Here is a 137,885-nt window from a genome sequence, read left to right as displayed (position 1 = left end):
AACATTTTCATATTAAAAAGTACGAACATGGTCCTAAGTAAAAGGTTAGTAATCGAATAAAAGAAAATTTCTGCCGATGCTGGAAATCTGAAACAAACACTGAATGCTGGAGTCTGCAGGTATGGCAGCATCTGTGGAGAGAGAAGCAGAGTTCACGTTTTGAGTCCGATATGACTTCTTCAAAACTGAATTTCAGATTAACAATTGTTTTAAAATGGTTAAAATGCTATGGATATACTTTGTGCAATTTCTACATTCGTGAGGCCAATCCCATCACGTTTTACTGTTAGTTCATGTTTCAGGCCAATCAAGGGGAAACAAGACTACTTATGCATTCTTTGCAAGCTAAAGATATCCTAAAGCACTTTACAACCAGTGAAACTTAGACACGAAAGTGATGCAGCCCATTTTCAAATGTAGAAAGGCCAGGATAACATCGAGGCTTGACCTGACAAATGCTAAGTCAGTGCCACACCAGTACCAGGCAAAGATCTCCAATAAGAGAGAACCTAACAATCATCCTGTGATATTCAGTAGCATTATTAACATTGAATCCTCCCACTATTAATATCTAAGGAATTATCATTGAACAGCAACTGACATGGTCTAGGCATATAAATACTGTGGTGATAAGAGCAAGCAAGAGGCTGGGAATCATGAAAAGCATAATTCAACTTAAGACTTCCCAAAGTCTGTCCACAATCGTCAAGGCACAACTCAAAAGTATGATGGGATGCTCTTCACATTCCTGGATGAGTGCAGATCCAACAACATTCAAGAAGCTTAACACTATCCAGGACAAAACAGCTCACTTGATGTGCACCCCACCTGCAAAACACTCAGTCCCTCCACCACTAATGCTGAGTAACAGTATTGTGTCCCATCTGCAAGGTGCACTGCAGAAATACATGAAAGGACTTTAGAAGCAGCTTCCAAGCAGCATTCCTTTTAATTTTCTTTACAGCTGTGCAAGTGTTTGAGGTCCACACATGGCACAGTTCCACAAACGTTGTGTAAATCCTCATGCTCGGCACCTTGGAGTGGCTGTGTCCGCGCCATGGTGCAATATAGAGGGGACTTTGCTTTTGAACTCACAATCACTGCCATCTAGAAGGACAAAGGCAGATACATGGCAACACGACAACTAGCAATTTTCCTTCCAAACTACTTGCCATTTTTGACTTGGAAATGTATTGCCGTTCCTTCAGTGTTGCCAAGTCAAAATTGTGGAACACACTTCCTGACGGCATGTGGCTGTTCCTACACCAAGTGGTACAAGAAGGCGGCTGACCACCATCTTCTCAAGGACAATTAATGATGGGCAATCAATGCTGAACTAACCAGCAACACCCTCATCATGAATGAGCAAAAGGAAAGTAAACAAGATTTAATTTTTGCATTACAGATTTGCTCAAGCAGCAGTCAAGTAAATGACCAGATATTCTGCTTTGATGATGTTGGTGGATAAATAAATATTGCACAGGCAAGAAACCCTTGTAAGTTGAGCAGTTGCTTGGAATCTTTAAAATACATTGACATTCACCATCTAAGTGTATTTTCACTAAAATGAAATGGCCATCACTGGAAATAAGTGTAACTTTATAGGTTCAAATGAGTTAAAATTAATAGGCATCTTCTGCATGAATTTTAATCTCATATTCTTCTTCATATTGTTTTAGTTCTTTTTCATTTGTTTAAACCATGTGTGACCTGGGAGATTTGTAGATGGCTCTCATCAAATCTCTGGTAATGTTTGTCAAAAGTCAAGCATTCAGAGATGCCTATGAGTACATTGGAATTATTTGTTTTTTTAAACAAAGTGAATGCAAAATGAGCAATTAAACAGTCACCAATTCTCCTGGAATTAAAGTTTTCCACAATAGCTAGTTGCCGAGCTGATTTTTCAACAATAATAGGTGCCATCTAGTGTTCAGAAGTTGATATATTTATGATCATCTGGAAATTGGCCTATCTCAAACATAAAATAATTGCAAATCTTAACTCCTTTTATGATCACTGGTCTCTATAAACTTTTAATAATGTCTAAGATTTGGATTCCCAGATTTGTACAGATTTTGCTATAGATTTTGTTATTTTAATAAACAGTCTGAAATTTCTAGAAAGGAGGTTGTTTCAGTAGTGACCATTTCTTACATGTAAGTAGTTAATTGGTTATTAGATTTACTGCGACAATTGCTTTTAAACAAGTTTTCTTATTGCATAAATGTACTTTATTCAGGAAATATCTTTATCTACATTCACAGGTTCTGTAAAGTCTTTGTGTATCAAGAAAAACAGACACTGGAATTGACATTCCATGTAGCTGCAAAAACCAAAGGCATTTCTTACCCAAATAGAATAGTATTTATATACAGTGAACAAAAGTACAACCAAGCTGATCTGAATGTAATATAAGTTAACAGAATCAGGAGATTTCTTCCCACCGTGTCCAAGAAAAACCGTTTGATAGTAACAATTAAAATACTCTCAGTATTTGAAAGGGTATCTTGGACTGAATATTATCTTTTCCTTTGGTTGTACTGAGATATTTGGAGAGATTACGATACCAAGGCCGAGACATTGTACAGCCATATCTTACCAAACTCATCTCATTAATTACCTAACACACCCCAATGGCATCTCTCATGTCCAATTTCCACCCTATTTAATCATGTACTGTTCCTGTGCCATTTTCCCAGTATCAACAGGCATACCTTCTGCCTGCATCATCTTTAAAAGCTCAACAAGCTCTGTCAATCTGGAGCTGTTAAGCCCTGCAAGCTTGCTGACATTTGCTGCACGTGTGCAGACAGGGAGAAATTGGCACCTTGCTTTTTGTGCAGGGTCCTTAAGGTCCTACTGGGTGATAAGGTATACAGGACCTCATTGTCCATTAGGGCCAGGAGTGGAATCCACAACACCAGACCATGCCTGCCTTGTCTGACATTGCCACTTGAGTTAAACCACTGTCTGGAGGAATGCCCAGCACTGTTAGAAGAAGGTTAATGTGTTACGACAGGGTAAATTCCTCCTTTTTCTCTCCAATACTTCATTCTCCATCTCTGCAACTAGACCCACTTCCCAACAAGTCTGATGCTCTAACAATTTCACTATTTCCAGCAACAGCTTCCACACTCACTTGTCCACCCCAACACCACTAAACTTGCATGCATACTACACTATCAACTTGTTCACCCAGAACACTTGGGGTTGCACAGTGGCTCAGTGGTTAGCACTGCTGCCTCACAGCGCCAGGGTCCAAGGTTAAATTCCAGCCTCAGGCAACTGTCTCTGTGGAGTTTGCACATTCTCCGTGTGTCTGCGTGGGTTTCCTCCGGTGCTCCAGTTTCCTCCCACAGTCCAAAGACATGTAGGTTAGCTGAATTGGCCATGCTAAATTGACCGTAGTGTTAGGTGTAGGGGAATGGGTCTGGGTGGGTTGCTGTTCAGAGGGTCGGTGTGGACTTGTTGGGCCAATTCAGCATGATAGAGCATCTAAACTTGTCAATCTATAATCTAAACCTCTCTATCTGCGCCAACAGTAATAGCTGTATCACCCACTTTCAACTCCAATAATACCTGCCTCTTTCTTGTTCCATCAGGAAAACAGCCCACAATATGACAGAAGGCTTCAAGGTGGGTGGTGTGCTACCTGTCATTTCTCCTCTTCCCCTTCCCATTCTCCCCATTCTGAGGAGCTGATCCTGACCTTTATTGCCCTGAACTGGTATTGGAGGCTGCCTCTAACCTACTGTGCCAGGAACCCCTAAATGAAGGCTATCCCTCCGAACTTGACTGAGGACTGCTGTGAGAAGCTTTCTGCCTCTGTGTCTGTGCTAAATGGCACTACAGGAGAGCAGTACTGTGAGCTTATTGTGTCTGGTTAAGGGAGGCAAAGCACAAAAAGGCAGGGCAGTGCAATGCAGGAATGTTGTGAGCATTTAGGCTTATGGTGAGTGAGCACTATGAGAGCAAACAAAGTGCTTGAACATACGGCCTGAATCAGTCCATGAACTGGGTACATATCCTTGAGCATAAAGGGTTCTTGCTGCAGCATCTTAATGATCCAGGCTAAAGTGCATCTGAAATGCAGTATCTTCCTGTAAGTGGATTGGAGATATGCCATGAGGATTCTTTGAGGTTGGCACATGTCAGATGCTAATGTCTGCATGTGACTGAACATGTGACTGATGGAGCATGCTTGGAGATATTGATGCCACACTTCCAACATGGAGGTCCTTTGGAGCAAACCATGAACCGTTTGCTCACTCTGGCTTCCTTACTAGGTTTCCCTGATGTCAAGCTTGTTTGGTGAGTTTGGTAAGATGGAAATATTGATGAGGTGAGTTGAGCTGTTAATAAGGCATTTCACAAGCAATAATCACAGCTAATTGGCAACTCGCTACTTATTGAAAATCTTGTCATGCTTCTTATGACAAAGCGTGAAAGATGACATGAGTTACTCTTGATGTCAAGTTGGGCCTTGCTGCATTTGTTGCCCAATTCTACTAGCCATCTCACCATAACTTACATCACTCAGACTCCTATATTATTCTAGCCTTTGTTTTCATTTTTGATGTGTTGTTCCTCATTGGAGTATTGTGCTAGGAATTGACTCTCGCTATTCCCAGGGCCATCACAAAGTTAAAGGTTTTATAAAAGTGTACATAATTTTGAAATTTGAAAAAGTGAAAGAACTGCAGATGCTGGAATTCAGAAACAAAACCAGATATTACTGGAAAAACCCAGCATGCCTGGCAGCATTTGTGGAGAGAAATAATAGTTTAGGTCCAGTGACCCTTCTTCAGAACTGATGATAGCTAGAAAAAGTCAGGTTTTATGCAGAAGGTGGGGCGAGAGGAGGGGATAAGGAGTAAATGATAGGTGGAGATAGAGCCCAAAGAGAGAGAAGAACAGTTGGACAGATAAAAGAGTGGATAAAGGTCAACCTATAAGAATAAGTAGCTGCTAATGGGGATTATAAGTGGTTAACAATGGGTAGTGTGTAATAGCAGACCGTATGATCAGGTCATGTGATCCCACACACCAAGCCTGGTTATCAAATCCTTGTCATTTATATATTAGATATGGCAAGGTCTCCATTTCTTCTCCATCATTATTTACCCTTGAAATATTTGTGGTGAGCCACGTACCTACATTCTGCTGTCACTGTGGTGTACATACCTTCATAATGTTGATGAAAGTGAGGACTGCAGATGCTAGAGATCAGTGTCAAGATTAGAATGGTGGAAAAGCACAGCAGGTCAGCATCCAAGGAGCAGAAAAATTGACGTTTTGAGCAGGAGCCCTTCATCAGAAATCTTGTCCTGGTGTGACAGTCTTGCCCCAGTGTGGAATTTCTTCCCCGTGTGGAGGTCTTCTTTGGCTTCGGGTTCCAGGTAATCCAGCAACCTGGCAGGCGATCTCTCCAGAAGTGGCAGTCTCGACCTGGCATGGCAGTCTTCTTTGGAGAAGGCTTCTGGCCCAGTATTCCAGCAGTCCAGCCCATGACAGTCATGCCCCAGAATGGCAATCTCAACCGGGAATGGCAGTTTTGTCCCAGTTGTGTCTTCAGGGTGCTCCATCATTCCTTAATCCACTTTCTATGAGCTCAGGAGCTGTTAACTGAACTGTGATAAACTTTGTCTTAAGTTTACTTTTTTCATTGTTATGTATGACTTCTGTCATTGATGTAGATGCTGTGGTCAGATGACTTATCAAACTTTTCACTGTATTTTTCACGTAAAAGTATGTGTGACAATAAATTTCTATTCTATTCTCGTCTTCAGTTCTCCAATAAGATGAAAAATCCTTTGTACATATTCTCTGTCACGAATGCTCAAGATCTTAGCTTTCAATCAATTTGCCATTTACTCTTCTAAATTCCAGATGACACAAGCTTAGCCTGTCCAATGTTTCCTCATAAGACAACTTCACCATTGCATGTATTCTATCTCTTGACTTCCCCTTTCCCTTTCTTGACATGTGTTTCCATTTCTGGGGATATGCTGACCAGCACTATCCACTCCAAACCCACTGACTCCCACAGTTACCTGGACAATATATTCTCACACCCTGCTTCTTGCAAAGATTAGAATCCCTGCAGTATGGAAACAAGCCCTTCGGCCCAACAAGTCCACATCGACCCACCGAACAGTGACCCACCCAGATCCATTCCCCAGCCCTATATTTATCCCTGATTAATGCACCTAACACTATGGGCAATTTAGCATGGCCAATTCACCTGACCTGCACATCTTTGGATTGTAGGAGGAAACCGGAGCACCCGGAGGAAACCCACGCAGACACGGGGAGAATGTGCAAACTCCACACAGACAGTTGCCCGAGACTGGAATCGAACCCGGGTCCCTGACACTGTGAGGCAGCAGTGCTAACCACTGAGCCACCGTGCTGCCCCAAAGACTTCATTCCATTCTCCCAATTTCTCCATTTCTATTACATCTTCCATGGGGGCAAGGATATGGGGGCCTCAGAAACTTCCACCTTTTTTCAGAACTGAGGATTCCCTGCCACTGTGGTTGGCAAGGCCCTCAGCTGTGTCTGACCTGTTTCCCACAATTCTGACCTCCCCCATTCTCCTCACTTCCACAATAATGATAGGGTCCCCCTTGTCCTCGATTTCCACTGCACAAGTATATGCTTGCAAAGGATCATAAGCAGTTGTTTCCGTTACCTCCAATGGGTTGATATTATCATTTTATATTCCCCTCCCCTCCCTTGTCAACATTCTCTGGAATAGTTCCCTCTGGGGCATCCTGGTCCACATCTCCAATCACAAGTCCACCCCGCACCCCAATGACACCTTCCCATGCAATTGCTGAAGATGCAACTGATGTTTGCTCCCTCTGTCCTCCCTATCCAAAACTAAACATCATCTAGGTGAAGCAGCAATTTACCAGTACTTCACACAATTTAGTCTATTATATCCATTGCCCACAATGTGGTCTCATCTACTCTGGGGAGATGAAGTGCAGATTGAGTAACTGTTTTGTGGAATACCTACATTCTGTCAGCAAAAATGACATCGAGCTTCCGGTTGCCTGCCACTTCAACACACCACCATGTTTCCTAGCCAAAATGTCTATCTCGGGCCTGCTGTGGTGCTGAAGCAAGACTCAGTGCAAATAAGAAGAATTTCATCTCATTTTTCATTTAGACATTGTGAAGCCACTCCGGAGTCATTGAATTCAATATTTTTCGGGACTGAACACCTTCTTCCATGTCCTTTACCACTCCACACCCAGCCCTGTCATAATAGGAATAATTTCATCACAGCCAACTCATTTTAATCTACTTAATGGTCCTTATTATCAGTTTTTCTTTCCCCCTGCTCACCATTATCCATTCCTTCCCCCAACTGCTGTTCTCTCTTGGGGCTCCATCTCCACCTATTGCATACACCTCTCATCCCCAACCCAACCCCGCCCTTCAGAATATATGCCATCCTTTCCTAGCTATCATCAATTCTGAAGAAGGGTCATTGGACCCGAAACATTGACTATGCTTTCTCTCCACAGATGCTGTCAAACCAGCTAAGTTTCTGACAAATTGTCTCTGAACTGCATCCACTGCATTAAAATCCTTCCTTGAATAAGGTGACCAATACTACACATAGTACTCCAGATGTGGTCTTACAGTGCCCTGTGTAACTGAAGCATAACCTCATTTTGTGTTAAAATTTCCCACAATTCTATTTGCTATCCTGTTTACCTGCTGTCCCTGCATACTGCCTTTGCAATTCATGCTATAGGAAACCCAAATTTGTCTGCATCTCAGGACTATGCAATCTCTCACATTTAGATAATTTGCGTCTTCTTTATTCTTCCTGCCAAAATATTTTCCCACGTCAGATATTATCTAATAAGTCTTTGCCCATTCACAATTTTTCTTTTGTAGTCTCCTACTTGTGTTCTTGACTATCTTTGTATCATCAGCAAATTTGATAGCTATGCCTTTGGTCCCCTCATCTGAGGAATTTATTTAACTTGTAAACAGCTGATATCCCAGCACTGACCCCTGTGGCACACCACTCATTACATTTTGTCAACCTGAAAAAGATCCATTTATTCTTGCACTTTGCTTCCTGTTTAGCCATTTTTATACATGCCTGAACACCAGGAGATTTTATTTTTCACAATAACTTTTCATGTGGAACATCACTATACCAACAGAAACTCCTACTCTCTTTTTATATTTTCAGCTAGCCTTTTGTATACTATAATCTCTTTTTTATTGTCATTCTTTGCTGTGTTTTCCATTTTTTGACTTGCTACTAATCTTCATGGAATTGGACTTTTTAAAAATTTGATTCTATCTTTAACTTCCACCATTAGCTACCAATGATGCATCTTTCCCCAACAGATTTATCTTTCTCACTTAATGACAGAATGACAAAGTAACAATGTAAACATGGGGATCTAAGATGGCGGCGATCTGAGAAGATCACACCGCAGAGCTTCGCATCACAGCAGGAGCAGGACGGTCCTTTAACCCACCCAATCCAGGTCATCAGGATTTCTTGGGATGTTGGAAAGATTGTGGAGTCCCAAGAAACATTTAAAAATTGACTTACCTGTATTTTCAGCTGTCCAGAAATGCCTAAAAAGGGAGGAAGAGCATCTGAGGCCGGGCCTGCAGCTCAGCCTGCAGGAACCTCAGAGCAGATTACTCTCTAGGACCTGGTGAACCAGCTCTCGAAATCTCGCGAGATGTTGGTGAAACAAATTGAAGATAAGCTGGCTCCAGTCTCTCTCATGCTGCAGCTGAAAGACCTGGAGAAGAGGACAGATGAGGTGGAGCACAGGGTCACAGTGGTGGAAGCTGATGCCAGTTCATTTAAGGAAGAGATCCAAGCCCTGAAGACGCAGGTTCGTAATTTGCGTGACCAAGTGGGGCAGGAGAAAAAACATTCGGATCATCAGTCTGCCTGAGGGTAAGGAATGTGAGCGGCCTGCGGAATTTGTTGAAGATTGGCTTCTGAAATTCCTTGACTTGGAGACTGGCATGAGAGGATTGAAGATAGAGAGGACTCACCGGGTCGCAGCACGGAGGTCGGGTCTGGGTCAACGCCCTCGTCCTTTCCTGGTGCAGTTCCATCATTACCAGGATAAGGAGAGAGTCATGGAAGCTTCCAGACTCCAGGGGAAGGATCCAAAGGCCCTAATTTATGCGGGTTCTAAGATCATGTTTTTTCAGGACTTTTCAGCGGCAGTGATCCAGAAACGAAAATCGTATGATGGTGTCAAGAGAAGATTGAAGGAACTTGGGATTCAGTACTCCCTGAGATATCCGGCAGTGCTTCGGATCACCTTAGATGGATCCATGCGTCTCTTTGACACATTGGAGAAGGCAAGAGACTTTGTGGACAAACTAACTTAAGTAAAACAATTGTAGTATGTATAAATATCATTGCTTGAGTATGCGTTTATCATTCTGTAAAAGAAATGGAGGAAATCTGTTTGGAGCTTTGTTTTTCCCCTTTTTTTTATCTCTATTGATAATAATTGGGTTCAAACTATTTCTGGCGGTGGTTAAGATGTACATTTTAAATTTCTAAGTTAGGACATACCAAAGGTTGGGTGGGGTATTTATTCCCTTTTTTTATAAAATAATTTTTTTTTATTCATATTGATATTCTATGGGGTGTTTATTCTTTTTAGCTTGTGCTTGCGATGCAGCTCTAGCTGGGAGAAGTGAAGGTGGTTGAGATGGTTAGATGCCTCTTTATGGGCAATTCGGGACGGGCAGGGATGAGTTCCCCTACTCAGCGCTATTGGCTCTTTATATGTTGGTTTGTTTTCTGGTTTTGGTTTTTCATTTTTAAAAATTTGGATGTTTGTTAAATGTAGTGGTTTTAGTTTATGTAGTTTTTATATTTGGTGGATCATGCGACACTAAGGCTCAGCAATTTATGGTTCGGGTTCTTCTTCTCTGGAATTTAAATGCAATTGCTGAAGATTATGGCTAATGATTTGATTAAATGGTGTACCTGGAATATCAAGGGAATTCACTCGCCAATTAAGAGGAAGAAGGTACTCTTGAGTCTTAGAAAGGAGAAGGTGGATATTGCTTTGTTACAGGAGACACATTTGGATGACAAGGCGCATCTGAAATTACAGCAGAATGGCTTTGACCGAGTTTACTTTTCATTATTTAATACCAGAAGTAGGGGAGTGGCTATATTGGTTAGGAAAAATCTCTCATTTAAATTGTTGGAATGTGTTAAAGACACATACGGGAGGTTTGTAATTCTTAAAGCCTTGATAAATGGGGAAGAATATGCCATTTAAATGTTTATTGTGCCCCAGCTCATCCTCTTAAATTCTTGGTAGATGCTTTTTCTAAACTGATAAGTCTCAAGTCTCGGCACATCATTATAGGGGGAGATTTTAATGGCCTCATGGACGCCACAGTAGACAGGTTGCCTAAAGGTCCCTCGATACCCTCTGCACAAACTAAACAGTTATTGGGTTTGTGTGGGGAATTAGGATTGGTGGACGTCTGGAGGTGTCTCCACCCTACAGGTAGGGATTTCACGTTTTTCTCCAATCTGCACAGATGTCACACGAGGATTGATTTTTTTCTAACCCCTGCGGTAACCCTGGATCTGGTGGCATCCTGTACGATTGGTAATATTGCCATCTCTGATCATGCTCCAGTGTACCTCATGGTTAAAATTAAGGATGTTACATTGGATTCAAGGTACTGGCGAATGGACCCCTTTATTCTCATGGACAGCAAGTTTGTGGAGTATTTCTCTAGGGAACTTTGGGCATTCCTAGACATCAACATAGGCTCGGTTGATAGCTCATCTGTTCTCTGGGAAGCTGCCAAAGCTTATGCCAAAGGGTTAGTTATTTCATATTCCACAAGTAGGAAGCGGCAGAAGGGTGAGCAGCAACGTCTCCTTGAATCACGGTTGAAGGCAGCCGAGAAGGCCTATTTTGACAGACCCTCGTTGGTCAAACTACAGAGGATTATGGCACTGTGGTCTGCACTAAATTCCGTGCTCACGCAGACGGCAAAGAAGGAGCTGGCTTTTGCAAAACAAAGGTTATACGAGCATGGTGACAAGCCAGGCAAATACTTAGCATACCTTGCCAGAAAGAGAAGTGCCCCACAAACCATTACAGCGATTAGGGAAGGGTCTGGGAACCTAACATGTGATTCTAAAAAGATTAATGTGGCGTTCCAGAGATTCTACTCTAAATTATATCAGTCTGAGAATTGTGAGGAGGGGCAGGCCAAAATGGAATCCTTTTTTAGAGATCTGAAACTCCCGGGTGTAACTCCCAAACAACAGTCCTTTCTCAGTGCCCCATTATCAGAGCAAGAAGTGCAGGAAGCTGTGAGGCAGCTTCAAAGTGGAAAGGCCCCCGGTCATGATGGACTTCCCAGTGAATTCTATAAGGAATTTATAAGTATACTGTCAGGCCTGATGCTGAATATGTTTAATGATTCATACAGTCATGTTGGTCTCCCACCATCTCTGAGAGAGGCCAATATTTCACTTATCCTTAAAAAAGGGAAGGATCTGGAAGAATGTGCTTCATACAGACCCATCTCGCTCTTAAATGTGGATTTTAAGATCCTTTCTAAGGCTCTTGCGTTAATGCTGGAGACTGTGTTACCTTCTATTATTAAAGAGGATCAGACGGGCTTCATAAAGGGTCGCAGATCCTCCAATAACGTTAGGAGGCTGCTTAATGTAATTCAAGCATGCCAACAGCAGTCAATACAGGGATTGGTGATTTCTTTAGATGCAGAGAAGGCATTTGACCTAGTTGAGTGGTCGTACCTTTTCTATACTCTAGACCAGTTTGGTCTGGGCGAAGTTTTCATAAGATGGGTAAAGGTCTCTACAGTGTACCTCTCGCTGCGGTCATTACCAACAAGGTACGATCAAGCAATTTAAATATTTCTAGGGGCAGCCGGCAGGGCTGTCCCTTTTCACCATTACTTTTTACGTTGGTGATTGAACCGTTGGCAGAGGCCATTCGTGGGGATCTCAATATATCAGCTCCAGAAGTGGGGTCAAAATTACATAAGATCTCGCTGTATGCAGATGATGTTCTAATTTTCTTGACAAATCCAGCAGTTTCAGTGCCTTGCCTGATACAATGCATTCACGCGTTTGGCACTTTTTCAGGATGTAAGATTAATTTTGCGAAATCAGAGGCTATGCCTATGAGTGGTCTTATGAAAGAGTTGGCTCTTGAGAGTGACTATAGATTCCCATTTAGGCGGTCACAGGGGGGTTTTGTGTATTTGGGCATATTCATTACTCCAGTTCTGATTGGCTGTTCAAAGCCAATTTTACTCAATTATTTGAAAAAATTAAACAAGATCTCCAAAGATGGAGGCACTTCCAGTCTCATGGTTGGGTCGGATGGCACTTATTAAGATGAATATTCTCCCTCATTTGCTATACCCTATACGGATGCTCCCCCTGATTTTCAATAAACAAACACTCAGGAGACTGAACAGTTGGTTCAGCTCCTTTATCTGGCATTGTAAACGGCCCCTCATTAAATTAGCCAAACTGCAGTTGCCTCACAGATTGGGGGGAAGTAGACCTTCCAGACATTAAAAATGACCAATTAAGCTTGCTTTTGACCTACGTAAGTGATTGGGTTTGTGGGGACCCTCTTTCAATATGGCTGGATATCGAAGTCTCCCAGGCAAGGTGACCCCTTACCAGTTTGCTGTTTTTGGACAAGGTGAGGACAGTTAGGGAATTTTGCCATAACCCAATACTCATCAATACTGTTAAAGCATGGAGGGCAATTCGGCAGAGGGAAGGTAATATTGGCAAACACCTTTAGTGGGTATGCCGAGTTTTCAACCAGGTATGATAGATTCAGGATTTAAACGTTGGGCAGCTAGGGGTATATCTTGCATGGGTGATTTATTTGAGGGAGATGTAATGATGTCCTTCGATCAGTTAGTACGGAAGTACGAGTTACCTAATAGAGACCTCTTTCGTTTTTTTCAAGTTAGGGATTTTATTCAAAAGAAGACCACACTTTTGACTGATCCCTACAAATCTGACATAGAAAGAGGGGTACTAAGGGCTAAGAGTACACTCTCTGTCAGTACTCTATGTACCAATTGGGGGTGCCACTTCAGATGAGTCTGATCGACTCTGCAAGATGTGAGAAAGAGAGCTGGGTGTTGAAGTTTCTTCAGAGGCATGGGAGGATATTTGGGAGAATACAAGGAAGATATCAATTTGCAATAGGACCCATGCTTTACAGTTGAAGATTCTCCACAGGGTTCACTTAGCCCCAGACTATTTGTCAAAATTTAAACCAGGGGTATCTTCAGCATGCCCCAAGTGCAAGGTCTGTACGGGTACTCTTACCCATTATTTTTGGTCTTGTGACAGGCTTCAAACATATTGGAGCGCTGTGGTAGGTGCAATGGAGAGGATTTTAGGTGTAGGGGTGGAGAAGGACCCTATTTCGCTCCTTTTGGACCTACCCATTGTATTTCCTGCAGACTCGCATAAGGCAAAACTTTTCAATATCCTTACATTCTGTGCAAGGAAGAATATCTTGCAAGGTTGGATATCAGAAAACCCCTCTGGCCTGTCGGGTTGGCGGAAGATTGTTATGGAGCATATTCCCCTTGTAAAAACTGAGAATTTTTACAAGACATGGCAACCCTTTTTGAAATACCTGGACACAGATTTATCTGCCACACTAACAAGGGCTTTTATATAGCCGTAACGATTGTGTTTCACGAGTCCAATATCCAGGGAGGAGGAACTGTGAATGTATGAGTGTTTTGTTTGGCTGGGCTGAGTTATTACTATTTATTTGTTTGTTGGTAGGTATTTATTTAGTTCGTTAAATAGCTAGTTTAGGTTTTTTTTTATTTTATACTTCTCTTTATATGTTTATACATTCATATAGGAGATGGGTTGGGGTTTTTTTTATTATTTGGGTTTAGTTTTGTACTATTTTTGTACTGTTTTGAATTGCATTGTTTTGTATTTGTTGTAATATTTTAAAATCTATTTTTTCTTAATAAAAATATATTATTAAAAAAATGTAAACATGATCATGTACCATTTAAGAACTGCATGCAGATGAGTACTGGTTCCTTATTTGAACAGGATTGCAGACATTCAGTGAATATTTGTGCCATTATTAGTCCAAATTGCCTTCTGCCTCTTTTGAGTTCATCTAGCTCTACTTCAGCTGGATATCAGCATTTACTAACATGCATGTGAATGTTTGATAAGGCGCAGAATTAGGCCATTTGGCTCCTTGAGTTTGCTGTTTGACATTGAATAAATTTATGGCTGATCTGTTTGTGTTTCAAATTCCATATTCCTACCTACTTTTCTCTCTATAAGCAGAGTTCAGTGAATACAAATCACATTGAGTTAATTGAAAGGCAAGCAAACTTGGAAAAAAAGGTAGGCAAAATAATGTGTCTATGTAATTTAAACAGATATTTCAACCAAAGTCTGAGGATGAGATAGCTGATTTGTGCCAATGTTATGAGGCATTTCCTTAGCTGCAGAATTTGTACTGCTCCATATTAAACACAACTTGGAAGAAGCACTTCACTGCCTATCATTGTACTGACCAGGTTAGCTGAACAGTGACAAGTATACAGCAGGTGATGAGAGAATGAAAGAAGGTAAAAATGTACATGACCTCATCTGGCCAACCTTTTACAAGTGCACCTGTCCAAGACAATATTGGGAGAAGTCACCACTGCCTTTGTGAAGAAGTCCCTTGGTTACATTATGAATGTGTTCTGGTGTATGTCAATACCACTGTGCTAAATGAGATAGATTCAAAACGGATATCAGCTAAAAATGGGTCTTTCAGGAAATGTTGTGGATCTTTTGCAGCAACGTAATTGTAATCCATCACGATCTATAATCATATTCCTGCCATGTCCCATACTCTTCCATTCCCATCGTTCTACCACTATCATCAATCCAAGGACCGACCATATTCAATAAGAAGTGTAGAAAAGCATTGCAGGTGCAGTACAAAGCGTGTCTAAAAATGAGATTACAGTCTAAAGTTACAAAATAGAACTACAGGTATCACAGTAACATTTTACAATTTTCTAACATTGTGTTTCTGACAGTGCTTTTCAATGTCATTAGAATTATTTTCCTTTTGCTATATTATATACAGTAAAAATAATGTGTGGCTCCTAATGAGCAATTTGGCTCTAATTTAATCCTGATTTAACATGATACCTTCAATACATTTTGCTATTGTGGTTCATAATATTATAGGAACCTCCTGATTAAAACAAGCCAAGCTATTTGAATCCAACCATTTATAGTTCTGCGTATCTGTCCTCAGTAAGGGGTGAAGACAAAAGGTAACTTCATCATACCAGACTACAAGGCTGCTCTGTCATTAGATGGAAATGATTGATGGTAACTTAACTTGAAGTGAGGGGAAGATGTTGGCAAAAGATTACCTTTATGGTAATCTCCGCCCATGTGGGGATTAAACCCATGCTGTCAGTGTCACTTTATATTGCAAACCAGCCATCTAAGCTAAACCAACCCTCTAGGCATAAAGACCAAACCAAGAGGTTAAAAAGTCTGACAAGTCCCTCAAATTCAAGCTAGAATTATTAAACTTCCTTAACTTCTTTGTGGGTTAAGATTCGCATGGAAAGTTAACCGTATATGTTAATCACACCATTCAATACCATTGTATGCAAGCAAATTCTAATCAAGTAAATTCACTGGTTATACAATGGAAATCACATTGGTGTGACTTATTTTGCAAATTTTATACTAACATTATTCTTTTCATTGATCAGAATAGTGTAACTTATATTCGCAACAAATAAATTATAAATTTACATGGTCTTTTGACATTGTTCATCTCTTCTAAAGACATTTATTACTGGAAACACGTCCACAGATATCTTGAGCCATTCAATACTGTAAAAAAAGAGCCAATGGACTGGTTGCCAGATTGGAGCAGTATTTATGATGTAGAAACTGGATGGCTGTATTGCTTGTGACCACATCAATACTTGTTAATTGCAATGGTACAGCTGAATTGAATAGAACAAGTTGAATTGTGTAAAACTACTAATTGTAGAAGTTTGGTCAAAATCCTTACATAACTGGGCAAATGGAAGACGATTTAGGGATACACTATCCAACCGACAAAGCCAATCGTGTTATCAGACTAACTAATTTGAATCCAGAAATCCAACATGAATGAACTCTTTCAAAAACGGAATTCTATTTGTAAACCCTTGATAAAAACTCAAAAAGCAGGGCTCTAGAAGGAAGACAGAAGATATGTATTATTGATGGGGGCAACTCAAAGAAAGAAGACAGAAAGTTATGTATCATTGGTAAATGCTCTGGTGAACTAATCTTGATAAAGGATCACTCTAAGCAACCTTAATTCATTTCAGGTTGGCCACCTAAGTGGTAACTATTAGTTCATTTTAACAACTGTATAAGTGTTAATGTGAATGGAAAAATTTCCATTATAATGATAGTATTCTTACAATGGTATTAAATAGAAAATACAATATCTTTGAATTAGCAATTATGAAGGAACAGCAAGGAGAAAGTGAGGTCTGCAGATGCTGGAGATCAAAGTTGAAACTTTATTGCTGGAACAGCACAGCAGGTCAGGCAGCATCCAGGGAACAGGAGATTCGACGTTTCGGGCACAGGCCCTTCTTCAGGAATCAGCAATGCAAGTTAATTTAGAATTGTGTATCAGTTGGAGCTTATTATATTCTTGTAATGTTGCTAATTTTACATTCAGGGTTGAGAGGATCACATTGTGAGCAGCAAATACAAAATCACTGATTCACCTGAATGGAATGTTTGGTGTCTCATTTCATGTCTTTTCATGGAAGAGTGAAATAGGAAATGGATGGAATGTTGGAAGTAATTGCAGGCTGGTCCCAAGGTGTCAAGTATGGAACAGTCTCAGAAAGGTAGGTATCATACTGAATCCTCTATATTGGGAGACTAAATGGACATTTGCTGACTGCTTTGTGGAACATCTCCATTCAATCTTTACGAGTAATCCTAAACGTCATATGATGCAACTGTATTTTCTTTATCGGTATCTACTGTGGCTACTAGCAGCCTTTAAATATTTAAGGCTCAAGATATTCTAATGCTGATTACATTTGCTCCTTCCTGATAACATAAATGGGGCTTGTTTTTCATGAGTCATTCAAATCAGTTCAAGAGTCAGTTTCTGTCAGTCTGAAAAGGTGGCTGCAGGCAGCAGTTAGCTCTGAGGCACAGGAGACTCATTGAAGTCTCAAGGGCCTTTTGAAAAAAAATCATCAATGGATGTCAGCATTTCTGGCTGGGCCATGATTTATCACCCATCCCTAGAAGGGGCTATAAGTCTGGAGTTACGTGTAGGCCAGATAAGGGTCAGGATGGCAGATTGACTTCTCTCAAAGTTTGAGTGAACTAGATGGGTTTTTAATAACAGTGATTACATAGAACATAGAACATAGAAGAATACAGCGCCCTTCGGCCCTCGATGTTGCGCCGATCCAAGCCCACCTAACCTACACTAGCCCACTATCCTCCATATGCCAATCCAATGCCCGCTTAAATGCCCATAATGAGGGAGAGTCCACCACTGCTACTGGCAGGGCATTCCATGAACTCACGACTCGCTGAGTAAAGAACCTACCCCTAACATCTGTCCTATACCTACCTCCCCTTAATGGTAGGATAGCTTTTAGTTACAGAATTTGTCATGGGGAGATTCGATTCCATATTCCCAGAGCATTAAAGTGGATTTCTGACTTACAAATTAGTAACATTAGTACTACATCACTGTCTTCCCAGAGGGTTAAGGCTCAAAGAAGTCCAGGAGCAGCATCTGTAGCTCAATGTAGCTGAGAAACTGGCAATCAAACAAGTACAGGGATTATGACAGTTCAGTGAAGCTAGATATTTACAGAAGAGCTGGAATATGCCATGAGCAGGTGATAGAGTACAGCCTTGGAAATCCAAGAGGGTAGTTCCAAAAAAAGTTTTCAAACCATTGGGAGTTGAGCACCCTTTGGAGTGATGCTAAGTTGAACAGCTTTTGAGGAAAATCAGATGATAGATATTCAAAAGTGATGATTTGATAAACTTTGTGAAAGAGACAAAGTTTTAAAGAGATTTGGGATTGACAGTATCATTAATACTTGGCTGGATTGCTAAAAATCTTGAGATTGGTCTTGACTGCATCTGCTTTTTCAATGCCAGTTGTGGGATGTTCATTCACAGTTTGTCTATCAAATCCTATTTAACTCATGTTACATAGAACATAGAAGAATACAGCGCAGTACAGTCCCTTCGGCCCTCGATGTTGCGCCGATCCAAGCCCACCTAACCTACACTAGCCCACTATCCTCCATATGCCTATCCAATGCCCGCTTAAATGCCCATATTGAGGGAGAGTCCACCACTGCTACTGGCAGGGCATTCCACGAACTCACGACTCGCTGAGTAAAGAACCTACCCCTAACATCTGTCCTATACCTACCCCCCCTTAATTTAAAGCTATGCCCCCTTGTAATAGCTGACTCCATACGTGGAAAAAGATTCTCACTGTCGACCCTATCTAGACCCCTAATCATCTTGTACACCTCTATCAAGTCATCCCTAAACCTTCTTTTCTCCAATGAAAACAACCCCAAGTGCCTCAGCCTTTCCTCATGCGATCTTTCTACCATACCAGGCAACATCCTGGTAAACCGCCTCTGCACCTATTTCAGTGCCTCCACATCCTTCCTATAGTATGGCGACCAAAACTGCACACAATACTCCAGATGCGGCCGCACCAGAGTCTTATACAACTGCAACATGACCTCAGTACTCCGGAACTCAATTCCTCTACCAATAAAAGCTAGTACGCCATATGCCTTCTTCACCGCACTATTTACCTGGGTGGCAACTTTCAAAGATCTGTGTACATGGACACCAAGATCCCTCTGCTCATCCACACTACCAAGTATCCGACCATTAGCCCAGTACCCCATCTTTTTGTTACTCTTACCAAAGTGAATCACCTCACACTTAGCTACATTGAACTCCATTTGCCACCTTTCTGCCCAGTTCTGCAGCTTATCTATATTCCGCTGTAACCTGCCACGTCCTTCCTCACTGTCTACAACTCCTCCGACTTTTGTATCATCTGCAAACTTGCTCACCCAACCTTCTAACCCCTCCTCCAGGTCATTTATAAAAATGACAAACAGCAATGGTCCCAAAACAGATCCCTGCGGAACACCGCTAGTGATGGCACTCCAAGATGAACCTTTGCCATCAACTACTACCCTCTGTCTTCTTCCGGACAGCCAACTCCTAATCCAAACCTCCAACTCATCCTCAATGCCCTACCTCCGTATTTTTTGAAGTAGCCTACCATGGGGAACCTTATCAAACGCCTTACTAAAATCCATATACACCACATCTACCGCTTTACCCTCGTCCACCTCCTTAGTCACCTTCTCAAAGAATTCAATAAGGTTTGTGAGGCACGACCTGCCCTTCACAAAACCATGCTGACTATCCTTGATCACATTATTCCTATCCAGATGTTCATAAATCCTATCCCTCACAATTCTCTCTAAGACTTTGCCCACAACAGAAGTGAGACTCACCGGCCTATAGTTACTAGGGTTATCCCTACTCCCCTTCTTGAACAAGGGAACCACATTTGCTAGCCTCCAATCTTCTGGCACTACTCCTGTAGACAACGAGGACATAAAAATCAAGGCCAATGGCTCTGCAATCTCCTCCCTTGCTTCCCAGAGAATCCTAGGATAAATGCCATCAGGCCCAGGGGACTTATCTATTTTCACCCTTTCCAGAATTTCCAACACCTCTTCTCTACATACCTCAAAGCCATCCATTCTACTTAATTGTGACTCAGTATTCACATTGACAATAATGTCCTGTTCCTGAGTGAATACTGACGAAAAGTATTCATTCAGTGTCTCCCCAATCTCTTCAGCCTCCACATGCAACTTCCCACTACTATCCTTGACTGGACCTATTCCTACCCTAGTCATTCTTTTATTCCTGACATACCTATAGAAAGCCTTAGGGTTTTCCCTAATCCTACCAACTAAGGACCTTTCATGTCCCCTCCTTGCTGCTCTTAGCTCTCTCTTCAGGTCCTTCCTGGCTTCCTTATAACTCTCAATAGCCCCAATTGAACCTTCACGCCTCATCTTTACATAGGCCGCCCTCTTCCATTTAACAAGGGATTCCAATTCCTTATTAAACCACGGCTCCCTAACACGACCCTTTCCTCCCTGCCTGACGGGTACATACTTATCAAGGACACTCAATAGTTGCTCCTTGAACAAGCTCCACATACCAATTACGCCCTTGCCTTGAAGCTTACTTTTCCAAGCCACACATCCTAAGTCATGCCTCACCGCATCATAATTTCCCTGCCCCCAGCTATAACTCTTGCCCTGTAGTGCACACTTATCCCTCTCCATCACTAGAGTAAAAGTCACCGAATTGTGATCACTGTCCCCAAAGTGCTCACCTACCTCTAATTCTAGCACCTGTCCTGGTTCATTACCCAGAACCAAATCCAGTATGGCCTCACCTCTTGTTGGCCTATCTACATATTGTGTCAGGAAACCCTCCTGCACACATTGGACAAACACTGACCCATCTAACGAACTTGAGCTATAGCTTTCCCAATCAATATTAGGAAAGTTAAAGTCCCCCATAACAACCACCCTATTACTTTCACTCTTCTCTTGAATCATCCTCGCAATCCTTTCTTCTACGTTTCTAGGACTATTAGGAGGCCTTGTAAAAAACTCCTAACAGGGTGAGCTCACCTTTCCTATTCCTAACCTCAGCCCAAACTACCTCAGATGGCGAGTCTTCATCCATCTTCCTTTCCACAGCTGTAATACTATCTTTGACAAGCAATGCCACACCTCCCCCTCTTTTACCCCCACCTCTGACTCTACTAAAACATTTAAACCCTGGGACCTGCAACAGCCAATCCTGTCCCTGTTCTACCCATGTCTCCGTAATAGCCACAACATCGAAGTCCCAGGTACCAACCCACGCTGCAAGTTCACCTACCTTATTTCGTATACTTCTTGCCATTGAAGTATACACACTTCAAGCCACTTTCCTGTTTACAGGCATCCTCCTTTGAAATTGATGCCATGTTCCTAACCTCCCTACATTCCAGGTCCTGCACCCTAAAGCTACAGTCTGGGTTCCCATGCCCCTGCAGAGTTAGTTTAAACCCCCCCCCAAAAGCACTAGCAAACCTCCCACCAAGGATACTGGTGCCCCTCAGGTTCAGGTGCAGACCATCCTGTTTATAGAGGTCCCACCTTCCCCAGAAAGAACCCCAGTTATCCAAATACCGGAATCCCTCCCTCCTGCACCATCCCTGTAGCCACGCATTTAACTGTTCTCTCTCCCTATTCCTCGACTCTCTATCACGTGGCACGGGTAACAAACCAGAGACAACAACTCTGTTTGTTCTAACTCTGAGCTTCCAACCTAGCTCCCTGAAAGCCTGCCTAACATGTTAATTCTAGATATTAGAAAACAACTTGTGTGTATATATATTATAGATTGTGTTAGATTAGATTAGATTAGATTAGATTAGATTACAGTGTGGAAACAGGCCCTATGGCCCAACAAGTCCACACCGACCCGCCGAAGCGCAACCCACCCATACCCCTACATTTACCCCTTACCTAACACTACGGGCAATTTAGCATGACCAATTCACCTGACCTGCACGTCTTTGGACTGTAGGAGGAAACCGGAGCACCCGGAGGAAACCCACGCAGACACGGGGAGAACGTGCAAACTCCACACAGTCAGTCGCCGGAGGCGGGAATTGAACCCAGGTCTCTGGCGCTGTGAGGCAGCAGTGCTAACCACTGTGTCACCGTGCCGCCCAGTTAGTTTTCTAATCTTGCATAGTGAAGCTTATATGTTTGTTTAAAAACACTGGAATCTTGAGGCTTTACTCTCTTGGTCAATATCTGTAAGGTCAAATTTTGTATATTGTTAAACAAATGTTACTGGTCCCTAACCAGATAATGATATAAATTTAACAGTTCTGTTTTTGACCATAACATTTGCTATTTTAGTTCTCTGACCAGCTTCTATTATGGCCTGTCTGCCTTTAGCCCCCTAAACTCTTCCAATAAAATTGAAAATTAGCTAGAACAACAGAATCATATTTTTTGATGAAGTATTTTGCAGCTTTCCAGACACTGAGTTCAACAATTTCAGTTCATAATTTTTACTATTATTTTTTAAGACTACAGCTATAGATGATGACTTTGTTATTCCCATTCAGAATTTATCCATATCTGTCTTTTGTTTCTTTTCTTGTTGGTTTGGTATCTCCTTTTGTCTTACATAAAGATGCCTTTTGTAATTTAATTTCTCCTGCGTTTTGCCTTAGTGCAGACCTTACCGTACATCCTTCCAACTTTATTTCTTTGTATATGTGCTGGAAGTTGCAACATTTCTAACATATTCCAGTTCTTATGAAAGGCTATCAACCTGAATTGCTAATTCTTTGTCCCTCTCTAGACATCATAGAATCATAGAATTTAGAATCCCCACAGTGTGGAAGCAGGCCATTTGGCCCATCACACCGACCCTAAAAAGAGCATCTGACCCAGACCTAGCCCCCTGCATTTCCCATGGCTAATCCACCTAGTTTGCACACCCCTGGACACTATGGGCAATTTAATACGGCCAATCTATCTAACCTGATAATGCCTGACCAATTGACTATTTCTAATGTTGTATTTGTGTTTTTGATTCAGATTTGTAAAAATGTATTTGTTCATGGAATATGGGTACAGTATTGTTAGATCGGCCAGCATTTATTGCCCATCTCTATTTGCCTTGATGATGAACCACTTTCTTGAACCACCTTTAGAAAGGGAATTCCAGTTTCCAGCATTAAGCATAAGTTGCCTTGTTTGAATGTGTTCATCACACTTCTGAATAAGAACTTTCTGATAGCAGTCCAATTTTGTTTCTATTAGTTTGAACCTATAATCTTTTATGCTATTTTTATGGTTAATTTAAAATAATTACCCAGATTTACATTTTCAATACTGGTTTACTGTTTTTCATACCTCCATAGTAGAAGTATAATTTAGAAATCTTCTTTGTAGGCTGTAAAGTCCAAGTCTCTCTTTCGTTCCTCATAACTCAGATGTCTAACATTAGAGGGTCAGCCCTGTGGCCATTATGTACACTGTCTCCAACATTTGAACCCTGTGTCACAATGACCAGAATTAGATACTGTATTCAAGGAGAGATATGACTACAGTACAATGTAGTTAGATTGTGACTGATAGGTCATGCATATAGCAGAATTTTCTTTTTCCTTATCACTGTTTGTCTATTTATTTCTTGTTGCAGTTACATATGGAGTTGGTGCAATTTTTAGAGCAGTATGAGTGAACAGTATGGAGTTACCCTGCTTCAGTTAAAACTTAGTTCTGTGCATTTTGGGATTTAAGGAGATACTCAGTACTTTACCAACTTTTATAAAGTTCTCAGTTTTTTTAAAGTTAGGGTTGTTAGCTTTTGTCTCCTGTGAAGCATCTTGTAATGTTTTACTACATGAAATAGACCATAAAAACGTTAATTGTTGCTGATAAGACTTTGATTTTTTTCTAATTTTGAGACATTTTGCTCTGATGGCAGCTTTGCTGTTTGTTAATCACTCTGAAGGTGTGAGTGATTATGGGCATTGAGGGCAACACAGTATTTGGGAGCTGAATTGACAGGGTAGGCAATTGTGTATCTTCTTAACTAATGAGACTAGAAGATTTTGAAATAAACGATGAATGGAGAAGGAACTGTAAATTAGAGAGGTGAATTAAATATCAAATCTGATTTTTAAAAAAAGTAAGAAAAATTGGATTGCGGCAAGAAAATGGAAAGGTTTTTTTAAAAGTATGTATTATTGACATTTTCATATCGTCAACAATGAATACTTGAGGTAATTATTCCGTACAATTTTAATAGTTAATTTTCAATGTCGAATAAGTAAATGGAAATATACAGTACTTTCCACGTCATTACAAATGACACTCAGTTTTGTAATCATTGGCTTATATTTTTTGGTGAGCTTCATGTTCTAGTATCTATTAAGTACAATAACTTCAAGCCAATAGTTCATTTCAGTAGTAAGACAAACAGTGCGTTAGAGTTAGTCGTACGAGGGAGGCAACCTTTGGACATATAGGCTTTTCATCGCACGCCTGACCGTCACATAAGTTTACTGTACCATTTAGGCTTACATTATAATGAATGTTACTAGCTTCATAATTATTTCCATAGCAAATCCTAGGCCAATTTTGAATTTAAAGCAGTTCGGTAAATTGCATATACCATTTCACAGTTCTGTAACTGGTGTAAAGAAAGAGTTGCAAAAGCCAGAGTCCAAGCGCACGACTGAATTGCGTGAATGGTTTCATCCTCGACGAAGCAGAATATGTTGTACGACGACTTTTCTGTGGGTTACATTGAGGTTAGTGTCAAAGGAGCTATGCTTGGGTACATAAATAAGCCCTATCCCTAGATGGTTAAATTTTAACGTTGGAAGCCTCCAGGCGGCTTTCAGCCTTTACTGAGGGTAGGAGAAATTTATAAAGTTCCCAGCAGATTTAACATATTGTCCAGGGACTTTTAGAATGTGTATTCGTACCAAGCTGGAGTCAAGCTGCCTTCTTCAGGTGATCTTGTGCTGATTTAGAAGTTCGTGTACGTTTCCGTTTTCAAGTGGTACATGTGTCTGGTTCTCTATGTCTTTCCTACTGAGTACTTACCCACTAATTTAAATAGGTTACCACCGGTTAGACCCAGATTTTTGTTTTGGTCCTGGAATCCCAGTTTCTGAAACATTTAGCACTGTGTAGAAAAGTTTAGATCAGCTTTTTAACGTAAATCACCAAATATTGCTCTGAGAACAAGACAAACGAATGGCTAGATTGTAGACACCCGCGCAACAGGACTACAGGATATCAGTATCATTCCCTCAGCAAATAACTCTGAATACTCACAGAAACATTGCAATTTCGATTCAAGTAAAATCCAACTTCAATAACTTTGTGGGGAGGTGGCGATTACTGTTGTCCTCAGTTTGTATATGGAATAAACATCAGCGCATTGAATTCTGATATTTCCCGGTGATAAAGTCATTTGGTAGTTGGCAATGTCCTCGTGTATATAACTATTTCAACTGTTGTTATGCTATGGTTGCAACAGACATGAACAACATAAAAGGTTTGAATCTATAATCTTGTCGTGTGTTCCACAGGGTGTCGCTGTGACACTGATACACGGGTCTGCTGGGGTGACGCAAGAAAATGGAAAGCTGCTTTGTATCCAGTACACTCGCCAACAGACCGCAAAGGAGAACTGTGAACTTTATGATTAAAAAGCCATGAAAATAAACACACATAGTGTGTGTGTTTTAGTGTTAACAATCAACAGCAAACCTATGTTATCTTCCAATCAAAAGGTTTCAATTTGAGTTTAATTTTAGAACTTTTTTGCAACAGTTTGGAACTTAGTTTGATATAAATCATCAAGTGGTTGATTTTAATAACTTTAGAGATATCTTGTCACATTTGCATCCTACGTGTGCATTAATGTGCCCGTGCATGTTGGGGATGGAACGGTACATTTAATTTATGGAGAAATGTTGTCGCGGAAAATAATTCGCTTTAAGGAACATTCTGATAGAAAAAACTAAAATAAGTTGTCCTTCGGATTTCTTGTTTTGAAAAAAAAGGAAGTAAATCGATTAGTAGTTTTTTCTGCAAAGGAAATGGATTTTGTAAAGCATTTTATAGTGGGTTTAATTAAAAGTAACTGTTTAAAGATGGAATTCAGGTTTCTTAAATGATAAGATTCACCCCCTCCTATTCCTCTGCTATCCAACGACAACAACAAAAAGCTGGGATTGCTGCAGGCGACAGAGGGAGAATTCAATTGATTTTAATGTGAGATCTTGAATCTGTATATGTCCTTCAAAGCTGACACCGAGAAACAGGACTAAATCTCCTAAAAACATTCGAATTACACAAAGACAGCAGAAAGAATCGAATCGCATACACTTTTCTATCAGAAAGCATAAGATGGAAGTTACACAAAGAAAACATATTCTAAGCAGTTAAGGACGAGTAATAAAATATATTGAATGACATATGAGATCACAGCTCGTATGGAGAGCGCGACTAACACCCCTAACGATACTTCAACACGGACACGCAAAACTGGAACGTATATGTAAAATGGCATGGTATTCAAATAGGGACCGTTTACAGACACTGGGTTGTTTGCACAGATGGAAATATTTGAGATCTATAAGGAATCGTTTTTCGATATAGTGTAATCAAAATAAGCGATGGAGTCAATTATGAAGATATAATCATTAAGATGCAAAGCATTTCTGAATTTAAATATGTGGAATACTATTACTAAAGGACTTAGAAAATACTGAGTCAAACGCCACTTCTATCAAATTATTTTTGTTTTATCATTTCCTGGCGTTCACCACTAGGAAATCGTGCGGATGTTGTGCATCGAGTGACTTGTGTAGCTTTAAACACTGGAGGAGACATCTTCTCCGGATTTGGGAAGAGGCAAACGTTTCCAGTCTTGAACAATTGATCAATTGTGTTAATGCTAATAAGACACAGTCAGTCTCCTTCTCTTTAAAATATCTTATGAATAACTAGTATCATCCCGTTAAAAAAACTTTGAATGGGGCCATTAATTTCCCGGGAAAGCATGAATAAGTCAGGCTCCTTTCTCCCCAACCTCAGTCCAAAAAGCAGTAAAATCGACGAGGAAATTGAGTTTATTTTTCTATAATCAGAGTTTCTCAAGGTCCGACTACTGTCCCAATTACGCTGTGCCTCGTGAATTTCTACACTTTCGGAGACTAGGAAGCCTTATCGTGAAGAAGACGTTACTATTCCATTCGCAGTAATTACAAAACCGCCTATCTTTTTTCTTTCCTTAGGTGGAATATAGACTTTAACCCTGTTGGCAAAAAAAGTATGAATTTATTTCGGATGAACGTAATAAACTGATCGAATCCTTAATAAGATCAAGTATAAATGTGTGTCAGTTATGCTGTAAATAGCCTTCCCAAATGAATGTCCATATTTACATACACGCGCACGTATATAAATAGACATGGGAACAAACTTTTTATTGGTTTATTATATTGACATCTGGATTCAAGTTGATTTTGTACATCTGGTTTTCCCCATAGATTCTCAGGAATAATATCTGTCCTTTTTAAAAAACAAAATGGGTTGGGCGACATTAATGTTTAATGGGAGAAATTCAGAGTTTCGGTCATGACAAAAAACATTCTTTAAAAATGCAAAGGAAATGCATTTATGGGTTGTAGCATTAGTCTGCAATAACTCTGAGGAAATATGTCCTTCGCTGGACATTATTCAAATGAGCTGTTTGATTAGTTGTGTGTGAAGTTAATTAGTATACACTGAGCAGAGTCTGGGAAATGTGCTTAAAACCCGTTCTTCTTGTTATGCAGCTTACCCGCTTTGCTTTAATCTGACAAATTGTGATTGTTTTGGAATATTTTGAGCATTCATAATGAAATGCATTATCAGTAAACAGTTCGTCTAAGCTGCCTCGAGGAATCGTTCTAGTCAGAATTCAAAAAGCTTTGGTTTTTTTTCACGGTGTAGTTCTTGCCACAAAGTGATGGTTACCGAGGTCGAGGCAATGCAACCGAATGAACAGAAGAATCGAGTGCATCGAGTGCGCCAGTATTGCCACCAGTGAGAGGCACTAGTACCAACAATGTACATCTGTACATTAGAAATCACCTACACTTCCCCACGCCCCCACTCCGCTACCCCATTCCTCTATGTTTCTTACAGACATCGTTTCTCTGAACTGAAAAGAGACAATCCTTTCTCGTGCAACCAAACACGCATCATAAGCATGAACTCCCTCTTTTATCAATTCCTATTCTCACAGCCTTTTCTTCACACAGCATCTCTCCCCAGATGGCCAAAATATATGTTATTTCTCTTAGAAATCGCAGAGAAAGCTCTCGTTTCTCGCAAAGGTTCAAATGCCTTTCGATCTAAATGGACTACTTCCACAAACTACAAATTGAATTTACACATCAATATCGTGTAGAGTCCGAATCCAATCCTTGTTGCAATAAAGATCATTCTAAATTAAGTTGTGTCTTTTTTGAGAGGGGGCGTTCTAATAATATTTAGTTGATGGGTTTAACTTTAAAGAAATTTGAGAAAGTATTTTTTGTACGGTTTTGTTTCTTAAGCATTTTTGTATGGAAATTGAATTATTAATGTTCGAGTTATATGTATAATGGTGCGACCACAGTAAATATAACTGACTCGTTGGGGATTTAAAATGTAAATCAGCCATCCCCCATGGCAATCCCGCTACGAAATAGTCATTACAACTGACCCAAACATTATTGTATTATTAGCATTGCGGATATTCATACGTTGGAGTGAGGACGGAATATTTCTGAACGCAGTCTGGTTTACAGGTAGCAGCGAAGTTTAATTATTGTTCTGGTGTTTGTTATTGTATTGAGCCACGCTCCTGTCGAACAAATTGGAGTCTAATCTCCCTCGACCCATGTTTCGGTTGCACGAAGGGTCTGTGTGCGTGTTAGCGGCCATTTCTAAATTCTCCCATTCATTTGACGGGTAAATTCTAACTAAAATATAACTAGTACAGTAGTAAGGGTGGCCGATTAAGAGCAATTGGAAGGAAGAACATGAACACAATCCCGGACCTACGTACTTAATCCAATAATTCATGTATTGCACCTGTTAATGATCATCGTCCTCTCAATATCATTAATTTGGAAATGTAAATGGGATTTTGTCAGCGCGCTTTCACATTGCAATAGGAATGCTGCACATTGCTGCTATTGCAATCTGAAACTTCTTTCAAAATATCTGCAAGAGTAAGTACGGTACAGACGGACAGGAACGATTAAAAAAAGACTTGAGTACCTGAAGTGATGTTAACAAAAGCTACACAAAGGAAGCACCACGCAAGACTTTTAAATGAGTTCCTAGCTAGATTGTGTGCGCCTTGATGTTTACTCCGGAGATAATTTGTTAAACGTCTCTTTTGTATGAAAATAGCAATATTTAATCATTAAATCGAAAATGTTGATATGTCGACTATAGCACAGAAACCTACAGTGCAGTTACCTGCACTCTGCACAGAAAGGAGTTTATGAATATTTAATTACCGCGCTCTGAATAATTTTTAATCTAATTTCATTTCCACACGTTCATCGAACTATTACAAAATGATACTAAACAAACATGTACTGTATTTGGTTTTGGTTTGCTATCGGCGGAGGCGACGTTTCTCCGACGCTGAAGCGGACGTGGAAATTCGGGAAAGATTCAGCAGCAGGCCGGCCAGTCCTTTCATACTGGTTTCAAAAGCAGCGAAGCCTCAAGCGACGCCAACTGCTCAGTGCATTCAGATTTAAAACAAGCCCTGGGGCAACATCCCTGGACTGTGGAAAGGGTAGAAAAAACCTAACAGCGCAGCGATTGCCGGCTTCCACCGTCCAGACGTCCCTCAAACTTTCACCAAGTTATCTTGCTGCAAGATTGGAACAAAGTCCAGACTGAAATTGATGTTATTTTATGTGCTTCTTTTCTACGTATAAAAGGAGATCTTTTAAAAATTGTGTTTATTTTCTGTAAAATATCAACGGTTAATCTGCATTACGAATAGCCTGTGTCTTTTTAGCCCCTATCCTTGGGCTTTGGACGATTTACACCCCCCCCCCCCCCCCCTCCCCAGCTGCAGTCACTTTGCATCCGGTATGTGAGAAGCTGCGAGCAGTGAGAGCTGAGGAGCGCGCTGACAAGTCTTAATAAACAATGTGCAAAACGTATTTATATCGTCTCTGGCTTTTCTTTGTAAATGTCTCGATTCGGCTCCTTCGCTACTTTCCTCTCCCTCCCAGATCAGGAGTTGTTCCATTTGACACAGGAAGTGCGCGTCCCCGGAGCCGTGTCGGGGACGCGCGGCGCTCGTTCACGCTCGGCTGATTAGAGATTTGCTGATATTTAATAGAAGAGAAAGCCCGGACTCAGTGAGAGAGACAGAAAGAGAGAGAAGGAGAGAGAGAGAGAAAATCGGACCCAATCCTTTCCTCCAACTCCTATAGCTTGGTTTCCTCTTTCAAACATATCCCCGACAGACGGATCTTTATGGATTTTGGGCTCGTTTTCTCCTAATTCTTTGGAGTGTGTTCCGATTGAAACAAAAATAGAAACAAGAAACTGGGATTGTTCGGGATTTGGTGTCCCTAGATCGCACAGATGTTGGTGCACACATACGCTGCAATGGTAAGCACGGCGGAGAGGGGAAAACGGGGCCGTTTAATGGGATGGAATCTAAATTGATGAAATCGTCTGGGAGAAATTTTTACAAAGCCGGTCTTACCAAGTAATGTACTACAGATGGTTTACCTGACTCGCATTGTTTTTTTTTGTCCTCATCGCTTTCGTTATTTTGGATAACTTTTCACATTTCACAATACAGCTCCCACATGGTGCAACTTTAATACGTTGGTACACAACGTAAACCGGGGGCTGCGTGCATGTGAAGGGGATGGGGAGCTATGTTTTCCTTTGGGCTGGGACTCAGTTTTATTTCTAGATATGTGGCCGATCTATTTGATCCCACCAACTTACGGGGGTGGGGGTGGGGAGAGCGCAGATGTAGTTTTAAATCGAGGCAGAAGTCAAGCAGAGAAAAACAATTAAAATAATGGCACCAAGCTGTAAGCGAAAGTAAGAATGACATGGAAAAAATAAGTTTTTTTTTACAAGATCAACTATACATAAAGTCATATTAAAACTGGAAGGGAATTATTATATAGTTTTGGCCCAGTCTATCTTTTATGCACACAGTGAGTTCCGCTCCTATGATCGTATCTCTTGATTTCTCTCACCCAGGATCGGCACGATGGGATGAACGGTAGCCACAGTGCCCGCCTCGCCCAGCTCGGCTCCATGAGCCAGGCGCCCTACTCCACGGCCCCGCCGCTCTCGCACACCCCATCCTCGGACTTCCAGCCGCCTTATTTCCCGCCGCCCTACCAGCCTCTGCCCTACCCCCAGAGCCAGGAGCCGTACGCTCACGTCAACGACCCTTACTCTCTGGCCAGCCCCCTGCACCAACCCCAGCAACACCCGTGGCAACAGAGGCAGCGTCAGGAGGTGGCGGCTGAACAGGGCATCCTGCATCAAGCCCGAGGTCTCTCCCAGTTGTCAAGCCTCGACCACCGCCGGGATTACCATGGGATCCGGCGGCCTGACGTGCTGCTCCACTCCGGCCACGGCCTCGACGCCAACCATGGACTGGTGGACACACTCGCTCTTCATGCCCTCAATCATCACGGATTGGACGATGTACAGGTACAGTCTCCAATACACTGAACACTTGATATGAGTTATATGCATACCAGAAAAAATTATGTTTCTAATCACTTCAGGCGAATGTAATAGTTTTAGAGGGAGAAAAAGATCCAGAGGAATTTAACTAAAATTAAACCTTCAGTTATTTATGACACGGTGCTTTTGTTATATTGGGCAATTTGTACTAATAAACTAAAATATCTGAAATAAACAGAGCGTAAATACTTGCTAAGTTTACAGTGAAGTGACTGGCTTTTTTGTGCTGCACCCAGTATCCTTGCACTAGTTGGACACTCAGTCCGGCAGAAGGCGATTGCATTGTTTGCAAACGCTGACAATTATTTACTATGACTCGTCAATATGAAAAAAAATCTATTTTAACCTAGTCGAATCCTCTCAATTATATAAGTATATTGAGAAAAAAGAAGTATACTTCGCTTTATTTACGAATGAGTGTTTCTGACTCAAAGGCGAACATATTGCAAGTTTTAGTTTAATGTTGCAAGTATCTTTTCCTGTTGATTTTTAAATAGCTAACTGATTTGGCCAATGGTATATTAACAGGTTTATTTCGTTAGTCAAAGAATTTTTTTCCAATTTTTGCATTACTGAGGCACTGTCTGAAAAATAGGCGATGAATGTGTGTGTGTGGAACATATGATTACGGGTTCTGGTACTTATGAATCATTGTGACCTATATGCAGCGCTCTTGACAACAACGAGTTGGTTAGGGAAGAAAAGCTAAGTAAAAATTCATTTAAACCAAGGGGAAAGTGACAGTTTATAATACAAATGTTTCATTATTTTCACACTTCCGATTATGGGTTTTGCCCGGCTCTCTTCCTCCCACTATTTCTCTCGGTTTGTGTGAAGGATTTGTATGGTCTATTGGCTTATGTTTAAGCTATGGCTCGCTGATCAGAACGCAACCTGACAAGTTTCACTAAACACGACTGGATTTAGATGTGGTATGACGGTACAACCGCAGCAGCCCCTGTAACATGCACAATGCGAAACAAATTTACCGGGTACTGGATCGGACAACAGTGAATGCCACAACGCAGAGTTTCCAAATGTGTGTTTTCTTTATTATTGAGCCTGCCTTTTCCCATAGATCTGTGAGTGGGGGAGGTGGGGGAGCTGTTCTCTACACAACCCGATGATGTCTTCCCCCCGTTTTTTTGTTAAAAATAAAATGATTCCTGGTATCAGGTGGAAATGTTTTTGCAGTTTCAATCTCAGTGATACACAATCAAATTAAAAACAAGGCCAAGTGTAACGTTCACTATCAGCGTTCGCTTTCCGTCTTCCATTCAGCTAACTGCAGTTGCAAACATAAAAGTGGTTTAAATTGGTTTTATTTCGCATGGAGCTCTTATGATTTGTTCAAGGCGGCCGGGTTGCTGCGAATCAAGTCGAGAGCGATTGGAGTTGAGCATATCACTGGTGGCTCCTGTCCTCCAGCATTGGCGGGATTTCTTCATCCTCATCTCAGTGAATTGCTCCACTAAAAGATTTATTTTTGTCTAATTATAGGTTTTGTAATTACTATTCGCTTTATTAATTCCGCAAGTTAATCCTGTGCGTGACACTTAGCAGAGAGAGAAATTACTCTAAATTCAACACGACAAAACAAGAAGTCCGAGAGAATTCATCTGTGATCGAAAACAAAATCAATTTAATCATTAGATAGAAAGATTGAGAGACAGCTGTAAAGTGCCCGTTATACATGGGTTGCTACCATAAAGAAAAGTATGTCCACTGGTGCGACAATGCTTCCCTGGTTGTACGTACAAGCTTTGTCTATAATAATTTTATAACTTAAGTGCAAAGTAATATTTAACAGGATTTTCTCTAGCTTGATCTGTTCAATCTCTCGTTCCCATTGTAAACTGTGTGCTGAGGTCGATTTGCTCACTGTAAATTGCAGGGTTTTGATTCTGTTATTATTATTGCAAAGTGTTCTTTGACTTCCCGGTCCCAGTGCCAGAGTTTGGTCTGTGTAAGTATAGTATCGAACAAAGAGGTGCCGAGAAAACGAACGCGATTAAGTTTCAGAATTGACATACAATTTGCGAACATTGTGCGTATTAAAAGTCCCCAATTCTAACTCGGCGTGCATTTTATAAATTGCTTGCGAGTTTTCTCAAAGGGGAGTGAAAATCTTACCCCTCCCCTGTTCCTCGGACACCACTCACTTCTTAGCTACCAGCAAAATTCGAGTAGAGCTAATGAAACTATATTGCATTTTCCATAAAATGGACGATGTATCAAGCCTGTGGAATGATAAATAATAAGATACGATAGGAGTTATAATCTACAGATACATAACAATAATGCACTCCGCCGTGTTGCGCGATTGACCAAATTTATTGCCGAACTTCACATTATACACCTAAGGCTTTTTATTAAGAAATCTAAATTTTAAATAGATTCAACCGGTACTTGTCCAGTTAATTTAAAATTGGCTTCAGTTACCTGGCAAGTTGGCAAAATGACCAGTGGAGATGTCTCCTAAAAAAAAAGTGATATTTTCTGTTAAAAGGACCAATTCTGTCCTCATTGTAACCCTGATAGTGATATGACAATCGGTCTTTTATAGGAAGCGAACTTTAACCACAGCTTTAGCTAAGCTAGTTTGAAGATGCTTGCTACCAGAAATATTACATCCGCAGGGCGGATTAGCGTGTAATTCACGTTGCAGGAGTTTGGATGTAAGTTATAAAACCAGGTGCGCAATTTAACATCCAGAAGCGGCATTTTCAAACCAGGTGTCAATTTATTAACAAACGGATTGTCACCAGTGCACTCTCTCTGCCTCTGGTCAATAATTATTTCAGAATAATGCAGTCCCTGAAATTAAGCAAAGAACTGCGGATTTTGGAAATATGAAACAAAACCAGAAAGTGCTGTGAAACTCAGCAGGTCTGATAGCATTTGTGGAGACAGAATACAGTTAACATTTCGAGTCTCGTGGCCCTTCTTCAGGAACTTCTTCAGTTCTGAAGACGGGCCACTAGACTCGAACATTAACCCTGTCTCTCTCTTCCTCTCTCTACAAATGCTGCCAGACTTGCTGAGGCTCTCCAGCAATTTTGTTTCATAATAACATCCTTTGCTGTTTCCAGTGTTTGTTTCTCTTTAGAACTGAAATTCCCACTGAGTACGGACAAATTTAGAGTCTATTTCAATTATAAAACTATCAGGTGCTATTTCTCACCTTGATCTCGGCGTAATGGATAATGACGGATTAATGGCGTTTTAATCAGACCTCAGTGCAGTTTAACATAAAGTATGGCCTACAGTCTAAACAACTTCATTAAAGTAAATTCCGAAATATTGTCCAACTTTCCAGGTTTCCACTCCTGAGGACCAAAATATAGCCACGTAGACCGGGAGTGAAAGTATTGTGTAAACTCGTCAGATACAATGTATTTTGGGTAATAAAGGAAGTTTGATGACTTCCGGCTTTATGAACATTTACTCCTTAAAGAACTCGAGAACCCCGGGACATCTTGTAAATGATCAGAACAGATACAGCTCAAACCACAAGCACCTGGAAAATAAAGTTAATTGCGAAGAATCCGTGGAATGTTCGAACTTGCTTGTATTTTACTAGTTTGTTACACGAAGGTGCTGCCTGTGCGAGCATGTTTGTAGTAGGCATGGGGTGGGGTGGAGGGGATGGGGGATGGGGGAAGATAATTTAATTTAGCTGAGCTTCGATTCAGCTCCATCTCCCGCTCGTAATATCACACTCCTTTCAAAGTCAAATTTCCTCTTTGTGCCACATTCCTGCTATCTCACATTGTCCCAAATATTACATTCCCTCAATCCCAGATTCTCCTTAATGTCACATTCTTCTCAGTATCATAGTGCTTCTAATGTCATATCCCCATCCTGTCATTTCTCTCCCATACCTCCTTTCCTCTACTATCGAATTATCTTAATGTTACACCCCACTAATAATACCTCATAAGGTCATATTCCTCCTGACATTGCATTCCTTTAATAATTATAGTATTAAATATGATATAATAACAATATCCCAATCCCGACTATGTCACATTCCCCAAGTATCATAGTCGCCCCAATATGATGCTGTCACCAGTATTGCGTTTGTTAAGATTCGCAGGTAATAAAACTGGGGGCTATTTTTGAAATCATGTAAAGGCAAATATAAATTCTTGATGTCTAAACATCATAGTTGGAAATCAAGATTCGAGATTTGTTCTTACACTGCTTTCAAATGTAGAATTGACGGAGATCTGGCTCGTGTGTGCGAGGGTGAGAAGAAAAGTAGGAGATACAAAATAATGGTATATAAGTCAGATAAGAACAACGGAAAGAAAATCTTTCCATAAGCGAACACAGTGAGGTAGAATTTTCCACATTAACCTAACTTACGTTGGTGCAGAGTATTCTCGCTTGTTTAAAATCTGTATAATGTCAAAACCGGGAAAACAAATTGCGAAGCTGACCACGGCTCTTTGTTTATTCTTTGGGACATGAAACTCGTCCAGATTAAAAGTTCCGTCTGCGTCCTGAAATAGTCACTCTTGTCCTTATCTGATGCGAATAATTTTGATATAAAGCTATACTCACAAATTAGTTCTTATTGGTTTTGTTTTAATCCATTCTCGAGACTAGAAAATTGACAAAATTCACTTAGGACCCACAGTAACTTTTAACTTTGCATAAATCGCAGCTCTGCCGAATATAGGGTTATGGCGTATTAATGGTTATTACCCGCGCAGTATCATTTAGTCTTGTTAGCTTCTGTAATTATTGTTTAAGATTTAAAATGCGTAAGGCATTAGTCAATATAACTTATTTTACAGCTTCGGGATGAAAGTTAATTTTCAAAGTTGCATTCTTTAAAGTTAAAGCTTAATTTGATTTTCAATTGTCTTATTAGATTGCCACGAGCAAACCTCGAATATTAAATCCACATTTTTTTTTTCAAAAATGCTGATTGGTAGGTTAACTTTTACCTGAGAAATATAAACTCAATTATATTTCGTCCCCTATCTGTTGAGGACTTGACACTTCAGAATTAGTCCTGAACCATGTACTCTGTATATAAAGATAACTTCTAGAAGGGGAATATCTTTGATCAAGCCAAGGTAGTTCCAGTCAACACTTAATCTTGAATCGCGAGAGCCGCGTATTAAATGCTTATATTTATACTGCAGCAATGAAAAGCAAAGGAAGACTAGTCGAAGCCTAGGACTCAATTTCGTCCCGTGTAATAAATAAACTGTACCAGTGAATATATTGAGATGCACACGTGCGGGCAGCGATGTTACAACTGGAACCTCTGGTGTAGATGATTGTGGCAGGTTGGCTTACCTTGAGAAGAGTAATTCTCTCGTTCTCAGGATAAACCAGGAACCTCTAATACGATATATCGGTTTTAATTCCAACCTTTAGCTATCAAAATTCTAGAATTTTATAATGTCTGTGTAGTATATTCTCGTGTACAAGAGAATAAGTGTTCCCAATACAAAATCATATTAATACTAAAGAACGAACCTATCAAATGCAAGGCGATCACTTAATGTAGTAAATATTAATGTGGCGTGTTCGTGTACACAGGCTCACCCTTACTCCTATAACAGAGATGCTGATAGCCCCAGTCGTGTCTGTCTAGTTATTTCACCATAGGCCAGCACAGTAAACTGCAGTCGGATCTCTTCTGTCAACGTGTTTAGATGTAAATAGGATTTCCTGTTGATGATGATTATTGTTGTATCACAGATGCTGCAGTTTAAATCCCAAAGTGACCATAAACAACCAGGACATATGGAGCTGATTCTGCTGCCTTATAACCCAAATCTGTTTGCACGCCTTTAATGTGGGCACTGTGTGGAACAGCTGCTTTAACCATCTACCATACCCACTGGCCTTTGCAGCTTTAAAAATATCGACGGATTTCATGCAGCACTAAACCTCGGTAGCTCGTGAAGGAAAAACGATGTCTAGGTTTGGTTCGGTGCAGCCTTCTGAACGGTGCAGTAGCCAACAAATGAGCCCTCAGAAAGCTCAAACGGGACAGGCAACAAACTGCAGGATAGAATAATTCTATTCACTCTCCCCCCCCCCCCCCCCCACCCCGCTTATTTCCGAGTTAAAAGTTCCAACGCTCGCTCTTTCCTGACGTAATGAGCAATATTGTCCGCCCGATTTCAACTTGGGGACCGTGTAGAAAGAAAAACGATTAAAAACGTTGTTTATGAGCATGTACAGTTTAATTTTGATGAATTAATCATTAAGTTACATTTGACTTTTGGATCAGGCTACTGTGTAATTTGAGTAAATGGATTGACACATAGGAATGTTATACTTAGATTGAGGGTTAGGATCCCATTTATTTCCATTATATATAAAAGTTTGGTCCAGCTATATGTTTTCAGAGTCATCATTGGTTCAGATTAAAGGTTTAATCAAGCATAAGATTGAACCAAGCTCCTCTTTAACTGTAAAGTTTAAATCCATAGCCTTCGATGCAAAGAATTCTGCAACCGATAAGTTGTGGATCACTTTTCACACCATTAATTGGTTAGTGTTACCTGTAAATTAAAAGTACATGGTCTCCAGTTTAAATTCCTGGCATTCGTTTCGTTCACATTGGCTCCCTTTTACGGTTCTGTCAAAATCGCGATTACAGCAATTCATTTGAATCTGATCCTGTCCCTTCCATTTACAAACCAGCATAAACCTTGTTGTATGTAAGGAGCCGAGAAATTAATCAGTAGAAGGTACCTTGAAGCAAATTCTAGGCGAATTAGAGACTCGGACACATCAATAAACGTGAGCTGTTACAATCCGGTTCCTGGTGTCCACCGTGCCTGTCATCAACATGATCCATGAAAATGATCTGTGACAGGACACACGGAAATTAGTCTAGATTCCTCCCTATCGCATTGGTTTAGTGATGCCTATCCAGAGTACCGTGTTTCGCCTCCCACACACACAGCACTTTGATAATATCGATCTCTATCTATATGTAAATATATGTACACTTCCACATCTCAACAATTCCATTCACTCAGGGGTGAAATTATGACAACCTCCATTAGGGCCTCACTAGCAAAGGTGGCTTATCTTTTAGAACAACTCGCGCGGGAATGATTGCAGAGTAAAAAAACTGTTTTCCCACTTCCTGATCATTGTTGCACCCCATTTGTAATACCTTTCTTCTTTTTGCAAGGTGTGCATTTTGGGGAAAATGTACTCCATCCATTTGACGAGTATTATTGAAAATATTAGATCTATCAAAATATTTAATTATTTTCGATAATTCCACAGAAAAGTACAAGATAGCATTGGACCTTTAAACAATGTCCGGCAAGAACCATAAAGAGGAGAAAAAACTGCGTCGTTTCTGTCACTTTTGTAGAAAATTTCACTGCAGAATTTGTCTCATATTTTCTTTCGAGTGCAATGAACGATTCTAGAAGAAGCCTTTTGTTTTAGTCCATGAATTGAACGTAACAGTTCCATGAAGATTTCTTTTGGCTGTGACTGATCCTGAAACGAACCATAACACTCGTTGATAGTGTCCTCGCGGACAAAAATTGGCGAGTTCAAGCCCCGTCCTGTGCCCTCAAGACTGATATTTCTGTGCGGTAGTGCAAGAATGCTCTTTTTCTGATGAGATATTACACCGAAGCCCTCAATGCCCTTTCTGGTGGACGTTAAACATCCCAAAAAACTAATTCAAAGAGAAACAGAGTTGCACGGGTGCCTCGGCGAATATTTAACACAATTAACATCATAAAAAAGGGGCTACCCAGTCACATTGCCGTTTGTCGGAGTTTGCTGATGGCTGATTGATTGCTGGGTTCCAATAGTGACTACACTTAAAATTCTCCATTGGTTAAAACTAGTTTTCAGGCGTCCGCAATGCGTCTCGAGAGGCGTTATAAAAAATCACGAACTTCTTCGGTTTTGTAGTCAGGCATACACACACGCCCCAATACATATGGCGCGCCGATAAATATTCGTTGGGGAAGGGGGGTTGGCGTGAAGGAAAGTTAATCCAGAAAGATTTGATGCGGCCACATATGAGTGGACAATCTCAAGGGGAAAACTACGCCGTTAGGCGCAAGTGACAGTAAGAAGAGAGGCACTACCTTGTTCCGAATTTAAAATTTATTCAAACTAGAGCTAGTTTCACATAATTTAGAGGCAAAGGAGCCAAGTGAATTCAACAACGAGGTGCATTATGGTCAGTACTGTACATGAGAGACGTTTGTTACTGAATTAATGCTGTTAACTAAACGGTCTGATCTTATCTTTTTCCCCCTCTTCAGGCCGTGGATGATAACGGCAGCTCTGGGATGAATATATTGGACCAGTCGGTAATTAAAAAAGGTAAACGACCCCTCCTGCTCTGATCAAGCTGTAATAAATTGGAACTGATTGCCCGCGTATTTAACTCATTTTATGAGATATTATGAATGTGTTATTGTAAACACTTTTTTCCGCAAGCGTGTTCACTTATGCACAGCATCACTGTCTAGGAGCTCACTTGCATTGGTCTACCGGAATATGCACTACCTGAAGTCTATTTGCAACCACTTCATATTTAAATATTCAACTAGCTTACTTTTACTGTCTCAATGTTATCTGTCCCGATTAGTTTATGGCACCATAGCATTAGGGGTGTGATAGTGTGAGGTTTTAAGCTGGGTCTGATTAAAATATATTTGGCAGAATGCATCAAAACATGCCCAATAAACAGCAGTCGTTGTAATAATATTTCTATTTCCATGCCGGAAGTTTGTTAAAGGCCAAGCATAAGCATGTTGATTTTTTAAAAAGTTTCGAACATTGAGACAGCATAAACACTCAGAATATAGTCGAAGCCTTGCTGACATGAGCAATCCATCACATCCCATCACCCTTTTTGTTGCAAACAGACTGATCACAGTGATCCAAGATTTTGTACATATTGGATAGACTGTCAAATACCATTAAAAACAAACACCAACGCTCTCTTTTAATTGAATTTATTACAAGTAAGTGGAACTTCATGGCAAAGTTGTGACACTTTTAAGAAGATAGGCTGCTGAAAGAGTGTCAAGTATTCATACAAGCTCAATCTCCAATTAATTTTGGGAAATGAGAGCAGAGACAAGGCTGATTGCTGAGTGATTTTTCTGTGAGCGAAATCTGAATAGAGCTGCCTTCAAAACCACGACTGGTTCCTGAGTGCTGTGACTGAGGCTGGAAATAAATAGATGTTTGCTTTAAAAGGAGAGACAGGTGTTACGTTAGGCCAAAATGAAATAATTAATATCTGTCTTCATTCGATTTTGGCTAGAAGGTGTAGATAAACCTGTGTGACGTTGACAGTAAGTTTCTGACCGCGGGGGCAGTGAAGAGAAAAGTTGGTTGAATTCTCCTGTTCTCCATATACAGTAGTGTGTAACGAATTCGGAGTGTACTCGATCAAATAAGGTTTGTGTTGACAAAAAAAACGTAAAATACAATCAGAGCATGTATGTGTTGCGGCCCTGGTATTCCGCGGAATATTCCGACAATGAAAATTACCAGCTCAATAATCACTGTATTGCAATTCAGGGTGCAATTCAATCCAATGCTCCAGCGAGGTTTCGGGATTCCGCGCGAATCCCCAGCACCGAACCACCGACCTAATTAGTTTAGCAAGCCACCGGTGAATTTAGCAGAGAAAGAGCCAGCGTGTTTTTGTCTCAGGGTTTCTATTTTTCCCATGTGCCTTAAGTGTCCCACAACACAACTGAAAACTGAAATAAAAGTAAACACCAGCCACAGAGAGTACTGTAAATTACAGCCAAATAAGAAGCCATCGCTTCAGTCACACTTAATGTTGGGCCAAAAATCTAATCGAATTTTAGTGCATCAATGTTTTGCAATATTTCTTTATAAACCACTTGCTTCAAAGCCAACTGAAACCATCTCCAATTTATTTTTACGTCATATCTACTTAACGGCGAAATAACGCCTTTCCGCACTGTCTTCTTATTGGTCCGTGAGAACTCAGCTCGCGTTTCGTCATTAGGTTACATATTGTATACGTTTTAAAATGTATTTAGAAAGTTTATATACATTGAAGAACGTGTTTAAATACATTAGAGAAGGCCATACAAATAAATATTAAACGAATATTGCGAAACTTCTTCAACTGAAAGACCACGTCCGAAAGAAATACCGGGGCACTTTTTATTTTCCTTTTCATGTTTTGAGAAGCACCATTGAAATCGTAAAATTCACCCGGGTCCAAGTCTCGTGTTCAGTTCCCCTTGAGGTAGGATCGTGCTGTTTGCGGACAAATAATTGTGGAGAACAACACTCCCCCTTTTCTCAGCTCTTCCATTCCCCCCCCCCCCCGTCCCCTTCCCCAACCTCACCAACAAGTTCCATCAGCAGGGAGTACAGGGACAGTTCGAGGGGCGATGTCCAACACTATCAAAGGAAAACCAGAAACATTCAAATAGCGGCGGATGGTATAAACGCAAAATGCCAATAAATACCAGCAATTGTAAAAACAAAACAGCGTTGGTTGTGGAGTTGGTGAACGTTGGGTGCTTAGAAAGCCACTCCGGGGCTCGATTCGCTCTCATTTCCATTATGAACCGGTGTTGCGCTGTAACAGCGTCAGACCGCCGTCAGCTGCAAGCGGCAGTGCGAGCCTCAGCTCAGGGAGCAACAACTTTACAACCATCTAAATACTGCGCTGTGTTCAAGCGCCTCTCTTTACATTCTTTCTCCCTCTCTGTCTTCTCTCGACGCCTGGTCGGAAAGGAGATTTCCCAATAGGGTGACCATTGGATTGATTTCCTTTACATTGACGAGTTCACTTTACCCTCTTAGGAGTGAGACGATTGTCTGAGTGACATTGTAAACCTCTTTTACGACAGTTTCTGGCTAAAATGTTAGACATTTTAGCACAATACTTTCAGTTCAGAACTAAGAATTATCGGTATGTGATAACGATATGGGATGGAGACTCTGGGGGTGTAAGGACTATCTTGGCTGCAAGGGTCACTTTTGTTTTAAAGTTTCATCGTTCGAAAATTATTCTGATCAAAGTGAATCCCAAATAAGTATTTATTAAAGTTTGGTGGATGCTATACATAATACAAAAACTGTCAAGGGCAAGGGCTACTCTTTGGTTATTGTCGTTAAGACCGACAGACTGGAACTAACTTGGAACTTGTATCTTCGCTTAGGATGTGAATAACTTAAACAATAACCTGGTGACTATTTCCACAAGTGCGTCTTACAAATAAAAGTTATGAAGTCACATCGTCGACTCAATCTATTTGGACGCACTAATGAAATTTTCGCACTTTAAAAAATACAAATCAAAACATCATCCTGTACATTGCGGAATGTTTTAAACAATTGGACGAGGACTGGAGATTCTTAACAAATGATGAGCTTCAAAGTTTGAGGTGCTCTTGAGGTAGAAGTCGGTAAATGTATTTCAGCCACAAAGGGTCAGACTTCTCAGATTTTCGGAGAAAGGGTTAATAGCTCTATTTCTGAGGTTTCAGATATCCCTGTGCTTTAAGCGTTCGTGTATTTAGATGTTTCCCTCCTGTAATAGCGCGGTCAATGCAACTTGCGCCGAAACAAGGGAAGGAAGGCTTCTCATTTCAGGAAGTCACAGTCAAGTTCAGATTCCTGTATACTGTAGTGGTGTAGGAAGGGTAATGGCCTAGTGCGACTGAGTGAACACAGAAACACAGACACAGACCTGTTCTTGTGAACATTAGGAAGCTCCGATTGGAATAGGCCACAGCAATACTCATTTTAGATTGTTCAAGCAGGTCCCATGCCACTTGGATGTAGAAACAATGATACATTCAGTAGTCAATGCAGAGTACATGCTGCTTCTTGGTTAATTGCCTCGTACAAATAAGGATTTTCCTACCCGACGTTACCATCTTGGTCACAAATAGCTTTTATATCTCTGCAACTTACTGTTTGGTGGCAGAGTACATTTCAATGTGAATTTATAGTAGAAATAAACAATTGCAGAATCAGTTATACAAATTATGCACACACCCTACTATTAAATGTGGAGTAGATCTCACACACGCATACCCGTTACTAGTATCATAATTGCTACGAATGTGTCACTCAGGAAAGGATAGAGAGTGTTGACCTCATGAGTATTTTTACCACTTCTCCACAGTACTAACAAATTAATTTCAGGTTAGCAAATGGAACTGACATCTGGCTGTGACTGAATAGCTAATAACAGCTCCCAAATCACTTGTTGCTGAAGGAAGGGAACATTGAATGGCTGACACCAGCATGTATATTTACATTACAGAAATGAAATCAAAGAACAGCAATTTTGATTTGAGAAGGCAAATCTTTACGTCGTGGTTAGACTATAAAGGTACATCCAGAAAGAACATTAGAAAATAAAAAGAAGAAACGATAGACGAAAACATCATTGATAGATCATGCTGATTTAAAACTAAGAAAGCACAGAAAAAAAGTGCAGCGTGTACCACATTCGCAGTCTTAGTCAAATACGAATTTGTATCAGTTCCTGCTCGTTCTTTTTCCTCATTGAATCGGTAGGTGAACAGGAATATACTGGAGAGTTGTAAATATGTATTAGTTCCTATGTGGGTAGTCTCAGGTAGCCTTTGTATGGGGCTTTACTATACACGATTATTTTCAAGCTCAGAATATGAATTCATATATTGGAAGAGCATAATTGAAATTAATTAATTAATTTTTAAGATGTAGATGTTGTGATATTCATTATAATAATATTTTAAAAACAGCAACATAGACAAAATATTTAATACATTTATCCAATGCATTTCAAATATTGGAATTAACTTTATAACCAGTGATTTATCTGAAATGTGAAAATATGAAATACCTGAATGAAGAATATAGTGAAGGATGAAATACTACTAGCAACACTAATACTAAGTAGGGGTGAAAACCCAATGTTGAATTTTTAATGAAAGTTAACATTAATTATTTTATTAAGATGACTCCAGACTTCCTTTACTCTGTGGGTAGAAACAATCTATAAAAAAAACCCACAAGGCAAATCATTTCTTCGCCAATTATTAAAATTTATTTTGAACTCGCACTTACCTCACAAAACTTCAAAATCTATTTTAGATGATCATTTCACATTTCATGTTGTGATTGCTGCTCTTCAGAAATTGAATGTGATCTAAAACAACTATAATTGATTTTTTACAATGCAGTTGACACTATAAAAAGTCTAGGACACTTACTGAAATATCATTAATTTGCTTTGATTATAGAATATAATTTTCATAAAATGCACTTAAGTATGTTGCAGTATTTTATATTCTTCCTGTGAGGCATCATGTTATTTAAATAATGATTTAACAATAGGTATTTGATATCTTGAATTTTTCCTTTAACCAACATCAATCTTTAAAGTGAGGTCAGGATTCACTTTTCAACTATACCTTCTCTCTGCACAGATGTTTCAAGTGAGACCCTTAACAAGCTCTCCCCAGTGTTTGAGAAGGAATTTTAAAAATTATTATTTTCCTTTCATTCACTTTTGGATTAAAACAAATCTCAGAAAAAAAGCAACAATGAAAGATAAACTCTAAAGTATTTTATCTGAACCTTGTAATACCAATCAAATATTCAGAGAAAAAAAAGTGCATTATGTCATTCATTTATCACATATATTCATGTAACAAAAAATAGCAACTGTGGCATAGCAAAATAATATGATTTAATTGAAGCAAAATTAATTTGAAAGCAATTCATCTTTATCTGCAAATTTACATCCTGTTAGCATTAAATTTTGGTTTTTGCTTGTCTCTTGGGGAAAATTTCAAGCAACAAAATCAAATCCAGTAATAAAGCTGAACCTGGACCAAGAAAATGGAATTCATTCTTTGCACTAATCTTATATATAGGTGGTCAAGTCTTTTATCAAATGAAAATTATCTGGTTAACTAAACTTCAGCGATAGAGTTAACCACTTAACAGAAAATTGTATGAACCTGCATTAAAGTGCTATCTTTGTCCAATAAGGTTTTCATTTTGAGAAAAATTAACATTGCTTGTTGCGTATTGAAGTCAGCAGATGCAAGGCTAATCTCAAATGTATTGAAAGATTTTCACTCCTCCGATAACATAAACAGTTACACATAAAGAAATATCAACATCTACAATGCTGATCAAATCCATTTTGCTTTTCAATCAGAAATCCAACTAAACCTATAGGACTACATCATCAAATGTGCTATCTAATTTAGTACACTGGTCTCTAAAAATCTGTAATTGAATCAAAGTAGTGAACTGAAGGTAAAGTGATACTGCTAGTGTGGAACTTTCTGAAATGGGATTTTTGACTCAGCTACCTTTGAGATCTATGATCTATGGCATTCCCTTGCCTGTGGCTTGTCGCCAGTTCTGATGCTGATCTACTGGATTTGCATGTTTTGCACAACCTTCAATTGTAACTCACAAGACTCGAAAATGCTTTGTACTGTTGGAAGTGATTCTATATTTTGAAATGCCATGGGTGCTACAAACACTATTCACACACATTGTCAAGAAAACTATAAGAACTGTACTCATGGTATTTTCTAATATGGTACAGGCCTATAGCTAGACATGCAACAGTGGAAAATGTTGGAAATATTTTATTACTGAATTGGAAATCAAAGAGGAAACAATTTTTCTATATTTAACTTTTCAAACATAGTGAATTATTTTTCCAAGTACAATGCACACTTTTCAATTTCATTTGGGAAAAGGTGTGCATTATACTTGGAAAAATAATTCACTATGTTTGAAAAGTTAAATATAGAAAAATTGTGTTTCCTCATTGACTTCCAATTCTGTAATAAAATATAAATAAATAAATGCTGTTGTTGGTTGCTGTGGCCCACTTCTAAAATCACTATACCTACGTGTATACATTGTCACATATTTCTCAGCCAAAAAAAATTCATCTGTAGTGCTTTGCATAGCTAATCTCAGTCAAGACAACTGAAGTAAAGAAAATTGATTATAGGATCCTGCACCATATTCCCAAACTAGTCATCCTTGCTGAAAGCACTATATGAGATGTTGACTGAGGGGAGAAAAAGTTTGAATGGGACATCTCTGCAACAGTTTTTCAAAACTCAGTATTGAGGTTCATAAGTGATTGATGCCCACTTTGAGGTATCCTATTAGAGAATGCATGACCAGCCTGTACCAATACTTCAGTAAGGTGTCAAGTCTCTTAGGAGAGGGGAGGATAACAACAAATTAGTGAGAAAAGAAGAAATTTATGAAAACATTTTAAAAGAAGGACAAATAAACATATATTGAGTCAAAAATAAATTGAGTGGTGCATTTTTGTGTAAAATATTGTCAAAGCAAAACAAAATAGGCTGGAAGCAGAGAGATGGTTGCTGTTATGTTAGAGGTAATACTTCAGTCAAGATTTTCTATTGCAAATATATCCTAAATGCAGGTTTAGAAGGCTAACATAAAAGTATTTATCTAATCTTCTGAAGTTTATACAGTATCAGCTTTTGTTTCAGCAATAGATTTTGATAGAGGCGGTGAACACAATTGTTGGAATGTAAAGTTGCATTTGAAATCCAAAGGGAAGGAAACAAAAAAGAGTATTGAGTTAAGGGCAGATATTTATGGCAGGGTGGGGTAGTTGATTCAAACCCCACCCCTCGACCCCTGGCGGATAATTTGTGTGTAAAAGTCAACATGTTGAATAGAAGTGGAACTGCAAGCAGAATGCACTACAAGTGGGGCTAAATTGACCAATTGCAGGGACTTTTCTCCCTCCCTTGGGAAGAATTTCTGCCCTCAGGGTCTGATGGTCATTCTGTTTGGCCAGCAACTCATTCCTCCTGTCAGTGCCAGAGCTCTGTGATGGGTGCTGTTGGAAGTTCAGAAAGCAGCCTAAGGAGGATCATGGCTGCCTCTTGAAATTTTATGATGTGGATTGATCCAGAGCCCAGGGAGAGAGAAGTGAGGAGCAGGTCCTATCTGGCAGTTGATGCAGAAGAAAGGGTGAGGTTACATCTTGGATAAGGTGCTCCCCTTCTTTCCCACTTTTCTTCATGTAGGTACTTTAAAAAGGTTATCCACTCCTGTCTGACTCACCATGCCAGCCATATTTTAACAGACTTAATTGACTCTTAATTGATTATCTAGATATGGTCAGGCGACTGCCTGTTTTTGCACCCGCCCACCTTCCTCATACAGTTATGAGTTCAGGATGCGTGCAGGAAGGTAACAGGTTGGGCAGGGGCACTTGATCTATTTTACACTCCTCTCTGCCAACTGAAAACACAGCTGGCAGGTGAACATAATATTCAGCCTAAGGTCACAGAAATACCAGATGCCTTGGGAAAAAACTCAAGAGGCAACTTGAACACTATGGCAAAGCTGAACGGGCAGAAAACTGAAAAGTGATAGGCAAAAATGGAATAGATTTCAAACCAAAGAGCAGGACATAGAGTCACAGAGATTTAAAGCACAAAAACAGACCCTTCGGTCCAACTCGTCCATGCCAACCAGATATCCCAACCCAATCTAGTCCCACCTGCCAGCACCTGGCCCATATTCCTCTAAACCCTTCCTATTCATATACCCATCTAAATGCCTCTTAAATGTTGCAATTGTACTAGCCTCCACCACTTCCTCTTGCAGCTCATTCCATACATGTACCACCGTCTGAGTGAAAAGGTTGCCCCTTAGGTCTCTTTTATATTTTTTCCCTCTCACCCTAAACCTATGCGGTCTAGTTCTGGACTCTCCCACCCCGGGGAAAATACTTTGTCTATTTATCCAATCCATGCCCTTCATGATTTTATAAACCTCTATGAGGTCACCCCTCAGCCTCTGATGCTCCAGGGAAAACAGCCCCAGCCTGTTCAGCCTCTCCCTATAGCTCAAATCCTCCAACCCTGGCAACATACTTGTAAATCCTTTCTGAACCCTTTGACGTTTCACAACATCTTTGCGATAGGAAGGAGACCAGAATTGCATGCAATATTCCAACAGTGGCCTAACCAATGCCCTGTACAGCCCCAACATGACCTCCCATCTCCTGTACTCAATACTCTGACCAGTAAAGGAAAGCATACCAAACGCCTTCTTCACTATCCAGTCTATCTGCGACTCCACTTTCAAGGAGCTATGAATCTGCACTCCAAGGTCTCTTTGTTCAGTAACACATCTGAGGACCTTACCATTAAGTGTATAAGTTCTGCTAAGATTTGCTTTCCCAAAATGCAGCATCTCACATGTATCTAAATTAAACTCCATCTGCTACTTCTCAGCCCATTGGCCCATCTGATCAAGATCCCATTGTAATTCTTCGCTGTCCACTACACCTCCACTTTTGGTGTCACCAGCAAACTTACTAACTATATCTCTTATGCTTACATCCAAATCATCTACATAAATGATGAAAAGTAGAGGGACCAGCACTGATCCTTGTTGTACTCCACTGGTCATAGGCCTCCAGTCTGAAAAACAACACACCAACACCACCCTCTGTTTTCTACCTTTGAGCCAGTTCTGTATCCAAATTCCCTGTATTCCATGAGATCTAACCTTGCTTACCAGTCTCCCATGGGGAATCTTGTCAAATGCCTTACTGAATACCATATAGATCACATCTACCACTTTGCCCTCATCAATCCTCTTTGCTACTTCTTCAAAAAACTCAATCAAGTTTGTGAGACATGATTTCCCACGCATAAAGTCATATTGACATCCCTAATCAGTCCTTGCCTTTCCAAATACATGTACATCCTGTCCCTCAGGATTCCCTCCAACAACGTACCCACCACCGAGGTCAGGCTCACTGGTCTATAGTTCCCTGGCTTGTCCTTACCACCTTTCTTAAACAGGGGCACCACTTTAGCCAACCTCCAGTCTTCCGGCACCTCAGCTGTGACTATTGATGATACAAATATTGCAGTAAGAGGCCCAGCAATCACTTCCCTAGCTTCCCACAGAGTTCTAGGGTACACCTGATCAGGTCCTGGGGATTTATCCACTTTTATGCGGTTCAAGACATCCAGCACTTCCTCCTCTGTAGTATAGACATTTTGCAAGATGTCACCATCTATTTCCCTACATTCTATATATTCCAATGCATTTTCACAGTAAATACTGATGCAAAGTACTTATTTAGCATCTGCTCCATCTCCAGCGGCTCCACACAAAGGCCGCCTTGCTGAACTTTGAGGGGTGAAAATGTGTTGCTGGAAAAGCGCAGCAGGTCAGGCAGCATCCAAGGAGCAGGAGAATCGACGTTTCGGGCATGAGCCCTTCTTCAGGAATGAAGAAGGGCTCATGCCCGAAACGCCGATTCTCCTGCCATTCCTGAAGAAGGACTCATGCCTGAAATGTCGATTCTCCTGCTCCTTGGATGCTGCCTGACCTGCTGCGCTTTTCCAACAACACATTTTCAGCTCTGATCTCCAGCATCTGCAATCCTCACTTTCTCCCTGAACTTTGAGGGGGCCTATTCTCTCCCTAGTTACCCTTTTGTCCTTAATGGGGGAAAGGCAATTGTGATGCAATTAGGCAAGATTTAGGATGCAGAGGATGGGGAAGGAAACTGCAGGGTTGGATGCTTTTGAAATGTGGAGCTTATTCAAGGAACAGCTACTTTGGGATCTTGATTAGTATATACCTACCAGACAGGAAGATAGTTGTCGAGAGAGGGAGCTAAGGTCTATAAAGAAGTTGAAGCTCTTGTCAAGAGGACGTGGAAGGCTTATGTGAGGATGAGGTGTGAAGGCTCAATTAGGGGTCTTGACAGTTATAAGTTAGCCTGAAAAGATCTAAAAAAAGGGCTAAGAAGAGCCAGGAGGGGACATGAGAAATTGTTGGCGGATAGGATCCAGGAAAACCCTAAGGCCTTCTATAGGTATATCAGGAATAAAAGAATGACTAGTGTAAGATTAGGGCCAATCAAAGATAGTAATGGAAAGTTGTGTGTGGAATCTGAGGACATAGGGGAAGTGCTTAATGAACACTTTTCGTCAGTATTCACGTTGGAAAAGGTCAATGTTAGTGAGAATATGGAAATGCAGGCTACAAGATTGGATGGGATTGAGGTTTTAGCAAGTTTGGAGGAGCTGAAAATATGTAAGACCCTGGGGCCGAATAGGATTTATCCTCAGATTCTCTGGGAATCCAGGGAAGAGATTGCTGAGCCTTTGGTTTCAATTTTTATGTCATCATTGTTGACAGGAGTAGTGCCAGAAGACTGAAGGATAGCAAATGTTGTTCCCTGGTTTAAGAAGGGGAGTCAGGACAACCGTGGTAATTATAGGCCAGTGAGCCTTACTTTGGTTGTGGGTAAGGTGTTGGAAAAGTTTATAACAGATAGGATTTATATTTGTCTGGAGAGGAATAATTTGATTAGGGATAGTCAACATGGTTTTGTGAAGGGTAGGTTGTGCCTCACTAACTTATTGAGTTCTTCGAGAAGGTGACAAAACAGGTGGATGAAGGCAAGGCAGTTGATGTGGTCTATGTGAACTAGAGTAAGGCATTTGATAACGTTCCACATGGTAGGCTGTTGCACAAAATAAGGAGTTTGGGATTGAAGGTGATTTGGATCAGAAATTGGCTTGCTGAAAGAAAACAGAGGATGGTGGTTGATGGGAAATGTTTGTTCTGGAACTAAGTTATCAGTGGTGTGCTGCAAAGATCTGTTTTGGGGCCATTGCTGTTTGTCATTTTTATAAATGATCTGGAGGTGGGCGTAGAAGGATGGGTTGGTAAATTTGCAGATGACACTAAGGGTAAGCAGAGTTGTGGATAGTGCCAAAGGATGTTGTGGGTTACAGAGGGGCATAGATAAGATGCAAAGCTGGGCCTAGAAGTGGCAAATGGAATTTAATGTGGATAAGTGTGAGGTAGTTCATTTTGGAAGAAGTAACAGGAATAGTGTGTTGGCGTTTATTGGTAGGGGGATTGAGTTTTGGAGCCACGAGGTCATGCTTCAGCTGTACAAGACACTGGTAAGGCCGCACCTGGAGTATTGCATGCAGTTCTGGTCACAATATTAGAGGAAGGATGTGGAAGCTTTGGAAACGGTTCAGAGGAGATTTACTAGGATGTTGCCTGATATGGAAGGATGGTCTTATGAGGAAAGGCTGAGGCAACTGAGGCTGTTTTAATTGGAGAGAAGAAGGTTGAGAGGTGACTTAATCGAAACGTATAAACTAATCGGAGGATTAGATAGAGTGGACAGTGAGAGCCTTTTGCCTTGGATGGTGAAGGCTAACACAAGGGAACATAGCTTTAAATTGAGGGGTGATAGATTTCGGATAGATATCAGGGGTAGTTTCTTTACTCAGAGAGTAATAGGAATATGGAATGGCCTGCCTGCAACAGTAATAGACTCGGCGACATTAGAGACGTTTAAATGGGCATTGGACATACAAATGGATAATAATGCAATGGTGTAGATTAGATGGGCATCAGATTAATTTCGCAGGTTGGTGCAACATTGAGGGCCGAAGGGCCTGTACTGCACTGTAACATTCTATATTCTATGTTCTATGTTCTAAATCATTTGAAGCTGTAATGTTTCAGTCATTTTGTTTGTCGCTTTTGATTTGTGCTTTTATTTCTGGACCTTTGCAGCAATTGTTCAATTTGACTTTATCTCAGCAGTTCCCTAAAGGAAATCTAACTGTCAAATGTATTTGAAAAAAGAAAAGAGAGAACTTCAGAGGAATGCAAGGTCATGTCAACTTCATGAGGACTGCTCCATAGCCACTCGCTGCTATAATCTATTTGTGTCTGCAAACAAAAGTCAGCAGATCTCAATTTAGCAGATGTTTAGTGTATGCAGAAGCTCCCTCCCAAAAAAATGCTATGATGCTAAGAAGATATGTGAATGCATGACTAGCTCTCAATTGGACTCACTACATAAACATAATGACTACAAGAGCAGGTCAGAGCCTTGCAATACAACAGTGACTAACTCACCTCTTGACTCCCAGAAGCCTGTCCACCAACTACAAAGCACAAGTCAGGAGCATGATGGAATACTCCTCATTTGCCTGGATGAATGCAACCCAACAAGAAGCTTGACACCATCCAGGACAAAAGAGCATGCTTGATATCCATTCCCTTCACCACCAAAGCTCAGTAGCAGCAGTGTATATTATCTACAAGATGCACAGCAGAAATTCACCGAACATCCTCAGACAGCACCTTCCAAACCCACAACTGCTTCCACCTGGAAGGACAAGGGCAGCAGGTATACAGGAATACCGCCACCTTCAAGTTCCTCTCCAAGCCACTCACTGTCCAGACTTGGAAATATATTGCTGTTCCTTCACTGGGTCAAAATCCTGGAATTACCAGGACTAGATTGGGTTGGGATATCTGGTTGGCATGGACGAGTTGTACATCTCTATGACTCTATGAATCTATACCTCTTTCCCTGAGGTATATACCTATCCCTGCTTATTGCTATTGTAAATGTGACCAAAATATGGTCACTATCACCAAAATGCTCACCTACCTCCAAATCTAACACCTGGCCGGGTTATTTCCCCAGTACAAAATCCAATATGGCATCGCCTCTTGTTGGCCTGTCTACATACTGTGTCAGAAAACCTTCCTGCACATATTGAACAAAAACTGGCCCATCTAAACTAGTTGAACTGTAATATTCCTAGTCAATATTGGTGAAGTTAAAGTCCTCCATAATAACTACCCTGTCACTCTCATTCTTATCTAGAATTATTTTTGCTATCTTTTGCTATGATTTGTAGCCTTTAAATGACCTACTAACATAACTGATTCTGGAGAAACAGTGGGGCACTATTTTCCCTTGGATATTTTGTGGAATAAATTATCTGCATACTTGAATTTTGGGAAATGTGCATCACAACTCCCTTTCCATCTCAGTATTTCAATTAACTGCCCATCAGAAACACAGGTGTTTCCTGTGTTGATAATCCATAAACCAAGGAAACTGGTATATTTCCAGTGAAGTAGAACACCTACCCATCTTTTATGACTAGTGTTTATAATTATGCCACAACAACAAACAAGGAGTACTAAAAATAAACTCTTGTCTCCAATCACTTATCAACAAATCGATATATACATGGGAAACCAGAATGAGGTCAGTCATTGAATGTATTTGATTGACTTTGATTACAATATGGTTACAAGCAATTATTTGTCGATTATTTACATACATTAAATCTAGCTGTTCATATTTATTACTATGAAGAATTATTTAGGTGCCAAATTAATTTTTGAGAATCCTATTACTGAGTCTGATTTCACATGCAGTAAACTATATATTTGTGTGTTGCAATTGTCAGATGCAATGGTAACTTTGAGATTTGAATCAGTATGTCCTGTTTTCTTTTATATTGTTTAAATAAACTTGACTCAAGCTAGATCTGTAAGATAAAATTAGTGTCATGCCATCGGCAAGTTGCCTCTACATCAGTCACAGAGGTCTGGTCCACAGGAATAATGGCAACTTTGATTAGATGTACCTATTCCACAGGACCCTGGTGAGCTTGGCTGATCCCAGTGGTCTCTTCCCAGGTGATAAAGTGCTTACTGAGCAACTGTCATTATTGCAGGCACTCCATCAATGTAGAAGAGAGAGACCTGAGGTCTGAAAAAGCTGCCGTGAACTCTAAAATATTATTCTGATAAAGAGTAGTCACTGTAACACCCAGAGGATCAAATCTTTTGAGGTAAATTCCTTGTACATATAAATAATCGACTCTCTAACTGCTTGGGATAACAATTTCTGAAGCATTGTTCATCTGTTATACTTCAATGCAATGTCAGCTGCATACTTAAGGGACTATCCAATATTGTGTTAAGGGATCGGGAACAAAAAGCCCTTTTGTGCAAACCAACAAACATTGCATTGATTCCGATCTACATTAATTGAAAGTTTATATTTACTAAAAATACATGTCACATTTTTCATTATGTTTACAGTTCAACTGACACAATCATCATTGAAGCAACTTCCCAGGTGAATACTGCACTCCCACTTATACATAAGCAATCCAAATTCAAATTATACACAATTGAATTTGAATGATTAATTATCACTTGCATTTTGCAGTCAATAATACAGTAAAATACAGTGAAAAGCTTAAACGGCTGCCACAATCTGGCGCCATTTTGAATAGTTTAAGAATAAAAAAATGAGTTAAAAGATATAACTGAAAGAGAGACTATCTTTGTTCCGTCACCTCCATCATGAGCCCTGAGTCGGCTCACCAGCCACATGAGACCTGCGCCACCACCCCTCCTTCACTGCCTCGCCACTGACTGTTCTGGACCCATCATCATTGGAGTTGCCACTCTTTAGCTGTCATCTTTTTGCCACTGTGCTCTTGCCAATGCCGGCACCAAGTCCTAGGATGAACCCACATTTGCCCTGCAACCAGGAGTCCCTTGACTTTAAATAGTTTACTTCTAAAAAATGCAAGACATATGAAAGTATTTTAGAAATATTAGTACATAATGCCGAATCTAGTATTTAAGTCCAAATTCTTATTAAGTGAATGCTTATGGTAAAAGCATTAATCACAAGGAAAATTATTTAGTGCCATTTGTTCTTCAAACATATCTCATTTATTTCAAAATATCTTGACTAGTTTGGTTTGCAATATAATATCAATGCAACATTAGTCCCTGCAGTTCTGCTCAATTGCACATTTTCTATTGGCACAAACTGCTTGAGTTTTGTGTAACCCACAAAAAGACCACTCAACTGGACAAATTAATCAACAATGAATATTTGGGGCAAATGGCACTCATTTCTAGATTTTTGAGAAGTGTCAAATATTAAGCTGGATCCTTTGGTCGCAAAGTCACTAATAGTTACGTTTTATAAGGATTTGAATGTATTTTGTTTTAAAAAAAGAAATGAATCTAACTAAAATTGTTTTGCATACTTTACTATTGCCATTTTCAGTTATTTTAAATGGATCATGAGTAGTGACAGAGGGACAAAGATTTAATATACGTTTTGTTTTTACATTGTTCCATAAATGACATTTAGCTATGTTAATACAACTTTATAAAGTTACAATTGTTAAATATATCAACAAAGCTTTGAAAGGATTGCTTTAAAATAAAGCCCAATTGTGCTGGTTTGTGCCAGATTTTGTATTTAGCAATATGCAAATACATTTGTGTGGAAACTTGGTGGAATAAAATCATTCAAATTGATGCAATTGTGGGCAGAATTTGGATTGGGATTTCAATTGTGCCCAAAATTATATTTTACCTCTTTTGTTCAATATGTATTGGCTATATAGTATGTTATGAGTTTTCTTAGCATGTCACAGTCCTGTGTAAGAACTGGTTTGGCAAATATTATCTGGCACTTTCCACCAGTTGACAAGTATTAATGATGATGTTAACCATTTTTAAGAGATAATCACAATCTCAATTCATCTCAAATGATTGTACCTTTATTAATCATTCATGATCCTATATGACTATTAATCCATGCACATATGTTTAATTGAAGACATGTAATTTGTGCTAATTCCCTTGAACTCTTAGTTAAACTATGAATTGTATTACTTAATTAACTTTAAAAAAAAATTATTGTTAAGAAAACTCAAAGATACTGTGCCACATAGGGCTGACAAAATTAATGAGCGGTGCTCAGGTTAATAACTTCTGTAACAGCAATGAAGAGAACAGTAAAATTTACTTGTCACTTGGTAGTACAGAACTTAATTATTGCTGAAAAAAATACACATTTTTTTGAAGCATTTCATCTTACACTTACTAGGACAATTCTCAAGAAATACCAAAGTAACAGGAAAACAACACTTCTACCTTATGAGAGGAGTCTGCTGAACTTTTGGCAAGTTGTCAACTAAACAGCACTCTTTCCTCACAAAATATAAATATCTCTTTTCAGTAAAATCTGTTGAGGAGGAACCTGTAATATTTGGAAACCTATCCAGTAACCTATAGAGGTATTAATTTTAAATATTACATAATATTAACACAAGTGTATTCAAAATAATGTTAAAAGAACCAACTACACATGCAGATTGGGTGGCTTGGTGGTTTAGTGGTCAGCACTGCTGCCTCACAGTGCTAGGGACACAGGTTTTATTCCAGCTTCAGTGGAGCTTGCAGATTCTGCCTGTGCTTGCATGGGTTTCCTTCGGGTGCTCTGGTATCTTCCCACAGTCCAAAGATGTGCAGGTTAGGACGATTAGCCATGGGAAATGCAGGGTTATAGGATAAGGGTGGATGTGGGTAGGATGCTATTCGGCGGGTCAGTGTGGACTTGATGGGCTGAACGGTCTGCTTCCACAATTCTAAGAATGGGATTTATTGTGATTTGGTGATCTAAATGGATGAAAGTGTTGGGGGAATAATCAACATTTCAATCAAGTAAGAGAAAAATAATCTGCTCAACAAAATTCATTTTAATAAAGAGAAATGATACATAAATTTCACTTCTAACTATTTTAAAGGGCTAGTTATTGTTGCATTAAACTAAGGGCTATAAGAAACAATTGGTTTAATTTTGTGGATTTAAATCATTACAAATATCCCTTTGTGTATCAAGCTGAAGAGTGTGGAGAGGTGAAATTTTGTTGCTAGCTAAATTAATGGAACAAACAAATGAAGTTAAGTATTTTTGAAAGAAAATACATATTGTGTTCCATGGAAAGATAAATTGCAGGCTAACACTGTGATTATTTACACCATGGTTTGTCAGCCTCAGGTGGACCATATTCACATTGAGGTTTGTTCTTTATCTCGTGATAACAAGAGGAATGAAGACAGAGGTCAAGTTTCCTGAGTCATCCAAAAAAACGCAGTGCTTCATCCATGCAGAGGGTTGCAAAGCAATATTACCATAGCACTGGGACCAGATTGATCGAATAGCCTCCATGTTGGATGATGTTATGTGCTAGAGAAAATGCTTGAAAATCATAAAAAATTGTGGATATTTTTGATTAAGTATAAAAATATAATCAGTAAAAAATGGTGAATCAATGAATTTTTAAGCATTTTCGAAGTCTTCAATTTCAACATACTTGCCAGAATTAATCAAAATATGACAGGAAGGCCGAACTACAGTATGTGTAATTATTTACATTTTAATCTGAGTAACTCATTTAGTATGGTTCTGACTGCAAGCTTTTAATATTGAAGCATAGTCAAAATCAAACTGGAAACAAAACAAGCATTAAAAACGTTGGGCAGACATATATCCATGGATCTAAATGTCTTCCACAGAATCTACCTTCTAGAAAAGCGATGGAAATCATTATACAGTCGGTTTCTGTTCAGTGCATATGTTATTTGCCACAAATATCATAAATATCATACATGTGTTAACAATAGTCATCAGGAAATTTACATTGCAACATGGGGATGTTTATTCCATAATAAATCTTAAAGTTTAGTTTGAATCCCTATTTACTTAATGGGAATATGCAGCTAAGACATTCAGGAACTGGAACTGGAAGGAACTGGAGATATGTCTTTGGAATTTGGTGCTCAATTTCTGTTCAATGAAAAGAAATGTTCACTTATTGGTAGCACTGTTCATAATGTTTCCTTTTAAGAACAAAACCTGTTTCTCTTAATTTAGAGTCATAGAGGTTTAGAGATGTCCAGCATGTCCATGCTGACCAGATATCCTAACCTAATATAGGCCCATTTGCCAGCACTTGGCCCAGATCCTTCTCAACCCTTCCTAATCATATACCCATCCAAATGCTTTTTAAATGTTGTAGTTGTATCAGCCTCCATCACTTCCTGTGGCAGCTCATTCCATAAATACACCACTCTCTGTGCGAAAAAGGTGTCCCTTAGGTCCATTTTATATCTTTCCCCTCACATCCTAAACCTTTGGCCTCTAGTTCTGGACTCCCCCAACCAAGGGAAAAGACCTTGTCTATTTATCCTATCCATTCCCCCCATGATTTAAAACCTCAATGAGGTCACTCCTCAGCCTCCAAAGCTCCAGGGAAAACACCCACAGCCTATTCAGCCTTCCCTTATAGCTCAAATCCTCCGACCCTGGCAGCATCCTTGAAAATCCTTTCTGAACCATTTCAAGTTTCACAACATCCTTCTGATAGAAAGGAGACCAGAATTGCACACAATATTCCAAAAGTAGCCTAACTAATGTCCTGTACAGCGCTACATGACCTCCCAACTTCTTTACTCAATGCTCTGACTAATAAAGGAAAGCATATCAAATGCCTTCTTCACTATCCTATCCACCTGTGACTCCACTTTCAAGGAGATATGAACCTGCATTCCAAGGTCTCTTTGTTCAGCAACACTCCCTAGGACCTTACCATTAAGTATATAAGTCCTGCTAAGATTTGCCTTTCCAAAGCGCACATTTATCTAAATTAAACATCATCTGCCTCAGCCTATTGGCTCATCATTGTAATTTGAGGTAACCTTCTTTGCTGTCCACAGCACCTCCAATTTTGGTGTCATCTGCATACTTACTAACTATACCTCCTTTGTTCATATCCAAATTATTTATATAAATGATATAAAGCAGTGGATCCAGCATGGATCCTTGTGGCATACCACTGGTCACAGGCATCCAATCTGAATAGCAACCCTCCAGCACCACTCTCTGACTTCTACCTTTGAGCTAGTTCTGTATCCAAATAGCTAGTTCTCCCTGTATTCCATGGGATCTAACCTTGCTAACCAGTCTCCCATAAGGAACCTTGTCGAACACCTTACTGATGTCCATATAGACCACATCTTCCACTCTGCCCCCATCAATCCTCTTTGTTACATTTTCAAAAAGCTCAATTAAGTTCATGAGACATGATTTCCTACGTACAAAGCCATGCTGACTATCTCTAATCAGTCCTTGCCTTTCCAAATGCATTTAAATCGTGTCCCTCAGGATTCCCTCCAACAACTTGCCCACCAACAATGTCAGGCTCACTGGTCTATAGATCCCTGGCTTTTCTTTACCACCTTTCTTAAATAGTGGCACCATGTTAGCCAACCTCCAGTCTTCTGGCACCTTACCTATGACTATCGATGATACAAATATCTCAGCAAGGGGTCCAGCACTCACCTCTCTAGCTTCCCAAAGAGATCTAGGCTACACCTGATCGGGTCCTACGGATTTGTCCACTTTTATGCATTTCAAGACATCCAGCACTTCTTCCTCTATATTATAAATATTTTTCAAGATATCACCATCTATTTCCACACATTCTACATCTTCCATGTCTTTCTCCACAGTAAACACTGATGCAAAATAATCGTTTAATATCTCCTCCATTTCCTGTGGCTCTAGACGTAGGCTGCCTTGCTGATCTTTGAGGGGCCCTATTCTCTCCCTAGTTACCCTTTTGTCCTTAATGTATTTATAAAATCCTTTTGGATTCTCCTTAACCCTATATGCCAAAGCTATCTCATGTCCCCTTTTTGCCCTCCTGATTTCCGTCTTAAATATACTCCAACTGCCTTTATACTCTTCTAAGGATTCATTCGATCTCTCCTGTCTATACTTGGCATATGCTTCCTTCTTTTTCTTAACCAAAGCCTCAATTTCTTTAGTCATCCAGCTTTCCCTATACCTACCAGCCTTTTGTTTCACCCTAACAGAAATATACTGTCTCTGGACTCTCATTATCTCATTTTTAATAATATTTTATTTTTCTGAACACTTATATTTCATTTGATGTAAGAAATGTTCATATAGCCTAAAATTAGTTGTGGCTGTAAATCAATTGCAATGTCTGCAGTGCTAAGTGGAGATTTTGTAGAACATTGTGGATCTGTACAGTTTGTAATAATTACTGATAATAACAAACAGCACCAGATGGCTTTTATTTTCATTAAGATAACAAGCGACATTTCTGTTGAAAGTTATTCTAGCACTTGCTTTGCTGTGAAAATAATACATGCATAAATGTCATACATTCATTCTTACTGACTGTGCAAAATATATCCTTTTTGAAAGGATTGTGAATAAAGTATTAGATGAATTTTTTTTTGGTTTCCTTGTTTGACAGCAAAGCATTTCTTCCAACTTGAGACATTAAAGAAGCAGCATTAGTGTCTGAGTCTTTGTGGGAGGCATTTTTCTTTTTGGCAGGGATGTGTAATTGTAGCTGTTTGAGGTGGCCTCCTGCTACCTGTGAACATTACATACCCCAGCACTCCAGTAAACTTCAATGTAATTCACTTCCAAACCTGTTTTATAATCACTTGCCGTCACGTTATAACTGCAACCAGGGAATAAGCAACAAGGAATGACTGCATTTCAGAGAAGAAAACATGTTAGATATTGTTGTATGCTTTGTGTCCTTATTTGAAACAATCATGACAAAAATCATGACTTTTTCAACTACATGTTTGCCTAGATTTTCATTCAACAATTTATAAGTTAATATTTGGAATGAGTGCACACAGTATTGTTCAAATGCAATATGTTAAGTTAATGATTATTGTTACTCAATTTTATATATCACAGTGCATTCTCTGTCTCCAAATAAATGAAAGCAGACAAATCACAAAAATTGTCAGAACAACACAGCTGAACCCACTAAAGAATTTTTCCATATTGGGTCAAATTTCAAAAGACGTCCTGACTTATTATTTATAATATGGCCTCAACTCTGACAACCTCTCTGTTCTTTAGGTTCAGCTTGAATTGATGTCCCATACTATCAACTTTTATGTAATGCTAAAGAAGAAAGATCATGTTTTATCTGAAAGCAAATTGCTTAGACATTTTCTTTTCTGTTAATAACATTTTATTGGAGATATTCAAGGTTTTGGACACAGGAGGTGGCTACCATATAAATTAGATTGACATTTCACGTAGGACAGCAAAAAGGTGTCATCCTCCATCAGATCACTATCCTTTAAGGACAAGCTTTTTCTGCAGTGTAACTAAATTATTCTTGTCAGGGTTTAAGAGTAATTTTAACTGCTTGTCCTATTTAAGACAGCAAAATTTAATTATTCTTTGAGATCACATTGTTTAAACAATGGTTCTGGTAGAGATTTGAACTCCTTCGGTTGACCTTCTTTCATTATTACTAAAACATGCTAGCGATTTTCTGTTATAGACATTCAACTTCTCATGTAATTGAGTTTTTGATAAACTCTCGAGTATGATTAATTAGTGAGCATCTCTCACCTCATAATAAAATGAAAGATTACTGTAAGTTATAATCATAAGTATTATTATTCTGTTTTTAAAGACAGAAAAATAGTATTGTCAAAGGATTTTAAAGTACTAACTGGTTAGCATGTCCAGAAATGAAACTTTTAAGAGTACTTGTTTGCAGACACATGTTCCTTCATTTTCCCTCATAGTTTCTAACAGCTTTGATTCTGATAAATTAAATGCTTAATTTAGGATTCAAAGCTTAATTGAGTTGATCAGACGTGGATATAGCTGGCTTATTTAAAGCTAGTCCCATCACAGATGCTCCTTGACCAATGTCAGTATGCAGTATCACAGGGCGACATAATAATTTTTTATGATTTATGCAGAAGCTGCCACTTCCAGTTACCTTAGACTTTCTTTTCTTTTAAATGACAGCAAGGATTTTTTTTATCTATGTCTAATGTTACATCATAACACATATATATAGGATAACAGATGGCTGGCAGTCAGTTACAAAAGCAGTAATTCAATAAAGTGGTTCTGATGACGCCATTAATAGCAAGACTGAAGCTCGAGCAGACTTGTAAACGTCAACAGAACGCCAAGCTTAAATTACTCCCTAAAACTCACTGCCAGCTGCTTGTTATTCTTTATAATGTGAAACCTATAATCTCATATTCACAAATTTTGGTATTTTTAAACACTTTGTTGTGAAAAGGTTGTATGCAATAGATAATAATGAAGAAACGGAAAAAAAGTAATGCTGGTGATAATGGCATAGATCTGGAAAGTATATCACATCACATGACTGCCATCGATGTATGGTATTGCATGTTGTTTTAACACTGGCTAATTGTGAAACAACCTTCACAGTGTAGGCTATATGTTTGAGCGACATGCTTAGGGCTGTTGGCCAACCAATACGTTAATACATTTCATTGGCAGGTACACAAGCTGCTGGAAAATTAGGTTTTCTTTTTCTCTTTGATTATGAAGTATTTTGAGAACATTTGCAAAAGCCTAGGGCATTAAAAAGATGTCAAGCTTTAAAATAATAACAATAGATTTCAAATTGCCTCAGATCACATCTGTCTAAAATATTAGGTATTGTACTTATTTTTGCCAAAACCATTTTTACAGGATAAGTACAAATGAGTCTCCCATCAATCAGTAACACAGCATAACTCTACATAAAGTCCTGAGTTTACAGGAAGGCTGTTCTAATGTGTACAGAACAAAATAAATATGTTTAAAACATCCTTAGAAGATAATAGAAATAAATGTCAACTTCTGTCATGGAGAGGATTGTAAATATTAACAAACACAGTTGTGATTTATGGATTTTGTCTGGCTCAGATTTAGAAAATTGAGAGTTTTAGTTTTCTTTTCATGGCTGTTCCAAAGCTTAATGACCACATTTATTACGACACTGCGTTTTTATTGATTAAATTTTACTATTTAAATTGCAGCAAAAGCTTGTTTGATTTTTTGATATTTCTGCTCTTTGGAAATTCCATTAAGCAAATTTGCTGTAATTTGAATGTTCAAGTTTTGCCAAGGATTTGTTCGATTCTGACGAATGGCTTTTGTGATGCATCACTTCCAGACACTAAAACACAGCACTACGAAGTGATAGGAGGCCTTATGAGGTAAATTCATGCAATCAGACAGGCTGCAGAATTGCTGTATATGGAGCTGGGAGAGAGTGAATTGGAGAATGTGAGGAATTTTCCCAGATGACCTCTCCTGGTACCTTGTGGCACCAACTCTACCAAGTATGGGTTTTTTGAGATAGTTCGCTGCCACTAATCCTCCTTTGTTGTTGCTTTGTCTTGGGTCTATCCAGTGATTAGTGGTGGAGGATTCAGAAGAGGAACTGAATTGGATAATAAGAAAGTTTATCATGTGATAGTGAGAAGACAACTACCTTTGGCAAGGTGTAATTACTAGTACCTTACGGAACTGATACAGATGCCTCTGTTCCATCTGAAAGTGAGAGTGTCCACTCATTGTCTGTATGCAACATAGTAGAATGGGTATAGCCATTGCAACATGAACATTAACCTCTTATACAACAGAATGAATTATGCAGCAATGTTAATTCTTGAAGTTCCTGCTTAAAAGCCCATAATAGAAAGGTTGCTTGCCCATCCTCCCTTTATATTGCACTATGCCATCTAATGTAAAGTGCTTTCAGTGACACCAATAAATGTCTGCCACTTGCCCTACCTGCCATTGTCTTACCATTTGTTCTGACCAGAGATGATCTGGGTGGGATAATAGTAATATTATCCTGTAATATACCATTAGCCTGTGTGACCCCTCTGATAACACGAAGATCTATACTAGAACCACAAGGTGTGAAATAATTTTGTAACAATATCATCTGCACAGTCAATTTAGTGTACTGCCATTGTCCAAATTTACCCACAGTTGAAAAGAGGAAACAAACCATGTTATAGGGACAGAAGATCATATATCCAAATTTGCTGATAGGCTCAAAGATAGGTAATATCGCAAGAATTGTAGGTAGGAGCATAAAATTTCAAAGGATCAAAGGATTTCAAAGGTATTGATTGTGAGTTGGCCAAATTCTGGCAAATGAATTCCAGTGTATACAAATGTGAGGCTATCCATTTTGTACCTAAAATGGACAGAACAGGGTATTGTCTAAATGGCGATAAAATAGAAAAAATGGAGGCCAAAAGCAACTTGAAGGTCCAGATAATTCAGTCATTGAAATGCCATGAACACATGCAATAAAAATCTATCAGGTTAATGGAGTGGTTTGGTCACACTTGTGTTTTTGTGAGCAGTATTGGGTTCCATATCTTAGAGAAGGTGTATTAATGAAGCCCAGATTTTACCAGAGTTGAAATCCCCTTGGAGAGCTAAATTCTGAGAGATTATTGCAAAAACAATGGTTGTATTTCCTAATATTTCAGAAGTTAGTAGATGAGAAGGCATTAAGGAAAACTGATAGGATAGTAGGAAAGAAACTATTTCATCAGTTGAGGAGATTGGAACTTAGAGATATATTGTAAAACTGAGTGCAGATAATTTGGGAATGAAGTAAGAAAACACAGAGGATTCATAATTTTGGAACTCCCTTCTGTAATAGTAATTAATGCTGGATCATTCATTAATTTCAAACCTGAGAGTGCAAACCAGATGTATTTGGGGATATGTGTGCAGTAATCACTCAGAAGAAGGATTATGCTTGCACCAGGCAATAACCTGTTCATAAGAGTCTTTTGACATGGGGAAGCAGTTGCACTGTAGATACCACACTGTTGTGGCTGATCAAGAAATTCTCCTACTGTTATCATCTGTCATAGACATATCAGAAGGATTTACAGAAATTTGCAGAATAACAATCTACTTATTTGGTAATATTGAAGCATGCCATCTGTGGCCATCAAGTCCTGAGGTCGGATTTGAATCTATAATTTTGGCTCAGGGATGGGGTTGCTGTCACTGCATCGCATGATCTCTTATTAATGGGCATAGGACAAAGTTGGTAAAAAGTAGTTTAGCTGCTGAGAAACCATAGATTCAATGAATAGGGGACTGGTTTCAGGGTGGGAGTGGGGCTAAAGTGGCCTACTCCTGTTCTTAAGCTCCGAACCGCTTAAAACTGATTTCTGTGGTCAGGAGTCCATTTTACAATTTTATAGTTTTAAAAAAGAACAGACTTACATTGAGTAACAGTTGATGTCACATGTAAATTGAGAAATTAATAGGAAGTTAAAATATTATATTGCTTCACAAAGCAAATTTACCAGCCATTATTCAAATTTGTCTACTGAACTGAATGTAGTACTAAGCTGCATCCTTAGTTTGTTTGCATTGCTGTGATCTGATTAAATACAGAGATGTTATTCTTCCGGTTACATAAAGAGAGTAGGAATCGCCTGCAGTAAGTCATTTTTTTAGTCCTGGGGACTCATTCCGCTAGTTTGTTAATTAGTGCACAAACTCATAATAGTGTGTGCACTCTGATCTGGAAACAACATTAGTGTCTATGCTGTCAGCGTGAGCACCAGCTGTTTTCTTTCCAATACAACACAGGGCGTGTTGAACCACTACCAGTTGTAATTGATGCCACTAAGGTTTGTCTGCTTTTCCAAGATACAGTAAAACACTTCTGAAAAAGATATCCATGTGTATATTAATGAACTAGAAATTGGCCACAGTGAAACATGATATTAAATTGGACTGTGTGGCGTGGGGGGTTCAGGACTGGAAGGGTGGTAAAATGGGAAGGATTGAGAATAGCTCGCACAAGAATTAAAATATGGAAATTGCAAATAAATATAAGGTGCTGCACAACAATAGGGCAATGAATTACACTCTTACACTATGAACATTGGAGAAATAGCTAATGATAGAATAGGGATAAAATGAAACCAAGGAGCCAGTTCAGAGGTCAATCACTGATTCCAGCAAAGTCCCAAGGAGACTGGAGAAAGTTTAAGTTCTTTTGAAAAAGCATTTGTACAAGTAAACATGAAAAGGAAAGATAAGGCAGACTTGGAAGATTATTTCATGTTAAACTGAGATGTTAGTACAGGGACGCATAAGCTAATATTAATGAAAGATACTTTAGAGTCAGATGCATGGAAAAATGTTTTCGCTCAACCTTTGGATATGGCTCTTTCTGACTCCTGTCCCTATTTCCCTTACTCTTCAAACCTATCCACTATTCCTTCAAAGTCCTCATCATCTGCAACTTTTATTGATTTGACAATTTCATTATCTAATTCAGGTGGCATGGTGGCTCAGTGGTTAGCACTGCTGCCTCACAGTACCAGGGACCTGGGTTTGATTCTAACCTCAGGTGAATGACTGAGTGGATTTTGCACATTCTCCCCGTGTCTGCGTGGGTTTCCTCCGGGTGTTCAGATTTCCTCCCACAATCCAAAAATGTGCAGGTTAGGTGAATTAGCCATGCTAAATTGCCTATTGTGTTCAGGGATATGCAGGTAAGGTGCATTAGTCAGTGGTAAGTGTAGGGTAGGGGAATGGGTCTGGGTGGATTACTCTTTGGAGGATCGGTGTGGACTTGTTGGGCCAAAAGGCCTGTTTCCACACTGTAGGGATTCTTCTAAGCCTTCCACTTCTGCCAAACACTCTGCACTGATTACCTTTTCAACAATAATTTCAACCTCCATCTATTTCATTGGACTACCACTTCATGATTCACTTCATAGAATCATAGAATGATTACAGTACAAAAGGAGGTAATTGTGTCTGAGCTGGCTGTCTGCTGGAGCAATTCAATTAGTCCCACTTCCTATCTTTTGACTCGAGTCTTGATTTTTATTTTTCTTCAGATAGTTATCCAATTCTCTTTTGAAAGACCCAATTTAATCTGCCTCCATCACCTTCATTGGAAGTGGACTCCAGATCCTAACCACTCACTGCATATTGTTTTTGTTTCTTTCCTTTAGATCATTTAACCACATACTTCATAGAAACTCACTCAACCACAATCACAACCATGCCACCTTGTCCCATTGACTGTCATATTTCATATGACTGTGCCACACTTATGGTCAGTGTCATTGATCATGCTATTACCCACCCTTTTCTTATTTGTTTTATCATCCACATCTCCTTGTATTCCTTCAATCCGTCTCCTGTGGAAAGAAACTCAACCCAGCTATCTATCAATTTGATTTCAAACTCCCAACTTCCTTTATTCTGGCCATCAATTTGCCATGATACCACTGATAATGTCGATTTACTAAACAGGTTATTTTGTTTTGGCGTCAATGTCCTCATGTCCAAATGCCACTCACTATTGCCTACCTTGCTGTTCTCCAGGTACAGTTTGTTTCGGTCCTGAAGCCCAAGGTTTGCAAGTAACTTTGGCACAATGTTAGCTGACCTCAAGTGCCTCAAGTGCTATGATTATCCTAAGACTGTCTTGGATGATAAGGGCAGCCATGATACTTTCTGTATACAATAAATTACTTCTTATGAAAATCTTTGACAGTAATCTTTTCACCCACCTCTCCTACACCAAACATGAGGGCTTTTTTTCTTCTAAAATTGAGACTTGTCTATTCCACCATCTATCAATCCTCTTCCCATGCCCAACTTTCCAATAACTCCATCCTCTGCCAGTCTGCACCTGTCCACATGTTTTGTTTGCTTCAGGATGATCCTTTCCATTGAACTTGCCTTGTGCTCCCTCTCCATTTGGTTTTCCATGTCCACACATTGGCCATAGTATTGTTCCTCTCATTTCAAAACTGTTGGCACAGTTTTCTCACACAGAAAGTCAACCTTTTTAAATTTGCCTTTTTCAATTAATGCCAGATCATCATCCTTATTCTCCTTGTCTAAATTCCTGACCATACTGTTACACTCCAATTTTATGCCCATCTAGTCCACAAACCCCTGTTGGAATTCTTCTAGTTTCATTCTGCCCTGTTTACAGCACCAAACACCTGCCTAATCAGAGTCAGACATGTTAAATTTTGTAATTGCAACTGTGGTGCATTATCCCTCCTTGATCTCCTTAAATCTCTATGGCCCTTGTCATGGTTGACTGTGCCACTTTGCTCCACCATCTTTCCCTAGTGGTTCAGCTCCAGAGCGTAGCATTTATGAGTTTCCATTCTATAATTCAGTGCAATCAGTACATCACAGGGAATGGCTTTCCTCTTATCCTTGCTTAATCAACTCTGGCATTCCCAATGATCTATTCTTGGCTTTTAACTCTTCTTTAGATTTGTTTTCATACACTAGTATACTTCACCGCTGTAATTTCACTGTCCCAATAGGGTCAAATAAAATAATATAATAAATGCTATTTTGTTACAAAGACAAGAAACTAATGTCATGTGTTTCCTGCTGGCAAAAAAATGGATACTTAGTCATTGACAGAGTTTGTTTGGGACTATAAACTATCAACAGATTTGAAAATTAATTTCCAATGTCAATCATGCTAGCTGTAATGAATTAACACCAAGGCAGAGTTTATCTATTCTCTACTCATTTTTTCTGTTTTTCAAGAGTCAATTGGTATGCAGATAATAGCTGTCAGTTCCAGAATAATAAGCAAGAAAAGTTATCCTCTTTACTGGGAAAAGCTGAAATCCTGTTTACATCTTAGCTGTGTTCCTGACAATAGCAAATCATTGAGGGAAGGTGCTGATCAAACAGACTTTCAGTGCTGAGGTCTGCCTTCTCTGTAATCTTTCCAGTAACTTTATTTGCATCCTAAACAGCAGTTGGATGTCAACTGGCAGAAAATAAAATATTTGAGTTTTGCAGCAGCAGAAATCTTGCCAACTATTAATGAGGGAGAGCCACTGATCATCAGCAGTACATGGATGAAATACTTTGTGTATAGAACCATACCTTGAGAAGGAGCCAGCATTAAGATAGGAGGGGAGAAAAAGAAGAATTGAGGAAAAAACCTTTAAGATAAAATGTTTGTTATGTAACTGATAGATTTTCTAGATATGTTATAGAACTTGATCATATTTATTTTAAAATGGATTGACTGTGTTTGAATCAGATTATATTAGAAAGAATGAGGAAATAAAGAAATAACTTGCATTTATACATCCTCATGAAGTCCCAATGTACCTGTAAGCTGTTGTTTTGCAAATGCACCAGTCACAATAAGCAGCCACAAATGACAATGTTGTCGATCTGCAGTTGATAAGTTCTGGTGATGCTGGGGGTTGAGGGATGAATACTTTGTTGGATAGCAACAGAATGCTCTGCTTTATGAAGTAAAATGGTGGCATATGATGCTTTTTCGTTTATCTATAAAGGCATACAATTTCCTGGTAACATGGTGTTCAATAAGTATTGCATTTAAATGTCAGCTGAGTTACATGCTCAAGTCATTTAAATTACATGAGGGATAACAACTACAGTAAATGTATAACTACATAAATTCTGAAATGAATGTGTCAGTGAGTAAATACCATGAATCATCAAGAGTTGAACACATCTTAAGTTTGTGCTGCTGAGCCACATGTGATCTTGAACACAAAATGTTGGTCTTCCGGTGATATAAAGAGAGTAGGAATTGCCTGCAGTAAGTCATTTTCAGGCCTGGGGACTCATTCTGCTACAATGTGCAAATGAGCAGAAATCATTAATTAGTGCAGTAGATCAGCATAGTATGTGCACTGTGTTCTGGTAACCACACCAGTGCAGGTTTTTCAGGTGTGTGCTGTTAGACTGAGCACCAGCTGTTTTTTTTCCCAATACAACACAGGCTGTGTTAAGCGGGAGCCACTTGGAGATAGTGCTGCTGAATAGCTGTTCGCATTTTCCTAAGATGAATCAGTAAAATTGTAATAAAATAAAAGAGTGGCTGGCACAAGAATTGAGCAGAGCAAATTAAGATGATAAATGGTGGTCTGAGTGCTTTAATCCAGACAGTTTATATAGCTCATCACAGCTGCATGTAAATAGAAAGTAGCACAATTGAAGAAAGTTTATTGTTCAGTTACTGTTATTAATGACACAGTATTTGAGGAAGATAAAATGAAGTATTAAGGATAAGAGAATGATCGCCAAAACCTTTCATGCCTATTTAATTTATTAATTCCCCATTTTGCTTGAAGACAGTGATTCATGTTAGGTATGGTTGAAAAGAATCAGCAACTCTCTAACACCTCAACCAGGGTGTTTCCCTTCATATGTGAACTGAGGTAGTGAGTTTTAAATGGGAACATAAATAGACAGGCATTACCTATTTGCATTGCCTCAGACATCCAATCTATGCCCCTGTCCAATATTTAGCTCTATCGAAATGTGTAAAACTGATTATAGCCTGGTATGTCATTAATGTTAGCATTATTGTTAATGGCTAACCACTGTACTGCACCATCATCCAACATGAATTTGTACCCCATAAGTATCCAAATACTATTTGTAAACCAGGGCCAGGGGAATCATTCAAGCTGAGAGTCATCGAGTCATAGAGATGTACAGCATGGAAACAGACCCTTCCTATTCATATACCCATCCAGATGCCTTTTAAATGCTGTAATTATACCAGCCTCCACCATTTCCTCTGGCAGCTCATTCCATACACGCACCACCCTCTGTGTGAAAATGTTGCCCATTATTTCCCTTTTATATCTTTCTCCTCTCACCCTAAACCCATGCCCTCCAGTTCTGGACTCTCCCATCCCAGGGAAAAGACCTTGTCTTTATCCTATCCATACCCCTCACGATTTTATGAACCTCTATATAAAGTCATCCCTCGGCCTCCGACACTCTAGGGAAAACAGCCACAGCCTATCCAGCCTCTCTCCAGAGCTTAAACCCTCCAACCCTGGCAACAGCCTTGTAAATTTTTTCTGAACCCTTTCACAACATCCTTCTGAGAGGAAGGAGACTAGAACTGCATGCAATATTCCGAAAGTGGTCTAACCAATGTCGTATTCAACCACAACATGATCTCCCAACTACTATGCTCAATGCTCTGACCAATAAAGGAAAGCATACCAAATGCCTTCTTCACTATCCTATCTACCTGCGACTCTACTTTCAATGAACTATGAACCTGCACTCCAAGGTCTCTTTGTTTGGCAACACACCCCAGGACCTTACCGTTAAGTGTATAAGTTCTGCTCTGATTTGCTTTCCAAAATGCAGCACCTCACATTTATCTAAATTAAATTTCATCTGCCACTCAGCTTGATACTACCTTTACCTGATATTTATACTCCTGTACCTTCTGTAATTACTGTATAACTTCTCATCTGTGATATCATCCATGTAAAATTTTGCTGTAGCATTAAGGAGCATAGGAACAGGAAGATGCTATTCAGCCCTATGAGCCTGAATATTCTACCATTCACAGTGTCATACTGTCATACGCATGAAACAGGCCCAACTTATTCATGCTGATCAAGTTTCCTTAACTGAACTAGTACCATTTGCCCGTGTTTGGCCCATATCCCTCTAAATCTTTCCCAACCATGTACCTGTCCAGATATTTTTAAAATTTTGTAATTGTACTTCCTCAGGCAGCTCATTCCATATACAGAGGAACTTCAATTATCCATGGCGGGGAATATTTTGTTTGGTTAATCGAACGCCGGATAATTGAATGCTGGTAACATAGTTTAGCCACGCATTCGAACCTTGCAATCTTGTTTGAATAATTCGAAATTCGGGTAAGTGAATGCAGGACAATCAAGGTTCCTCTGTACACACCACCCTGTGTGTGAAAAGATTGCCTCGCAAATCCCTTTTAAACCTTTCCCATCTCACCTTAAACCTATGCCCTCTAGTTTTGGACTTCCCTACTATGGGGAAAAGACATATCTATGTCCTTCATGATTATATAAACCTTTATATGGTTACCCTTCAGCCTTCTATGCTCTAGGGAAATAAGTCTCAGCCTATCCAGCCTCTCCTTATAATGCAAACCTTCCAACCTCAGTAACATCCTTGTAAATCTTTCTGACACCCTTTCCACATGACCAGAACTGTACACGATACTCCAGTTGTGACCTTAGCAATATCTTGAACAGTTGTAACATGATGTTCCAACTCCGATACTCAATGTTCCGACCAATGAAGGCAAGCATGCCAAGCACCCTCTTCAACCTTGTCTACCTATGATGCCACTTTCAAGGAACCATGTACCTGCATCTCAACGTTTCTCTGTTCGTCAACATTCCATAAGGTCTTATGATTAACTGTGTAAGTCCTTCCCTGGTTTGTCTTGCCAAAATGCAACATTTTACATTTATCTGAATCAACTCAATTTGCCATTTTTCAGCCCATTGGCTCAGTTGGTCAAGATCCTGTTGTACTCTTAGATATCATTCTCTACTGTCCACTATACCACCAATTTTGGTGTCATCTGCAAACTTACTAACTATGCCTCCTGTATTCTCATCCAAATTGTTATATAAATGATGAACAAGAGTGGACCCAGCAGCACACCACTGGTTACAGGCCTCCAGTCTGAACAACAACCTTCTACCACTACCTTCTGTCTCCTACCATCAAGCCAATTTTGTATCCAATTGGCTAGCTCTCTCTGGATCTCATATCATCGAACCTTACTGGTCAGTCTTACTAAGCTAACTACCAGATCATGGCTGATCTGTTTCTAATTCCATCTAAACACTTTGGTTGCATAATCTTTAATATCATTTGGCAACATAAATTCTAAGGTTGTTAACATCTTTCTTATAATAGAGTACCCAGAACCAAATGCAATACTCCAACTGTGAATGTACAAATGCATTGTTTAAATTCACCAAAGTTTATATTCAATATGCTACATATAAAATCCAAAATGGCTTTTTCTATTTACACTACCACCTATGTAATTGCACCATCTTTTTTTCATTAAAAATCTCTCCTGTTAAGATATAACTTGTTTCAATGTTTCTTTTTAGAAAATAATCAACTCTGTGCACACAAATAATATTGAAATAATTTTTAAAGTAGAAATTTTAACCAGACTAACATCAAAGGGTCTATGTTTCAGAAAGTCAAAGTCATTTTTAGGATTAGATTTCCACACTTGTTCATTGAATTTGTTCATAATGCTCCCATTTGAAATGTTTGAGATTTCAACAGAAACTTAGCAAGCAGATGCATGTAAAATAATTTGCCAAAGGTGATGATTAATTGTGGACATCTGTTTTGCAAGGCTTCAATTTTATTGCTACTCCTGCTTTGGTACAATCCAGCATTTGCTTTCCAATGACACTTGGAGAAACTGTCTAACTTTTTAATCACAGTAAAGTAGGAGCCATATTTACATGCTGGTTTTCCAGTACACAGGTGGCAGTATAACCTAGTTCTAGAAGAGTTTGAATTCAAAATATATTGGATAATTCAAGACTAGTTTTAACTGGCAATTTGTAAAATAACTGAAGTGCTAAATCCTCAGGGTTTTTCTGCCAAAGTGTTGAGCAATAGATGGGATATTTTAAAAACTGTAATGTCATGCTTGATAGGCAGTGGATGTTATGTGAAGTGAGAAATAATGCTGATGGAATAACGACTATGATCGACATTGGGGCTCAGGTGGCATGCATAAACTGATCAGTTGCATCTTGTGACTCTCCTGTAACAATTATCTTGTGTGCCACATCTCAGAGGTTTAACCCTTTTGTGTAAATATCATTCAAACTCTGTAAAATAATGCCATAACACATCATTATTTGGTGTATGAAATAACTCCACAGTGGCCGTCATCAAGTCACCCTTTATTTACACATGGACAGTTCTTGACACTGGTCTGGCTTCCTGACAAGCAGCTCTCAGAATGAACAGAACCTCTGACACTCCTGTTTAGATTAGATTACATTAGTGTGGAAACAGGCCCTTCGGCCCAACAAGTCCACACCGACCTGCCGAAGCGCAACCCACCCATACCCCTACATTTACCCCTATACCTAACACTACGGGCAATTTAACATGGCCAATTCACCTGACCTGCATATCTTTGGACTGTGGGAGGAAACCGGAGCACCCGGAGGAAACCCATGCAGACACAGGGAGAACGTGCAAACTCCACACAGTCAGTCGCCTGAGGGGGGAATTGAACCCAGGTCTCTAGCGGTGTGAGGCAACAGTGCTAACCACTGTGCCACCGTGCCGCCCACGGTGGTTTATTTTGTTTAATCTTCTGGTTATATATTTTATTAAACAATTACAAAACAGTTTACAAAAAACAGTTAACATTAACAGCTGTATACAAAGAAACAGCAATTTTACAAGGGAAAGGAGCAGCAAAGCCAGGCCCCAAACCCTACCATTCAACCAGTTTACAGGGAAATTAGGACAAACCTCAAATCCCAGTTTCAAACATTACAAGACAGCAACAGTGACATTTGTACATAAAAAGACAATCCAATTACATAAAAAACAGTGCATGCAATACAGACCCAGCAAGCCCCCATCCCTCCCACCTTCCGGCTACTCTAAGGCAGCCCGCCCCTACACACCTTCTGGCTCTCGGTCCACCCCATGCCCTTCCAGTTCTCGGTCTGCCCTGACACACCTTTCGACACCTCTAGGACAGCTCGCCCCTGTACACTCCTGTTTATTTTTTTAAATTTTATTTAGCAATTACAAAACAGTTTACAAAAAACAGTTAACATTTACAGCTGTTTTACAAGGGAGAGGAGCAACAAAGCCAGGCCCCAAACCCTACCATTCAACAAGTTTACAGGAAGATGAGGACAAACCTCAAATCCTTGGACAGCCAGGGCCACTATACTCCTGTTTTTTTAAATTAAGGAGATGCTGAATCTCCTGTTTTTTTTATTTTATTAAACAAATTACAAAACAGTTTACAAAAAACAGTTAACATTACAGCTGTACGCAAGAGACAGCAATTTTACAAGCGAAAGGAGCAGCAAAGCTAGGCCCCAAACCCTACCGTTCAACCAGTTTACAGGGAGATGAGGACAAACCTCAAATCCTTGGAGAGCCAGGGCCACTACACTCCTGTTTATATCTGTGAGCCTGGACTTCTTGAATGGACCAAGCTAACAGCCCCAATTGGGGAATTCATATTCCATGAGGGCTCCCGGCTGACCCCATTATAATTACAATATCCCTTCCCCTATGAGTCAGAGGACATCAGCCTGTTCTTTACCTTGTAGCCTCTCCTGACGTGTTTTCACACCATGTCCAGTTCCTCTGACTCAGAGGGGAAGGGATATTGTAATTATAATGGGGTCAGCCGGGAGCCCTCATGGAATATGAATTCCCCAATTGGGGCTGTTAGCTTGGTCCATTCAAGAAGTCCAGGCTCACAGATATAAACAGGAGTGTAGTGGCCCTGGCTCTCCAAGGATTTGAGGACATCAGAGGACATCAGAGTCAGAGGACATCAGCCTGTTCTTTACCTTGTAGCCTCTCCTGACGTGTTTTCACACCATGTCCAGTTCCTCTGACTCAGCCTCAGATACAAGCAGAAGACTGGGAGAACATGGCAGGCCAGGCAGCATCAGAAGGTGGAGAAGTCGACATTTCGGGTGTAAACCTTCTTCAGGACTGGGGGTGGGTTTAGGGGGAGTTGTAGATAGAGGGGGTGGGGGGGCCAGGAGGTGAAGTGGGGATGGGTGAAGACAGGTAGAGGGTACTACCTGGTAGGTCAATGGGAGGAATGAATCCGGTTGGTGGCAGGGAGGAATGGAATGGAAGGAATGGAGCTGATAAGTGAGTTGGGATTTGGGAAGGGAGGTTATTTAAAATTGGAGAATTCAATGTTGAGTCCTCTGGGCTGTAGACTGCCCAGGCAGAAGATGAGGTGTTGTTCCTCCAATTTGCGGTTTTGTTTGTTATGGCCATGGAAAAGGCCGAGGATGGTCAGGTTCGAAAGGGAGTGAGAAGGGGAATTAAAATGGACAGTGACTGGGAGGTCCGGTCAGCCCCTGCGGACCCAGCTGTGATGCTCAGCAAACTGTTTCCTAAGTTTACATTCGGTCTCCCTGATGTAGAGAAGACCACATCAGGAGCACCTGAAGCAGTAAGTTAGGTTGGAAGAGAGGCAGGTGAACCTCTGTCGCACCTGGAAGGACTGTTTGGGGCTGTGGATGGAAGTGAGGGGGCTAGTATACTGGCAGGTCTTGCATCTTTTCCAGTTGCAGGGGAAGGTACCTGGGAGTTTGGTGGGGAGAGTGGTGCAATTCAAGGATGTCAAAGAAGCCAGTCCTTGAGGAAGGCAGAGAGGGGTAGGGAGGGGAAGATGTTCTTAATGGTGGAGTCTAGTTGGAGTTGGTGGAAGTAGTTAAGGATGATGTGCTGGATGCAGAGACTGGTGGGGCCGTAGGTGACGACAAGGGGAACTCTGTCTTTATTGCGTTTGGAGGTTAGGTTTAGAGCAGTGGAATGGGAATGGAAAAGGTGCAGTGGAGAGCTGTCTTGATGACAGAGGGAAGAAAAGCACTTTGATCAAAAAAGGTGGACATTTGGGATGCTTGTGAATGGAATGTCTCCTCATCCAAGCAGATGCAACGGAGGCGGAGGAATTGGGAGAATGGGATGGAGTTCTTGTAGGATACTGGGTGGGAGGGGATGTAGTCCAGGTAGTTATGGGAGTCTGTGGGTTTGTAGGAAACATCTGTCTGGACACTGATGGTGGAAATGAAGAGGTCAAGAAAGGAGAGGGAGGTGTCTGAGATGGACCAAGTGAATTTGAGGGCAGGGTGGAAGTTGTGAGTGAAGTCAATGAACAGCTCCAGTTCAGCAAGGCGTTGCACCGATGTAACGACAGTCTTTGATGTAACGGCAGAAGCGTTGGGGCACAGTACCTGTGTAGGTACTGATGAGGGACTGTTTGATATAGCCGACAAAGAAACAGGTGTAGCTGTGCTCATCTGAGTGCCTGTGGCCACCCCCTGGATTTGGAGGAAATGGGAGGAGATAAAGGAAAAGTTATTGAGGGTGAGGACAGGTTCGGCGAGGTGGAGGAGGGTATCGGTGGAGGTGGATCAGATGAGACTGTTGGAGAGCCTGGAGGCCATTCTTATTGTGGTTCTGTTCGCCGAGTTGAGAATTTGTGTTGCAGACGTTTCGTCCCCTGTCTAGGTGACATCCTCAGTGCTTGGGAGCCTCCTGTGAAGCGCTTCTGTGATGTTTCCTCCGGCATTTATAGTGGTTTGTCTCTGCCGCTTCCGGTTGTCAGTTCCAGCTGTGTTGCAGTGGTCGGTATATTGTGGGGCATGGACATGAATAAGTACTGCACATCCATAGTGAAGAGAAAGCGCTGTTGGCCAGGGAACTGGAAGTTACTGAAGAGATGGGGGGTATGTTTGATGTCAATATGTAGGTGGGAAATGCCTGAAGCAAGGGGGAGAGGATGGAATCGAGGTTGGACAAGATGAGTTCGGTGGGGCAGGAGCATGCTGAGACAATAGGTTGGCCGGGGTTGTTGGGCTTGTGGATCTTAGGTAGCAGATAGAACTGGGCAGTGCGGGGCTGGGAGACTATGTGTTTTGAGACAGTGAAAGGCAATGAGGGCACGGACAGTGTAAGTGATTTTGGCATGATGGGGTCGTGGGTAAGGGGGATGTGTTGTCAGGTGAGTTGGCGTTCGGCCTCTGCAACACAGAGGAACGTTCCCCAGCCAACCACCTTTGTCAGCAGGTTTGATGGTGAACCGGGAGTTGGCGCAGAGAGGGTGGAGAACTGTACATTCGAAGGGAGTGAGGTTGGAGTAGGTGAGGGGTGTGGAGACATTTAAGTGGCTGGTGTCACGTTGGCAGTCAGCAATGAAGAGTTCTAGGGTGGGTACAAGGCCGGTGCGGGGGCGGGGCTCACCAAGTGGAGGAGGAAGGTTGGATGTGGGAGAAGGGGTCCTTAGAGAAAGGTTGGGAGTTTTTGTCCAAGAAGAAGGAACAGAGGCAGAGGTGAGGGAAGAAGAGCTCCATGCCGTGGCAGCTCCAGAATTTGTTGAGGTGGGGGCAGGTGTACTGGACCATGGCCAGCATCTTACATCCACAGCATCTCAGAAGAAATTCATCCTCTTCTTCAGGCAGTAAATGTGTCTGCCATGTCCATCTCAGAATCTGAGATTGCTTCGACTCTAGATGGATGGGGAGAACCCATGGGTTCCGACGGCCTTTCTGGATGCTCTGAGGTGTGGGTATGTTTTGCTCCTGTCCTGTTTATGAGTTTGCAGCTTTCATGTGGTCCATGTGCACCTCACCTATTCAAACTTTGTATGTCATGGGACCTGACCTTGCGTTGACAATGCCCCTTACCCATGCAGGGCCACTTCTGTCATTTCGGCACCAAACTTTGTCTCTGTGTTTGACAAATACACTCTATGTACACCCAACCACTTTAAGTGGGCATCCACAATGACTTAGAACATTGAGCCTATGAAAGGGCTGGCATAGTTGATGAGTGGCGAGCCCAGGATTTACCCTGCCATTCTCCCAATTTTGGGCAAGCTGCTAGCAGTAAGTTTTGTCCTTGTTGGCATTCTAGGCAATGCCCCACCAAGGTGGCTATGTCTGCACCCAATCCTGGTCCCCAGACATAACATCTCACCAACATCTTCATTTTTGACATTCCCGGATGACCCTGGTGGAATTCAGCCACCTGGCGGTGACATTTGCTTGGGACAATCACCCTTGCTCACCATAATAAAATGCTATTGTCTATGGTGATCTGGTCTCAATGAATCCAGGAGGGTTTCAGTTCTGGTTGTGATGGCCCTTTTGTTACCCCCATCACCACCAGCTGTTTTAGTTTTGCCAGAACCAGATCTTTTTGTGCCCATGGTCTGATATTGTCAGCGGTGACAGGAAGGGTGTCCAGGAAATTTAAAATGAAAATGGACCAGTGGCCAGTGGCGGCACCACTGATGGTGTTTCTGCCAGCAGGAAGCAGCTCGAGGCATCCATATTTACAACTTGGCCTCCCAGATGGCGATCCAACTTGCAATTGTACACACTTAGAATGAGAATCCACTGCTGAGTTTGACCTGAAGCTTTGGGCTTTATAGCCTTGTCCTGTTTGACTAGCCCTCGCAGGGGTTTGTGGTATATTTACTATTTAAATTTACATCTGTAAAGGTATTGGTGGAACTTCCATACACCAAAGATGACCACCAAACCTTCCTTCTCTATCTGGGCGTACTTGCACTCTGCATCAGCCAAAGTCCTGGAAGTGGATGCAATTAGACTTTCCTCTCTGTTGGGCCACCTGTGAGTCAAATACTACCCTGATATTATTTGGAAGGCATCACCTGTCAGCACCAGATCTCGCTTGGGATGTAGTGTGCCAACACCTTAGATAATGATAGCTGCTTCTTCACTTCCCTAAAAGCTATATCTTCTACATGAAACCATTTCCAAGACTGACCTTTTTCAATAGCAGATGTAAAGGTGCCAGGATGGATGCAGGTTATGTATAAACTTTCCATAATAATTCACCAGTCCATGGAAAGATCTAAGTTCTGGTACAGATGTGAAAGCCAGGGCACCTTTGATTCTCCTCATTTTATTTTGCAATGAGTGTGAATGATGCTGTATAAAACATTCCAGAGGTTTAGACAAAACTTATTCACTCAGAGACTGGTTAGAATTTGGAACCTGTTACCACTTGCAGCATTTAAGCTGAAGTTTGATAAGTATATTAGAGCGAAGTGAATACAAGGATATGGTAACAGGGTGAGAGAAAGTAAGCTGGGAGGAAGCTCACATGGAGCATAAGAACGAATATAGATATACTGGGCTGATTGGCTTAAATCTGAGCTGTGACATTCTATGTAATAAATGTTTACAAAACATTTCATTTACAGTAGAAATTAATGGATGAAATGGGCAACCTGTCTGTATGGACCAAATGCCTTCCTTCATATCTACCGAAGGAAATTATTTTAAATCAAGATCTCAGGATATTTTTGTAATTGATATTCCAAATGTATTTCACTTCCACAATCTTTTGGTTGAGAGTATATTAGATATTATCTCCCCTCTGTTTTTTTCCCATTCTGTACTTCATGGACCATAATTCACCTTGCATGTGCACCATTTAGAGCTGTAGTAGTTCTCAAACTAACATCATGAGTTATTCAAGAAACACTGGCCAGTCATTTTTCCAGTTGTTGAGTGCGACCCTCATTTTGCCGCTTATAGCAACAGAACAGTGATTCAGTACTGGATGGGATTGAAATCCCATCATACCTAAGTGTATGTTTTCTTGTCAACACAACTATTTTTTATTCCTTGACTTGATAATTGCTGCTATGACTATGACATTTAGACATGCAGTTAAATCCTTTTACTGGATTAGGTAAAGCAAGACAGTGCTTCTAATCACATTTGTATGCAGTAAGACTGGTTATACTAATGCTGAGTATTATCTTGTTTATACAGTGGGTGGGGAGCAAACTTGCATCTAATGTAGGAACTGAATATTTGTGCTTCAAATTAGAATGTGTTTTCATGAAACTGTAAATACAAATTGAATTAACTTGAACAAAATTCCCCAAGCTTAAATAATTTTAATTTTCAGCAATCATAGAACAGTTTTGTAATCTTTTTCCTTTTAAATCAATGTAAGGAGGCCTCTATATATTTAATCAATATTCTCTACCCAATGGAAACAATGGGAGGTCAACTTCTAAATGAACTATAGCAAAACAGTTTAGTTGAGCACTGAGATGTTCTTTTGGTCAGTGACTATATTTGCTGAAGTGAAGAAACAACGCCCAACCTGTACCCACCCTAAGAAACACATGCACATACATGCAGACATACATACACAACTGGTCATAAGACCATTCATTCTGTCATTCAATGAGATCATGACTGATCTGTTAAACCTCAAGTCCAATTTCCTAACATATTTTCATAATCTTGATTTTCTTGCTGATTAGAAATCTGTCTATCTCAACTTAAATTTACTTAATGAACCAATCTCAACAGCCCTTTGTGAAAATGATTTCCACAGATTCACTACCATCAGAGAGAAGAAAAACATACCTTCAGCTCTCACTCAGGTGAAAATTGGTGGTATGCATGTTAGTGCTGCTTTTCCAAGGAATGAAAAGCCACTGCAGAAGCCACACAGAGTGAGTGGGGTGGGAGGCTGGGCTGGTGAGATTGAATGTGAAAAATAAATTGCAGGCAATAGTGAGAGAGGCAGAACATGAGCCTTGCTGGGAGATGGGTGCAGTATCAGAGATGGAGTGACTTTAAAGTAGTAAAGTGTGGCACTTACTTTAGAGCAATGGAGGAAGCCGTTGACCTTCTTGTGGCACCACTGCCCATTTCTCTGCACTGTGGAGACGACACTGACTTGGGTGGCAACATGGGACCAGGATGCCAAGGTATGGTGATGTGCCCTCCTTTGCTAATCTGTTTCTTTGCACTGCTCTCTTGAGCAGGATGTTTGAGTCCTGGTTGGAGATTTGCGGTGCTATCTTTTTCTTCTCTGACATATTCAGAGTCTGGTTGTCAATGGGCAGGCCAGCTTCAGCGCTTGTCCAGATGCACAGCAACCTTTCAAATATGGTGCAGTTGCAAGGAATGCTGATCTTTCTGCTGAGTGGTGAGTTTTGCTTTTGGAATAGTGCATGATAAGACAGGACAGAACTGCACATGAGTGTTGCCATAGGGGTGGGTAGATAATTAATGTGGCATGTTTGAAAAGATCTGGTGTGAGAACAAGCTCAGCTCTATGGCAAAAGTAACCCTCCAAAAAAAGGACCTAATCAAGAAATCATAAAATTCAGCCATATGTCTTCTGCCTTGCATTCTAACTTAGAAAAATTTGACTACAGCCATCATCCCAAAACAATTTTGGGGAAGAATTAATCGGATATCATCCTAAGACAGATACTGAAAATGCAATGGGCTTGCTGCTCCTACTTTCCTAGGAGAAAGTGAGGACTGCAGATGCTGGAGATCAGAGCTTAAAAATGTGTTGCTGGAAAAGTGTAGCAGGTCAGGCAGCATCAAAGGAGAAGGAGAATCGACGTTTCGGGCATAAGCCCTTCTTCAGGAATTCTTCATGAATTGTACCTTCATAAAGAGCAGAAAATGTTGTGGGATGTGGATGTGGGCAGTAGGAATTTGTCAGAGAAATTGTCAAAAAATATATTTAAAACAAAAATCTGAATAGATGCTATTATATATATGAACAGTTTGCGATATAACACCAACATTCTTGAATTGAATCAGCACTTGGGAAGAATTTACTTTTGTTAAATTCATAACATTATGCATTTGATTGCAAACAAATTTTGATACAATGCACTTCCATTTACAGTAGGCCCTATTCATGCTGAGCAGACACTAGGTTGGACAACTAGCAGTAGTTTTAGTCTGAGCTTTTTATCACTAGTTAGCCAGTTCTTTAAGTATTCAAATTCACTACCATCAGGAATGAGGTATATTTTTCCACTAGAACAATGGTCAATGGTTCATATGCCATTGAAGGTAGACCCAGGCATAATTAATATGTGACTCAGTGTATTCTTCTCCCTCCATTAGGTTAGGAAAATATTCCTGATTTAGGGAAGGCAGATGGTTCATGTCCTGCTCCCATGAAGTCAACATCCATTTCTGAGAAGTTTTAATACTTTCAAAAAATAAATATTTTGTACCTCTGGACAATGTTCAGGACCAGTAAAAATTGGTTTCTAATTGTGATCTCTGGAGCAGAAGTATTACTGGCATTTATCATCCTCTGTCTGCTTTAAAGCATTCTATTTCTAGATTTTGATCAGCAATGTGCTTGTTAGTGTACAAATTAATGGATGGCTAGCATTAATAACTGAGATGTTTTGGGCTACAACAGTAGTTTTGGACTTACCATATGAGTTTGTGGTTTTGCTGTTGATGCGCAAACCTAGACTAATGGACATTTTCAGGAACTTCTGTCACCATCATTGTTTCATTTGAGTTTTCAGTACATGACCATAATCTAAATGAAAAGTGACATATTATTTTACTGCCTGATATTTGACAAACACTCTTTCCATCGCAGAATGTCTCACCTGTTCTGTGATCCCTATTGGTTCTGTATAGACTGCATTCAAATTTTGATGCACTATATTGTCCAGTACCTCTTTTTCTCTTTGCTCTATTTCAGTTCCAATGCCGATTAAAGCAAATGGTGGTTCACTTTCTTCAAGCATGCAAAAGGATGGCTTGATTGGAGGAGTGACAAACCCAAATGAAGTGTTCTGCTCCGTCCCAGGCCGTCTGTCACTGCTTAGTTCTACGTCCAAGTACAAAGTGACTGTGGGAGAGGTTCAGAGGCGCCTGTCACCACCAGAGTGTTTGAACGCATCACTACTCGGAGGCGTGCTCAGGAGGTGGGTCAAGTAAAGAATGACCTATACAGCGGGGAGGAACTGCTGAGAGAAAAAAAGAATCAAGCAGAAGAATAAAGATTAATTAAGACATTAGTTTGGAACAGCGAGATAATAGTAAACATGAGAAGTATAGGGGATGAAAGGCAGTATGAACTGGAAAAGAAGAAATGACTAAAGAAAGAAAATTAGGAAGGATAGAATCTAACAAGAAATAATAAAATGCAAACTAAGAAGTAGGATAAAAGGAGATAAGCAAACTACATAGAAATTAAATGTATTTCAAGTTAGAGTGAGCATGTATAAAATCATTAATATTTTCATGAAATCCTGCTAAATTCATATATATATTGAATAAACAGAGAATTGTATAAAATTGTTACTTTTCCATCTGTGCACTCAATTGAAACAAATGTCTGTCTTCCTTAGAGCAAAGTCAAAAAATGGAGGAAGATCTTTGAGAGAAAAATTGGAAAAGATTGGATTGAATTTGCCTGCAGGAAGGCGCAAAGCAGCCAACGTTACTTTACTCACCTCACTTGTCGAAGGTAAGGAATTTTTCAGCAACCACTCAAGGGCATCTGTAATAGAAGCTCATGTTTAAACCCTTTGGTTCTGCATGCTGATAAATGTACATGGGGGTAAAAACGTATTTATGCCCCTGTGAATTCATGAATGCATATAAAAAGTCGATAATTAGTTTTGAGACTCAACCTCAGGAGCTTGGTTCTGCAGAATCCTACAGGAATTTTCAGGCACTCAACAAATATGTACTCTACATATTCCAAACTGTTTCATATTAATACTGGATGACAACACACAAGTACATGAAGATCTACATGCCTATTGATCTCATTGTGCAAGCAAATGAGGTAAGGAGCATAACTTCATTTTTTGCCTAAAATTTGCCTTAAACTGCTTCCATAAATATAATCTATTCCCCTATAATTAAAAGCTACGTTTTTCATTAAAAAATTCAAATGAGCTTATTGCTCATATTAAGAATATAAAACAGCAAATTTGGAATTTAGTGCTATAAACAGATTTATCAGACAACTCAATGTAAGCAGCTTCAATTGATAGCACCTTTTACATAATCAAGATTCTCTTTTACAAAGTGCAGATGAATAAGAAGCTGTCTGACTCGTTATGATCTCCCAACATTTGTTTCTTTCAGGTTAACTACAAAATCTTGCATTTCTATTCATAGTATTTTTAATATAGATGAATATTGCAAGTTGATTCATAGAGACATAAGCACTACCAAATTTGACCAAAGAAAGAATGATTAGGATAAATTATCACATTGCTCAAAAAGACATTTTGCAAGGAAGAGTTTGGTTGATGGAGGGATAAATGAACAAGGGGAGAGTTTAAAAAGAAAATTTTAGAGTTTGGGAGGTTGGTTTCTGAAGGCACAGTTGCCAAATATAGGGTAAAAAAAGAGACAGACAGAGGCCAAGAAAATTCAGGGGGAGATTTTAGTGCTTAGTAAGTTACAAATGGATGGTAAGATCATGGAGACCATTAATAAGATATGTTAAGACATTTCAAATTGTAAGTGAAAACTACTACAGGAATTTCTTTCTGTCCTTTTTTGCCTCTTGTAAACTCCATTAATAAATTTGAGGTAAAAGGGAAAAACATATATATATTTATTTATTTTTATTATTTATATTTATTTTAAATTATTATTATATTTAAGATAATATTGTTATTATTAATATTTATTTTTAGGTCTAAAAATAAATTGATGATTTTCTCCTATTGTGGTGTGCAGCATGATTATAACCATTTCTGTTTGCTACAGTGCCAAAACGATTATCATGCTGCCTGTCTGTCATCTCAGTAAACAAATGTTTTACTGACTTTTCTTTTGTCTGAATACTTAATGAACTTTGCCTTCACTGTGTCCTTTGAATAGTCAAACTATTATGAAGACTGACCATAACATCCTTTTGTTCTGACTGGTTCAGTCTTTTTGATTGTTTGATTTTATAAACAGTAAATGGTGACATTAATATTTTAAGACTAACTGCTTTGCAAGAATTGGAAAACCCAGTAAAGTCAGTGAGCTTGATTGAAATCAATCAAGGTCCTGCTGTTATTTGTTAATTTCGAGCAACCACCATATCCTATTTACCAATTGCTCTAAGTCTGTATTTATGACAACTTGTAATTTTAAAACCCAGCAACAGTATGTCATTAAATAGGCTAAGTAATCAATAACCTTGAAGAATTCTTCCAGACAGCAGACCAGGAAATGTAAAACACTGATGATTCTTAACCTCTTAATAATCTTTCAGACACTAGATGGGGTCTCACCAAAGGTCTATATAACTGAAGCCTAACCTGCCTAACTTTTGTATTTGATTTTCTTGGAATAAACAATAACATCATATTAGCTTTTCTAAGTACTTGGTGCTCTTGCACACTAACCTTTTGCACTGGAACACCCGGATGCCTCAGCATCTTGTAATCTTTCACCAATTAGATAATATGCTTTATTATTATTCCTCCTGCTGAAAAAGGCAAGTTCATATTTTCTGATATTAAATTCCACTTGCCAGATCATTGCTCATTTTCTTAACTATTAATATGGTTTATAGCTTTCTTATATTTCCCATTTTAACAACTTGCTTTCCTTATCTACTTTAGACTGAGCATTACCATCTGAATGCAACATAGATTGACAGTCTCCATAATCCTTTCCTCAATGGAAAAAAGATGCAATGTATGGATAAATTCCTTTTGCTTACAAAGAAAAGGGCTCTATGTGTGAATATATGCAGCTTCCAGCACAGGCAAATGCATCACGCATTGAGTGGAACTGATACTCTTAACTTGGTTTTCAATCCTTACCACAATCAGGGTATTTGGTCAATGTCATCCAATGGCAAAATCAGATCTAATATCGGACAGGTATTCTGAGCTTTGTAAACTCGGTCAGCATGCTTCCTGCTGTGGATGGTCAAAAGAATATGGGACTACAGCCTGGCACTTGAACTGAAACTCATGCCACATTACCCATTGTATGGTTAGCAAAACATCCTTTTAGCTTGAATCCTGTCCGTGAAATATACCATTTGTGGATTTACTGCAAGTTGTACAGGTAGTTTATTTACAAATGTATATTACAAACATACACTTGTTATTAATGCAATGTGTTACTTATTATTTTGTGTGTATCTTACACACAAAAGTCATACTGTATACTTGGACTGAGGATGCAGTTCAAAATTTGGGTTTAAATGAAATCTTCTGTACAAACATCTGATCTCTTTTGAGACCAAATTAGGTAAAAATTTGGCTGGGCAATTGGTTTGTGCTGATCTGTGCTGATCTGCTGAGTGACTCAAATTCAGTCATGACTAGGTGGAGGAGGCATGGCACAGGCTGTGCTTATTATACTGAATTTTATCTTTAGAGTCTTACAACAGCAAAGGATTCCAATTTTAATCAAAAGGGCTGTAATTTCTGTCTCAGCAGACCATTTTAAACTATTAAAAGTTACCTGAACCAAAGAAGCACCCTGTATATTATCCTGGTGAAGTTTAGATCCAAAACCTGGAGGTTGAATACTGAGAGATAAATTGAATTTCTTCTCTCATGAGTAAAATTTTGTTTTTAGTAATCATCAGGCCACTGAATCCTGTCCTCACAATGGTTCTAGAATTTCATTTGAAATTTTTGCTCCTGCTGCCATTTTGCAGGCGCACAGTCATTTTAAACATATTTTTTTTAAAAAGGGTGTTTATACTGGTGTGACGTGAAAATATTGCAGACTCTACTGTCTGGTGGGAGAAAGCAGGTCATTTGTGTAGGCAAATCTAATTATCTGCCTGATTAGCCAGAGTTTGTTCAAGGAAATGAAAAACTGTTTCTAAAAGGAAATTGCTAACACTTGACAAATAATAAACATTTGCTTTATAGATGATCTATTTGCTTTCTCAATCATTGTTTTTGAAGAAGGCTAATCTCTTTGATGTTTTTAGTTGTAATAAGGTTTCTTAACTGTAGTCCAAGTGATTCTAAAGTTTGAGGTGAAATACCCTCCACCTTTGAACTCACAGTGTGTATACACACACACACACACGTTTTCTTCCACTTTCAGTCTCATTTTGTAATGTTGACACTTTCTTCACCTTACTTTGTTTCATTCTTTCACACCTCTCCAGAATAATGAGTTCAAATCCTTCAACTTTCTTTGCAACCTCCCACTTTCTTAACATACTGTGCACTCCAGTGTCCCATTTTGCAACCTTGTCCCACAGGACTCACCTTTTGCTGCTTGAGTTGTGTGCATCCCCTTCCTCAAATTCACTGTCACTGACAACTTTTTGTTATCATGGATCCTGTGCTTGAGTTACTTCTTGTCCCACTTTCAAAATTGTCTTCAAAGCTAATTTCAACATTTCACTGACACCTTCACTAAATCAGTAAATGTTCTATTGTTTTTCTTGTAATTTCTTCTCTGTTAAGCATTTATTTGCTGCTTTAAAGGTATATTTGCAAGGTCATTTTTCTTGTCCACCTTCTCAATTTTTCATTATTTAATTTCCCTGTTACTTTGTTTATTGTTACTCTCTTAAATAATCGTGTCTTCCATTATTTTTACTCCATTACCATTTTCTCTTATTGTAACCATCTTCTTGATGCACTTTCATTTTTCACTATTCTATCCTTTCTGTCTCTTCGTTTTACCATATCTCTTAATGATGTTTTTCAACATTTGATTTGAGCCTCACTTCTTGTTTTGTTAATCCTCATTGAGGGGATGTGAGCATCATTAGCAAGGCCAGCATTTACAGCCTATTCATAATTTTCCTTGATGAGATAGTGGTGAGTCACCAACCAAACTGCTGCAGTCCACATGGTAGAGTTACATACAAAATGCTGTTAAAATTTGAGTTCCAGAATTTTGACCAAGCAATATTTCTAAGCCAGGATGATGTGTACCTTGGAGGATTATTTTAGACAATGATGTTTCCAGGCATCTACTGTCCTTGTTCATCTAAGTAGCAGAGGTAAAATATTTGGGGGATACTGTTAGAGAGATCTTGGCAAGTTTACTTATTTGTTGGTTATTTGTTGAAACTTATTTAATTTTAAAAAAATCTTATTAATTTATTATAAATCTATCATTCCTAACAGTGCCATAATCATTCTGTAACTTCTGTGTTGATTTGGCTCATCTCAAATAAGTCTCTCTACAACCATTATATCCAGCTAGTTGCTTTTTGGCTCTTTCTGTGCAAAAATGTTCTCAATGTCAGTGTAACTGAGTGTCACTGTAACCTATTTGGTAGTACTCTTGCCTTTGAGTCACAGGGTTGTGGGACTTCGAGAAAATAAATCAATGTTAATACTCCAATGTACCACTGAGTGTGTGTTGCATTTTCGGATTTGTTGTCTTTAACATGGAATGTTATACTGAGGTCCCATCCAGTTTCAGTTTAATTTAAAGGATCCTATTTCAAAGAAGAGCTCAATAGTTATTCCTGGTATTTTAGCTAATATTTATTATGCAATCAATACCACAAGAATAGATTATCTGGTGATGATCATGTTCCTGTTTCTGTGAACTAGCTGTGTACAAATTGACTGCTGCATTTCCTACATTACAATAGTCACTATACTTTAAAGGGGCTTTTAAATTTAATTGGCTGAAAGTGCCTTGAAGTGTCCTGTGGTTGTAAAAGCCACTATATTAATGCAAATATATTTACCAATTTTGTCCCTTTTCGAATTAATAGCTAAGAAATGGTGTGTTTTCAATAAATCCTGTCATCTCCTGGTTGTTCATTAATCATATTAAGTGCTTTAAGATCTAGGTTTATAATTTTTCAGAACAACAAATTTCTTTTGCTAAATTTTATTGTTAGTCATTGTATAAAGGAGTAATTAAAATGAAAATGTGACAGTACTCTATCAAAAAGAGGTGAGATATATTTGTTATAATGTGTAGCGCAGCAGGTCAGGCAGCATCCAAGGAACAGGAGAATCGACGTTTCGGTTGGAGGAAGAGCGCCTCATCTTCCGCCTAGGAACCCTCCAACCACAAGGGATGAACTCAGATTTCTCCAGTTTCCTCATTTCCCCTCCCCCCACCTTGTCTCAGTCAAATCCCTGGAACTCAGCACCGCCTTCCTAACCTGCAATCTTCTTCCTGACCTCTCCGCCCCCACCCCAATCTGGTCTATCACCCTCACCTTGACCTCCTTCCACCTATCGCATTTCCAACGCCCCTCCCCCAAGTCCCTCCTCCCTACCTTTTATCTTAGCCTGCTGGGCACACTTTCCTCATTCCTGAAGAAGGGCTTATGCCCGAATCGTCGATTTTCCTGTTCCTTGGATGCTGCCTGACCTGCTGCGCTTTTCCAGCAACACATTTTCAGCTCTGATCTCCAGCATCTGCAGTCCTCACTTTCTCCTATAATGTGTAGAAGCCAGGTAGATGATTTCCTTCTACTTTCTTGTACATCTTCAGTGAAAATTTTCAGCAATTAATCCAAATCTAGCCCAGTAGAAAATATATTACATTGGATTTGCAATACTTGTCATTTGAGATCTCATAAGTGGAAGGCATTCTGATCGAAAAAGGAGAATGTTTTGAAATTATCATTAAACAATATTCTGAAAATTGATTATTTTTAAGAGGCAGTTGATATTGGTGGAATATGAGTGGTTAACTTCTCACAGCTTAAAAATGTGTTGCTGGAAAAGCACAGCAGGTCAGGTAGCATCAAAGGAGTAGGAGAATCGACATTTCGGGCATAAGCCCTTCTTCACGAATGAGGAGGGTGTGCCAAGCAGGCTAAGATAAAAGGTAGGGAGGAGGGACTTGGGGAAGGAGCGTTGGGAATACGATAGGTGGAAGAGGTTAAGGTGAGGGTGATAGGCTGGAGAGGGGGTGGGGGCGGAAGAAGATTGCAGGTCAAGAAGACGGTGCTGAGTCTGAGGGTTGGGACTGAGAAAAGGTGGGGGGAGGGGAAATGAGGAAGCTGGAGAAATCTGCATTCATCCCTTGTGGTTGGAGGGTTCCTAGGCGGAAGATGAGGCACTCTTCCTCCAGGCATCGTGTTGCCATGGTCTGGCGATGGAGGAGGCCAAGGACCTGCATGTCCTTGGTAGAGTGGGAAGGGGAGTTAAAGTGCTCAGCCACGGGGCGGTTGGGTTGGTTGGCTCCACACACATCATTTACTACATCTGCTGCATCCGATGTGGCCTCCTATACATTGGGGAGACAGGCCGCCTACCTGCGGAATGTTTCAGAGAACACCTCTGGGACGTCCGCACCAACCAACCCAACCGCCCCATGGCTGAACACTTTAACATGGATAGGGTGAGTGGTCAAGGTCTTTTTCCTAGGGTGGGGGAGTCCAACACTAGAGGGCATAGGTTGAAGATGAGAGGGAAAGATTTAAAAAGGACCTGAGGGGTAACCTTTTCACATGTTTGGAATGAGCTGCTAAGGAAGTGGTGGAGATGGGTACAATTACAACATTTAAAATGCACCTGAATGGGTGTATAATTCGGAAGGATTGGCAAATGGGAGTAGGTCAGATTTAATGTCTGGTTGGTGCAGATGAGTTGGACCAAAGGGTCTGTTTCTGTGCTGTATGCCTCTATGATTCTATGACTTCTATATTTTTGACTAAGTGAACTCCAATTCCCAATACTTTCACCTCTTCAGAGATGAAATTACTTTTGTCAGCTGCCCAGATGATAAACAGAAGACCTCCTTCAGTTTAATTATGTTACTGACTCCATCATGTTCACACATGATCTTCTTTTCATCAGAAGATCAGAAGATGTCAAATTTTGAAAGATAATAAATGTCAAACAAATGTATTAAGCAGTAAAACAAAAAATACACTAGTAACACAAGATTTTTTTATAGCTGTCATTATCACTTATGAAATTTTATTAATGGTTACAAGTCAAACACATATTTGAATGAGTTCCCAAAATCTTGATGTTTAAATTGAATGGCTTGCTTAATGTTGTCTCTGTTTTGGACACTTGAACTAGTTTATGTATTAAATCACTTTACCCAAGAACTGTTGTGGTGAGACAGATGAAGGGACACAAAAGTCGGTTTGTGGTTTAACATGATTTTATTAACAAGATATTCCTTATTAAAACACCATGTAACCTTTCCCAAATTCCCATAATATTTACTCTCTATCTAGCTCTATCCGTATAACCTGCAATGATCCATGTGTTTGAGCCGGGCTGTTGGAATCTCCTTCCTCTCTGACATAGGGCTGGCTGTCTTCCACAAAGGTGGGGCTTGCAGGTCAGGATCTTCTGCTGAATCTTCTTAGGCTACCGCATGGATCTCTACCACAAATAGAAACACAGAGTCATAGAGCTCTGCAGCATGGAAACAAACCCTTCGGTCCAACTTGTCCAGGCCGACCAGATATCCAAAATAAGTCTAGTCCCATTTGCTAACATTTGGCTCATATTCCTCTAAATGCTTCTTATTCATATACCTATCGAGATGCTTTGTATAGGTTGTTCTGCACAACCTCCTTGTGGGTCTTCATTCAAGCTTCATTGTGTCTTCACTGCCTTTACTGAGGGGTGGCATCCAGGAGTAAGTTCTTAACTACTGTTCACTCCTGAATTTCCAAAATGTTCTGTGGGTCTTTGGCCAACAGGGTCATAGGCTGGGCTGAAATCATCCAATAGGATTGCATCAACACACTTCACTATTGCCATGCTGGGAGGTGTAAAGTGCACATACTTAGGCAGAGAAGATGCCTGAACATCTGATCGACACTTCTCCAATATGAAAACCTAGGGTTGGTTGTTATTGATTCCTCATGAACCCTTGTAACATCTTTGTTCTAGGCTTCTACTGTTCTGCTGGCTGATGCTTCATTTTGTTTGGCCAATTTATGTCAGGCCTGATTTCTCTGGCTGTGGATCAATTTAGAATGACCAGTTTGGCCTGTGGTTGCTTGACCACATTAGGTATCTGCTCCTTTGTGAATTTGTCAGCATTATCTGCCTTCGCTCTATTGTGATTTCATTGTCTTTGCTGTGAATCTAAACAATTTATACATCTTCACTGTTTTAAACTGTACTGTAATTACAGAGTTTGTAGTTATGTCAAACAACTTATGAAGGTTCAATTTTTAACCCTTAGGATCCAGAAGCTTCAATACGGGCTCTTTTAAGCCTTTTTTTTTGCTTTGAAAATTCCCGGTTTTCCAGGGGTGGCACGATTGCTCAGTGGTCAGCACTGCTACCTCACCACGCTATGGACCTGGTTTTGATTCCATCCTCGGGTGACTGTCTGTATGGATTTTTCATGTTATTACCATGTCTGGGTGGGTTTCCATCGGGTGCCCTGGTTTCCTCCCAAAGTCCAAAGATTGGCAATGCTAAATCACCCATAGTGTTCAGGGATGTGTAGGTTAGGTGTGTTAGCCATGGGAAATGCAAGTTTACAGGAGCAGGATCGGGGGTGAGTCTGGGTGGGATGCTCTTCAGAGGCTTGGTGTGGTCTTGTTGGGCCAAATGGCCTGTTTCCACACTATAAGGATTCTAATTCTCAGTTTCCCTTACCTCAGGAAGGCAGTCCAGTGAAGGTTCACTAGGTTGATCCTGAATATGGAGGGATTTCCTTATGAGGAAAGATTGAGTAGGATAGGTCTGTACTAAATGTAATTTAGAAAAGGGAAAGACAACTTATCAAAACATAAAAGTTCTTACAGGGCTTGACTGGGTAGATGCTGAGAGATTGTTTTCCTTTGTGCAAGAGTCCAGGACCAGCAGTCATAATCTCAGAGCAAGGGGTTGTCCAGGTAGGACAGAGATGAAGAGGAATTTCTTCTCGTACTGAATCATTAACATTCTTTACCACAGCTGGCTGTTGAGACTGGGCCATTAAGTATATTCAAAATTTTTAATCATTCAAGGTATCAGTGATAATGGGGATAAGGCAGGAAAGTGGAGTTGAGGATTATCAGATTAGCTGGAGCAGACTCAATGGACCAAATGGCCTATTTCTGCTCTGATGTGTTCTGGTCTTATGGTCAGTTTCATTGTCTCATACATACCTTGCCCCTAATAAGGCCATTCTATCTGTAGTACAATGACCGGAATGATATACACTTCTGCAGGTGGTTTGAGCCAATAAAAGCTCACTATCTCTTCCTTGAACTTGGATTCCAATTCAGAAGCTATACACCCAAAATTTGCAGAGGTTGAATGTCTCAGTATTTGAAGGAAGTATGAATTATGACAAGTGAGACTGAATAATGGAATAATGACATCTTTTGAATTGCTCTGGACATCATGGCATTATTTCATGAAGGGAATGCTTCTTTAAACATTGAGATGTCACATCCATAACGTAAAATGTTTAAGTAGTCAACAAAACTTTGCAGAGTTACAGCGCTAACAGTATTTTTTGAAAAAATTAAGATTGGGTCATGGTGGTACTATGAAAGGTCCTGCTTGAAAAAAAACTATTGATTATAAAACTCTAGATTATTTCAGTATTTCTAAACTACTTTTTAATAGTTATGGCAGTAGGCATGAGGACAAAGTAGGGAATCACTCAAGAACACATATTTTAGTGAGGCCTTTCTATTTTTTAAATCTGTAATTGATGTCAGTAGTGAAATACATCTAAAGTACAACATTTGCTTTCCTTAATGTTTAACAGAGGAATATTTACTGAAAGGCACTCAACTGTTAGCTTTTGATGCCTTTTTACCCAACTTCCAAAATTTCTTAAATGATATTTGTAGCTGAATTGATTAAAGAAAATGCTATTAAGCTAGATCCATCTCAGATTGTGTAAAATGAGAGCTCTTATGAGTAGTTCTAGCTGGGGATGTCATTGTTTCTTTCTTTATATGAATGAACATATTGCTTTTTCTTTAGATATCCACATATGAATTAAATTCCTGCATTCTTGATGTGGTCCCAGGGTTGCCCTTGGTCAATTGCATGCGAGTGCTTTTGAACAATGCAATGACTGACTACTACTTACCTAAGACAATCTGGTGATTACTGTCAAATGTATATGCAAGGCCAAATCCATGTCTGGGATTCATTCACCAGCTCTCCCATCTGAGAATCCAACAAAGTCGCCCTGTAACTAAAATACTGTACTGAACTTTCTTGTTTACAATGAAAATAAAAATGACTTACATGAATAAAGACATTTCAAGAGGAAGAAATGAAAAGGGGAAATGGACATGAAACAGGTATTGGGTGATGAGTTAGGGAAGGTTACTGAAGTGTGGCTTTTGCAGTTGGGGAGAGAAGAATCAAGGTTTAAGAAGAGAATTACAAACCTCAGGAGGATAATAGCTCATGTGAATGCCATCCATATAGGACTGAAGCAAGCTCAATAGAATCAGAAGCAATGATGAGGAGGTGTAGAACGCAGAATAAGGGTGGAGCAAGACCATTGAGGAACTTATAAGCAGGCAAGAGGATTTTGAAACCAATGTATTGGGATATGAGGAGCCAGTGAAAGTTAACTGTGGTAGGGAAGTAGGTGTATGGCACATAACACGTGAAAAAAAGGGAGCTGCAAAATTCTAAAATAATTGCTGTGTGGATGCTGATCCAAACACTGGCTAAGAAAAGGTCAGCATAGTTGTTAAAAGGCTTGAATTAGAGTTTTAGCCGGAATGGTGGTGTGGTAAGACTGCCTTAAGATTGTGCAGCCTTTAAGGTTTGAAACTTAGCTCAACCTGAAGCCAACCTCAGAGATTCACCAGTGGGAGAAATTAACTGTTATATTTTTGACCTCATGCTGAAAAACTTTTGTTCACACTGCAGACCCTAAATTACTTAATTCACTCTCTTTTCCAATTTATTTCCTGTAGGAGAGGCTGTGCACTTGGCCCGGGATTTTGGGTATGTTTGTGAGACTGAGTTCCCTGCAAAGGCAGCAGCAGAGTTCCTGACCCGACAACATTCAGACCCAGCTGAGCTCCATACTCGAAAAAATATGCTGCTTGCTACCAAGTGAGTACCAGATTTTCGATACACATCTTTCTCCACTCAAAAAGATCTTAACATACCCTTAGCTCAGGCTCAGGTTGTACAAACAAGAGCCTTTTGAACATTTGGAGTTCTCAAAATTCAGCAAGAATGTAAGAAAATACAATATAGGAGCAGGAATAGGCTATGGAGTTTCTTGAGCCAACATCATTCACTAAGATCATGGTTAATCTTCTCCTCAAGTTCATTTTCCCACTTTATCTACTTATCCATTGATTCCCACCTTGAGGCACTTGACCTATACATGTTGAAAGCCACTTCTCTAAGGTAGATCATAAGGATTTCCAATGCATTTCTTTATACTAGTGACCACCAGATTAACTGAGAAATCATATGATTTTTATTCTTAACTCTAATATAGAAATAAATTGACAGACTTAAAAGAGTTAATCTCAAAGTCCCTGCTGAGTTTGAGTTTCATCTCAGGATCTGAGCAACACTATTAGAATTAGAATTGTATCCAGGCTGTTTGCTTGGAATTGAATCTCCCAGTCCTTACAGGATCTTATTGTTCTAATCAATACACTGTACATTTAATAGCAATAATCTTGTGCAGCCTGCAGATGTTTCCACAATGGAATACTGTACTTTGAGCTGATTGAAGCACTTAGTTACCAGCTCTCTCAGTCTCTTATTCCAGCATATACTTAATTGGAAGATGCAGGGCAATTGCAATGCTGATAAAGGTCACTCAGCTGTCAAATAATGGAACTGCAAAAGACAAAGTATGTTTTTTGTTCAACTGGAATGCAATAATTTATAATGATCCAAAAAAACTTAAATGTGCAAAACCTGCCTTCCAAGGTCTAGAAGCAATACATCCAAAATGTAGAAAAGGAGAAATACATAGAGACACATGACATAGGTTATAAAAATTGGAAAATCTTGTACATAACTAGTTAAAAGTCATTGCTGTTTATGGCACAGAAGAAAGCCATTTGGCCCATTGAGTCTTTGCAGGTTATCTATGGAGCAATACAATCAATTTCCCCTCAGCTCTTTAAGCTTATTTCCTTCAAGTGCTCATCTACTTTCCATTTGAAATAATTGACATCTCTGCTCTAACACCCACCTGAGCAACAAATTTCAAGTCATTGCTACTCCTGTTTAAAGAAGTTTTTGTTCAAATCCTTTAAAAATGTAAGAGGATTAAAAAAAGAATGAGTGAGATTTTTCTGATTGTCTATATTAAATATCAGTACCAACAGCATTTAGATTAAAATGTTGCCTTCCTAAATTGTTACAGATTGATTTTATGACATAACAGTGGTTTCCAACATGTGCAGGCTAGCTGCAAACCTTTCAGTAAGTCTTGTTTGAACTTGGCATTGAGTCCTTGCTTTGCTACAGCAGTAATTGTTCTCCATTTATATAGTGACTGCTCAACTGCTTGACAAGGTGCAGCTTGATTGCTGTTATTTTCTCATCAATATTAACAAAGTCCCATTTCAAGGAACATATGGTACTGCAATCTCTTGAGATCTCAAATTTGTGTAAAAATAGTGAACAACATTGCCATTAAATGTACATACTTTTGGTTTCACACTAATAGCTTTTGCATCCTTAGCTGTCCAAAATAGCCGTAAAATTGCAAGTTGATGGTTTTCATGCTTATTTAAAGGTACACTGCCCTGTGAATATACTTGTGTGCTGCATGGGAAAGCATCAGCACAATAGTGATTTAGAAATGCCGGTGTTGGACTGGGTTGTACAAAGTTAAAAATCACACAGCACCAGGTTATAGTCCAACAGGTTTATTTGGAAGCAGTAGTTTTGGAGTGCTGCTCCTTCATCAGCAGCACTCTGAAAGCTAGTGCTTCCAAATAAACCTATTGGACTATAACCTGGTGTTGTGTGATTTTTAACAAGCAGCAGAGTAGGCACTAGCACAGCATACTTGAGAGGAGTTGATGAGTGGGTTACACAGCAGTAGCAGGCAATGAGCAGAGAGACATAGAGAACAAGTACAAGAATTAAGGTTGATAGCTTGAGAAGAGGAGGAAGATGCTGTCTTGACTATGAAGCTTTTTTTTAACTCCAGGTGACATGGTTGGGAAGAATGAATGTGGTAGGGAGACAATTGTCAGGAGCTCAGAAGAAATTGGTGTGAATGAATCAGCAGTGGAGCTTGTGATTGTTTCCCTTATCTGCATTAAAATAACACATTAACAGAAAGAGTGTGGTAGTTAATCATATCGTTAATAATGGCCTTCATTGCTATGTGTAAAGTCATAACAACACTCTTCAACAAGTCTGAATGCAACACCACTAGTTCTGCTGAAAAAGCAAACAAAAAGGGACTCACTTGACAATCAAAGCCTATTCCTTGAGACAGTTAACACTGAAGTAGCAGCTCTGAAATCAGTAGCAATAGGTTTGTTTGGTGCTGGCTGCCCCTGAACTGGACCTAGAACTGTTAGAGGAAATCTGAGTGCAGAGGTCTCTGCCATTCATCTGTATCAAATTAACATTGTTGTAACATTTTCAAGTGCAGTCAAAAACAGTCATCAAATTAACCATACAGGAAATTATTGTGCAATGCTTTTCAGGAACAGAATGGATTAGCACCTATTTCAACCTGCATTGCAAGTATATTTTAGGTGCTATTTGGGAGTAGGGCAAAGGAAAATCATTGCAGAAAAGTGACATTTTTAGGCAGTGAGGAATTAACTATTAACCAATTGCAATAGCAACCATGAAATAGTGATTATTATGCTTTGGAAATTTTTCGCATGATTAAAATAAAGAAAATTAAATAGTGGGAGATCTTCATAATAGTGATTGCTCTTCCAACACGAAACTGACCAGAAGCATCCTCTTTTTGATTTGGAATCACCTGACCTAAGCAACAAGGGCAATGATTGCCCTAGAATTGATTTTGTTCTTGGGCAAATCAAAGGAAAAAAGGAGGGAACATTTAATTTGTGTAGCACCTCATGCACAGGGTTCTTCATTGATATAGTTAAGAATGGAAATGTGTTGCTGGAGAAGCGCAGCAGGTCAGGCAGCATCTAGGGAACAGGAGAATCGACGTTTCGGGCATTAGCCCTTCTTCAGGAATGGCTAATGCCCGAAACGTCGATTCTCCTGTTCCCTAGATGCTGCCTGACCTGCTGCGCTTCTCCAGCAACACATTTCCATCTCTGATCTCCAGCATCTGCAGACCTCATTTTCTCTTCATAGTTAAGAATGGCCTACTATTGCCTAACTCCATGGAAATGAGATAGTCTGCTGTGATATGCAAACAAATAAGTTTACTTTGGTTTTCATAGTTATGATTGTTGTAGAGTCCATTAATCCATTTAGTTTCTTTTTAGAAACTGAGAATCTAAGTGTTTACTAAAAGAATGAAACCTCAATGTTCTTGATTTTAAATGAAAGAAAACTCACTAAAGCTAAATAACGTGAATACTAATCACCAAATATTTAAGATAGAATGTAGTGATGTCTAAGACATTAAAAATGTACACAGTTAATTGTAAATTGAACTAAATTTCTCAAGTGAAATTTCCTTCTACACCCATTTGACTTGCACTCGCACTAACTCCTGTGAGATAGTTATTGGAAATTAGAAAATTAATGACTTTGTCTGAGGAGTATTTCAAAGATTTGTTTGAGGATTGATATTTCTTGGGCCTTCTACTTACTTCTGACAAAGGTTTTTCTGTAAATCTTCTCTAAGCATTACATGGATCCCTGATCAACCTTGGTGTCACTAGTATCTTAAGTGGAGATAAGTTAGGTTCCCACCACCACCCCCAGCTATATTAGTCTTTTACTCTGGCTTTTGCATCTGAAGCGCTTCTCTTCTCACCCTGGTTATTCCAGAGGTTCAAGTCACTATTAGCTGTCCTTCAAAGTTTTAAACTCTCTTTAGCCATCACACAGAACTTTACTGAATCTTACTTGAATGAAATATTCATATTTCTCAACTGGTTTTCAAAGTAAGTACTAAAACTCTGTTTGAGACCAGAGCCCCACCTTCAATCTACTCACCCTGTAATTAGCTGCTGGTTGACCCTTTGCTATTCTATTGTTTACCTCTCAGACAACCTGGCTACATGATCAGCTACTGCAAGCAAGGTGCATTTCTCAGATCTCAACTCCCAGTGAAACCTAATTCTTAAGAGACCATCACTACAACATAAAATACAAGACATTCCCTCCTCCCCCCACCCCACTCTGCCAAAAGCACTTAGGCAATCACATTTCCTTCTTAAAAGAAAAAAAACTACTGACCCTTTAAAATACTACACGTTAATATGATGAACAACTTAACAACTATCTTAGAGTCATAGGGCTTTACAGCATGGACAAAGACCCTTTGGTCCAACTCCTCCATGCTGACCAGATATCCTAAATTAATTTCGTTTCATTTGTCAACATAGACATATTTTATTACAATATACACAATGATCCCCTTGCCGTGGTTCATTCAAAATTCCCTGTAATCCCAGATTCTTAATTCAAAGAAAATATTATTTAAATAGATGGAGAATTTTGGTCCAAAGCAATTTTTGTATAAATAACATTTTTAAATCACCTTTTTGAGGTTATGAGTCATTTAGAATAACAATCAAATTTTGGATAAAATCTTTGCCATTATGCGGTTTATTCCTGCAATATGGGCAATTTTTAAAATAAATGATTGCCACATCAGACTCTAGCAAAACAAACAGAGACTCTTGGTCCAGAGTTTCTCCAAAAATGTAGATAGATTATGGTCTGGGTCGATCACAATTCTTTGACTTTGCTGAAAACTGTTGAAAAAGCAAAGCAAAGCTAATGTTTTTTTTCAATTGGGGAGTACATTCATTGACAAGGGTTAGGTTTCCTCAAAAAAAAACTAACTGGATGCTCTTTAATATTACCATCAATATCATATCTAGTTTAATATCACCATCTTGTAAAGGTATGTCTCCCATGCCCATATCACTGGAATGAATTGTATAGCTTGTTGAAATTCAAAGCAACCAACATAGTCTCATTTATTAAGGTAATCTTTGATCTCTAAAAGGCAGTTTAACAACATTCTGTCCAACCATACTATCCTCCTTCTTCAATAATGTTAATGGAGCAGCCGAAATTTGTACAAATATCCCGTAAAATCCACATATTCTGAGGAACTGCAATGTCTCTCATTTGGTCTTAAAAACAGGAAAGCCTGTAACTGCTTGAACTTTAGCTTCTCTGGACAATACTTGACCCAGTGACCAGTGTGTAGAAGGTATTTGGGTATACTGTTGTCATCCATCCGGTGAATGTGGCCAAGCCAGTGCAGATGTTGTCAGTTTAGCAAATGGGTCTATGTTGTTATAGTTAACATGTTCCAGGTGTTCTGAGATGGAGAGTTTGTTCTACCAAGAGATGTTGAGGAAACACCTGGCACAATGAAGGTGGAATCAATTCAGCCAATTCTGCCTAGCAACTGTTGTCTAGGTATCACTAATGTATAGGAGTGGACAGAGGACTGGTAGACTCAATTTTGTGCTTTCAGTCAAGTTGCTGTAAGTTCCCACTTCTTTTTAAACTCAGCTTGGAGATATAAGCTACAGCTTTTGGAATGTATGTGCTGATTTCAGCATCATGTGACAGATTGCTGGTGAGAGTGGAGCTTCACTGCGTGATCAACAACCTCCAACATCATGTTGTCAAGGCTGACTAATAGCATTGGAAGAAATGAGATCAAGCAGAAACATCGGAGAGCCCCGAGAAAACTGAAGTCAAAAAGTTCTGCACCCTCTCAGCCCATTGTCTTCATTGACAGCTAATAAGGCAGACTCTCTTGCTACAATGGAGTTCCTGAGTTGCACAAGGTGATGCTTCTTGCAGAAGGGACTACAAAACATCATCTCACAAGACAGAAAGCTGCCAATGATTGTTTTTAATAGAAGGAGTTCAAGAACAGTGTCCAATGAGAAATCATATGTTTGAATGGAGGATCTAGTTTCACTGTGATAACATGTACAATAGCCAATATTCATTATTTCAGCTCACACATTAATAATAACCATTGTGTGGGATTAGATGACTACAAACACCTTTAGAAGTGAAGCAGGGAGGAATGCAAAGAAAATCAGGCTCATTAACATGTCATGCTTGATACAGTGAATACTGATGAACAGGAAAGTATTTGCTCATTATTGTTCAGCATAAACAAGAAATAGTCCTGACGCAGAGAACCATTTAAGGTCCTGATTAGAATTGAGATTGTGGGTGTAATACGTCACCCAGTGGTTGGAAAGGCTCATTATCTTCTCTTTGTTGCAATCCATGACAGAATATTTTAGAATTTTTTTGGGCAGTTTTATTATCATAATTTGCCCAGTGAAATTGGGTGAAATTTACATAGAAGACAGGATCACTTCCAATCAAAGAAAAAGGTGTTTTGTAAGCCCACAGGCTGGGCTCTAGCAGAGTGATGTTTTGGCCTGTTGATATATCAGTGCAATATCTGATGTGTGTGTCTGTGGGGGAATAACTGGCAAATTTCCCTGTCTGGTATTAATTAATAGGTCATGATGTAATGTTTTTCAAGCATTGCCGTCAGGGTGTATTTTGTTTGAACTGGAATTTGTACACCTGCCAACAACCTTAGACCCACAGGGCTTAACACTGTGATATCATTAAATTTTCTTGGAAGAATAACTTTCACAACATTTCATACAATTGGTGTTGTATTGGATCCCTGTTACTGTCACTATCAATTTGCCAGCTCTGCTGCTAAGTGACACCAGGCAAAAAGTGACAGTATTAGAGTTTTACTTGAGTGCAATGTTTTCCCCTATGAAGCTTTCTAGTTGAACTGTTATTTAGCACAAACTATTTCAAATGAGAGCAATGTTCCAGACAGCAGTGGGGGTATTGCTATCATGCCCATGGTTCCAATATTTGCTTTGGTGGAGTCAAGAACATTTAGAAATTTTGACTGGTGCCTGTACATGTGATAATATTGTATTTAGGAAGGCTGACCATAAAGAGGAATCAGAAATAAACTCTGGTGACATTTCCAGATCAGTGATTGATGAATGTATTGAAAAGAATAAAGATGTCAGAAAGAAAAATAAAAATAAATCTGTCAGTGAGTGGTTTCTAATCTAATTTACATATATATCTATCTCCTGATATATTATGTATCACAAAATAAATGCCGTCCATTGTAATAAAAATATATTCCTTGTATTATTTCCTTTGACTTTTCCGGCACTGTACACTTCTTGGACTTAAGTCAGTATTCAGACTTGTTCCCAAACTGTTGAATGTTGCTTTAGAATTGGCAGCAGAGAATCGTCTCTGTGAGGAAGATCCTGAATGGTTTTTAGTGCTGCAGATGTTGACATTATTGAGAATCATGATGGAAACACTCTTCCTATCACTCTGTTCCATGAAATTGTTTAAAAAAAACATCTTAATGAATAAACTAAACAAATTGGATATTTAAAAATTCATATATGGTGTAAATATGCAAAATAATACTTCATAATGTATCTATCTATCTAATCATAAAATAAGTATTCTTCTTCGTTGACCGCACATCATCACATTCCAGGTTCGTATTCAATGAAATAAAAAGTGACAAATCTGAACTGAGGAATGAGAAATTGTATGAATCAAAGGAAGGAAAGTGACTGGAAAATTATTAATGGAAAACTGCAAATACTTTATAAAAACAAAAGGCTAGAATGGTTAGTCAGAAGATTCTACCTGAAATGGTCTAAAGAAAATCAAATCTCAGCATTTTTAGTGAAAACTCTATGGTCCACCATTTGTCCCCTTAGGTTTCCTGACTGGGCTCAAAATATACATTTTACTATAATAAAAACTTTGCAAAAGTTAGATATTCCTTAATTATATTAAGCAAATGTCTTTTTGTGTACTATGATTAAGATTTTTACTTAGGGACATCAGCTTCTCTCAAAAGCCTGAGCTTTGCTGTTGATATTTTTCCCAGAGCTCTCACTCTGTCAGCTGAAGAGAGTTAATCAACTACACCTGTGCCTGTGATTCCCATGATGCTACAATCTGAGCACGCAGTGTGAAGAATTTCCCAACATTAAGATGGTTTTCTCAGAGCAAGTGGAAGTATGCTTTTCCTCATGCTATAATGGGGTGTTTGAGTTTCTCCGAGTTTGTGAATGATGGGCATGAAAGCTGGAGAATGAATTTTAAAAGCTAAAAGTTTTAATTCAGAGGTAGTGTGGAAGGTAGTGTATACACCACCTGTACCTTATTTAGTTCCTGGTGAGTAATCCTAAACCAATGTTGTTCACAGAAAATTTACTTATTTTCATTAATATCAATGTCAAATTGCATCTTTACTCAGGCTATAACAGTCAGTTTTCCCAGATGATTTCAAGATGAGCTGGAAAATGAATTTAATGTGAGCTACACATCAAGGTCCCTTGCTTTTACTTCAAAGAGTTCATCTCCAAGAGATCAAAAAAGATGATTGTTATAATCTATACTCTATTTTGTTTATGCATAGAATTCCAAAACAATTACTGATAAGAGTTTTTATTGCATTATGAAACATTTCCTGACAAAGCAACCATTATTTTCCAGCTATGCATGCTGATGTGCTAAACTTTCTAACCAAATAGTCATTAAGCAATGATTAATGATTGTGATTTTTGAGAAGATTTGTAGCTCAGGTTAAGTTTCAGGTTGTAAGTTTGCTTGCTGAGCAGCTCTGCGAGAAACTTACAACCTGAATGATTAATGACCTGAGGCTTTAAAATGACATTTTGTATCCTTAAAGTCAGTTTTACATGTGGAATAGCAGATTGAAACAAAGATTTGTGTCTTTATGAAAAACATATCAACTGAATTTTATGAAAGATCCATTAAGGTACATTAAAAACAGTGCATTTCTGTTGCTCATAAAAGTGTCTGAATTCTGAAAATAAAATCAATTTCCTGCTGATGTCGATAATCAGGTCCTGTACTATAGCATGAGCCAAAAATTTACAAGTAGCTGTCAATTTAGAGAAGTTCTCACAATATTTGGATTCCAGATTATTTCAAAATGTCATAGATCGACTTTCTACCTGTGTTATCTGAACAGTGGCTTTAGAGACGGGGCTAGTTTAATGACAATTCACATCATAATTTAGCACTTGATCCAAGATTGCACATTAAACAACAACATGAGACCAACCTGTGAATTATACAATGTATTGTAAATCCTGGCTTTATATATCATCGTTCGTATTATAGTGTCTTATGTGTTTCCTAAAATCTGCTGCTGTACAATACAAAGCATTATGAAGTGGAACTGTGCAGTCTCACATATCACCATATGTCTTCAGGAGTTCTATGTTTCTCTAGCTTCATCACTTTCCCATTTACATTATACAACCTTACTGTGCTTGGTGAGGCCACCACAGAATGTTAAAAAGTCAAATGTTAAATAATTATAGACTCTATATGGTAAAGAGTAACAAATGTCTGGTAGTAAATTTCACACAGTAATTCAAACTTGTGGTTCTGCTGAGGTTCGTAAGCATCTTTGCTTTCGCGGTTTATGGTAACATCAGAATTCTTAATTGAATTACTGCTTGGCAACTTAGTGCCAGACATTTGAATTCCTTATAATATGTGGCCTGTAATTATTTTACATTTTGTTTCCATATCCTATGGGTATTATAAATCCTACAGTCATACAGTTACAGACAGGTTGTACACATTGTCCTTGTATTTGACACTCAACAGTATCCTCCAAATTCATCATTAACCTATCTATATTTGTTCTGGCATTTTATTTTTACTGTTTTTAAAGCTTTTTATCCCCCCACAAGCTTTTATAATTTTTCCATGGCACACACACTATCTGAAAATGTGTTGCTGGAAAAGCGCAGCAGGTCAGGCAGCATCCAAGGAACAGGAGAATCGACGTTTCGGGCATGAGCCCTTCTTCAGGCTCATGCCTGAAACGTCGATTCTCCTGTTCCTTGGATGCTGCCTGACCTGCTGCGCTTTTCCAGCAACACATTTTCAGCTCTGATCTCCAGCATCTGCAGTCCTCACTTTCTCCACACACACTATCCCCTGACTGAGAGAATGAATGGAGCTTTTCTTGGGCCTGAGCTGGGGATATACAAGAGTCCACCTCTTCTCCATTCTCATCTGATCCTTAGTGAGGAAAAACTCCAACTACTCATTTTGTTCAAAACTCATTTCCAACTTTGAATATTTCACACAAGTGGAAGAGATAATTAACCTGTAGATAATCGTGTGCTTGTCCAATTGAACTGAGGTTATCATACTATATTAGTGTGATAATTATCACTCTACTTATAGGCCAAAAGGTTCAAATTCTGTCTTTGAGCAGATTCATTAAAATATCTATAATATATGTAAATACTGTTGGTTTGTAATGTTTTCCCATTCACTCATCGGAAATCTGCATTGCTGGCTGAGCCAGCATTTAGTGTCCATTCTTAGTTACCATTGAGAAGGTGATGATGAGCTGTCTTCTAGAACTGTTGCAGTCCATTTGGAGTAAATGCCCTCATAACGGAGGATTGCAAGCAAATCTGTAACCTCTCTCCCTGAAATCAAAATTCTTCCACTTGGAAATAGGAACAAACCTACCCACAGAATCACTTGCCACAAAGGATCGTTGTAGGTCAGTTCTAGTACGATTAATGTGAATGGAAAACTAACTACTGGGGCTAATGTACTGTAGCCAATTTGCAATACGGTAAATGGAGACGAGTCTGCAAGCTTGTTTTTTCTATAAGAGAGCACCTCTGATATTAATGATGCTTTGCTCAACAGGAAGGAGCTATAAATACACTTGGAACTTTAGAAAGAACTTTAGCAGAGTTAAAAACTTATCCATAATAAAACAGAAACCAATAAAACTGGTGGAATGTTTCACTTTTGCATAAAAATATTAAAAGATAACTTCACTTCAGTGTAAGAAGAAAAAGACATGGGGATATATGATCAGTTTCAATACATTTTTCTGTACTTTTGTTAAATTTTGAATTTTTTAAGAGGGCCAATGACATCATGTTAGCTGGGACTGTTTTTTTTTGTCATCCTGCTGAGAGTGAACTGATGTGTTTTTCACATAGTGTCTGAATTCATGTTGGCTGAGCCTGGCTGTATTTCTGAATTCAGCTCACTTAAATGCCCTGTGCGAGTGAGAAATTAGGGGCTTCAGGCAAAATACGTAATTCCCTGCTGCAAACCTTAAAGCTAGTGTAAATTTGAGTATCTTTGTTTTGATCTGTTGCCATTTAGGAGGATCAGCAACTGGATTCCTATTCTTCAGTGCAACCCTGCTGCATCATTGACATTGATGAGAAGCTGAAGAGTTTCCTGGCTGTCTCTTATCAGTAACTCTATTGGATGGCCCTTGTGAGGTCTTTTGTGTGTGTGTCCGCTCAATGGAATTTCAGGAAAATTACACTGGAAGCATATGACTTCTCACTACTTCAAGCAATTTATAAACATTTTCAATGCTTCCACTTGTTTTGATTGGATGTCAGTCAGGATTCTCCAGGAAATGGACATGAGGTTCAAACAAGCCAGAGACCTGGTCTTAAGGGTCACTTTTCCTCTGGTGCACTTGTGGAAAATTTCTCTCATTATGTTCTTCGCTGGGAGGAGAAAGACACGACTCGTAGAGCTGTTTTAGTTTTAATGCCCTCTGGATTTACCATTTGCCATTAATATCAGGCTAGTCTGACAATAGCTTCTGGCTGGGGTGCCACCTGTATTCTCTATTTTACCGAACTTAAAATAGGACACCAGAGTAATTCGTAATGTTTTAAAACAAGGTTAAAGCTGAACCTTTTTCAGCTAGAGGAGAAAGTAGCTAAAAGGCTTAAGAGAGCTACAATATTTAATGGCACTGAAATCCAAAATAGTGACCACAGTGATCAATTTTATTAGGTAAACTTTGTTGGTGTTGCCATTTGGACAAAGGTATTAATCTGTCTAAAGTAGTTAAACATCCTCATTTAAAATAGTATTGGATTAATTAAAAAGTTTCAAAACTCTCCTTACTATGGTACAAAATGATTTCAACCCAGATATTTCTTAATAGCCAATATTTACTATTCACACTTCCTTTCTTTTTTTAGGCAGATCTGTAAAGAGTTCACAGATTTATTGGCTCAGGACCGATCTCCTTTGGGAAACAGCCGCCCCTCAGCAATCCTGGAAGAGGGAGTCCAGAGCTGCCTGACTCACTTCAGCCTGATTACACATGGCTTTGGGAGTCCTGCCATCATCGCTGCATTAACTGCCTTCCAGAATTACCTGGTGGAGGCTCTAAAGGGGCTGGATAAGATGTTTCTGAGCTCATCCAACAGCCACCCCCCGGGGGAATCTGGGACTAAAAGCACAGAAAAAGAGGCCAAACATCGGAAATAACCAGGGACAGATGGCATGGACCAAACTGTTCTAATTATTAAAGAGATTAAACAGTCATTCAACGTGCAATTAAAAAAAAGGACAAAAAAAATCATCAGGATTGTGTGGAGGTGACTGCACAGTGACAACTTTCTAATTGAGGTGAGAAAGCAAGGAAGAAGCAGGAGAAGAGAATTAGCCTGGTTTTGTCCGGACCAAATAAGGCCTCGGCTTGGGCTGATCTCAATCAGTGATATGCACATTGAATTACTTTGGGACAATTGATCCAGAATTTGGGAACATTAACATGGCAAGACATTGATAAAGCACAAGCTTGGAGCATCAGCCTCAGCAGAACGAGCAAATAGTGTTCCATATGTATATATTTATTTATGTGTAATTAAATGGGAACTTTAAATAGACCCACGCAAGCTATTTATCTGCTGACCTGGTTTTCTGCTGTGAGTTATAGGAGATGAAGACTTGGTTTTAGATTTGTTTTTTAACTTGAGGGTTCAGGCACAGGATAAGGGCAGATTGGCAGTATCTGTGTATAGGTTATTGTATTTTCTTGTGGAAGTGATGCACAGAGGAATATTTGTGAATGTGTTCCTGAACCATATTTTGAAATGGTGGCGTATGAGGTACGAGGTTATAAATCTCTTAATTTGTTTGTCTAGAGTGTTTCATAAATTGTTGAATAAATTGTGCTGCTATACAGAACAATTCTATTATATATTTCTTTCATGTAATGAAAGCACGGTTGTCAGGACTTCGCAAAAAAAGGTTTAAGCTGAACCAATGTTTAAGTTTTAAACCCATGAGGCACTCTGTCTTGTTAATAAAAGAAAATGATTTAAACGGTGCTAAACTTTAAATGTTCACTTCAGTTGACTTATTTTTCCTTAAAACCTACAATCTAGTGCAATTAACACAATCTTTTAGTTTTAATCTGGCAGTTTCAACAATGACCTGAATTAAACATGATTCTGTTTGACACCCATACTAGGGCAAATTCTTCACTGTTGGTGTGATCAATATGGAGTTACCAGCATGAGATGGCTTAATTACCTACCCTACTTCACTGTGTAAAGAACAATTGTGAAAACAGTAAATAGGGTGGGTCATATCATCAAATCAGTAGCAGAACAATTGGGCAACTTATCAGACAAAGCAGGAAACAACCCATAGGCAAAAGAGCTGTTGTGACTTTTCTCTTGAAATCTGCACTGCATTTCTGGATAGAGATTATCCCCAGACCCTTATTCCATTCTTGTAATTGTGAAGAGGAATACCTAGCATTAAAATAACAGAATATTGCCTGCTGATAAATCAAATGTTCAAATAGATAATTGCTGCAAAATAATTGAAATGGAATATTTCCCTTTTACAGTGAAATATAAGGCCTCACTACCCTCCCCTAGGAACATGCAGCCCTAAGTGCTATGTAAGAGGGTGCATTTTAACATTCCATTGGTTCCACCAGGCTTGAAGAACAATTAATCTGGAGTTCCCCCAAGATATAAGCTCACCCTATGTACTTTCAGAAAGCACCGTAAAAAAAAACACAGTACTGTGAAACTAAGCAAAAACAATTCTCAGGAAGAATTTATATTGTTTCATGTTCTCTGCTGTTGAATCAATATTGTTGAATTAACCCTGTCCAGTCTTGTTAAACATTAACCCTTATCAAAACTCTCTTTACATTTAAGAAGCAATGGCATTGAAGCATATTGTATGAATTCAACTCAGGTGTTTTAGTCCATCTGTCTATTTTCCATAAATAGATAGGTATAAGAATTGGTGGCATGCTGAATCAGAAGAAGTTTACATAGAACATAGAACAATACAGCACAGAACAGGCCCTTTGGCCCAAGATGTTGTGCCGAACATTTGTCCTAGCTTAAGCACCCATCCATGTACCTATCCAATTGCCACTTAAAGTTCGCCAATGATTCTGACTCTGCCACTCCCACAGGCAGCGCATTCCATGCCCCCACCACTCTCTGGGTAAAGAACCTACCCCTGACATCTCCCCTATACCTTCCACCCTTCACCTTAAATTTATGTCCCCTTGTAACACTCTGTTGTACCTGGGAAAAAAGTTTTTGATTGTCTACTCTATCTATTCCCCTAATCATCTTATACACCTCTATCAAGTCTCCCCTCATCCTTCTCCGTTCCAATGAGAAAAGGCCTAGCATGCTCAACCTATCCTCGTACGATCTATTCTCCATTCCAGGCAATATCCTGGTAAATCTTCTCTGCGCCCTCTCCAAAGCTTCCACATCTTTCCTAAAGTGAGGCGACCAGAACTGCACACAGTACTCCAAATGTGGCCTAACCAAAGTTCTGTACAGCTGTAACATCACTTCACGACTCTTGAATTCAATCCCTCTGCTAATGAACGCTAATACACCATAGGCCTTCTTACAAGCTCTATCCACCTGAGGGACAACTTTCAAAGATCTATGAACATAGACCCCAAGATCCCTCTGCTCCTCCACCTTACTAAGAACCCTACCGTTAACCCTGTATTCCGCATTCTTATTTGTACTTCCAAAATGGACAACCTCACACTTGACAGGCTTGAACTCCATCTGCCAATCCTCAGCCCAGCTCTGCATCATATCTAAGTCCCTTTGCAGCCGACAACAGACCTCCTCACTATCCACAACTCCACCAATCTTCGTATCGTCTGCAAATTTACTGACCCACCCTTCGACTCCCTCTTCCAAGTCATTAATAAAAATTACAAACAGCAGAGGACCCAGAACTGATCCCTGCGGAACTCCACTTGTAACTGGGCTCCAGGCTGAATATTTACCATCTACCACCACTCTCTGACTTCGACCGGTTAGCCAGTTTTCTATCCAACTGGCCAAATTTCCCTCTATCCCATGCCTCCTGACTTTCTGCATAAGCCTACCATGGGGAACCTTATCAAATGCCTTACCAAAATCCATGTATACTACATCCACTGCTCTACCCTCATCCACATGCTTGGCCACCTCCTCAAAGAATTCAATAAGACTTGTAAGGCAAGACCTACCCCTCACAAATCCGTGCTGTCTGTCCCTAATCAAGCAGTGTCTTTCCAGATACTCATAAATCCTATCCCTCAGTACCCTTTCCATTACTTTGCCTACCACCGAAGTAAGACTAACTGGCCTGTAATTCCCGGGGTTATCCCTATTCCCTTTTTTGAACAGGGGCACAACATTCGCCACTCTCCAGTCCCCTGGTACCACCCTGTTGACAGTGAAGACGAAAAGATCATTGCCAACAGTTCTGCAATTTCCTCTCTTGCTTCCCACATAATCCTAGGATATATCCCGTCAGGCCCGGGGACTTGTCTATCCTCAAGATATTCAAAATGTCCAACACATCTTCCTTCCTAACAAGTATCTCCTCTAGCTTACCAGTCCATTTCACACTCTCCTCTTCAACAATACGGTCCCTCTCGTTTGTAAATACTGAAGAAAAGTACTCATTCAAGACCTCACTTATCTCTTCCGACTCAATACACAGTCTCCCACTACTGTCCTTGATCGGACCTACCCTCGTTCTCGTCATTCTCATGTTTCTCACATACGCATAAAATGCCTAGGGGTTATCCTTGATCCTATCCGCCAAAGATTTTTCATGCCCTCGCTTAGCTCTCCTAATCCCTTTCTTCAGCTCCCTTCTGGCAATCCTGTATCCCTCCAATGCTCTGTCTGAACCTTGTTTCCTCAACCTTATGAAAGCCCCCTTCTTCCTCTTTACAAGACATTCAACCTCCCTCGTCAACCAAGGTTCCCTCACACGACCATCTCTTTCCTGCCTGACAGGTACATACATATCAAGGACACGTCGTATCTGTTCCTTGAAAAAGTTCCACATTTCCACGACATCCTTCCCTGACAGCCTATGCTCCCAACTTATGCTCCTCAGATCCTGTCTTACAGCAACGTATTTACCCTTCCCCCAATTGTAAAACCTACCCTGTTGCACGCACCTATCTCTCTCCATAACCAAAGTGAAAGTCACAGAATTGTGGTCACCATCACCAAAATGTTCACCCACTAACAAGCCCATCACTTGTCCCGGTTCGTTACCAAGTACCAAATCCAATATGGCCTCCCCTCTGGTCAGGCAATCTACATACTGAGTTAGAAAAGCTTCCTGTACACACTGCACAAACACCGCCCCATCCAATCTACTTGATCTAAAGAGCTTCCAATCAATATTTGGGAAGTTGAAATCACCCATGACTACTACCCTGTGGCTTCTGCATCTTTCCAAAATCTGTTTCCCAATCTGTTTCTCCACATCTCTGCTGCTATTGGGGGCCCTATAGTAAACAACCAACAAGGTGACTGCTCCTTTCCTATTTCTGACTTCAGCCCATACTACCTCCAAAGGCAGATCCCCCTCGAACTGCCTTTCTGCAGCCGTTATACCATTTCTAATTAGCAACGCCACCCCCCCCTCCTTTTTTACCACCCTCCCTAATCTTACTGAAACATCTGTAACCAGGAACCTCCAACGACCATCCCTGTCCCTCTTCTATCCACGTTTCCGTGATGGCCACAACATCGTAGTCCCAGCTACCGATCCACGCCTTAAGTTCACCCACCTTATTCCTGATACTCCTTGCATTGAAGTATACACACTTGAGCCCATCTCTGTGTCCGCAAGTACTCCCTGTCAGTGCTACCTTCTCCACAGCCTCCCTACATTCTTGGACATCCTGACAAACAGCTAGCCTACTTGCTGGACTACAAGTCCGGATCTTATCCCCCTGCCAAATTAGTTTAAACCCCCCCGAAGAGTGCTAGCAAACCTACCTCCCAGGATATTGGTTTGTTGTAGGATTGAAAATTAGCAAACTAAATATGAATGACTTTTTCCTACCCCAGTCCGATTAAGAATCTAATGAAAACAGTTATCAGCATCAGGAAATATTTGCTGTTCAAAAAGTCCTGATTAGTTTGACTCGATGATTGTTAATGTATTCCTAATATAAACAGTACTGCTGATTTGCAAAAAAAAGACATCTCTGTCACAAGATAGCTGCTTAGTACAACATGGAGCTGGCAGATAACCAAGTTAAGAATGAGATGTTGGAAAATCACAGCAGGTCAGGCAGCATCTGAGGAGCAGGCGATTCTCCTGCTCCTCAGATGCTGCCTGACCTGCTGTGCTTTTCCAGCATCACGCTCTCGACTCTGATCTCCAGCATCTGCAGTCCTCACTTTCTACTAGATAACCAAGTTAAACAAGGGAAAAAAGAAGAAAGATTTATTGGACCATCAGCTCCATGCTAGCACTGAAAAAGTTAAAGATGTGCTTTAAACAAATCTAGAATTAACTAAATTCACTTCAGATGATTTAAGACCTGAATTTCGTTGTATGTTTTGCATTGATGTGAAGTGAAAGATGTCTTTCTATTAACAAAAAGTGATAAAAGTAACTGAATGACAAAATAATTCTGCCTTGACATGCATTATTTTTAAAAGCTGGGTGATAAGCAGCTTGATGTCTGTGATTGAACACAGAGGAATGTGTTTCATAAGGTGAGATGGTGGCATAGTGGTAATGTCTCCAAACTGGTAATCTGGAGGCTCAGGGTAATTTTCTGGAGAAGTGGGTACAAATTCTGGCATGACAGCAGGTGGAATTTAAATCCAACTGTGACAAAATTGGAGACTGGTACCAAATGCTGGCCATGCCAGGGATACCCACAGATGGATACCAGTAAAGCTGATAGTTATTTATTAATTTGGGCCTCACAAATGTACAAATACGTGTCACTTTTAGTATGCTTTATTTGGGAAATTTGAAATTATAAATAATTAGTTGTGGGCTGCTGCACATTTAAAGACATGGCTTCCAGTATCAGTCACTTCTGCCATTCTGCAGATTGGAGCCTGAAATAGAGCAATGGGAATGAATAGGCTTATTGCCTTTGCCAAAATGGGAGTGATGGTAATTAATCATTTATGCGCAGCTATATTATGGCATTATGTCTAAAATAAAGAAAGCCTGTAATTTTACTAAAAGGAGACAAGGGAATTTGTTACATGTGGTTCTGGGTATTAGATGTGAATAGTAAAGCAACTGGATGCTAATGCCCTCATCTAAATACTAAAAAATGCTTACAATATTGGGAAAGGCATGGGTGGAAGTGGTTTAAAGTTGAACTGGAAGTGAATGAAGAAGAAATTAAGGAAGCAGCTTGAATTTGTATGATAATTTTCAGAAGTTCAAGCCTATTAAGTATTTTAGAAGTGCAGTCACTGCTGTAGTCAATGTTTCTTCAAAGCTGCACATCTGGTTGTGCAGCTGCTGGGAAGCTCTGTGCATGCTAATTGCTTGCCAATGCATAGCTTCTGCTTGGAAGCTGCTGCCATACTCTGACCTTAAAGCAGTGGCAGGAAAAATTAGAGGGAACATTGGTTGTAGTGTAGGGAAATGCAGCAGTCAATTTCCACACAGCAAGCTTGCATAAACTTCAAAGTGTTAAAATGACTGTAGTTCCTTTTTACCCACAAGTGCAACTAGAACACATGATTGGAGTACTAGCACCTCACAAGGATGAGAATGTTGTTAGTTACAGAACAAAACAATTCATTTTTTGTAAATATCTCTCCTGCACTTTGGGGCTTATTACACACTCATGTTGAAAAGGAAAAGTGTGTGTTTTCAGTCAGCAATTTGATTATACCTCTCTCCTCTTCCTATTATCCCATTCTGACTCTACAGGCAATAATTTAGCAGCACCAGTCGGAAAACAATTCTACCTAAAGACTGCCATGGCCATCAAATAACTGACTTATGAAAACTTGATTGAAGAATTGGCATTCAATAGAAAGTGTAGCCCACTGCATTTAAAGGAAGTCCAACAACATGGTGATGTACTCTGGAAATAAGCTGCATTATTTACTTAGAACTCTCCTAGTGGAAAAAATGTTGATTACGCACTGAACCCTGGTTGTTTGAAAATTATATATAACTTCATATTTTAATAAAAATTGTTAATGCAAATCTAAAGGGAGGGTGATAGTCTAACATCTTAAAATGACAATGAACAATCGTATAAATGCAAAGTAATTTGTGCAAATTATGAATTTAATAAGTTCATTAAAAAAGGAAACAATCTTGTAGATAGCTCTAATGTTTTCTTACCCACAAGATATTACAAGGTGCTCCATAGTAAATTAATTATTTTTGAAATGTATTTCATAAACAAATTAAGTTGCCAATTGTTTTGCAGAATGGGTCTGCTGGTAGCAAATGACCCAGTTATTCTTTCCTCGTTTATTCATGAGACCAACATTATTGCCCATCTTTAATTGCCCTTGAGGAGGTGGTGGTGAATTGCTGCCTTGAATCATACTGTCCATATGATATAGGTACATGCACAGTGCTGTGAGATAGGGAATTACAGGGTTTTGACAAAATGACAATGAAGAAATGACAATGTATTTGCAAGTTATAATAGTGGTGTGGTGTTCCCATGGAATAGATACTGAAGAAGGGCTTATGCCCGAAACGTCGATTCTCGTGTTCCTTGCATGCTGCCTGACCTGCTGCGCTTTTCCAGCAACACATTTTCAGCCATGGAATAGATACCCTTATTCTTCTTGTAATAACGGTAGAGAGTTTGGAAGGTCTTTCCACAGAAGTCAGGTGAATTGCTGCAGTGGTGGAGATTGAGAGTGAATATTTATAAAGACATTGGGAGAACTCACTGCATTTCATTGAATATCACCAGTGGATCTTCTATATTCACAAGAACAGACAGACAAGGCTCAACTATCATTTCACCAAAAAGAGGACCTTCAACAATGAAACATTGCTAAGTAAATCTCCAAATAAATATAACTTCAAGAATAACTAATAACCTTTTAAAGTCATGAAATAAAACAGTATTTACTTTTTCCACTGAAATATTCAGCAGAAAATTTAATCAGATCCTGATTTGTCAGGGAATAGAGAAATGTGCCTTTGGAACTGCAAAAGTAATGAAAACAGTCAGATTGGAATCTGAAACAGAGTTTAGTGTGATGGGATGAGCTGGGGGTGGGGTAGGGAAGGAAGTAACTCACAGTCTGCTTTGTACTCCTAAATGCATTTTTAACCAATTTATTCATAGTATGTGACCCTGAAGAAAAATATTATAAAAAGCACATGGTGCAACTTGAGTGTACAAGTTCATGATGGCTAAAAAGAAAAGCTTGAATATAACTCTAAAAGAGAGACAGTGCTGAAATATAGAGCAGAGTTATCAGTGTTGGGAAGAGAAAAAGATTAATCAGAGCTTTAACAAAATGCCTCCTGGATGTTATCAACTATTTAGCTAAAGATTATGCTTTAACATCTTGCTGTGCAATAGTCTTTATAACAGTTTTCATTGCTGTGTAATGGCATTGTTACTCTATTCCCATTTATTTTAAACAGATTAGCATCTTAGCCATAATAGTTGACGGAGGAATTTGGTGCGTTCAAGACAGAATTTCTACAATCTTACTGCCCAAAGTAATTGCCCTCAGGATTTGAGAGAATGCTGTTTGGGGGACGTTTTGTTCAAATCAAATATTGGAGTGAATGAGTTAAGATTAAATTGCAGCCTTAAAAAAAGATGAAAAAGAACAATAGCAAACATATGGAATGCTTCGAGGAGGTCGACCCATTTTCTGAAGAGTTTTGAACTGCAGCTGTAATAGGTGACACAGTAAGAACTCTGTCTCGTTGGGTTAATTCACAGAGACAGTCCAGGAGTCTCAAGATGAACACATACTGAACAATCAATGACATTAGTGAGGGAGAACATTAAGAATAGTCTTAAAAGAGCTGCTCTACAGGAATCCAGTAGAGAGTGGAATTATCACATGGGCATGTTCCTGAAAATGCCTTGTGGATAGTTGCTGGTGAATTCCAAGTTTCCTCTTCATGTAAACATATAGTGTAGAGATTAAACCAAAGTTAGTAGATATAAAACAAGATTCCATTGTGATCCTAATTAAATTTGTGTCTCAAATGTACAATTGTATACTGATAATGGGAAACTGAGTTTTTAAAAGTAAAGTCTGAAGCCCACTTTCTTGGCATAAATTATAGAAAAGAAAAATCTTATGTCACCACACTGAAGTGATTTCATGCCATATCTTATTTTCAAATGACCAATAATTTTGAAGAAATAACTCATTGAGAAAGTGAAGAGCAATGGATAGGTGTTTGGCAATAGGGAACCGCATCACAAACATTCTTACAGAAGATTCTACATACACAATCCATGGTACCACATAGTAATCTTTTTCCCTTTTATTTAGTTGCTCAAAACTCCTGAAGGCCTTTCCAATAATATTTTGATTAAAATGCAACCAGGAATGTGTTCCAGTGTAATAGCACTCCCCTTCCTCAAGTCATTTGTTTAAAATTGTTTTATGGACCCAATGATCTAATAACATAATTCCATTCTATGGAACACACGGTCCCACCCACACTATTGTGATTAGTATATTATACATTGTCTGTTGATCAAAAAAGGTCTTGCTGTAACTGCAACATTTCTGTACTAGCTTGGAAAAATTATTGCTTCTTCATTTTATTTGTTACAACTAAGTTGGGAGGTGTGAATTGGCTACCACCATTTTTAGCTCCTGCGTTGGCCTTTATAAAGATTTGTAATTCTCCTTAGCATACAGCTATATTCCCATTTCAAGTAAAACATAGTACCAATCTAAATTAAGGAATCAATTACAAGATTTTCTTGAATAAAAGAAAGAAGAATTTGATTCATTGGTAACCCTAAGAAAAATAAGCAATGTCACAGGTAACCTGCCTTCTTGAACCTGTAGAAGGGTTATACCTGATACGTTGACTTCTGATGCTGCCTGGCTTGCTTGTGTACTTCTTGAACCATTGCAGTTGATGAGTTGTAGATAGACCCATGATGACATTAGGAAAGGCATTCCAGGATTTTGATCTGGCAACAGTGACAATATATTTCCAAGCCACAATGGTGAGTGGCTTGGAAGGGATATTCTAGGTGGTGGTGTTCCCATGTGTCTGCTGCCCTTATCCTTCTGTATAGAAGTGGTTGTGGGTTTGGAAGGTGCTGTCAAAGGATCTTTGGTGAATTTCTGCAGTGCATCTTGTAGGTAGTACATGGCTGCTAAAGAGCATTGGTGGTGGATGTGGTGCCCATCAAGCAGGCTGCTTTGTCCTGAATGGTGTCAAGCTTCTTGAGTGTTCTTGGAGCTACGCCCACATAGGCAAATGGGGAGTATTCCATCACACTCCGGACTTGTACCTTGTAGAAGGTGGACAGGCTTTGGGAAGTCAGGAGATGAGTTACTTGTCAGAGCATTCCTAGACTCTGATCAGCTCTTGTAGCACTGTATTTATATGGCAAAGCAGTTAAGTGTCCGGTCTATGGTAACCCCAAGGATGTTGATAGTGGGGGATTCAGTGATGGTAAAACACCATTTAAAGACAAGGGTCGATGGCTAGATTGTATCTTATTGAAGATGGTCATTATCTGGCATTTGTTTGACATAAATGATACTTGCCACTTGTCAGCCCAACCTGTCTATGTCCAGATCTTGTTGCATTTGAACATGGACTGCTTCAGTATCTGAGGAGTCGTGAATGGTGCTGAATTGTGCAATTGTTGGCAAACATCCCTACTTCTGACCTTATGATGAAGCAGCTGAAGATGGTTGAGCCTAGGACATTACCCTGAGGAACTCCTTCAGAGATGTCCTGGAGCTGAGATGACGGACCGCCAACAACCACAACCATCTTCCTATGTACCAGATATGACTCCAACTAGCAGAGAATTTGCCTCCGATGCTTATTGATTCATTTTAGCTCGGGCTCCTTGATGCCAGATTCGGTTGCATGCAGCCTTGATGTCAAGGGCTGTCACTTTTATCTCATCTCTGGAATTCAGCTCTTTTGTCCATGTTTGAACCAAGGCTATAATGAGGTCAAGAGCTGAGTGACCCTGATGGAACCCAGACTGGGCATCACTGAGCAGATTATTGCTGAGCAGTGCAGCTTAAATCACTGTTGATGATACCTTCCATCATTTTACTGATGATTGAGGATAGCCTGATTAGGCAGTGATTGGCTGTGTTGAATATGTTCTGATTTTTGTGTACCAGTCATACCTGGACAATATTCCACAGTTGGGTAGATACCAGTGTTGTAATCATACTGGAAGATCTTGACTAGGGATGTGGCGAAGTTCTGGAGCATAAGTCTTCAGTACTGTTGCTGGAATGTTCTCAGGCTCATAGTCTTTGTGGTATTAAGTGCCTCCAACTGTTTCTTGATATATGTGGATTGAATCAAATTGGCTGAAAACTGGCATCTGTGATGCTGGGAACAACTGGAGGAGGCCAGTTCTGGCTGAATATTGCTGCAAATGCTTCAGCTTTATCTTTTGCACTGATGTGTTGGGCTCTTCTATCATTGAGGATAAAGATATTTGTGAAGCCTCCTTCTCCAGTGGGTTGTTTAAGTATCCACCACTACCGTTCATTAATGGATGTGGCAGGAATGCAGACGTTAGATCTGATCCATTGGCTATGGGATTATTTAGCTCTGTCTTTCACTTGCTGCTTATGCTGTTTTGTAAGCCTGTTTGGTAGCTTCACCAGGTTGACACCTTTATTATCAGATATGCCTGGTGCTGCTCCTAGCAGGCTCTCCTGCACTCTCCATGCAACCAGGGTTGATCCCCTGGTTTGATGGTAATGGTTGAGTGGGGGATATGCCAGGCCATGAGGTTACACATTGTGCTGGAGTACAGTTCTATGGCTGTTGATGGCCCACACTGCCTCATGGATGACCAGTTATTGAGTTACTAGATCTTTCAAAGTCTATCCCATTTAACACAGTGATAATGCCAGACAACCCGATAGATGGTATTGTCAATGTAAAGATGGGACTTCATCTCTATGAGCACTGTGCATGGTCACTCTCACTGATACCGTCACTCTCACTGCAGCCGACAGATTGGTAAGGATGAGATGTCTTTCCCTCTTTTTGGTTTCCTCATCACCTGCCACAGCCCCAATTCTAGCAGGTGTATCCTTTAGGACCCGACTAGCTCGATCAGTAGTGCTGCTGCCAAGACAGTATTGGTTACGGATAATGAAATCTGCTATCCATAATAGATTTTGTGCCCAAGGCACGCTCAGTGCTTCTTCCAAGTGTTGCCCTCGATGGAGGAGTACTGATTCATCAGCCAAGGGAGGGTGATATGTTGCAATATGCAGGAGGTTTCCTTGCCCATGTTTAACCTGAAGCCATGAGACCTCATGGGGTTCACAGTCAATGTTGAGGACACCCAGGTCAATTCTTCCATGGTGCTGCCTGCTGGGTCTGTCTGCTGGTGTGATCAGACATATCCAGGGATGGTGATGGTGTATTTGGGACAGTGTCCATTAGGTATGATTCTGTGAGTGTGACTATGCTTGACTAGTCTGTGAGAGGGTCTCTCAATTTTGGCACTAACACTGTTTCTGCAATTGCCTTTTATGGAGCATTGGTCGATGCCAGTTGGTCTGTCCTGTTTCATTTCTTTCTTGAGCTTTCATAACAATTGATACAACTAAGTGGCTTGCTAGACCATTTTTCAACAATCAACAATGGTTTCATTGTCATCAAAAGAGTCTTAATTCCAATTATCTATGTTGGGATTCAAACTCAGGACCCCAGAACATTAGCTAAATTTCTGGATTAATAGTCTAGTGATAATACCATGAGGTCACCACCTCCCCTTGAGTTGTGAGAGTTCAACCTGAGACTATGGCTGTTTAATTGGTGTCTTGTCTTGTGGCAAAATTTATAGAATCCTTGAATTCTCTGTTAATGGATATTTTTTCCAATGGGTTTTATCACTGGTTCTAGTTTTCAAGATTAGAAAGAAACAAGAAGAAAATGTCTTCCGATTTTTTTCCATTACCAATTCATTTTCTTTCGAACTTTCTGCTGACCTTAAATAAGGTTCATTTATGTATTCCCAAGTCTGTCTTTATTGGCTTTCCAAGCTGGATGCTTGCAGGTAATGTTCCACGATAGGTGCAATGTATCAGACAAGTAACAAGTAAAACAGGAGGTGAGTTTATTTGCTCCTGAATTCATTGACTGGTTTCAATATCTTTAGAAAAAATGGTAATTTCAAATTAGAAAATTTTGTTTATTCCACATTGGTTTTTTTTAACCTGCCTTAAACCATGATCATGTGATTGCTGCAGCCAAGTTAAGTCCATTTTGCTTCCTTTGAAAGATGGTTTTAGTCCATGAAAGTCTCAGCTATTAAAATTCGCACATTGAAATTTGAAAATTGATTGTCTCTATTTTACCACTACAGGTTGTTCTATTATAACGTGTGTTTCATCAACACAAATTCGCTGCAATATGATTGATAAATTGGGGATGCTGTTTCTAAAACATGAACTTGTAAAACGTGTGTTGGCTGTAATGCAATGACAGCACCAACACTTTAAGCACTGTTTCTGAAGTGTGATTTTTCTATAACGCAAGGTTGCCCAAGAAGGCAACCATGGTGATATAGAAGAACTGACTGTATTGTGATAATTTAGAAAAAGTTGAGATCATTCCCTTGTCTCCTCAGCAAGTATTAGTTGGTTAGCTCAGATGGTTAGAGCATGGTGCTAATAACACCAGGGTTGTGGGTTCAATCTTCAAGCTGATCAGGTGTAGTGTTGGGGTTCGCAAGTGCAGGTTTGCACTTGCTGGGTCGGTGTTTGTCATTGCTGTACTTTTAGGGGTGGCTCAGTGGTTAGCACTACTGCCTCACAGTGCCAGGGACCTAGGTTCGATTCTAGCCTCAGGCAACTGTCTGTGTGGAGTTTGTACATTCTCCCCGTGTCTGCGTGGGTTTCCTCAAGTGCTCCAGTTTCCTTCCACAGTCCAAAGATGTGCAGGTAGGGTGAATTGGCCATGCTAAATTGCCCATAGTATTAGATGCATTAGTCAGAAGGAAATGGATCTGGATGGGTTACTCTTTGGAGGGTTGGTGTGGACTTGTCGGGCCGAAGGGCCTGTTTCCACACTGTAGGGAATGTAATCTAAGTCAGTTCCTCACAGCTACACTTAGTTTCTGAATTACAACCTGAAAATAGATCCACTGATCCTGTTAATCTCACATTGTTTATTTTTTGAATGGGTCCTTAGGCTGGCAATTTCTTATCCACCTGCCACTGATCTGGATAAGCGAAACAATACTGGTAAAACTTGCTATCTTGCACAAGCACATAGAGGATGATATTCGAGACCAAAATGTGTACTGGAATGTCAGAGAAAATGAACTTCTGTAGCACTGTAATTACCCAATGCTCTACAATTTTCCATTATCTTTGGGGACCACTAACTCATCTCTCTGTGTTTGTGTCTGTTCATGAGGTCAGCTTTGAAGTTGTTCGATAACACAAATTAGTTTAAAGAGTGCAGTTTATATGAGTTCACACTGTGAACAGTCTGCAACCAGCACTCTAGACGAAGGCAGCTGCAAACATTTGCACATAGTGCTGCTGCTTAAGAAAGCTACAAACTGTGGAAGAATCTGAGATTCGCATTCAGTGATCCAGCAAACATATTTCAAAATGTTCATAGAAACTCTCTTGACTGTCCTTTTCCATAGTCTGTACTTGGATCATCTGTCCTGCAACAAATAAATGTTTAAAAATTAATTTTGATCAAGTCAATTTTTAACTCTAATAAACATTTCCACTTAGGAGTAAACTCCAATTATCTTTGCTGAAATAGTGACCAAATTAAAAAGAATCCTATGAAAGAGGCCCACTTGTCTGGCAACAAACCTACCTTGAGCATTCACTCCTGCACAATGACAACAGTATGTACCATTTATAAGATGCACTGCAACAAATCACCAAACCTCTTTAGGCAACACTTTCTAAACCCATGATCTCTACCACCTTGAAGGACAAGGCCATAAGAAAACAACTCCCTGCAAATCTCTCTTGAGATAACACTTTATCCCAACTTTAAACAATATCATTCCTCTTTCAATGTCACTGGGTCAAAATTATGGAACCCCTTTCTTAACAGTATTGTGGCAATGTCTACATGGCAAGGACAGCAGCAATTCAAGAAAGCAGCTCACCATTATCCTCTCAGCCAGCTTTTGTATACTTCACATCATGTACAGGGTCTTCAGTGCTCAGTTACAGCTATAGATGTGACTGTATGGTTGATATTGTTGGCAGATCCCACTATCAGTATCAACACATTACAGATCCTATTGACAGGGAAAAATTTAGCGAGGCACTGCACTAACATCACATGGCAGTAAGGTTTGTAGCTTCTAAGGCATTCAGGATAAAAAGCCGAGTGTTATGTTGTGAAGTCTTTCAAAATAGTCACCAGGTTGAGAGGAATCCTGAAGAATCGCCTTTTGACTCTTCCATCACCAGTAACCCTTCAATCTTTCAGAATGCACATAGACTGCTATGACACCCTGAAATGCTTGAGGCCAGCATTGAATCTGTTAGAGGCGGTTCTTTGTGGTCACCCTCAGTGCTCACCTTATTAAAGTGCAACATGGTGTGCAATCTTTAATGTCACAGTGTAAGGATCCCTGGCATCTGAGACTAATTGCATTCAAGGAGTCAGTTACTTGGCCAATGCAACCTTCTTTTAATTTTATGATTTTGATTGAAACAGCTGCTCATCTATCCATTGAGTGTGACTTAACCAGGCCTTCCAGCTACAAAGACATTAGAGCAGCCATTTTAACAGTGTAAGTGAGCATATATTTACAAAACTTAAAGGTAATTTACAATGATGTTCCATCAGTAGGTTTCTTTCTTCTTTTCCACCTTATCATGTTTAAGTGCAGTCCTGCCTTCTGCATCAAGGGTGGAGCAAGCCTGAACTGTAATTGGCGCTATTGACTTAGAAGATTGGATGGCTGTTCTTAGCTCCTTTGGCCCTAGAGAGCCAGGGCTACTCGGTGTCTCCTGCCTAGGTGCAGACCTGGGTGAGTAAGACCTGGTGTTGGGTACAATAGAAACCTTTGGAATACAAGTCATCTACCTGTTTAACACTTCATCATACAAACTTTCTCAATAAAGTTTGAAACTTTTAATAAGGTATACAGTTTGGAAGAAGAGACTCTTTTGAGATTCTAGATAATAATTGGGACAATTGAGGTGAATGCCACAGAATTGGCAATAACCTTCGTGGTTGCTTGAATACCACATTTCTAATTCATTTGTTCGTTGAGAAGACTATTTCCTCTAGTTTGCCAGTCTTATGAATGGAAGCAGATATGTTCCAAAAAAAACACAGCCAGATGCTACATGAAAATCAATGTAAAAACATGTATGTAACTCATGTGGCGGTTATACATAACTTTAACTTCTTAAATAGATTAGTCATTCATGTCACTCATAATGAATGCATTGACAATACATTGACATTGGCAATTTCACTTTGTTACAATGAAGGGAGATTGTGTTGGTTTAACTGTCTTTTTCCATGAGGAACCTTTGTTAGATTTCTTAATCACAGGCAGGTGTTTTAGCTTTGATTCTTGGACTGTTAGACTCGAGCATACAACAGTAGCAGGGCTGTCACGACAGAACATATGGAGCATTTTTCAACTCCAGAGTGGTTTAAATGTCAAATGCTCTGACAAATTTGCAGCAGTTTTAAAGTTGGCACATTCTGAAAAATAATTACGCTGACAGCAGAAGGCCTTTCTGTGGTGACACAAATAAAATTCAACACTCCAGACGTGATATGACAGGCATTTAATGAAGAACACAACACTCTTGGCATTTCCAGAGATGCCAAGTTGAAAGGATGGATTTCAGTGAGACTGAATGCGACAACGAACAAAATTTTGACTCTCTTGTCACTCGCTTCATAACACAAATTTGATGTGTCTTATTGTTAAACTACTGAGTATTGCAAAGTGATATATCATTTGAGTGTCAGCAATGCAATGTTGTTACAAGACTATATTTCCCACAAAAGCAAAGAAGTAACTGCATGGGAACACTACCACCTGCAAGTTTCTCTCTAAGCCACTCACCATCCTGACTTGGAAATACATTATTGTTCCTTCAGTGACTCTGGGTCAAAATTCCGGAACTCCCTAAGGGCATAGTGGCTGTACCTACTGCACATGGACTGCAGTGGTTCAAGAAGGCAGCACACCACCACCTTCTCCAGGGCAACTAGGGACAGGCAATAAATGCTGGCCCAGCCAGCAATACCCATGTCCTGCATGTCAATTAAACAAAAGGCAATAGATCAGAATTTTAAAAAAAAAGTAGGAAAGAAATATATCTGAGATGGCAACACAAATCTGGTCTCTTGCTATACACCTTTTCTCACTTTCATTGACTTTAACAGGGGTGAATGAAGAATGACATAAATAACAAACAGTCTATGAAATGCTGTCCATTTCGTGCTGTTGCTCAAGACAAATTTCTCATTCGTGAGATTTGAAGAATGTGGGAATAATCTCCAGAATTGTATGACTTCCAAAAAGAAAAGATTTATGAAACATAGCATGTATTTCAATCTGACGACACAGTTACACATTGTCCAATGAAGGAAATTTCATGCAGACAAGTGTATCCTTGTTGATAGCAGAGGCAGTACTAGCAAAAGGAATCTTGCAGGTCCAGGGAACCATATGAAAAACATTATCATACATGGATACAATGCACATGTTCAGATTAAAATAGTTTTATCTCTTTCTTTTTCCATAAACCTACCACAACCAAGACAAAAGATGGATGAATGGTCACCTTACTTCTAGGCTGGTGCTCCTTCAGTGCTGCTTTGTCATTGAGTCCCTTTTCAGCCATCAAGTCAACATCGGTCCTCTGAAGAGCATCTCAACTAGACACACTATCCTACCTTATCCTTGTAACCCTGCACTTCCCATAGCTAATCCATCTAACCTGCACTCCCTGAATTTTATGGGCAATTTAGCATGGCCAATCCACCTAAACTGCATGCCTTTGGAATGTAGGAGGAAACTGGAACACCAAGAGAAAATCAATACAGATGCAGGGACAACATGCAGACTCCACACAGTCACCCGATGGTGAATCAAACCCAGGTCCCTGGTGCTGTGAGGCAGCAATGCTAATCATTGAGCCACCATGCTGCCTGCTTTTTAATTGGTCTTTGGGAATCATGCTTTGTGAGCTATCCTTTAATACTTGCCTCCTCTCTCTGAGAGAAAAGTCTGTCTCTGCTATTGTGATGTGCTTAAGACTAATTATTCTTTGGGTGGGAATTGCAGCCATGACTACTTCAGGCTAGGGGATGTTGACACTTGATTATGCTATGCACAGGTTTTCTTCAGTGTCTTTATATGTCTCCATATTGGGCTTGTCATTCTCCAACTAATGAATGGACAGTCAACTTTCAGTTTTCACTTTCTCTCCCTAGGAGATATACAGAAACAGCCTTGCAAATACTAACTTTATTTCTCTTTTTTATGGGAGAGTATTGCATACCCTCTTTACAGACGAACCTTCCTCTGACAATATATCCAGGAATAGGATCCTGCAGTACGATGTCATTTTCTAACCTATCAGATTTCTTCTTCAAGGCATTCTCTACATGATGGCCTAAATGTTAAGTAGATTTATATTCTTGACAACATCATGTGTATAAGGAAAGATTTGTTCCAATTCTTTGTAAATTACAATGATGTTTAAGGTGGAGATCACTATAGTTAGAAGGGAAATTATAACACTCATTTGCTATGGAGATTTGGAAAATTGCATGTTATAAATCAGTGATCATTCATGAGGAAATAATTTGAGCAGTGGAAATCATTTATGTCAGGGTGGTTAATTGAGTTAAATCAAATCACCCCATGAAATTTAGACATATATATACTTTTATACATATCTAAAACAACATGACCATCAGAACACAGTCCTGCCCCTGACATTCCCAGAAGCCAAGGCTAAATGGGCTGTGTCAGTTCAGATCAATTTTGCTCCCTATATAAGCACCACCTGTGCCATGATCTTTGTGTGTATCCATGTAACCCTCTAACAGGCACTAGGAAGTCAGGATGTTCAATACTTTCATAAAACACATATGGGATTGCATAAATAAATATACAATTGCTCATCAAATTAAAGGCTTAATAAACTACAAAAATAATTTAGAACTTGACATAATTCTCATGAAGAAACAAAATCGATCTGTACGATGGTACAACTGAAGAAAAGCAACCTGAAGGTTTGAAATGAAACCAAAAATGCACAACATGTAATCAGCATCAGAGACGGAGTGTGACATATTCAATCAGATGTTAAGACTTACTTAAATGCACACAGTACATTGCAAAAGATAACTGAATTTTTCACATCAGCCTAGATGTTTTTGACATCTCTGAAAGTTTAAAGCTATTAATTTGCAGCCAGGCTGAAGAGTGAATGCCTGTTTGATTGAGATAGAATCATAGAAACCCTACAGTGCAGAAGCAGGCCATTCGGCCCATACCAATCCTCCAAAAAGCATCCCACCTCACCCTATAACCCTGTTTTTTCCATAGCTAGGCTGCACACTTTGGGCAATTTAGCATGGCTAGTCTATCTAACCTGCATGTCTTTGGCCTGTGGGAAGAAACCCATGCAGACACTGGGAGAATTGTAAACCCCATACAGACAGTTGCCCAAGGGTGGAATCAAACCTGGGTCCCTGGTTCTGTGAGGGAGCAGTGTTAGCCACTGTGCCACCCTGAGATGTTACCTATCTTTTCATCATTATAAGCAACTGCAGTCATCTGCACACTCTCAGATTTTAAAGGCCCGTCATATTCTGAAGTGAGAGTGGAACAAACAATAGACATCCCCTAAAGAGTCAAAGAATCATAATGGCATTATCAATCTTACTTGAGTCACTGCATGTCACTAAATGTCTGGATGTTGGATTTGAATCAACTGGGAGTTTATGCTTTTCTATCTCTGTGTCACATACGAAGAGGTAGAGTTATCATGCATTGCCAATTTCATTTACACTTCAAAGCCCTTTAATTAGATCTTTAATTACAGCTATCTCTCTTGGTTGGGTGCCACCAACAAGCAGTAATTTGAGAACTATCAGATCTCACTCATTGTGGCTCAGAAAATGGAAACTGTTGCTATGATTCTTGGCAAGGCCTGGCAATGCAAAGGCATGAATTATGACTTTAGGTTTACATATGATATTAATATTGCACATTGGAAGCAAGTTACGTTATTGTATCCTCTGAAGTAGTAAATGTAGTATGTTAAGCCAAGTATATTTACCGTTCTCCCTTCCCGTCCTTTTAAAATCTTACTATTTAAAATATATTTTCACTTCCTATTCTTACTTCAAAAATTCATCAATGTGTGGTCTTCATCTTTGAACTTGACCATCACCCTGCCTGTTTATGCTTCATTTATCATTTCATTCACGATTTCCATATGTCAGAACATTTGCTGGAATTAGGAAATTTTAATATTGTTCTCTAAACGTTGAAGTCTCAATCACTAACAGATAAAGTAAATAAGAGTGATCCAAACCCAGGCCCCTGTGGAACACTAGAATGCCACAAAGTCTGAATGATTAGCTTTTACTTTTGTTTTCTGCCCTCGTCATCTCCGTAGCCAAATCAAACCCAGCTTTGTCAACAATCTTAAACTAATGATGTTGAGTTACCAAAGCAAAGATTTTGGAATAACTCACCTGTCACCATCTCTTTTTGTTGAGGAGGAGACATTTGCTACCCTCAATCTTTTGCATAGTTTTCCTTCCTATAGAATTTTGAAAAGTCGAAACCTTCACATTGCATACAATCCATATGATGTCCATCTACTGCATTTCTTTTATGTATCATCATTTCTATTTTTCAAAGATCGATCAAGCATGACCTGCCTTTTAACGATCTGTGCTGATTGATTCCAAGTACTTCATATTTTCTGTCCTATGTTAGACTCAAAATGAGCTCTCCTGTCTGCTGAGGTTTCAGTGTCTTTTTCTACAGATTTAGATTGGACAATGAGCAAAGAGCATGCAGGGATTAATGACACAAAAACAGAAATTGCTTAACGGATAGGAGCTAAGGAAACATGATATGTATGCAGAAGACAGGTGTTTTTAGGAGGAGATGGGGAGTGGAGGTGGAGGAGATGAGGGGGTATGTGGGGAGGAACATAGAACATGGAAAAGTACAGCACAGAACAGGCCCTTTGGCCCACGATGTTGTTCCGAGATTTAATCCAAATGTAAAATATAGTAACTTAACCTACGCACCGCTCAACTCACTGCTATCCATGCGCAAGTCCAGCAGTTGTTTAAATGTCCCCAATGAGTCTGTTTACACCACCATAGCTGGCAATGCATTCCATGCCTTCACAACTCTTTGTGTAAAGAACATACCTCTGACATCTCCTTTATACCTTCCTCCTAATATCTTCAAACTATGACTTCTCGTATCAGTCAATCCTGCCCTGGGGAAAAGTCGCTGGCTATTGACTCTATCTATTCCTCTCATTATTTTGTACACCTCAATCAGGTCTCCTTTCTTCCTCCTTAGCTACAGAGAGAAAGCTTATTCAACCTTTCTTCATAAGGCAAGCCCTCCAGTCCAGGCAGCATCCTGGTAAACCTTCTTTGCACCCTCTCCAAAGCCTCTGTATCTTTCCTATAGTAGGGCGGACCAGAACTGGACACAATATTCCAAGTGTGGTCTCACCAGGGACTTGTAGAGCTGCAGCAAAACCTCGCGGCTCTTAAAGTCAATCCCCCTTTAATGAAAGCCAAAACACCATATGCTTTCTGAACAACGCTATCCTCTTGGGTGGCAACTTTAAGGGATCTATGTACTTGCACACCCAGATCCCTCTGTGCCTCCACACTGCCAAGAATCCTGTCTTTAATCCTATGTCCAGCATTCGAGTTCGACCTTCCAAAATGCATCACTTCGCATTTATTTAGGTTGACCTCCATCTGCCATTTCTCAGCCCAGCTCTGCATCCTGTCTATGTCGTGCTGCAGCCTGCCATTGCCCTCTGTACTATTGACGACACCTCCAACCTTTGTGTCATCTGTAAATTTACTAACCCACCCCTCAACCTCCTCATCCAAGTCATTTATAAAAACTACAAAGAGCAGAGGCCCAAGAACAGAGCCCTGCGGGACCCCACTCAACACTGACCTCCAGGCAGATTACTTTCCATCTACAACCACTCTCTGCCTTTTGTTAGCCAGTCAATTTTTAATCCAGATAACTAAATCTCCCTGTATCCCATACTTCCTGACTTTCTGAAAGAGCCTATCATGGCGAACCCTATCAAATGCCTTGCTGAAATCCACATACATCATATCTACTGATCGACCGTCGTCGACCTGTCTTGACACCTCCTCAAAGAACTCAATAAGATTTGTGAGGTATGACCTGCCTCTCACAAAACCATGCTGACTGCCTTTAATCACACTATGCTTTGCCAAATAGTCATAAATCCTATCCCTCAGAATTCTTTCCAAAACGTTGCTGACCACAGACATAAGACTGACTGGTCTGTAATTACCAGGGATTTCCCTATCACCCTTCATGAAAAGAGAAACAACATTTGCCTCCTTCCATTCCTCCAGTACGACTCCTGTGGAGAGTGAAGAGCCAAATATCCTCGCCAGCGGCTTAGCAACCTCCTTTCTCGCTTCCCGGAGCAGTCTAGGATAAATCTAGTCTGGCCCTGGAGACTTATCAATGTTAATGCTTCCAAAATTTCCAGCACATCAACTTCAATCAATCTTGATCTGGTCAAGACTGTATCCCAGCTCCTCTAAGTTTTCATTTACACCAAGTTCCCTTTCCTTGGTGAAAACCTAAGCAAAAAAATCATTTAGGGCTTCCCCTATCTGCTCAGACTTCACGCACAAGTTCCCTTCGCTATCCCTGATTGGCGTTACGTTCTCCCTGATCATTCTCTTATTCCTCATGTATGAGTAAAATGCCTTTGGGTTCTCCCTAAGCCTTCTTGCCAAGCTTTTTTCGTGCCCCCTCCTGGCTCTCCTCAGTCCAATTCTGAGCTCCTTTCTAGCAAGCCTGTAATCCTCTAAAGCTGTGCTAGATCTGTGCTTCCTCCATCTTACATAAGCTGCCTTCTTCCTTTTGACAAGAAGTTTCTCTGTTCTCGTCATCCAAGGTTCCTTCATCTTACCCCTTCTTACCTGTCTCAGCGGAACAAATTTGTGCATCGCTTGCAACAAATGCTCCTTAAATAGTCTCCACATGTCTGCTGTGCCCTTTCTGTGGAACAATTGCTCCCAGTCTGTACTTCCCGACTCCTGTCAGATAGCGTCATAATTTCCTTTTCCCCAATTAAATATCTTTCCTCGGTAACTGCTCCTTTCACTCTCCAAGGCTGTGGTAAATGTGAGGCAGTTGTGATCACTTCTCCAAGGTTATGCTAAATGTGAGGCAGTTGTGATAGGTGGAGATGGACTCCAGAGAGAGAGAGAAAGAGCAGCAGTTAGGCAGACAAAGGGATGGATACATCAGGGACATAAGGGAGAAAGAAAAGCTGATCACAGGGACCATTGGTGTTTTTGTTTATTCATGGCTGACCAGCATTTATTGCCTGTCCCCAGTTGCTCTTGAGAAGGTGGTGGGGAGCTACCTTCTTGGACCACTACAGTCCACATGATGTAGGTTGACGCACAATGCCCTTAGGAAGGGAATTCCAGGATCCTGATTCAGTGACAGTGGAAATTTAATGGAATTAATGAACAAACAACAAGTTTACCAATAACTGAGATAGGACTTCTTGGCTAAAATTGGCTAAAATAAGCCAAACAGAGACACTTGCCAGAATTCCCAGAAGCCTGGCATTCCAACTAGAACTCTATCAACAAACACATTAACTTGGATTCCTTTACTATTCCCTGAGAAAAAGAACACAAAATGACATCACCACAGGAAATGACATTGCCACAGGAACTAACATCACCAACTCAAGGAAACCTAAACACATAACTAAATGCAGGCCATACCACCAGATGTTACTTAGTATGGTGACGAAACATCTGAAAAACGAACCCTCCAGCTCAGCGAGCAAACTTACATCCAGAACCTTAACCTGAGCTACAAATCTTCTCAAAAACTCCATAGAACTTCTGGGTTTATCCCTGTCTGTTTTGCAGAGTAATGCATTTTCTACCCTTACATCTTTTCACACAGCTGTCACTTCCACAGACTGTTGGAAAATTATATTTGAAACCTAGGCTCTTTCATCTCTTATTCCCACAGGATAATTTGACACTGACTATTTGCTCCTGAGTGACTTATGATTAATCTTTATCGTTCAATTCTCCCTGAACATTAAATTCTAATAATTACTTAGGTACAAACCTCTCAAAGTTCTGGTTTCAAAATCCTCCTCTGCTCTGAAGATTGAGACAAATTACTTATTTATTCTTTTTGCACTGTAACAATTCTTTGATTCTAATTTCTGTTGCCTTTTTTATGAAAAGCTGTTTCCTCAATTTCCTAGTGATCCATATTACCTTGATTCTCCTCTCACTGTTAATTTGATAGAGGAGGCTCATTCTTACCTTTTGAAACAAATAAAATCAGACTGATTATACTGCAGGTTACTTTATGAAAATACATTGACTTTATTTGTAAAATGAAACTAAAGATATCAGACAGAATCACATTATACTGGATAATCATTGCCTAGAATCCACACAGCTATGATGCATCACACATTCTGTTATTAAGCTCTATAACATTCAAAACTATTCACTTTCCTTTGTGCCCACTCATTGAAAGGTCAGCTAGATTGGTGTGTGGTATCACAGGATTTAAGTTACAAAAAAGATTGATGGGACTAACTTGTTTCTGTTTATCCATCTGTCTCTGCCCTGTGGCTATCTCAGGTTATTTCAGATAATGAACTGACAAAAATTAAGAATCAGTTTTGGATTTTGTTGGTGCATCAATCTGAGGAAATATTGAGTGAAACATTCAAGATGTTGTGATACAATGACTCAGTTAAGTGATTTATATGCATAAAATGTGAAAAGCAAGAGTTGAACACTCTTTGGTTGATGTGAAAGTCTAGTGTACTGTCACTGCCTTTAATCTCTTTAGGTGTAGTAGGTATAGCAACCATTCCAAACTGGGATGTCAATGTCAATGCTGAAATATATTAAATTAAACAAATCACTGCTGCCCAGACTGCAACTTGCTCAATGTTAATGTATTTAACCTTCCCTCCTTACTTTTCTCTATTAATGAATCTTGTATGGGTATGCTAGATCACTATGCTTAATGAGAATGCTCATGATGAAAGTTGCAGCCAATATTCTCTTACAGTGTAGGAAACTGCAGGCCTGATTGGTCTGGTCTGATAGAGGAAAACTACTTCTTCGTTGAAATAAAAATATTGTATGTTATTCAGTAGTTTTGAGTTAAATTGATAGATATTGTTATAGAAGACTTTGAGGAAGACATTAAGCCTAACTCTTTTGAGACCCCAACCTGTTCTGCCCACAAGTATATGTGACAGTATAATTGTGGGTGGTACTTATGGCTTTCATCAGTATTAATCCTTTCAGACTCTTTCAGATGGATTTACAACAGTGAAGGTTGACAGGACCAACATGTAAGTGAAAGTGAGAACTGCAGATGCTGGAGATCAGAGTCAAGATTAGAGTGGTGCTGGAAAAGTACTACCTGGACCAGATGGGCCAATGGGCTGAGAAGTGGCAGATGGAGTTTAATTTAGATAAATGTGAGGTGCTGCATTTTGGGAAAGCAAATCTTAGCAGGACTTATACACTTAATGGTAAGGTCCTAGGGAGTGTTGCTGAAAGAGACCTTGGAGTGCAGGTTCATAGCTCCTTGAAAGTGGAGTCACAGGTAGATAGGCTAGTGAAGAAGGCGTTTGATATGTTTTCCTTTATTGGTCAGAGTATTGAGTACAGGAGTTGGGAAGTCATGTTGCGGCTGTACAGGACATTGGTTAGGCCACTGTTGGAATATTGCGTGTAATTCTGGTCTCCTTCCTATCGGAAAGATGTTGTGAAACTTGAAAGGGTTCAGAAAAGATTTACAAGGATGTTGCCAGGGTTAGAGGATTTGAGCTACAGGGAGCGGCTGAACAGGCTGGGGCTGTTTACCCTGGAGCGTTGGAGGCTGAGGGCTGACCTTATAAAGGTTTATAAAATTATGAGGGGCATGGCTAGGATAAATAGACAATGTTTTTTCCCTGGGGTCAGGGAGTCCAGTACTAGAGGGCATAGGTTTAGGGTGAGAGGGGAAATATATAAAAGAGACCTACGGGGCAACTTTTTCATGCAGAGGGTGGTACGTGTATGGAATGAGCTGCCAGAGGATGTGGTGGAGGCTGATATAATTGCAACATTTAAGAGGCATTTGGATGGGTGTATGAATAGGAAGGGTTTGGAGGGATATGGGCCGGGTGCAGGCAGGTGGGACTAGATTGGGTTGGAATATCTGGTCGGCATGGATGGGTTGGACCGAAGGGTCGGTTTCCATGCTGTACATCTCTATGACTCCATGACTGTAAGTCAGGCAGCATCCAAGGAGCAGGAAAATTGATGTTTCGGAGCAAAAGCGCTTCATCAGGAATGAGGCAGGGAGCCTCTGGGGTTGACAGAAAAATGGGAGGTGGGTGGGGTTGGGAAGAAAGTAGCTAAGAGTACAGTAGGTGGATGGAGGTGGGGATGAAGGTGATAGGTCAGAGAGGAGGGTGGAGTGGATAGGTGGGAGGGAAGATTGGCAGGTAGGACAGGTCATGAGGATGGCGTGGCCTTCAACAGTTTCCTCATTTCCCCTCCCCCACCTTCCCCCAGTTTCAACCTGCCAGCTCAGCACCATCCTCATAACCTGTCCTACCTCCCAATCTTCCTTCCCACTTATCCGTTCCAGGACCAACATGTACCTATTTATCAAAGTGTCTGCCTACCTTGCTGTTTGTGTACTACTGAACTCATATGAAATGCTTACTAAGTAAAGAATTGGTTTGACACTATCTCTAGTCAACAGAAATAAAACATTTGTTTTGGCATTCACTTATTTCTAATATAGTTCAATGGTGTGTAAAATAGAATATTCATAACATGCAGGAGTAAAGCACCTGTTGTTATGATGCCAGAAAAGTGATAATTATACCCAAATGTGTGTGGGTGAGCGAGTAGGCAGGCAGACATAATGAGAAAATTAACGGGAGAAAAAAATGATATATTAAAGAAAACATTTAGCTATTATTTATACAGCAAAGGAAAATGGCATAAGGAAGAGACACAGAGATCCAGAGAATGTCACTCAGATAGAACATAGAGAACCATGGAGTCATATAGCACAGAATAGCTTCTTTGAGTCTGAACTGTCCTTTCTACACTAACCCAACTTTTCAGCACGTGGTCCATAACCTTGAATGTAATCACATTTTGAGTGCACGTACTTTTGAAGGTTGTAAGGTTTCCCAACTCTACTACCTTCCCAGGCAATGCATTCACGACTCCTACTATCCTCTGGATGAAAACAACTTTCCTCTGCTATAGAAATGTTGAGAATGAAATTCAGACCAACAACCACAATGGAAAATGCTAATAGACCTACAGAAAAAAAGAAATGAGGAAAAGTAAGGACAGAATATTCAAAGGTGTAAGTGATGAGAGAAAGACTTACAGAAACAGAAATAGAATGGGAAGGAAACTGGCTGGAACTGAGAGCTCTCCCAGAAGGTACAATAAAACCCACATTATATATCATCTAATTTTTGTCATTTTTAATATAATGTGAGCAACATAGGTATATCAACTGATGAGTGGTCCTTTAGCTATACTATAATCCTCACTGCAGTTTTACAGATAGCTTTTCCTTACATTTTCAAAATTGTACTTTTTTTTGTTCATTGTTTATCTGCCTCTTGTAAAGCAGTTTGCAGGAGACAGCGTCAGAATTTACATTGGATCTCTCATATGCTTCTATTTGTTAAAATATTTTCCACTAGCTTAATTTGACTAGGCACACCCTTACTTTACATGACAACTACAAATGCAAACAGTGAGATCGACTAATGGCTGAATTGGTAAAACTGGTATGTAATGGAGACATACAGACTAAAAAGTCTCAGGTTCACTTTCAGGTCAGTGACAATATAATATTGGGATTATAATAAGGATATAACAATTCACCTCCCTGACTCAGCGAGAGGAGAGTCAGCCAGAGTTTCTACTTCCCACCCTGTGAAGGAATGTTTCCCCGAGCACATTATGCAGGAAAATTGTTCAATTCAATGCATTCACAATTTTGTTGTACAAAATGGGCTGAGGAATCCTTTTCACCTAGTTGCAACTTAGCATTGTGTGATTAAAATAAGTGAGCATTTTTTGAGAAGGGAATTGGCTTAGTATGGTACTTCCATTGTTGAACAACCCACGTCTGAGCTCATACATCAAACCTAGTCTCTGGTACATGTTGAACTTTGGGAGGGAAGAAGGGAGCACATAAAAAGAGCAACAAACTAGTAACATTTATATGAAAAATGGAGCAAGAGATTGTTAACATGGTCCCAGAATAAGACTTCAGAAATGACTCAGTTATTGCAGTTTGTTCATTCATTCAGTGTGTTGCCAATATAGAGAATTTATTACTCATTCTCAATTGTCTTTCACAAGCCAAAGGTGAACCACCTTCTTAAATACAACTATAAGGCTTTCTAACTATTTCTAAGAGCAGCTAAGAGATCCATGGGTCTGGAGTTGTACATAGATCAAAATAAAAATGGCAGATATCAGGGGAAGTCAATGGTACTTACAATTGGATAGTTTCATATGCACCATAACTGATGCCAGTTTATTTCAGATTTTATTTAATTATTTGAATTTAAATTTCACAACTGAAATGGTGTGATTTGATCACATGTTTCTGGATTATTAGACAGTAGCAGAACCATTCTATTCAACACCTCCAGATTAACTTGACCATTAAATTTGACATTTAATCCTAAGATAAGCTTCTAACATTATATTCACACTAATTTCTAAGATTACCACAAATCATCTTCACCCTTGTCTCAACTCATCCACTCCTAAAACCCAGATCTATGCTTTTGTTGTTTCTAGACTTGACTATTCCAATACACACCTTATTGGTCCCCCACATTATAAACTTGAAGTTATCCAAAATTCTGTTGCCCATATCATCCCCTACATCTGCAGACCTGCATTGGCTCCCTGTCAAACAACAGCTTAGTTTTAAATTCTCATCCTGGTTTTCAAATCCCTGATCTTATCCCTCCCCATCTCTCCCTAGTGGGCAGCATGGTGGCACAATAGTTAGCACTGCTGCCTCATAGCGCCAGAGACCTGGGTTCAATTCCCACCTCAGGCGACTCTCTGTGTGGAGTTTGCACATTCTCCCCGTGTCTGCGTGGGTTTGCTCCGGTTTCCTCCCACAGTCCAAAAATGTGCAGTTTAGGTAAATTGGCAAGGCTAAATTGCCCGTAGTGTTAGGTGTAGGGGAATGGGTCTGGGTGGGTTGTGCGTTGGTGTGGACTTGTTGGGCCGAAGGGCCTGTTTCCACCCTGTAAGTAATCTAATTTATCTCTGCATCCTTATTCAATCCTACAACAATCCAAGATATCTGACTCCTCTTATTTAGGCTTCTTGTATGCTGGCATTATTTGTGTCCATGCTTTCAGTCACCACAGCAGACATGCTTAGGTCCAAGTGCTGAAATTCCATCTATACATTTCTCTTCTCTCTACCTCATTTTTCTCTTTTATGACACTTTTTAAAACCTTCAATTTGACAAACATTTTGATCATCTGAACTTAATATCTTCTCATGTAGCTCAGTGGGGTGGCACGGAGGCTCAGTGGTTAGCACTGCTGCCTCACAGCACCAGGGTTCCAGGTTCGATTCCAGCCTCAGGCGACTGTCTGT

General features: G+C 39.7%; 1 protein-coding gene and 1 long non-coding RNA gene across 2 annotated transcripts; one reads left to right on the top strand and one right to left on the bottom strand.

Annotated features, from left to right (window-relative positions):
* The first annotated feature begins 30,018 nt into the window (after window positions 1-30,018).
* Window positions 30,019-108,780, top strand: tfap2e (transcription factor AP-2 epsilon). Its single transcript, XM_043717717.2, has 7 exons — window positions 30,019-30,456; window positions 31,069-31,530; window positions 39,849-39,909; window positions 83,276-83,501; window positions 83,928-84,046; window positions 95,363-95,504; window positions 107,636-108,780. The coding sequence occupies exons 1-7, from the start codon at window positions 30,430-30,432 to the stop codon at window positions 107,925-107,927; spliced, it is 1,329 nt and encodes a 442-aa protein (XP_043573652.1). The 5' UTR covers window positions 30,019-30,429; the 3' UTR covers window positions 107,928-108,780.
* Window positions 32,757-34,885, bottom strand: LOC122563671 (uncharacterized). The gene is made up of 3 exons (XR_006315691.2): window positions 34,751-34,885; window positions 34,009-34,044; window positions 32,757-33,806 (listed from the first exon to the last, which is right to left on the bottom strand). It is a non-coding gene; the product is annotated as an uncharacterized LOC122563671 (long non-coding RNA).
* Window positions 108,781-137,885: the final 29,105 nt, after the last annotated feature.

This window comes from Chiloscyllium plagiosum, unplaced genomic scaffold, assembly GCF_037043375.1.
Source record: "Chiloscyllium plagiosum isolate Xiang-an unplaced genomic scaffold, Cpla_swu_hap1 HiC_scaffold_30, whole genome shotgun sequence".
NCBI lineage: Eukaryota > Metazoa > Chordata > Chondrichthyes > Orectolobiformes > Hemiscylliidae > Chiloscyllium > Chiloscyllium plagiosum.
Note: the sequence above shows the minus strand (reverse complement) of the source record. Positions and strands in the feature narration are given on the sequence as shown.

Coding starts and splice junctions, on each gene's coding strand:
- tfap2e (XM_043717717.2), top strand. CDS start 30,430: ATGTTGGTGCACACATACGCTGCAATG. Junction 30,457..31,068: donor TGCACACATACGCTGCAATG/GTAAGCACGGCG, acceptor TCTCTCACCCAG/GATCGGCACGATGGGATGAA. Junction 31,531..39,848: donor ACGGATTGGACGATGTACAG/GTACAGTCTCCA, acceptor CCCCCTCTTCAG/GCCGTGGATGATAACGGCAG.